Source organism: Moschus berezovskii, chromosome 20, assembly GCF_049115385.1.
Source record: "Moschus berezovskii isolate FMDL1 chromosome 20, NW_MosBer_1.0, whole genome shotgun sequence".
In the NCBI taxonomy this organism is placed as follows: Eukaryota; Metazoa; Chordata; class Mammalia; order Artiodactyla; family Moschidae; genus Moschus; species Moschus berezovskii.
Genome location: NC_142479.1, coordinates 46,164,762 through 46,295,787, shown reverse-complemented (window position 1 = coordinate 46,295,787; position 131,026 = coordinate 46,164,762). Strand labels below are relative to the sequence as shown.

The following is a 131,026-nucleotide window of genomic DNA, read 5'->3' as shown; positions in this document are numbered from 1 at the left end:
TCTTCCCAGGAGACTCCTATTCATCCATCAATGCCCAGCTCAGAAGGTGCCTCTTCTGGTTTAAACTCTGGGCACCTTCAGTGGAATGGTGAGCCTAAGGTCAAAAAGGACTGAAAATAAATGTGGACCTTTGCTTAGGTTTGCTGTGGGTGGTGAGATTGGTGCACAATTCTGGGATGAGGCTGAGTCTCATGGGAAAGAACATAAACCACTGAATACAGCGAAGCCATCGGAACCAAGGACAGAGGACTGAGTTTGCTGTGCAGGGAAAGAGGGTGACCACGGTCCCAAAAAGAGAGTGAGGAAGAGCCCTGGGGTGTTGGATGGGGACTGGCTGAATCAGCATGAAGTCAGACTGGTTTTATTTTTTTTGTTAAAAAAAAAAAAGAATTTTTCTTCCTTTATTTATATTGATAAGGTGACATCTTGCTTTCAGATATTAAAGATTATGATCCATTACTATTATTATTTATGTTGATGCTTACATTGTCTCAGATTTGGTCAGTGGGACTCCCTCCAGATGCCCCTTGTCCTTTTGACAAATCCCCATGGTTCTCTGAGCACCTCCCATCTCTCTGATGACACATCCCAGGCTCCTACAGGACTTCTGCCTCAGACCCAGAACCAGCCCTTCCTGAGGGGCAGAGGGAGGATGGTTTTAATGGAAGGTGATGTTATAACCCAAGGTTGTGCTGGTACTGGGTGTGCTTATTACTGTGGAGGTATCATTGCTTCTAGGGCCTCTCCACAGACAGAGACAGGAAAAAAATAATGAAATCACATATATCCTATATAGTTAAATAAATCACTATATATATTATATATAGGGCTCCCCTAGTAGCTCAGACAGTAAAGAATCTGCCTGCAATGCAGGAGACCTGGGTTTGATCCCTGGGTGGGGGAAGGTCCTCTGGAGAAGGGAATGGCTACCCACTCCGGTATTCTCACCTGGGAAATCCCATGGACAGAAGAGCCTGGTGGGCTATAGTCCATGGGCTCACAAAGAGTTGAACACAACTAGGATGACTAACATGGATATTACATATAATCATTATATGTATTAGAAATGTATTTCCTAGTGGACAGAGTTAGTGTCTGCATATTTCTGCATTTACCTCTATGTGTAATTACAAAGCTGTGGATAATAGATTAAAAACGATGCCCTTAACCACATGTGAACTGGTTAGCTCAGGTAAGAGGGATGTGGGTGTCAAGTCTTTCTCACACCTTTTCAAAGGGCTTGAAATTTTTCCATGTAAAAAGTTGGTAAGATAGATGTGACTCTGCAGTAACCTCAAAATAAAAGGTTTAGTTTTTAAAAAAAGAAAAAAACAACAGTTGAGGGAAAAGAAGAGGGATCTGGCAGAGCTGTTGCCTCCCTGGAGCCCCCAGAGGGCAGAGGGCAGCGACCCAGGCCCCACTCCAGGGCCTCTCCTCACCTTTCCTCTAGCCCCCTGCTCAGGGACAGGATGTTAGCAGGTGCTTCTTTGCGTCTCTGGCTCTGTTTCAGCTGAGGTTTCAAAGCCTCGGAATGGAGCAATGTGGTGGGGAGGGGAAGCAGGGGGGGTCATCCACCCAGACCGAAGTCTGAGGTGCCTGGAGGCAAGAGTGGGGAGGGCTCCCTTTATTAAGCTGAGTAGTGTCCTCTGGGGCCTGGGGGCTGGGGGACTGGTTTATTTTGTTTTTCAAAATGCTTATTCTGTGCCAAGTCTTGTACAAAAATGTGAGTTGTTCTCCCAAGGTCTGCGGTTGATAAGTGGCAGAGCTGAGCCCAGGCCAGAGCTGTGACCCCTGGGCCATGACCCCTGAGCCAAGTGGCCTCAGTCTAGAGCCAGGAGGTGGGGGTAGGGGTGGAAGGGTGAGCAGCAGATCTTGGTGGGAAGGCACATGTGCCCAACTCTCAGAGACCCAGCAGGACCCTGGGAGTGGGACTTGACGGGGAGGACCACTTGGGGGTTCAGGCACCCCAGTGAGGGTGCATGCTGGGGCCTAAAATGAGGGAGCGCAGAGCTGGCAGCTGGGAGACCATTAATGGTCCCACCATGGCTGCAGCCGGGTCCCCATGGGAGGCCCCTCAAAAGCCACCCCCTGGAGGAACAAGCACTAGTGGTCACTGGCCATGCCTGGTCGTAGCAGAACCAGCCACTTAGGACTGTCTGGTCCTTAGGCCCCCAACCCCCTGTTCCAGGCTGATTAACACCCAGACACATCCAGGGCCTGCCCCCTGGGCCTGAGAGTGTTCCCACAGGTGACAAAGGGACTTCACGGATGTGATTAAGTTGAGGATCCTGAGATGGGGAGGTGGTCCAGGGTTATCCAGGCGGGCCTGAGATGTGATCTAGAGTGTCCCGGGAGAGGGAGACAGATGAAGCAATCACTGTGGCTGAGGATGCAGGAAGGACAGGTGGCCGGGAGGAGTGCAGCTCTGGAGGCTGAAAGGGCAGGGAAGGGGCTCTCTCCATGGCTTCAGGAGGAACCAGCCCCACCCACGCCTTCTCCTCAGCCCAGCGAGGCTGAGCTGGGGCTTCTGGCCCCCAGAACGGTAGAGAGTGATCTTGTGATGACAGGCTTGTGGTGACTTGTCACAGCAGCCACAGGAAACACACACCCCCTCCCTCGGGGCCGTCCCGGCGTGAGTCAGAAATGGCAACTTGAGGCCAGGCCATGAGGACAGCAAGCAGGAACTGACCACCCCTCTCCCATTCCAAGCCTGGAGCTGGGCCTGGGGCTCCAGACTCCATGATCTGTGAAGCTGGAGCTCTGTAGTTCAGAGACTGGACAAGACCCTTGGATGCTCCAGAGACTGGGTGCAGCCTTCTGTTATCTGACATGGACAGACACACCCAAGCGACCTCTCTGGGCTTCATCATGGGGCGGGGAGGGCACGTTTACCAGGAGAGTGGAGAGAAAACTGGGTGTGCTCCTCTGCCCATCATTGAACCTCGACCTGTGCTGGCTCCAGGAAGGCTCTGTGCATGTGACGCTGCCAAGGAGACAACTGACAGCCTCTGCCCTCGGAGGTCAGCAGCCTGCAAGACGAGCTCAGAGTTCCACCACAGACTTGCTGCCCACGCAACTGGTGAAAAAGTGGTAAAAATAAAAATATTGAACGTTTCTGGAAATGGCCTGATGGGTGAACAGAAATGAAGAAACATTTGTTCAAGAACATTCATGACCATTTGTTAAGAAAGGTGAGAGTCTGTGGTATTTGAACCAAAACCACTCTCTCCCTTCAGCCTCCTCACAGCTGGTGAGCCTCCAGACAGTTGGGCTCAGGACCCGGGGCCCCTCCTTACAGCTCCCAGTTAGGACATTTTTCCTGGGAGGAGCAGGCTGTCAGTGTCACCGAGGCTGACTGGCTGAGTGTGGTGGAGAGGTGGACGCCACTCCGTGAAACAGAGTCTCCAAGCAGAGTGCAGTGTGCGGGAGTTCTTGGCACCATGACCCCCAGCCCCGACTCCTGAGGTGGTGGTTGCTCATGGCTCTCAGGCTGCCTCTCCCTCTCCAGCTCCTAAAGCAGGGGTGTTGCTCAGAGAGAATGTAGCCATTGTTCCCTGGGTTTTGCCTGGGGAGAGAAACCGGCCATAAAACGGACAGCTCCTACTCTCTTCCCAAAGGAACTGACCTCATTGGCAACAACACAGCGTGAAGAAATTCAAACGTAAAGTTCTGTCAAGAACAGTGGTGATTACGGAGATACAGAGGGGGGAGTCCACACCCAGGCTAGACTGGACGCTAACTAGTGTTCAGTACAGTACCCAGGCCGGAGCCCTTCTGGAGTCAGAGCAAATAACCAAAGAGGGGTTAGTCGCTCAGTTGTGTCTGACTCTTTGCTACCCCATGGACTGTAGCTTACCAGGCTTTTCTGTCTATGGAAATCACACACTATTCCTTCAAAGGAGCCAGAATTTGACTGGATCTGTTGGTAGAAAATGACCCAGGATGTGACTGGAAGACAACAGAGAAACAGCAGGAGCTTAGTGGAGTTTAACGGCTGATGTGGTCCCGGAATGAGAGAGCCCAATCAAGTCCCCTGACATCACACATAAATGGAAAAGAATAAGATCTTGCCATTTTCAACAACCTGAAGGAGCCTCAAGGGCATCAGGCTAAGAGAAATAAGCCAGATAAAGAAAAACAAATACCTTATGGTATGATTTCACTTAAAAGAGGAATTAAAACAAACAAAACCACAACAGCGAAAACCTCAAGCTGGTAGATACCAAGAACAGATTGGTGGCTGCCAGATGTGGGAGGTTGGAGGTGACGGAATGGGTGAAGGTACAAACTTCCAGCTATAAAATAAGGCATAGCCCTTCACTTTTATAAAATAAGACATAGGGATGTACTGTTAGCATGGTGACTATAGCTAATAAGACTGTGCTGCATATTTGAAAGTTGCTAAGAGAATAGATCTTAAAAGTCTCCATCACAAGAATTTAAAAAAAAAAAGTTTTTTAATTAAAGAGAGCACCCTCTTGTCAGTCCAGCAGCTCACCCTGACTAGATTAGAGCCTCCATTATCCAGTGGTCAAAATGCACTTTCCCCAAGAAGGTGTGAACCCCTTCCAAATTTGTCCTTCCTGGGGTACCCTCCCTCAGCACTAAGGAACCATACAGGTTTCCTTAGAGTTACCCTTTGATTACAGTTAGCAATTCATTCTCCAAACTTCTGTTTAAACTGTGGTCTCCTGACTAGACTCTGACTGCTACTCTTAGCAGATATTACATCATTTGGACTTTCTGAAAATAAAAAAAAAACTACTCAGTAATAAAATCTGGTCAGTCTATGAGGAATTGATATAAAGAACTCAGAAATAGGAAATTTATGCAAAAAGGACTGAAGGTAAGTACTGAATGTCTTCCAATGGAAAGTGAAAGTGTTTGTCGCTCAGTCGTGTCCTACTCTTTGCGACCCCATGGACTGTAGCCCACCAGGCTCCTCTGTCTATGGCATTTTCTTGGCAAGAATAATGGAGTGGGTAGCCATTCCCTTCTCCAGGGGATCTTTCCTACCCAGGGATCAAACCCAGGTTTCCCACATTGCAGGCAGATTCCTTACCTTTTGCAGAACTCAAACAAAATAAGGAGACTCAGGGCTGAAGAACAGGACATAAATGTATTATACATGTTAACAAAGTCAAAGAAACAGAAGTGCCAGGGCTCAGTGTAAAAAAACATTTTGGTCACCTTATCTTTTATTATAGAGAGACCCTCATATCTAAGTTTAAAATGTATGGTTTAAAAGAAAGACTCCAATGTGTTAATGACTTTCACAAACTCTGTCTTAACTCTACAGGAATTCTTTGTAAGGAATTCACTTCCCTTTCTCCTTCTTCCTCCTCCTCCTCTTCTTCCTCCTCTTCTTCTTCTCATTTTATTTTCATTTTAAACTCACATTTCTTATGGTTACAAAAAATGCATCTCAAATCTAGAATTTACTCAATTTCACTTTTCTTCGTATTCTAAATTGCAATAAAATTATTTTTAATGTTTTTTATTTTAAGAGAAGCATAGGTTGATATCATTGGAGAAGGAAATGGCAACCCACTCCAGTATTCTTGCCTGGGAAATCCCATGAATAGAGGAGCCTGGCAGGTCACAGCCCATGGGGTCACAAGGAGTTGGACACGACTGAGTGACTAAACAACAAGGCTAACACCACAGGAGAAAATCTAGATGATTGTAGGTTCCAGTTATACAACATTCCAGGAAAGAAATCAGAAGAAGATCTGTGGTGGAGAGGGGTTCAAGGGAGGGAAGGATGAATACATGGAACATGGGAGTTTGGGGGAGGGCCGTGAAACTTTGCCCATGTGATATAATGGTGAATACATGTCATTATACACTGGTCGAAATCCATAGAAAGAACAACACAAAAAGTGAACCCTAAGGCAACCCTCTGAACTTTATTTAATAATTATGCATTGATATTGGCTCATCAATTGTAACAAATGCACCACATCACAATGCAGAATCTTAATAGGAAAATGGGTAGGTGGGGAAGATGTGAGGTGATATATGAGAATTCTCTGTACTTTCTGTTCAATTTTTCTATAAGCTTAAAACTGTCCCTCCCCCCAAATCTCTTAATTAATTTAAAACCATACACAGTCCATGGATCATGATCCTATCTGTCTGTCTATTCATTCACCCTATAGAAACACGACTGAGCGACTGAACTGAACTGAACTGATAGAGATGAGGGCTGGTTAGGGAGAAATCTGTGAGATAATCATGAAATACACACTCCCACTGGTGACAATGTTTTACTGCTTGTCTCTGTACTTTCTTTGGTAAATTGCTTGGATTTCTTTCTGTTGAGTATGTGTTACTTTTCTAAAAACAAGTCATTATTTAAAGTAAAGGAAAATTCTTAATGAACTAATGTGACATTGCTCATGCCCTTGAGTTTGTGGATAAAATATTCATATATTTATGTATGTGTGTATGTGTTTGCAGTTAAAAAAATAAAAGACTGCAAAACTTTATACCAATATCCTTATGTTTACTGATGAGAAATAGAATTATAGGTAGCTTTCATTAGGTGCACTTTCTTCCTTTTTTTTCCTTTCTCCCTCCCCCACCCCACCCCGTATTGTTTAATCACCGAGTTCCTCTGCTCCCACGTTTTCCAAGGCAAACCAGCTAAATAAAAATTCCTTGGATTCTTCCCGCTCATTAACTGGCCCACGGCCCTTGTGGGAGGTCCACAGTTCCCATCTGAGATGAAGCTGTAGGGGGGAATGCATTCATAAACTATATGCTATATTCACATTATTTAACCTTTCCAGGAACCCGTTTTACCGGGGGAGGGGTGGAGGGGCAGCCTGGGGAACGGAGAACCGGGATCGAACCGGAGAGCCTCTGGGTTCGGCCGCATACCCCGCAGCCCCTCGGTCGACGGCCGCGTCTGCCCTCTCGTGGCATCTCTCGGAACTACAGGTCACCTTTCAATCCGAGTCGGGAGTCCGGACCTCCCGTCCAGCGAAGGGCCGAGCCACCCGGGCGGGGGTCCAGGCTGAGGCCTTTCCCTCGCGTCATCCGTGCCCCCTCACCTTCCCGAACGATACTGCTTAACAAGAACTGAAACCTTCCTTGAACAGATGAATGTTTTTGAGGACGCGTTTTAAAATGTCAGCACTCTTGCCTAGAAAATCCCATGGATGGAGGAGCCTGATGGGCTGCAGTCCATGGGGTCGCTAAGGGTCGGACATGACTGAGCGACTTCACTTTCACTTTTCACTTTCACACATTGGAGAAGGAGGTGGCAACCCACTTCGGTGTTCTTGCCTGGAGAATCCCAGGGACGGGGGAGCCTGGTGGGCTGCCGTCTATGGGGTTACACAGAGTCGGACACGACTGAAGTGACTTAGCAGCAGCAGCAGCAACATAGCGCTACTCTTAAGTGGAAGTTTTGTCACTTTGTACATAATAACAGGGAAATTACCGTGAAAACAAGACAATGTTATGAAATGCTGTTGGACACTGTTTCTCACAAAAGCTAGTGCATAGCCTGCTCTTTATTCAAAGGGAAATTATGTATCAGAAAAGCTTTTTTTGAACACATTTTAACATTTTGACCTACACCATACATAAAAACGAAACAAAAATTTCACAAAATAATACAGTTCTTTTTCTGATATTTTCCATTCTATTTTATTCTATCTACTTTATGTTTCCCATTTTCTAAAAAAACTTGAAGTATAGATGATTTACAATGTTGTATTAGTTCTGGGTATCCAATGAAGTTATTTTGTTTGTTTTTTTAATATAATTGTATGTATTTATTTAATTTTTGGCTGTGCTGGGTCTATGTTGCTGTGCTCAGGCTTTCTCTAGGTGTGGTGACCCGGGACTACGCTGTGTTCCGGTGCACAGGCCTCTCATCGCAGGGACCTCTCTTGTTGTGGGGCAGGGGCCCTAGAGGGCTCAGGCTTCACTCATCCCAGCATGCAGGCTCAGTAGTTCTGGTGCGCCAGTTAGCATGTACACATGTACATGTGTAGCATGGCTTGGCATGTGGAATCTTCGCAGACCAGAGATTGAACCAGTGTCCCCTGCATTGACTGGCAGATTCTTCTCCACTGAGTCCCCAGGGGAGTCCGGATTCATTATATTCCTTTTTCAGATTATTTTTCATTACAAATTATTATAAGATATTGAGCATAGCTCCCTGTGCTATACAGTAGGTCCTTGTATAGATACATGTATCTATTTTATTTATGGGATTCCCTGGTAACTCAAACCATAAAGAGTCTGCCTGCAATGAGGGAGACCCGGGTTCAATCCCTGGGTTGGGGAAATCCCTGGAGAAGGAAATGGCCACCTACTCCAGTATTCTTGCCTGGAAAATCCCATGGATGGAGGAGCCTGGTGGGCTGCATATAGTCCATGGGGTCACAAAGAGTCGGGCACAACCAAGGGCCCTCACTTTCACTTTCATTTTATTTATAATAGTGTGTATATGTTAATTCCAAATTCCTAGCTTATCCCATCCCATTTTAATTTTTTTTTTTTAATGTTCAAAGACAGATAGGTGCACACGTGTAAAAAAATGTTGATGGGGACTGAAGCTGAGTGATGGTACAGGGGGTTCAGACTTTCTATTTTCATGGATGTTCAGAAGTTACAAATTAAAATAATATTTTAAAACTCACTGGTTTGGGATTTGCCCGGCAGTCCAGTGGGTAGATTCTGTGCTTCCACTGTAGGGGGCATGGGTTTGATTCTTGGTGGGAAAAATAAAATCCCGCATGCTTTGTAACCAATTAATTAATTAAAACATTTTAAAAGAATTTAAAAAACTCATCAGTTTGGGATTCCATACGTGGATTTTACAACCCACTAAGGAGTCACAACTCATAATTGGGAAATTTTGAATTACTCTAAGCTGTGCAGAAATTTACCCTGGACATGATCAACAGAGATTAACCCAGATATAATCAACAGACGTAAAGAAAGAAGTGCTTTTCCAGTGCAGTTAACCACCTGCTCAATGGCCACCAGCAACATCTCCCTCTTGCACTTGCCTGTCATTCCCACAAGAGGTGAAGCCCATTTCCCCACCCCTTGAATCCAGGCTTGCCCAGACTAGGAGAATGCATCAGAAGTGATGTTCTGGGACTTCCAAGTTTAGGCCTCCAGAGAACCAGAAACTTCTGATTCGTAGTGCTTGGAATGAGCCGCCAGGTCATAAGGAAGAGCAGTGGGAAAACACACGATGAGCACTGAGTGGCCAGTAACAGCCCTGCCAGCACCAAGCCAGCCCCGCATTTCCAAACAAGCGCTTGGCTTCCCACCTCAAGAGGTTGCCAGATAAAACACAGGCCGCCAGATAAATCTGATTTTCAGATAAACAAGTCCTTCTTTAGCCTGTCTCAAATATTGCATGGGACATACTTATGCTAAAAAAACAGTCATTGTTAACCTGTAGTTCAGATTTAAGTAGGAAGTCTATATTCTCATTTGCTGCAGTTGGCAATCCTACACCTGGAGCACCTGAGGGCTTTCTCTGGCAACCGAGGACACTCGGTCCAGGTGAAGGGCACAGGAGCAAACATCATCCGAGGAGGGCAAAGGCCACCTTTCCCAGCCCTTGATGGGAGGGACGATGCTGGGGTGAGCTCTATCCAGCCCCTGTGCCCCAGTAACCCTGAGAGGCAGGACCCATTCCTTTGCTCTTTTTCTGCCCCCTCACGTCTGCCAGGACTCCTGAGGGTCGCCCCCAAAGAAATTCTTGTCTCAGGTCTGCTCTAGAAGAACTGAGGAGGAGAAGGGGATGACAGAGGATGAGATGATTGGATGTCATTACCGACTAGTCGATGGACATGAGTTTGAGCAAGCTCTGGGAGATGGTGAAGGACAGGGGAGCCTGGTGTGCTGCAGTCCATGGGGTCATAAAGAATCGGACATGACTGAGCGACTGAACACACTGAGACAGTCGAGCTGAACCAGGGTTAGCTGTCATAACCGCTCTAAGTACCCACTCACAGTTTCTCTCACAGCGGAGGGAAGCAACCTGAACATCATGGCTAACATTTATTGAGCCCTTACTGGGCACCTGCTCAAGATGCATTTCCTCAGCAACACCCCTCTGAGGTGTCGCAGATGGGGAAACCGAGGCTTGGAGAACCTCAATGCCCCGCGCCTTTTCACTGCTGATCCCTCTGTCTTGAGCACCTCGCCCGTCCTCATCATCACTTCCCAGTCTGGGGACCCAGCACGCTGCCCCCGTCCCAAGCTTGATCAGGCTTCTCGGGCTCTGTGGCCTCCCACATAGCCCCCCATCATCAAGGATTCATTAGGCACCTACAGTATGCTCAGCGCTGTTCCAGTGAAGGAGACAGACCCCCTGCACCACAGGGCTACCTTCTCATGGGGCAGGTGGATCCGAGCACATTGAGTCAGATGTGGGACTTGGCAGGTGATGGCAGGTGATGACACATGTCGTGGAGAGGTGATCAGGAAGGAAGAGCATTACCATAAGTAGAGTGGTGAGAGGAGGCTTTCCTGAGGAGGTGACAGGAGCAGAAACCTGAGGGATGTGAGGGAGCCACCGGAAGACCTGGGGGAAGAGCATTTCAGGCAGAGGGAACAGCAGATGCAAAGGTCCTGAGGTGAGAGTGTGCTGGGGGTACGAGGAACGACACAGCCAGTGTTGGGGGAGCTAGGGGAAGGGTGGGGTGAAGCCAGGAAGTCAGAGAATGAGGGCAAGTTCACTGAGAAGCTAACAAGGCTTAAGCTGCAGTGCCCTCACCTGCCCAGATGTCCAGAGTACTGGGAGGGGCCTTGCAATAAGCTCACATGCAAGTGCCTTTCCTGGAACTCTGTGTGGTTCATGGCAAGCCATTAAAAAGCCAATTTAAACATCTTTTTCAAGAAACACTGGTAGGAGATGTAATGCATTTCCTTTCCTAATACTTAGCTAATGTCCTGTATTTAATTCATTTTATCCTCTCAGGAAACTTTCCCAAGGAAGTGGCATATACCCACGTGCAGCTCAAGGAGTTTCCACAGTTGACTGTCCTTACTCCTCGTCTGTGTCCTGAAGCATCAACTTCGCTCCTCCTGGGCTCTGCCCTACCCCAGGGCCCAGCTCAGTATCAGCACCAGAAGGATCTCTGCACAGGCAGAGAGTGGGTTTTGCAGAAGGCGACTGGGCACGGAGGCAAGGCCATCTGCCTGAGCTTATATGGAGAATCGGCGGCAGGACAGGGGCATGGCAAGGTCTGTGGCCCCAGGCCCCTCTGATGTTCTTTCCAGGTTTCCCACCTCGTCTGATGGTCTGGAACCGGGATTCCCCCCGTCCAGAACCTGGGGTTGGGCTGCTTCCCCGGCGGGCGGAAGGCGCCTCGATCTGACTGTCGCCACCAGATGGCGCTGACGGGCTGACCCTGCGGGAAAGGAGCAGACGAGCAGCCTGGCTCCTGGGCCTCTGGGTCCCTAAATTCCCCAACTGACCTGGGTCCACACTGAGGATAGAGAGACCCTGAGCCTCGCCTGCTCTGAGCACAGGGACAAATGTGGCTCCAGACGTCTCCTCCCAGGCAGAGTGACCTGGAGGGCCCAGGGAGGGGGTCCCCTTCAGCCTGGGGACTGCTCAGCAGATGTGGTCAGTCGGTCTGTGTCCAGGTGTGGTGCCAGGCTGCCTGGGTGCCACCGGAGGGGCCACTGTGGACTAAAGCCCCAACTGTAGCACTCTCTGTTGTGTGACTCCAGTCAAGTCACCTGGCTGCTCTGGCTCCCTTTCTGTAGAATAGAGATGATCAGAGCACTTCTTTTAGAAGACTGCTATGAGGGTTGAAAGTGACGTGAAAGTGTTCACGGCTCAGTCATGTCCCACTCTGCGACCCCATGAACTGTACCCACCAGGCTCCTCTGTCCATGGGATGCTCCAGGCAAGAATACTGGAATGGAAAGCCATTCCCTTCTCCAGGGAATCTTCCCAACCCAGGGATCAAACCCGAGTCTCCTGCTTTGGTAAGTGGATTCTTTACTTTCTGAGCCACCAGGAAAGAGAAAACAATACGCATGAAGCACTTGACAGCTGTTTTTTCCAGGGACTCCCATTGCGTGCCTCTATCCTTCCTGGTTCTGAAAACTCTCATCTCATCTTCAGCAGGGTATGCACTAAGCCTGGTCTCCCAGACTCAGAGACATCATAAACCAACACTTCTGAATTCTCCCAGTGGGCCTCTGGGATTGATATTGCTTATCAGAACCCCCTCTGTGAAGGAAGAAACAGAGGCTCAAAGAAGAGGAGGAGGGAGGGACTTGCTAGAGCAAGTCAGACAGAGAAAAGACTGAAGAGGGGGTCTGTGTGCAGATACAAAGTGATCTTCCTCTGTTTATTTATTTATTTTTTTCTTTTGGCCTCATGGCTTGCAGTTTCCCAGGCCAGAGATCCAACCCATGCCCCTCTGCAGTGGAAGCATGGGGTCATAACCACTGGGCCACCAGAGAAGTCCCAGGAAGTGATCTCTAAGTGATATTGTTAGATATTGTAAATGGGGGGGGGAAACCAAGTATAGGACAATGTATAGTACATGTTCACATTTGAGCTAAAAAGTGTCCATAAGGATAGAAAATATAGGTAGAATTGCCTGTATGTGCATAAAAAAATCAAACAAGGTATTATTTACCCCTAAGGAGAGGAACTGGGTGCCTGGGGTCTGTGGTAGAAAGAAGACTTTTATTCTACACTTATGAAATACCTAAAAGGGTGTTTTTGTGTTATTTCACTGAAATAAGGTCAGGGAGGGGAAAATAAATACGTTAATTTAGGGGTGCAAATTCCAGAACCAACAAGAACCAGGAAAGAAATATGAATACGTTGAGACATTAAGGAGTGCTGTAGGGACTTCCCTGGGGGTCCCGCGGCTAAGACTCCGCGCTTCTGATGTGGAAGACCCAGGTTCGATCCCTGGTCAGAGAACTAGATCCTGCATGCCGCAATGAAAGATACCACATGCCACAAGTAGGAGCCAATGCAGTCAAATAAACTAATTAATTAGAATTTAAATTTAAAAAAAAGAAGGGAAGCGGTGGGGACTGAGGCAAACAGCCTGTGTCCCACCTGACAGATGGCCCTGCTCCACGGCCTGAGGGGTGGCGAGGCTGGAGGGAGGGGTCCATCAGCTGGTTGACCTATCTATCTGCCATCACCAACCCACCCTCCCCTGTGGCCTTCCACTTAAGAGGCTGGAAAAGAGAAATGACTGGCTTTCCTAGTCTCCCTTGCAGTTAGGAGTAGTCATGTGACACAGTTCTGGTCAATTAGATCTAAGGAATCTGTGGGGTAGGGGATGGGAGGTAGGGGTAAGTTCTGGGAAATTATTTCTCTGATGGTAAAAGAGACAGATTATTTCAGTTCATCCTAAGCTTAACCATTTCTCTTCCTTCCTGTCCTAAATGTAAATGCAGATGCAATGCCAGGTGCAATAGCAGCCATACTGAAAACAAGAGGGAAAAGTCAAGCAATTGCAGAGATACAAACCCTGACATCAGTGGACTGGTAGGTAAAGCAATGCCAACCATAGCTGATCTCCAAGCTCATTGGGATGGAGGAAAATGCACTCCTATTTGCCTGAGCCACTCTGATCTGTTTTCTATTTTTTTGTAGTCCAACACATTCTTAACTGTATAGAAAATGTGTATTTGATAGAACTCAGAAGGTATGAGAAAGGAGAGGCTGGGCAGGAGTCTGGAGGGTAAAGGTCCAGGAGAGAGACTTTCCGTTTGGAGGTAGGGGAGGTCTGAGCATGTTTCTTTTATAATAAGCAGCATTTATTGTGCACATGCTGTGTACTCCAACAGCAATTTACACATATCAACTTACTTCTCACCACAGTCCTCTGAGCCAGGCCCGGCTTTATTCCCACCATCTGGAGGTAACTGGGGTCAGAGAAGCAAAGCAGATTGTTTGGAGGCCCTACAGCTACAGGCCAGACAACAGGACCTGAGCTCAGGCAGAAGCTGTCCAGCCCAGGGTGGACTCTGACTCCTCTGTCTGCCCCTCTTGGGGCCTCAGTCTCCATGTGAAATGGGGTGCGGATCCTGGTGGGGGCTGGGATGTGCTCTGCTGGCCCAGCAGGCAGAGGTCAGCCTGGTGACCGTCTCCCCTTCCACCTCCATGTCCATGTCCATGTCCCTCACCTCTGGTGGTATGGGGAGGCTGGTGGGTGATGCAGCCCTGATGGGGAGGTGCCTAGCGAACACAACCTGGCCCTGGAGACATTTCAGCTCCCTTGCCCTCTGGGCCTGTTTCCTTCTCCCTGAAGGGACTGATCAATCAGCATCCCGAGGCTACTGGAAGGAAGGCTTGCAGTGACCTAAGCCCTGCGGGCGTGGAGTGAGGGTGTGGACCTCCAGGGCCGTCCCCTCGTCCCCTCCCGGCGCCCCAGGTCCGCCCCAGGCATTTCCGGGTGATCTCAGGAAATACCAGACCCACCCCCACCCCCCAAGCTGTCTGCAGTCCTGTTGCCGCCACCGCCCTCCCCCTCTCCCTCCCCTGCCCTGTTCCTCCCCCACCTCCTTCCGGTCACAGGTCTTGCACACATCTCCACCCTGGTCAGTGCCGGACTTCAGCCCCCCAGCTTTCTACAAGGTCTCTCCCTCCAGCTTTCACTTAGAGAAGTGGAATTGGGAGCAGGCTAGGGTCCTGGTAACTGGACCCAGGCAAGGTGACCTGTGACTGTGAAATAGGTTAAGGGAATTCTGATAACTTAGGAGAGTAATCAGGGAAGCAATCAGGGAAGGCTGCTTGGAGAAGGTGACATTTAAGTCTGGTCCAGAAGACCAAGGAATTGACCAAGGACAAGTGTTCCCAGACAGGAATTCATTTATTCAACAAGCATTTATCGAGCATCTGCTGGTGACAGTCTCCCCATAGGCCCTGAGCTTTGGCGGGAGGCAAGATAAGTTTGTGCCCTCTTGGGTTTTGCAGTGAGGGAATCAGAGGAGTAAACAGCAGCTCACAAGCTGGGGTCAGAGCTACCAAGGAAGAGTAGGTGGGGGAGGTGAAAGGGGCCCCATGCTAGTCTGAGGAGGGCGGCCAGTGAGGGCTTCCCTCCCCTGGGAGGGCACTGTTGAAGCACAAACAGCCATTACTTAGGCGGCAAAGGAGGGTAGAAAGGAATCCAATGGAGGGAACAGCAAGTGCAAAGTCTGAAAGTCAAGAGGATGCAGGACGGCTTGGCTGCTGGACAGTTTACTGGATCAGGAGGCCAGAGAGGCTCAGGGCAGAGAGGTGACCTGCCGGAGGTCACAAATGCTGGAAGGCAGGGATGTGGGCTCAACCACAGGAGTCTCTGCGGCGTTTTGAAGGGGACCTGCAGCTGCACAGCCTCCCGGGGCAGGTACTGATGGAAGGACAGCTAACTGCTGGGAGGAGACACTGCCCTAAGAGAGGCAGCAGCGGAAGTCGCCGTGGGTCGGTGGAGGCTGTGGTGCCCGTGATGTGGTTTCTTTGGGGCCCCTGTGGTAACAGCCCAGGCACTTTGCCTGCCTCCTGTGGCTTCAGCACCCACAGAGAGCCCTCACTGGGGCAGGCCTGCTTCCTGGAGCTCGGGCCAGGGCCAGAAACCCAGACAGGACCCTTCTTAGTCCCGGGACACCTCCCAGTATTTTATCTTCTGGGAGATATTTAGTGGGGCTTCCTTTACAGAAGAGGACACTTGGGTTCAGAGAGGGCTGGTGGCTGGTCTGGGAGCGCACAGCCAGAGGGCGGGGTCAGGCGCCCGTAGCTCTGGGCTCCCCCTCTCCCTGTCTCTTTCTTCACGCTCCTAAAGGTGACTCCTGCAGTCACGTCCAAACCAACAACTGCCATTGGAATCTTTGTTCAAGGTGGGCGCTTGTGACATTGGGCAGGTCACCTCCCTGCCCTGAGCCTCTGTGACCTCCTGATCCAGTCCACTGTCCAGCAGCCTCTTGACTTTCAACCTTTGCACTTGCTGTTCCCTCCGTTGGATTCCTTTCCAGCCTCCCTCACAAGGAAGCAGGAAATCCTTGTTCAATGCAGACCTTCAGTCGTGATTGCACTCCCTGCCTGAGTGCACAGAACAGGCTTGACAGTCTCTGCCTATGGGGGAGTGAGTAAGGGCACAGACTGGGCTCCTAGCTCCAGGCTGCTGTCTCCTAGCTGTGTCACTTTACTGCCTGTGCCTCGGTTTCCTCGTTGGTGAAATGGGATCATGAGAGTGCCTTCTGGTTGGTGTGAAAGTTTGGTGTGAAGGTCCAGTGGGATGATAGGGGAGAGCTCAGGAGAGGGGCTGCATGGTGGTGTCTGTGTGGCTGTGACCTTGTGGTGGCCCGGCCCTGAGAAGGTGGACTCCGGACCTGCTCCAACCTTGCGCTCACCCCACCAGGTTCTTCACACCTCGTTTCACAGGGTTTGGAGGTTGCCCAGTCTCGCAGCTGGTGGGGTGGTCAGGACTGGAACCAGGGCGATAGCCCAGTCAGACAGGGTGGCTGTAACTCAAGTCTCCAGGAAGCGGGGAGGCGCATAGAGTAAGCGGGTGGTGGCAGGGGTGCACCGTCTGTCTTTGGAGAGAGCCCGCAAGGGGCATCTGGACCTCTGGACATGTGGCGAGGGGCATTCCCAGCAAAGGAAACTTTGAACAGTGAGGTGTTGTGCTGTGGGGGCGGGGACTGGGGGCAGGGGCAGGGGCTTCTGGCCATGGGAGGGGCTGTGGATTTGATTCTAAGTGTGGTGCCAAGTCCTTGGAGAGACTGAGAGGGGTGACATGGCCTCCTGTGTTCTCCCCAGCAATTCTGCCAGTGAGGGGGCCAGGCCCCAAGTGCAGCAAGGAAGCAGAGGCTCTGAGGGTCCCCGTGTGTGCCCGTGGTCTGGTCCCCAGGACAGAGCAGCAGCCGGACTGGGGTCCCTAACTTGCTCTTTGTGTGGGGTGCCGGGTGTGGCTACAAGCACCCCCACCGACCACAGCTGGGGTCCCTGGGCTTCTGGAGAGCTTTCCCCCAGTGATGGCCCATCCCCTATCATACCTCAACAAGCATGCTCAAACACTGTGCCCTGGGGCCAGAACCATGCAGGGGAGGAGATACAGGTAAGGATGGCCAGGCCCAGCCCCACTCAAAAAGTCGCAGGACCACAAGGTGGCAAAACCCACATCACTGTCCAGGGGGAGGTGCCAGGATGCCTATGGCATCAACGGAGGCCCCCAGGGCAAGATGCCCACTGGATCCTAAAAACCTATGAGCACTCGGGCCAGGCTGACTTCTAGAAGGATCCTCCGGGGTGGAAAGGTGCTCAAGGCAGAGGGAACAGAACACGCAGGCACTCAGAGGCAAGCACACGCAGGCCATCTGGGAGACCCCGGGGAACAGGTGGGGCTGCAGGGCAGGAGCTGGGAGCGGTGCCAACAAAGGAGCCTGGTGGGAATGATGTGGGGAGGCCTGAGGGGACCCAGGCCGGCTGGCATGTCCCAGCTGGCTCATTTGTCCCTCCTGTCCTCGTCTGGGTGTGTGGGCGGCTTGCATCCAGCCCACTCAGCTGAAGATGGTGAAGACGCAATTTTATTCTCATCTTTCTGCTCAGTATCTCTTAGATAAGCACAGTTACAAAAATTAATAACAATGTTTGCTTTATGTGGTCAACTTGTATTTTCTTGAAAGAAAGAAAGAAGTGGAAGGAAGACAAAAAGGAGGGGGAGCGAGGAAAGAAGGGGAGAGAAAACAGAGAAAGAAGCAGAAGAAAGATTGGGGGGATTTTTTTTTTTTTTGCCTTTTTCTGGTCTAAACGGCCAAAACTGTTGCACTGTCTCACCCCTTGAGGACACTGGCCTGCCCTCTCTTGAGACCCCTGTGTCTTGGCTTTGTAACTGCTGTGTCTGGGTCAGCCTCCCCCAGCCTGGCGCCCCAGCACAAACCAGCTTCACAAGGAGGGGCTCAGAAAAGGACCAGAGGTGAGTGGGAGGAGAGGGAGGAGGGAGAACCGGTCTGGAGGTGAGGTCCCAGGTCTCCGGAGAGACTGGTAGATCCTGACAGTCTGCTTCATCAGCCCCGGCCGGAGGCCTCTTCCAGAGCCAAGGCCAGTTTTCTTGCTCTTCTTCCCAAAGCACTGGATCCCAAGAGTGCGAGGGCCCGCTGTGCATGTGGCCCTGAACTATAAGCTTCCTGCCCATGGTCTCCTACCGTGAAGCAGGTATTATTGAGCTATCTTGTCTGCTGAGTCTTTCATGTGTTTCATGACCTTGGCAGTTTTGAAAAGTACTGGTGAGGTATTGGTAGAATGTGTGCATGGTTTTGTTTTATTTTTTAAATATTTATTTATTTATTTGGCTATGCTGGGTCTTTTGTACTGCACTCGGGCTTTCTCTAGTTGCGGCTGAGTGGGTTTCTCCTTGTGGTGGCTTCTCTTGTTGCAGAGCACAGGTTCTAGGCGCTCTGGCTTCAGTAACTGAAGCTCATGGGCTCAGTAGGCATGCTCCGAGGCATGTGGAATCTTCTTGGACCAGGGATCGAACCTGTGTCCCCTGCATTAGCAGGTGGATTCTTCACCACTGGACCACTAGGGAAGCCCCTGCATGTTTTTAAGGATTATTGTTATTTTTATTATTTTGGCCAAGTATATGCATATGGGATCAGCATATGCTGATCGAGTGCAGCACACGGGATCTTAGCTCCCCTACCAGGGAAGGAACCATGCCCCATGCAGTGGAAGTGTGGAGTCTTAAGTTCTAGACTGCTGGGGAAGTCCCTTAAGCATTATTGTTAAAAATGTTTACCAAATTAAAAAAAAATAATAATAAAGGCCTTCCCTGGTGGTCCAGTGGTTGAGAATCCACCTGCCAAGGCAGGGGACAAGGGTTTAATCCTCAGTCTGGGATGATCCCACATGCCATGGGGCAACTAAGCCAGTGTGCCACAGCTGTTGAGCCCAGGCACCCTAGAGCCCTCAGTTCAGCTCGGGTCAGTCACTCAGTCGTGTCTGACTCTATGCGACCCCATGGACTGCAGCATGCCAGGCTTCCCTGTCCATCACCGACTCCCAGAGCCTGTTCAAACTCATGTCCATCGAGTCGGTGATGCCCTCCAGCCATCTCATCCTCTGTCGTCCCCTAGAGCCCCTACTCCGCAACAAGAGAAGCCACTGTGATGAGAAGCCCGAGCACCCCAATAAAGAACAAGCACAGACAAAACTAAATACATAAATAAAGAACATTTAAAAAATAATAAAAATAGCCTATCTTGTTTGGAATGTTCACCACTATAGGGGAAAAAGCCTGAGGAGTAATAGCCAATAAAGACTAGAAATGTTAGGTCACAGATTGAAAATTGTATATTAAGCTGTTGCTGTTGTTTATTGTTACATTTCACGGCCTAGGGAGGAAATCTGAGGATGGTCATAAAAATTTGTTTCTGAGGCATGATGAGAGAGGTGTTATCCAAATCTCTACTGAATTACAGGTTATTGATTAATGTAGAAAATACTGCAAATATTGCTCCTTCCTTAAAAATGAGAAGGAAGCTTCCTTCTGAGCCCTCATGCCCTTTCTCTTATGATTTCTTGTGATTTCAGTGTTTTGGTTTCTGTTCTGTGTTCAGGACTCCTCTGCCCTTTCAGACTTCCAGCCCCTGGAGGGATCAGGGTAGCTTTATCTCTGTGCCCTAATAAGAACCATCGCCCATCTAGGGCTTCACAATTTCTAAAGCTTTTCCTCCTCTGCTTTCTCATTCTGAACTGAAATGCAGTCCTTCAAGGTGGGAGGGATTGCTACCCCCACTTCACAGATGGGGAACCTGAGGGCTGGCCAGCATAGGCTCTTCTTGCTGGACAAATGGATTTGGATCTAGAGTTCAGACCTTGGATGAAGCTCCCTGAGACCTCCTGCATCTTTGCCAGGAGAACATGCATGCCATCTTCATGGCACGCCCTCTCTCCCTGCCTGCAGGGCCTCCCCCTTGAAGCCCTTCCTCCCTAACCCCAGAGACATTCCTGTCTGTACAGCCATTTCCTCCTGCTTCTGAAGCTCATCACCCTGACCAGCCCCCATCACTCTACCTCTTCAGGCATGTGAGAATCATCTCCAAACTGTAAGTTGTATCTGACTCTTTGCAACCCTGTGAACTGTAGCTCCTCTGTCCATGAGATTCTCCAGGCAAGATCTTCTCCAGGGGATCTTCCTGACCCAGGGATAGAACCCACGTCTCCTGCATTGCCAGGTGAGTTATTTACCACTGAGCCACAGGGAGACCCCAGGAAGGCAGATGAGCCTGACTGCTCCAACCTGTGTCCTGGGTTGGCTTGGGCTTTGGGCAGAGTATCTGGCTTATCCTGCACCTTCCTCTGTAAGACAGCTTACATGCTGTGGACCCAGGATAACCTGGCTTTGAATCCCAGCATGGCTGTGCGGTGCCTCTGTTTCCTCATTTTTAAAATGGGAACGGTGCTGCTAACCTCAAGGGCTCCTCATGGGGATGAACTGAGAGAGGAAGTGCCAGAGTGCACTGGGGTTCAAAGGGCATGAGGAAGGAGAAGTGAGTTTGAGGAATGCAGGAATGTCTCCTCTGACCTTGCACAGGAGAGGTGGTCTTCCAGTCTTAGGAGGCCCTCCCTACTCTGCAGCCTAGCTTGATCCCCTGAATTGCTCTCCAGCTCACTTCCTGGGCTGTGGTTGGCTTATCATCTCTTTATCTACATCCAGCTCTCTTTCCTAAATCTCTGTGGCAGTGCAGATTTGCAAGCTGGGTGTAGAAGGGACTGGATTCTGCAGGCAAATGTTGGCCTGGGTGAAGCAGCCCGGCATCTCTCCAAACCTCACTTTTTTCCTGTAAAATGCGAACAATATGAAGGCTCACCTTGAGGGGTCGTGGTGAGGTTTGGGGCCAGCGTGATGCCTGGTGGGGCCACGTGGTTGTTTAAATTCATCAACTAAAGTTAAATAAGGACTTGACACTGCAGCTTCTTGGTTGCACTGGCCACGTTTCAAGTGCTTACATGTGGATAGGACAGCTAGACTGCAGTCCATCCTCCCAAGGAGTCCTAGTGGCAGCATTGGTCTATAGAATCTGTGGACAGCACTCCAGCCTGTACCGGGCACCTGCTGCATGTGGGCACAAGTTCATCTGTAGCTGCAGACTCTTTGGGGGTGGAGGGCCATGACTTCAGCGAGAATACTGCCCTCCTGCAGGCCCAGGAAGGCCCAGCAGAGAGCTGGGGCTCACCAGGAGGGTGCTCCAGGATGGGGGTGGACCAGGTTCAAAATGGGGAGCTCAGGTTCCTGCCTCTAGGGGCAGGCACACAGAGCTTCATTCACTTTTTGGTGGAGAAGGCATGTGGAGTCTGAAGGCAGGTTTAACAAGCGGTTTCTGGCCTCTGGGACTACCACTGTCAGACTTTTCAAAGGCATGATGGCCTCATGGCTTTGCAGAGGTGTTAGTGTCTCTCTTGGCTTCTCCCCTCCCCCTCATCACTCCTTCCAGTCTTCTCTCTCCTTCCTTCTCTCCCTCTTATCTTGTGGCCAGAGAAGGGCAGTCTAGATTCCGGCTAGTGAGAACAGAGGGCTGTCATCCCCATCTCCTCTCACACAGGCAAAAGGAATATGGGGCTCGGGGAAGGACAGTGATTTGCCTTCCATGCCTTTGCCAGTGAGGGCACAGTGGGACTTCTGGACACAGCCCCCCCGAAACCAGAACTTGGCATAGTGTTGAGGTCACCCAGGCCTCCTTGGATCACAGGGTACAGGAGGGTGCTCTCTGCCAACCCAGGAAGCCCTGATGCATCCCCAGACCCTGCTGTGAGGGGTCTCTGCTGACCCCACTGTGACTGAAGCAAGCTGGGCTTGGGCTCCTCTTCAGGGTCTGGCCCTCCTCCAGCATGGTTCTTAGCACATAGCAGGTGTCTTGTGGGCCCTGGTTGAACTGAAGGTAGGAGGTGTTTCCTATGTGAGAGTGTGAGGCCCTGTGAAGGGGCAAACCTGCACCAGGGGGGGTCTATAAGCCCCTCAGGGGAGGAGGGTGAACCCACTGCCCCACCTTCTTAGGGTCACAATGCCATTCAGTTCAGTTCAGTTCAGTTCAGTCCAGTCGCTCAGTCGTGTCCGACTCTCCGCGACCCCATGAATCACAGCACGCCAGGCCTCCCTGTCCATCACCAACTCCCGGAGTTCACTCAAACTCATGTCCACAGAGTCGGTGATGCCATTAGCAGTCTAGCAAAGCATCTGCACCAATCTCAGAATAATTTTCAGGTGTGTTTTACTGAAGTAGAATGCATACGTTAAGTGACACATCTGTAGCATACATCAGTGAATTTTCACCAAAGGTAACACTCGTACCCCAGCACCCAGCGCCCCTGCATAATCACCCACCCCTACCATCCGGCTCCACCTCCCGGACTTGATAATGTTTACAAGCGCACACTGCGAGGGGAAGCGTGTTTGAGCTTCGGCTGGGGGCTCTGGGCGTGTGTGTGTGAAGGAGAGGGTGTGTGGACCTGTGGGACGTGCCTGGGATGTGGGGGGATTTGTGGGGTTTGAGTGAAGTTTGCCGTGTGCGTGGGTTCAGGGGTGAATTTGCCACGGTTTGTGCAGTGGTGCGGGGTCGTTGGCACGCGTGCGTAGGTTTTGGGCGTTGTTTAGAGTATTGGGGCGTGGGCTGTGGGGTGTGGTGGGAAGGCTGGGTAGTCTGCGTGGGGTCGTGGGTACCCGAGGGAGGTCGCGGGGTCAGAGGAAGTGAAGCCTGGGCTGGCTGGGACCCTGGCCAGCGGGCGCGGGGAGGGGCCAGATGGCAGGGGGCGGGGCCTTGCGGGACTTGGGCCGGGCGGAAGGGCGGGCCCTCGGGACACGGGGCGGGGCCAGACGGCAGGGGGCGGGGCCTTTCGGGACCTGGGCCGGGCGGAGGGGAGGGGCCGGCGGGCGCGCGCACGCAGCCGGCGCGCCCCCTCCCGGCCGCCATGTTGGCTGGTGTGTGGGTGTCAAACCGAGCTGGAAGCGGCTGCGACTCCTCGGGCTCCAGTCGCTCCCGCCTCCTCAGCTCTACTGGTGGCCGCAGCCGCGCACCCGGGTCGGCCCGGCGGAGCGCAGGTGAGCCGGGGCCTTGGGGCTCGGGGGCCGGAGAGGACCGAGGGCGCAGACCCTGCCCCTCCCCAGAGCGCCCCCAGAGCGCGGCTCCCCCTACCACCTCCCGGAGTATGCACCCCTCAGTCCCAGCCGGGTCTCCACCTCTGGCGGGATCCCCTCTTACCCAGCAGGCCCCGCCCCACGGGCTGGAGCACGGCCCCTCCCGTCTGGGTCCTCATTCCTCTGCAGGGACCCCCCCCTCCCCCCGCCCACCGCCTTCCCCTCAGGGAGCTCTTCCTTTGGTATCCTCGGAGCCCCGGGCTTCCCGCGCCCGCCGCAGCTCCGGGAGCCAGTCCAGGCCTCGCCGTCCACCTTTCCGCTGGACCCACCCTGCCCCTCCTCCCCGGGCCGGGCGCCCCCGCCCTCGTCCAGGTGCCTGCCGCCCCTCTCTGGGCCGCCGCGGGCCCCCTCCCCTCCGCAGGGACCGGGCTCGCCCTCCCCACCCCACGGCACAGCGGGGACGGGGGCGGCGGAGCCAGGCTCCAGCTGCCTTTTGTTCCGCGTGGGATGGAGAGACCCCGCCCCGCGGTCCTGCCGAGCTGGTCGAGGTGGGTGAAGGGGTGCGTGGGGCCGCCTTTTCCAGGGGACCCTTCGTCTCTCTCCCCGTGGGGCGGCTCCCGGGAGCCCAGCGCCTTGGGAGAGGCCGGCTCTTCCGAGAGGAGTCCGTGCCAACAGGTTTTTGTTTGCAACCCGGAGTTGGCCCGGTGGCTTTGCGAGGGGGAAGGGGGAGGACAGCTCGCTCTCCCCAGAAATCCCGGCAGGGGCCTGTGGGAACCCATTCCTCCGCCCATGGGCTCCGTCTGGGGCCCTTTGCCCTTTAGCTGCCCTGGGGACGCGTGGGAACCTGTGCTGGAAGGAGGATGAGTTTAACCACCTTGAGGGTTCAGTTGGGGAAACTGAGGCCCAGAGAGAGGCACTGGGTCATGCGGTGATACAGCGTCGGTGCCGGAACTAGAAGCTTGGGCTCGGGGCTCTCTCTGGGATATTTTAGAATTTCTTTTTAGAGAGATGTTCAGGGTTATCCCTCTCCTCTTTTTAACATTCACTAAGAACTTGAACAGAAAAAGGTGAGAAGTAGGAGTTGTTTCTTTGCACCTCCAGGAGGAGCTTAAAATGATTGAAAAAGGTGAATTTTAATTTTTAATTGTCCTTGCCCTCTTCCAATTATGTAAGATAATGAAGATTTGGCAGAAAACATGTTAGGTGCTAACAGATCGTATGCTGAATCCTGCGCAGCAGGGATTGAATTTGCACTGATAATTAAGTTTTCATCTGTATTTAAATTAACATCCAAAGGGCCTACAGGTTGTTCCTGAGTGGTGCTCATTCCAGAAATTGTGTTTGGTACAGGTGATTGTGTCAGAGTCTGCCAAGATCTTCTCATTTTTTATTTATCTGCATTAAAAAAAAACTGTACTGTATTTTTACATTTTTAAAACTTTTTTGCTTCTTTAGTATTAATATTGGGTCAGTCATCCTTACCAGTCTTACTGAATTTTTCTTTTGTAAGCACTGGATGAGTTGCATGCATGCTCAGTTGCTCACTTGTTTCCAGCCCTTTGTGACCCCAAGGACCCCTTTGCTCCTCTGTCCATGGAGTTTTCCAGGCAAGAATACTGGAGTGGGTTGCCATTTCCTTCTCCAGGGGATTTTCTCTACCTAGGGATTAAACCTGGGTCTCCTGCATTGGCAGGCAGATTCTTTAACACTGAGCCATCAGGGAAGCCCACTGGATGAGTTGTTGTTCAGTTGCTAAGTCGTGTCCTACTTTTTTCAACCCCATGGACTACAGCAGGCCAGGCTGTCCTCCACTGTCCTGGATGAGTTACTGGCTGTTGAAGAGTTTGGTAAAGTGCTGATTAGGGTGAGGCACAATACAGGACTGCATCCCACCAGCCCCCTGGCCAGGAGCATGTCTGGGTTGTGCTGTAGGGTGTACTGATCTGGGTTTACACAGGCTTCTTGCCTCCCTGCGCCTGGCAGATGGGGCGCTCTGGGGAGACCTCTCTCCCAGCAGGGTGTGTGACTCCAAGCATGTGCCTGAGGTGTGAAGAAATGTAAGACTCGCATGATGAAAGCTAGCATGGTGTGTACAGTCTTGAAAAATGCCCCATCCTCTATGGAAATCCTCTCTAGAAATGCAGGTGACTCTCTGTGTAACTGTTTTCCATGACAAGACGTTGGTTTCCTGAGTGTTTGGATTCTGATAAGAGCCCTGCAAAAGTAGTTGAGAATTACTTGTGACACTGATTTATTTTATTTTTTAAAATATTTATTTGGCTACACCAGGTGTTAGTTATGGCATATGGGATCTAGTGCCCTGACCAGGGATCGAGCCCAGGCCCCCTGCATTGGGAGCATGGAGTCTTAGCCACTGGACCACCAGGGAAGTCTCTCTGATTTATTTCAATGGCTTGGCTTTTCCTAAACCTAAGGAGTGGGCGGAGAAGGAAATGGCAACCCACTCCAGTGTTCTTGCCTGGAGAATCCCAGGGACAGGGGATCCTGGTGGGCTGCCTCTATAGGGTCACACAGAGTCAGACACGACTGAAGCGACTTAGCAGCAGCCGCAAGGAGTGGGCATTTATTATAATAATAATTATTATTATTGTTTCGGTTTCATTAGGGAGAGTGGCAGCATTCAGTTCTTTGTTGCCTGAAGTGCTGAAGGATTTTCACGCACAGGGCTGCTGTTGTTACTTTCTAGGGAAGTGCCTTTAAGTTTTCAAAGCTCTCTGGCAGCTGTTCTCCTCCTTCCCCAGAACCTTCCTGGTGAATTGGAGGGTGTGGAGTACTGTGGCTGTTGTTTCATGGCTGAGGATCTATTGACTCTGAGCCTTGGAGAAATCAAAGGGCTTGGATTTGGGAGATGGAGGATGTGAGGAATTATCCAGTTCTGCTTTTGTCTGCTGGGCTCTTAGTTCAGGTGTTCTACCTAAACAGGTCTTCCAGGACTTCCCTGGTGCTCCCGTGGTTGAGAAGCAGCTTTGCAAGGCAGAGGATGTGGGTTTGATCCCTGGTCAGTGAACTGGGTCCAACGTGCTGCAGGGCAACTTAGCCCATGAGCCACAACTGAGGCCCGATGCAGCCAAATAATATTTTTAAAAAAAGAAAAAAGATTTTCATCCAGTGTAGCATGAAATGTGAATAAGGAGTCCTGGGTGGTGGGCAGCAGGGAACAAGCTTATCCATCCCCACTGCAGGATCCACGGTTCTGTCTTGCTCTTTCCAGAACTGCTGCTGTTGGTCCAGCAGTCCTGTGCCAGTCAAGTGGGTGTTATCCCCCTTCTACAGATGAGGAAACTGAGGCCCAAGAGCGCAAGTCTTGTGCTCAAGGTCATGCAGCCAATAGGTGATGGGGCTGAATTTAGACAGGTGATGACTCCCCAGATGTTATGATGCCTTAATCTCTTCTGAGAAACTGAGTCCTGGGGTGAAAAGACTTGTTCTAAGCCCAGCTGTTAGTTGGTGGAGGACTGAATACCACGGGGTGACCTGATTATCAGGATTGATGAGGTGGGAGAGAGTACGTTTGGTTTTGCCAGATGCATTGTGAAATCTCTGTTTGTCTCCATCTGTTGAGTTTTTGAAAATTGACAAGCTTTCTGATAAGTTCCTCAGTGGAATTTTCTTTGGTCTTAATTAGTTTGTTCAAGGTGTTTAAAAATAAACGTTGAGAAAAGCAAACAGTGAAGTAAGTGTCCATGCGGCTGAGAGGGTGTGTTGAGTAGCCTCTGTCCACATGCTTGTTTGACCGCACCTACCTTCCAGATTCTTGATGGCTTGAAATGCAAAGTTGTTCCAGCAGACTCTTGTTGAATATAATTCCCCTCTGTCTTCACATCCACATGCAACACAGGGGTTGCCACCCATTGTGAGTGGAAAAACAGGCCCAGAAAGGTTAAGTAACCTTCGAGGAGCTGACCCAGCCAGGAGTCAAACTCAGGCCTGTGTGGTTCCCAAAGCTAGGTGCTTCCTACTCCACCAACCCCTGCAGAACACCCCACATGATGAGTGCTCATTTCTGTTATAGGACACACTTGTGACCTGAAAACCACCACGTTTATTTAGAGGGCTGGGAACTGTGAACAAGGAGATGTGTGTCTTTTTCCTAACTTTAGTGTCTGTGAAGACACTGAGGTTTGAATGGACCATTTGAACTGATAGAGGCTGAGTTTCAGCTTTGGGTTTAGAGAATGGCCTTTCTCTTTTGAGCAGATCCTCAGCACTGTTACGATCCCCCACGTGCATGGGATTCCTTCTGGTGACTCAGCCCGGCGCACCCAGGTGCTGGGGCTGCTTTGTGCCTTCCTGCGGGCCCTGATCTGGGTGGAGCGCGCCAGGCCTCTGGAGACAGAGCAGGCAGCCGTGTCCCTTACCTGGTCGAAGTGGTGGTTGGAACTGTGCACAGAGCTGCCAGGGAAGGGACCCCATCCGCTTCCTGGCACGTGAATTGTGAATGGAGCCAGGAGAATCAGGCTCAGCTTGAGTGGTGACTGACCATTCAGGCTGATGCATGATATGGGTTTAAAAGCATCTATAATTCATTATTTCTGAGTGCAGGCTTCATCCTTCCTGTCACTCCCCCCTCTTAAGGAAGAGTAAGCTTCACAGAACAGGGTTCCGTAGCTGAGGACACCAAATGGCACAGACAGTTTGGCTGCAGAGACCATGCAACAGCTTTGGAATCAGGTGTGGGTACAAATTGGCCTCCTGGCTGGATGGCTTTGGGCACTTTAATCACTGAGATTTGCTTTCCTTGTCTCTAGAGAGTCCAGTAATAACCGCTGCAGATAGAGGAGTGGTCTTCCGTGGCCCCTGGTGCATATTAGCATCGTTCAGAGGGTGGATATGCCCCCAGAATTTCTGACCCAATGGATCTGGGGTGAGGCCTGAAAATGGGCTTTTTCAGCCAGTTACTAGGTGTTCTCTGATGCTGCTGGTTCTGGGGCCAGATTGGGAATGCATGCCCACAGGACAGACCAGGAAGGCCAGTGAGGAGTCTGCACTGGCTGGCTGTGCTCGAGAGTCACCAGCAGCAGGTCCTTGCTGCCTCCCAAGTGCTCTGAGTGAGATGGTGGCTTGACGTTTGGGAAGGGAATTTAGTTTCTCACAGTGATGTTTTCACTTGTTCTTACGTGATTGTAATTTGACCTGTGGTCACAGCACGATGACTCTGTGGGTTAGTCAGGATGTTGTCCTTAACGAAGGGAACGTAGACGTCAGTGCTGTTTGAAGAGGCAGTTCAAGTCCAGAATCCTGTTTGAAAAGCTGGTTCTTCATTCCCACACATCAAGCAAGATGTTCGCTGTCAAGGCTCTTGAGAAATGCAGCTGAGAGAGGGCAGGGGACGTGGCGTTGGACAGGAGCAAACTCCCACGGGGCTGTTGGTGGTGGCCTCTGGTGTTAATGGAAGTTGCTCCTCCCTCCAGCAGTTCAGAGTGATTTCATAGTCTTTGGTGTTTGCAGTTTGGAAGGAACTTTTTTTTTCCAGTAGTAATGATCATCTTGTCCGTCAAAACCAGACACGTGGGTGTGTGTGAGCTCTGCCAATCTTTGGGTGCCTCCTTTGTGCCTGGCGCTGTGCAACTCCTTCCACAGGGCGCAGGGATCCTCCAAGACCCGTCACTACTTCTTTCGCCCATGCAGAAACTAAGTCTCAGAGGGGTTCAGCAGCTGACCTCAGGCCACACAGCCAGTCATTGCCCCAGCTGATATTTGCCGCCACCTGTGTCAGATTGAAAACCATAGTGTTTCCGTGGCCTCGTCCTGCAGCCGTCCCAGGTGTGCCCACTGCCTCACTGTACCTCACAGCAACCCAGAGGCAGGCGCTTCACAGGGGAGCAGAGCTGGGGCTCAGAGGGGCCGGGCTTGTTCATGGGCACCCACCTGGTGCTGGCAGGACCTGAATCCTCGCCTGTCTGAGTTTAGGGCCTCATGAGCTGTTTCTGTGACACCTCCCCTCCTTGCCCAGAGGTGCAGAAGTCAGTTCTGAGACCCAGAGCTGCCTGGCTGTGTAGAGCAGGAACCTGGGGGGAGCCTGGCTGGACTGGTGGGAGGAAGTCTGTGTGGCTGGTGATGGGTTTTATGTTAGTAAAGCTGTGCTAAAGTAATCGCCCAAATTGCTCTTGGAGAGAAGGGGCTTTTTTTTTTTTTTTTTTAACTCTGTGATCCTGAAACTCTACACATTCGTTCTGTAAACATAGCACATGGGAGTTTAGGACTAAAAAATGCTCTGGTAATGCTGTTGTTAAAATGTGATCAAATTCATACCGAAAAACTTGGTAGTTTAAAAATGTTGAATATAAATAAAAAATATGATGCTTCACCTTCCTCAGTAGGCGGTTCACACATGCATGCCTTCTAGCACACAGGTCATTTTTCTGATCCTACCTCCCATGGGTGAGGAGGCTGGGGTGTGATCACTTTCCCAAGGTTTGAAAACTGCCTGCAGCTCCCAAGCCAAGGGGTGATAAACAGCTATGTGTCAGTACCTGCCCTGTGCTCTTGGGAGGCCCTGGAGGTTTGGACTTGAGTTGGTTGTTTTGTAAACTCTCTAAGACTATGGGGTGAGTACATCCTGAGAACTAAAGGTTGCTAGCTGGAGTCTGTCCCCTTCTCTGTGTCTGCCTCCCCCAAGGTCATGGCAATCAAGGAATGATGATGGGCTGAAAAGTTCACATTTTTACTTGAAAGTATGTCCTCCCTGAGTACCTGTTTGATATTCGGAGCTGTCATGGGTTATATTGGGAAACGGATGATCACAGAAATAGCTTTTAGGCCACTTTCTGAGAGGGAGTTGGTTGATGCAGAAGTATGGGTGTCAAGTCAGGGCGGTTCCATGATCATAGGGCCACTATCTGAGGGCAGCGTCAGCCTGCGGGAGTGCAGCACAAGGTCTCTGAGGTCAGAGCTGGGTGTTTGTGAGAAAAGTCATGGCTCCTACCACCACTAAAGAAAACAGTGTTAGTGAGGCAGAAGCTGGTGGTTTGTTGAGTTGTAACTTTGATTCTCAGTCAGGAAATCAAGAGTGGAGAAAAGTCTGGAAGAGTCAGGGAGAAGACAAGATCACAGCTGGACCTGGTTGGACAGGGAGCCAGAAGGCAGATGGGGGACGGGTGCCTGGCGGGGGTGTGGGGTGTGTGTGGAGGAGGCTGTGGAAGCAGCCCTGCCAGGCAGATGCCTCCTAAGAGCAGGGAGCACTGGGTGGCCAGTGGCTCCAATGGGGCTGTGGCCTTGGGGTTCCAGTGTTGGGGGTGCCCTCTGGCAGGGCCTGCAGTGTGGCTTAGTTCCTGTGGGTGAGGGCCTGGCCAGGCTGCCTTCACCAGGCTGGATGGGTCACAGTTCCAGAGCCAGCCCTGGGGTGTGTGTCAGGGTAAAGAGGCCGGAGTCCCTCTTTGAGGAGGGGGCTCCTTGGGGCCTCCTTGCCGCCTAGGGAGGTGGCTGTCAATGCCCTTGGAGCCTGCAGTTATTGTTGGCTGCACCTGCAGGTCACATGGCCTGAAAGCTTTTCAGAATGCCTGCGATGGGGCTGCACCCCAAACTGTGGTGAGGGAGCCAGTCGTGTTTTCAGAAGTGCTCTAGAGCACTCTGATGGTGTGTGTGGGCTGCGAAGCTGAATTGCAGATCTGCAGAGAGTGGCTCCTGGGAGTGTCAGGGATTGGGGTGGGGGGTGGTCATCAACGCTGGAGCCAGAGGAAGCCGGAAGCCTTTGCAGTCACAAGGTGTGGGGGTGCTGGGACCCTGACCTCCTTTCAGCTACTGTGGATGGGCTGGGAAGGACGGGAGGGGAGGGGTCAGGTTAGGGGAGTCGTGCCAGAGGAGGATGGTTGGGTGACCACCTGGATGCAGAGGTTTACCTTTCAGTCACCCAGGAAAGTGGGCTGGGTTAACAGAGTCAGCAAGGTGAGAGCAGAAGAGACTCTGGCCCAGCTGTTTGGTGACCTCCTTCAGCCTGGCTCTTAGCCACGTCAGTGCAGCTGACACTGCCGGGCCAGCCTGGAAGCCAAGTTCCTTCCTTCACCTCTAACTGTGATGACCACAGCAGGCACTGCTTGTAAAATGTAGAATTACACTTCTGAAAAGTAATTATAATAGATAGCTGTAATTTAGAACTCCTTATGTAGGTAGATGCACTTTATTGATTAAAGGTCAGAAATAAGGTTTTACCTGGTGTATTTAACACATACCACGATATCATCATTTATGGTATTTCCAGAAAAAAGTAGTTTTCTGTCCAGTTTATTCAGCTTTTAATGTTTACTGAACACACAAGTGTTATATACTGTAGGTTAGGAATACATACATGATAAGATGTAAGTTCCTAGGAGGGAAAGATTAGGAGGTTGTGATTAATATATACATACCACTATATATAAAATAGGGCTTCCCAGGTGGGACAGTGGTAAAGAATATGCCATCAATGCAGGAGATGCAAGAGACGTGGGTTTAATTCCTGGGTCTGGAAGATCCCCTGGAGTAGGAAATGACAACCTGCTCCAGTATTCTTGCTTGGAAAATTCCATGGACAGAGGAGCCTGACAGGCTACAGTCCATGGGGTTGCAAAGAGTTAGACACAACTGAGCATGCACACACCCACAAAAATATATATACATAAAATAGATAGCCAACAAGGGCCTACTGTATAGCACAGGGAACAATACTCAGTATTTTGTAGTGAGTCTGGTGGGCTGCAGTCCGTGGGGTTGCTAAGGGTCGGACACGACTGAGCGACTTCACTTTCACTTTTCACTTTCACACATTGGAGAAGAAAATGGCAACCCACTCCAGTGTTCTTACCTGGAGAATCCCAGGGACGGGAGAGCCTGGTGGGCTTCCGTCTATGGGGTCACACACAGTCTGACACGTCTGAAGTGACTTAGCAGCAGCAGCAACAGCATAAGGGAGAATAATCTGCAGAAACATACACACACACTACTGAGTCACTGTGCTGTGTATCTGAAATTAACACTGTGTTGTGAATCCGTGTTATAAATACTCTAGTTTAAAAACAAAGGATGTAAGTTCCTGCCTTTAAGTAGCTGATGATCTGCAGAGAGTGGCTCCTGACATGGGACAGGTAGTGTCAACTCTAAGAGAGAGACATTTAGAAAGTGTGGGCAGACGCTGAGAATGAACTTGGGTGTCAGAGAGGAGATGGTTCATAAGCAGAATCTTGAAGGAAAAGTGGGAGTTCTGGGGGCAGAGGACCCCAAGCAGCAGGAACGGGCCATGACGAGCCCTGGGTGAGATGTCAGGCTCGCTGAGCCGGGAGGGTGTGGTGGAGACAGGCCGGGGCGTGAGCGGAGGCCCCAATCAGCCTTCAGTCCACCCTGGTTCTCACATGGCTTTGGCAGCAAGGGGCACCCGGTGCTCCCCTCCCCGACCTCTGATCTGAGTAACTCTGCTCCCTCCAAGCGTGGGGAGCTGGAAAGAGCTCCTGTGAGAAGAGGTCCTCTGCTGTTTGAGACAGACTGAAGTGATGTCACTGCTGTGGTGAGTGGGTGCACCCCGGGGTGACTGGGAGCAGGTGCTGGAGGCTTCCCTGGGGACCTGGAATGCCTACACTCCTTTCTTTTGTTGCTGAAGGTGGGGCTGGAGGGGGCTCTTGGCTGCCCCTCCTCTCTGGGAAGCTGGTTCCTTGGGTCCGGGCCGGGCGGGGCAGCACTCCTGCCTAGTGAGCAGGTCCCTGGGGAGAGGACTTCTGACAGCCAAGCGGCTGTGTTCTCTAGAACCCCTGGAGCCCTGTGTGATGACATTGTCGGGGCGAGGGGTCGAGTCCTTAGCTCAGGGCATGTGTGAGCAGCTGTTGTGTGCCAGGCTTGGAGCGGGTCTCCCCCCATGTGCACCAGGCAGAAGTGGTCCCTGGGCCCCATCCAGCCCGCTGGTGCCTTTTGTTTGGGTTGTTGGTGCCTCTTTTCCAAGATTGAACTTGGTTGCTGTATTGGTTTCCTATGGCTGCTGTAACAAATTACCACCCACGCAGTGGCTTAAAGCAATAAGGTTCTGCACGTCTAGTCCATGTGGCTCTTTGGGTGTAGGCAGGGTTGGCTCTTCTGGAGGCTCTGGGGAGCTCCGTACCCAGACTTCTCCAGCTCCTTGCCTCGAGGTCCCTCCTCTTCAAAGCCAGCATCTATAGTCCCGTCCCTCTCCCACTGTGCCCTCTGACACGGCTTGCCTGCCTCCACTTGTACTTTAAGGTCCTTTGTGGTTCCATGGAGCCCCCTGGATAATCCAGGGTCCTCTTCCCTATTTTAAGGTCATCTGATTAGAGACCTTAATCGCATCTGCTGCTGTAATTCCCCTTTGCCATCTAACCAGGATTAGGATGAGGGCATCTTTGGGAGGCCATTATTCGGTCTACCCCAGATGCCAACATGAAAATCAGGAGATCTTACATAGCAATCCAGACTTGCGGCTTCATTGACAAATCAGAACACTTGGCAGCCAGGGCCTGCCCCGTTGCCTGGCAACCCTGGGTCAGCGCCAGGGTCGGCGCCATCTCTGGATGGGGTTGCGTGCGCCAGCTCCTCACAGCCCCCACGCCTCCTATGGTGTCCACTCGCCTCCCTTCGTGGCTTGAGCCCTGCTCTGGGGACTTGCGGCCTTCCACGGAGTCCTGTGGAGGCAGGTGCCTGCTCAGGGCAGTGGAGCTTCCTGCCCCGTCTGCTGTGTCCCTGTGAGACGCCCCCCAGACCTCTGTCCTCGCTGTGCCTCCCCGCTGACCCGGGCCCCACGCTGCAGGGCCTCCCTGGTGCTCTTCTCGGTGGTGGTGTGTTTACCATAACCCCCGTCTCCTGTCCCTTCTGTCCATCCTGGTACCTTCCATCTTGCGTTGGCGTCTGTGAGAAGCAAGTCTTTTTAGTGCACCGTTAGAGCAGTGCCCATCGAGTCAGGACCACACAGCAGCGTTTCGTTGAACACCTGCTGCATGCATGTGCTCCCCTCGACTCTGTGAGTGCGGTGGGGGTGGGTGGAGGGAGGTACCTGCCTTGCCTCCCCTGCACACCTATTTCTGGAAGAGGGAGCAGGGATGGGTGAGCCGGCAGTTAGTTGCAGCATCAGCTTCTCCTGCCTGTTGGGAAGGAGGCTCTGGCAGCGTCCTGTTCCTAGTCCATAGCCCAGAGGGTGAGCTCCGTCCGGTGGAAGAGGCACTTTGGTGCATGATCCCCGTATTTGCAGACGTTGCCGGGACCCCAGCTGATGGCTGAATTTGGGACTGGCATTTTGGAGGGCCATTAGTTAGCAGTGTGAGAGACCAGGCCAGACGCCTCTGTGTGCTGCTGCCCGGTGGCCTGGCCTGGGACTCTGGTTATTTTCGGGGAGCCCTTTGTGTGGCTGCTTGTGTCCAGGTCTGCCTCCAGGTGACCGTGTGCTGTGGGGCTCAGGTGGAGGGCACCTGGTTGAGCCCCTGGTATTTGACAGCTTAGAGGCATCTAGTTCTTTTATCTACACAGAATACTGTCCAGCAGGTCAGAGATCTTTGGAAACTTGCTTGAAAACAAAGTAAGACTTATCATTATGGAGGGTTTCCAGCTTATAAAAGTAGAATAGTTCAGCTTGACTGTTTTAATCTAGGCTCTTCTCCCTCCCCCACCGGATTATTTCAAAGCAAATCCGAGACTTGACTTTGTTGATAAGTGCTTCAATGTGTATTGCTCACAGATGTGAACTCTTTGGGAACTTATTTTTAAATAAGGACTAACCACCAGCGGTCCTAATTCTGAAGTTCATACTCTCTGGTTCAAAGCTGGGTTTTTTCAGTTGTAGCATAACAATCATCTTTATACAAAATCTTGATGTGGGTTAAATTATATTAGCACTTCTGTTAAGGCAAAACAATGAGAGTTCAGCTATCTTATTTTATTTTTTTTTTTAATAAAAAAATTTACCGTGGTAAATGGACCTGAGTTTGAGCAAACTCTGGGAGATAGTAAAGGACAGGGAAGCCTGGCATGCTGCAGTCCATGTAGTCACAAAGAGCCGGACACAACTAGCAACATTAGCAACCATTTTAAAGTGTAAGTACTCAGCGGCATTAATCACATTCACGGTGTTGTACAGTCTCACCTCTGCCTGGTTCCAAGCTGGTTTCATCACACCCTGAGGAGACCTGCACCCATCAGCAGCCGCTGCTCCCCTCCCCACCCTGGCATCCATGGATTTGCCTGTGCTGGACAGTTGACACGAATGGAACCATGTGGCACGTGGCCTTCTGTCACTGGCTTCTTCCCGTCGGCACCCTGTCTTCCAGAGTCACCCCCATGGTCGAGTGTCAGTGCTTCATGCCTTTTATGGCTGAATGAGATTCCGTTATGTGGACAGACCACAATTTGTCTGTTCATCTGTTGATGGACACTTGGTTTGTTTCCACTTCGGCAGCTGTGAGTAGTTGGCACTTTAACTTGTCAGTGCTTAGTTTGAAACATGGTGATATGGTGTGTGGATCAAAAAGAAAATGTCACCTTTGAGGGGGCAGGAAGGTGCCTTACCCTTGGCTCCATTGGTTTTCACACACATGTTTAAAGATGCTTGCTGCTGAGGGGGACACACGTATTGCAGAAGCGCACTGTGCAGAGCGTCCCCCTCAGGGCTCCCAGGCCCACATGGCTGCTGTCTGCCTCTGGGGGCCATGAGGCCCGACCAGCAGGCCACTGACCAAGGACAGGCCCTGCCCTTCCCAACCTGAACAGCCACAGCCATGGGTCTGGGGGTGGACGGTGATGAGGGGATGATCTCTCATGTTCTCTTGGAGCCATCGGTACACCGGTGGATGCCTTTCCTTGCTTTTCCCAGTGAGACAGAGTCAGTTCCCTTGTGACTTCATGACTGCATGCTGAGTTCAGGATGGCTGATTAGATACACGGCTGTCAGCTGGACCATGAAATGATTTGGGAGCATGGCGTAGATGTGGGCGTTGATTTCTGGTAGGAGTTTATTTCCAGTGAAGAGTCAGTGGCAGCCCAACTGCTGACTGTGGGTCAAGGGCTGCCATGCGGGTGCAGAGGGGCCCTTGTCCACTTCATAGGGGTCTGGTCCTGGTGTTGGGAGCACATTTCATCTACGTCACGTTGTGTGTCCCCTTATGAGGACATGAGGATGGGGTTCATCTCAGCCCCAGGACAAGGAGAAGCTTCTTCTGTGACTCTGGTCTGTTTTGTCTGTAGACAGTGTGAGTCATCTTTGCTTTGGCCACCAGGAAGCTCAGCTCAGAACCAGCCTCTTGTCCCAACTCTGGTGTGGTCTTGGGTTCTAACCTTGCTTTCTGGCCCTGCTTTTTTTTTCTCCCCCTTCTGTTTCCCTGTTGCCTGGGTTTCTTCATTCACTTGCTATTCGCTGTGTCTCCTGGCTTCCTCTGAGCCAGTGATTCTCAAATGCTAGGCCCCCATCACCTTTGTTTCTAATTATTCTGGGTGAGGCCTGAGCATAAGTAAGTTCCTGAAGCTTGCCAGAGATCCCAACACAGATCCCCCTCAGAGGCGGGGGTTGTGAGCCACTGCTGTTTTCCTTCTTTTTAGCAACAAGGCAGGAAACATAGGCAGAAAGGATGGAGTTGGGGAGGACAGCAGATGCAAAGGATGGTGGCCTGAGCTCGGAGAAGCAGTCAGGTGGATCATGTAGCTCCTGGTGGCCTTCTTGCTGGAGGAACCAACAGGAGCTCTCCTTGGCCAGCCCGCAGAGGCCTCACCTCATGGACAGACCAGGGCTGAGTGGCTGTAGAGTTTGCTCTGAGGGCTTTGGGCCTGCCTGGTGGGAGCGTGACTGTGTGACAGCGTCCTTGGCCCATCCAGGCCCCAGAGCCTGTGTGTGGGGCCCAGTCAGGCTGCCGTCTGCTGTGGAATGCAGTTCTGGAGAAGACCAGTGGATAAGGAGGCATTCACAGCAGGGTCTTTGCAACTAATCTGACCCTGCCTGTGTGTTAAAGGAGCACTCTCCCTGCTCTAATTGAGAGAAGGAATAAATTATGACCGAAAATACATTTCTTCTTGATTTTAAAAAAATATTCTTTATTGGCAGGAGAGTAAAGTAAGTAGCCTAAGAAATCACCATGTAACCTGACTGCAAGGTGTTAGGTAGATGTTAATACTTGATGAAAGAGAAACAAATGCTTTCTTTAAACAACAAAACCAAACCCTTTATTATTTCTTCCCTCTCTCTCTCTCCCTCTTCCCAGGTTTTTTTCATTAGGCTCTCTTGACTTTGAGCAAGAATCTTGGTAACTTTTTTCCCTCTTCACCATCTGATTATCCATAGTTTTTCCAAAGACTAAAGCCAGCTCTGATAAAACATACATGCTGACCAAGTGTTTTCAGGCTGGTTCTTCTCTGTGCTGTGTCTCTCAGGGAATGTTGATGATGCCTGTCTTAATGGTAATGAAAGAAAATGTGGGAAGTTCATAAAAGTAGGAGGGGCCAAGCTAGAACTAGCCTTGTCACTGTAATTGCATTTAACGTTTTGGTGTGTTTTCTCTAAGTTGTTTGTTTAGTGCCCAGGGGTCTTTGTGGCCTGTGTGACCGTCACGGGATGGCACAGAGCTTTCCCTTGGATGGCTGAGCTGGGAAGAGGTCAGCTGCCTTCTGTGGTTTGTCCCCCATTCCCTTCCTATGGGTGTGGGGTCTTGTGGCTGAGAGAGCACTGCTGGGGGCGAGGCTGGGGAATGAGGGGCTTATTCAGCAGTTGGATGTGGGAGGGGGAGGAGGAGACCCTGGCAGGCAGGCTGGTGCTGGGATGGGGCATGTAGGATGGGGCGTGTAGACAGGGTGGCCTGCAGGGAGGATGACTTTGGGGCTGAACAGTGGAGTGAAAGACTGCTGGCTCTGCGAGCCTCAGAGACTACGGAGAGGGCGGCGCCTCCCCGGGCAGAGTCAGCTACGGCTTTCGGCTTTCGGGGCTCAGGTTGCCATTTACCATGTAGTTCAGGGAGTGGCATTCTCCCAGGGCCAGGTGCCTGGGTGCTGGATTTTCGAAACCTTCCCTTCTGGGCTGGAGTGGCGTCCAGCCTGTCATCCTGGGTTTCTGGAGAAACCTCCTCCCTCACTGAGGTCAGGTTGGTTTATGATGAGGTGGTCGTGGGTGGTTTATGCCTCTCCTTTCTGGAGGCTCTGAAAGAAAAAGCAGGCCCGTTCTTCAGGAACGTGTTTGCTTGGGGCTCACCAGCTCCCTCTGTTCCAGTCCAGGCTGTGGGTCCACGGGTCACTTTGGGGTGACCCACGACACGTCAGTGCTGAGTGAGTTCCCTCTGGGGCCCTTGGTGTGGACGTGCTTGTGCCCAGCCTGAGGCCCTGTGAGCAGCTCTGCCATGCTGGGGAGGGGTCCCCACTTCCCTGCCTGCCTGGCTGGTTACAGGCATCTCTGGGAAGGAGGTACTGGCCTTCCCTGAGGCTGTGTGTCCTGTGTGGGCGGTGGGCCTGGTGTGTGTGTGGGGGTCTGCATCAATGATTTGTGGCATTGCTCTGCCAGCCAGTGGATGGTGAAGAAATCTATGTGGTAGGCCACTAAAGGCCATTGGGAGGAAAGAAAAAGAAAATTGGGTTAAAACTAGGAGGAGGGGAACAAATACTGTCTTCTTTAAAAGAAAGAAGCTTCATTGGCGCACTGCTTCTGAATCAAGCTCTCAGAAATAAAAGATGTTTAAAAACCTGTGCCATGAGGCTCACAGGATGTAACCTGGAATCCATCCCCCAAGGCCTCCCGCCTCGCAGGAGGTGATGTGGAAGGGGCCAAGCACAGTGCCCAATGAACTGGTGACTTCTGAGCATCCAGTCACTTGAGAGAGAAAGTCCCAGGCCAGTGCAGCTGGCCTCTGAGGGCCTGTCCGTGTCCCCGCAGCTCCACGTCTCTCTCGGTCTCACTGAGGCCAGGGGAGGGCCCGGTAGGAGGGTCCAGTTTTGTTGCTGACCTGCAGGGCCAACCCTAAGTGGCCCTCTCTGTGCCTCTACTTCCTTCCTTGTTAAGGCTGTATGGGTATACCACGTTTTGTTGTGTATTTACCCATTCATCTGTGAAGGGAAGCTCTTCTCACTGGCTGGCTGTTAGGAGCGATGCTGCTGTGAACTCCAGGGCCACATGCATGCTTGGGCATCTCATCCTTTCTCTTTGGCCGAGACACAGGCCTCCACCACCACCACCCCCCACACATACGCTGCGGGGAACTGGTCTCTGAGGTGCTGGATGCAGAACGTCACACTTCCCTTCTGCCATGTTTTACTGGCTAGGGTCATGGCTGATCCCTGAGGAGCAGGGAACACAGTTCTGTTACAGGCCCAGGAGGCAGTGGACTGGAAGTCCTTGGTGCACAGAAATGATGACCACAGAGGGGGAGTGGGCATCCTGGGCCCAAGGGAGAGGTCACTGCAAGTTGGGGCTGCCAGGTGCAAATTACCTGCCACTGGTAGGCCCGCCTTGGAAGCTGGTTGGTGGAGAGACTATGAGTCCTCCAGGGAGCAGCTTAGAACATGTGGTAGTCTTCAAGGAAGGACTCGGGAGCCTTGCGTAAGTTCTATTTGGGTCCTGAGGCTGAAGAGCTGGCACTGAGCCTCCTCGGTGGTCACTGCCTCGTTCACCCTCTCTACTTTCCTGTGAAGTGCTTCCCTTGCAGGCTGGGGGACATAGTAAGCCATCAATAAATTCAGCAGTCACCTCGGTGAGTTTGGCCAGCAGCAGCCGAGCCTGCGGTCAGTGAGTGAGCAGGCTGGCCTCCCCAGGTTTCGTTGTCTTCCTGTGAAGCACAGGTATGCCGAAGGACCCGTCCTCCCCTTGGTCGTCCCCGGGCTGACCGAGGGAGTAGGAGGCTGGTGGCCAGTGAGGCCAGGAAACACGTCTTTCTCTAAAGTGGAGTGTTTTCTGGGCAGATCTGTGTGTGCACTGTCATCCGTGCTGGAAACTCACTCCTATATGATTATTTTCCTCAACAAAGTAGGACAAAGGCAACGTAAACGTTGTTTGAAGAGAAGTATTTGGCTAATGGAGATAAAACCAAAAGGAAAATAACAACTTTAACTTCTTTTTGGTTTTTGTGTTTTGACATTCAGCAGCATACTTCTAATCTTTTAAGAATTAAAAAAATTACATGGTATGCCAGCTGCGGTTTGTTTCTGCTTGTTAACTTTAGTGTGAAATTGAGTCAGTGCCGCCTTGCCAGACATGGGCCTCTCCAGTCGTGCTTTTCTCCTGGGTGGGGGAGGTGCCCAATGGGACCAAAGAGGGTGCGGCAAAGGCGTGCGAGCAGCCATGGGCCCTGCAGGAGGAGTGAAGGGTCTCACCTCCATCCACTCAGATCCTTCATGGGGGCATCTGTTGGCTTCCAAGGCTGCTGCTGCCATTTTCCTGAGGAGGAACCAGATTAGTGAGGTGACGAAAACGTGTGGGGGCAGCTCTCTCTCCAACTCCAACTTGTGGTAATTTTTAACCCCCAGCAGCATCACAGCCCATGTTTCCACACCCCGTGAGATTCTGGGGGCCCTGGACTTGGGTGTTGGGTGAGAATGTGGGGAGCAGCCGAGGCTGGGGCAGCGTGGGAGCAGGTGGGGTTGAGTCACTCCTTCCTGGGGCAGCTGTGTGCCCGGCTCTGCGCCAGGCCCTGTGAGGCAGCCCCAGTGTGCAGACAGTCGGGGCCTCTGTCCAGAGGCCGTGGGAGGAAGCGGGGAGAGACGGGGGAGGCCGGAAGCGCAGGTGGCCTGCAGAGCAGCCGCAGCAGGTGGGGGGTGCTCTGCAATGCTGGCTGGAGGTGGGGGAGGGTGGTGATGGGCTCCGTGCTGCGCCACAGAGGCTGGCCCTGTGCAGCAGGTCTGGAGGGCCGAGGGCCCCACACTGGGTGTTGGAGCTGTTTGTTGGCATAACCAGGGATAGAAGTCACAGCCCTCCCAGCCTGAGGCTTGCTTCCTGCTGCCTCCTCTGGACTCTGCATCCCTGTTGGTTGGCATCATGCCCTGAATCCCCTCAGCTCCCCTCCCCTGCACCACAGGAGGGTTCTCCTGTGTCTCCCCCCCTCTCCTGGCCCTTTTTGGATGTCGCTGATGGCCACTCACCGCCTTCTGACTTGTGCCCCATGCCCGCTCTCCTGGGCTCCCCCAGCGCCCGCCCCAGCCCCTGGCACAGCTGCCTTGGCTGTCTCTGTTCTCTGTTCTGATCCTGCCAGCACCTCCAGCTTCATTGTCTTCATTGTTGTACGGCCTCCTTCCGTCTCCTGAAGCGGGCACACCCTCCCCACCTTGACATTCTGTGTCCCTGCCACTCCACCGGCAGCCAGGCGCTGTAGTATGGCGTCTGCCTGCTTCCTGCCCTTCCCCGCCCCCCAGTCCGCCTGCTGTGACTCCATCAGGACTGCAGGAGCCCTGCCTCCACTGCGCTGCTTCTCTGCCCCCAGACATGCAAACCCACTCCAGTAGCTTTGGCTGCAGCAGTGTTTCTTAAAATAATGTCAAGTGGAAGCCATTGAATGTTACTTGTCTTAAAGAGTTTTTTATCATCAGAATGCCGTGGTACCTTTGGTGGGTCCTTCGAAAGTGAAGCTGAGAGCTGCCAGGTGACCCAGCAGCCCTCTTCCTTGGCACCTGCCCAGGCGAGCTGAGCACACACATCCACACAAAAACTCATTCGTAGAGTTCACAGCAGCATTGTGCATGAAGGCCAAGACATGGAAACAATCCAGGTGTCTGGCTGATCAGTGGGTAAATAAGTGTGGTCTGTCCATTTATGTGGTCTGTGAGAGAAAATTACCACAAAAAGGAATGAGGTACTGATAAATGCAGTATAAACGAACCTTTAGAATACTCTGAGTGAAAGGAGCCAGACGTAAAAGGCACATATTGTGGGGTTTTGCGTGAAATGTCCAGAGTAGGTGAGTCCACAGAGAAGGCAGCTTGCTGGGGGCTGGTGAGAGGAGGAGTGGGTAGTGATGGCCGATGAACAGGGTCTCCCAGGGGATGAAAATGTCCACTGCAGTGACTGTTACCCAACACTGTGCATGTATGCTAAGTCACTCAGTTGTGTCAGACTCTTTGTGACCGTGTGGACTGTAGTCTGCCAGGCTCCTCTGTCCACGGGATTCTCCAGGCAAGAATACTGGAGGGGGTTGCCATGCCCTCCTCCAGGGCATCTTCCCAGCTCAGGGATCGAGCCCACATCTCTTATGTGTCCTGCATTGGCAGGCAGATTCTTTACCACTAGTGCCACCTGGGAAGCCCATCCAACACTGTGAGGATCCTAAGTTGAGTGTGAATTGCCTACTTTAAAATGGTGAATTTCGTCGTAAAAACAAATAGACCTCCTCTGCCCAAATGCCATAGCATGATACCTGATTTCGTGTATGTGATTACTTAATGCTGGTATTTGAATTTAGGAGTAAATTGACTTAGGGACTTCCCTGGTGGTCCAGTGGTTAGGACTCTGTGCTTCCACTGCCATGGCCCTGGCTCAGTCCCTGGTCAGGAACGAAGATCCCACAAGCTGAATGTGACCAAAAACAAAGTAGATCGATTTGAAGAAAAATATTAAGCACACAATAATGCAGCTTATATTAAGAATTAAAGAGGAGGATTCCTAACACAGCGCCTGGCACATCAGAAGTGCCCTGTGAGTGTTAACCATATGACTCTTACTTGGAGGGTTTGACGGAGATCTGGAAGGGGAGTAACAAATTGGCAGGTCCAGATTCCTCAGTGCGTGAGGCCCCCAGACCCGCCCCCCACCTCACAGGGCACACAGCGACGTCTGCACAGCATTTTAGAAACGTTCTTGCTGTTCTCTTGTAACGTCATTTCCTCGTCACAGTGCAGACAGACGGAGGGTTTAGCCAATGCTTTTCGCACGTTGGACACAAGGAATGATGCCCATGGGGAAGCCCAGGACGCAGCCCCTGCCCCTATCTAGGCCGGGACAGCCGGTGGGACACCTGTGCATCTGGGGCAGGGCTGCGGGAGGATGGGGGCACAGGGGAGCCGAGGGTATGAGGGGAAGGGGTCTGGGTGACAGGGGCGCATCGTCTGTGCCCACATGAGGCTGGTGTGTTCTCTTGTGTGTGCCCAGCAGCTCATATGTCATAAAAGTATAAAAGGACAGAGTGGTGGCTGGAAGACCTTCTCTGGGCTGACGCTGACATTTGAGAGTCCAGTCAGCGGTCCTGAGGAAATAAAATCCTGGGAACATATCCAGCAGAGGAGGAAGGAGGGAAGTCGTATTTTTATTCTGAACCAAAAGAGGAAGTTTACTTTTCGGCACTGAGACCAGTTTTTTCCTGGTGGTACTTCAGACGACGGCTGTTCTTAAAAGAGTAATCAGAGCTCTCGGGTTGTTCTAGCCCATGTGGCTGCTTCAGCAGAAGACGCAGCAGTCACCGAAGAGGTCCCGTTTTGTAAGGTGTGAGTTCTGACGGGCTGATGTTTACGTCATCTTGAAGTCTGATGCGCAGGCCTCCACCCTCCAGCTTTCCTCCTGTTGCCGTCTGTGGGGCCCGACGCTTTCCAGGGCAATGCTTTCTGGGAAGAACCTTAAAGGCCCCTCCTTGGTGGGCCGTGTTGGAAGGCTCTGGGAACACCAGGGACCTATCCCAGGACAGCACCACACCACCTGGGCCTCACGTCCGCACGCGGGCAGGGGCTGGCCCTTTAGCTCCAGTGTCTGGGCTCCTGCCCACTTGGCTTGCAGAGCTGGATACGGGCTGAGCAGGGGTAGGAGGGTGGTTATTTCTGTCTTGTCTCACTGCCTGTTTAGCACCTGACAGGAGGGGGCCTTCAAAGCCTCTGGATTCAGCGAGGAAAGATTCACTATTCTCATGGTAGTGTGGGGTTTGTCTGAAGCCAAACAGTTAGACGAGATGAAGAGGATAGGACCAGAAGCCAGAGATCTGGGAGCAAGTCCTGGTCCTGCCACGTGCTGGCATGTGGCTCAGGCCAGTTTCTTACCCTCTCTGTGCCCAACTTCCTCACCTGCGAATTCTTGCTGAGGTTCAGCAAGCAGACGCTCTGGCATGCAGTCAGGGCTGTTAGGATTCTCCAGCGTCTGTTGAGAGAGCCTGTGCTATTTTTGGTTTCTATTCTGAGCCTGTTCTGTTCGGGTGACTGCTGGCATCAGAGAGTTAGCACATCTGAGGCCTTGTTGGAAATGCCAGCCACACAGGAGAGGACTGGGCCCGGGCCCGGGTGTGACAATCAGGAAGGGGCTTGTGGGCAATCCCACCTGCCTGACCAGGAGGTGCCTTCTGCCCAGCGTGTTCTGCCTGCGCCCTGCTGCTTCTGTAGGCGTGTCCCCTGCCTTGGACTGTGTCCCCAGGTTGTCCTCGGGGTGCTGCTGAGAAACATCCTCAGAGACACACTCTGGGAGGACGTGGGTGTCTGGACCCGTGTCACTCAGCGCTGAGCAGTGCTGTCCCCATCTCATCACCTGGTCTGCTCCTGAGCCCAGGCTGGTGGGGTGGCAGGGCTCTGCTGCCCATGGGACTGCCTGGGTACTATTGGCTGACATGGCTCATCCACCCCTGCCCTCAGGTTCCTTGTTGTGAACTCTTAACCACGTGGAGTGGTTTTACATGTTCGCTGAGCAGAGTGGCTGTTCTGACTCCAGCGACAGAGACCCTGAGGGAGACTGCTGGGGGACTGGCCCAGGTGTGAGCCCCATGTCTGAGGAGTGGAGGGAGGTGGGGTGCTGTCTGCCTTGGTCAGTTTCCCTCTGTGCCTGCTCGCTCAGCCCACGTCAGAGTAGCCTGTACTGAGGACACATGATGAAGATGGGGAAACAGCAACTGGGATGAACATGAACGTGTCCCACATGGAGAGGTTCTGCCCACAGTGGGAGCTGGCGACTTGAGAGAGTGACTGTGGTCCCCAGATCTCAACTGACAGGAAAGAGCCAGTGGGGCAGTGCCGGGGAGGCTGCGGGCAGAGGAACAGGCCGTGCCTGGGACCGGGAGCGTGCCAGGGGGTGAGGGTGCACCCCTGCTGGCCCCGGAGGAGCTCAGCTTCTGGGTGTGCCGTCTTCTGGGCTCTGGTGCCCCCGCACTGCCTGGGGTGGGCTGCGAGCACCTCAGCCACACTCCCCAAAGAACATGGGAGCCCTTTGTGCAAGGCCGGGTCTGCACTTACACTGCCCGGAGGTGCCTGTCCTCACCCACGGGCTTCCTCTGGGCAGTACCTTGAACTCCTAAGAGCGCAGCGACGGGTGGCTGCTGCGCCTGAAACCAAGCCTGTGTGGTCCACAGCCCCCCCACCCCAGCTTCCCCTCTCCTGCTGGCTCCTCAGGACGTGGCCACAGCCCAGCACTCAGCGCCACCACAGTGACCAGCCAGGTCTAAATTAAGCATGAAACCCTGGGAATTCTACATTTTCCCATGTAGCTCTGTTCTTTTCCCAAAATGCCTCAAGCTGGAAACTTCTGCTGATCAAACCCATTGCAGGCCTGCCCTGTGTGCGGGTGGGTGGGTGTGAAGCCATCGGATGCTCCAGTCTCTGGGTGGCATGGCACTGGCCATCGGGGGTCTCTCTCTGGTAGTAGATTCACTCAGCATGTTAGAATGGAGACTCTGGCCCAGGGGTCACAAGCTCCTTTCTTGGAGGGGGGCTGAGTTCCGGGGGTTCACTCCACAGACCCAGGAAGCCCCACAGGCCAAAAGAAGCATCCACCACTAGGCTTGTCGCCAGAACGCTAGCCTCATGGTGGCTGACCTGGGGCTGGTCTGCGGTGGGGGCTCCTGTGACACCCTGGAGCTGGCAGGAGTTGAGCCCTTGTCAGAAAGGGGCCTTGGGATGGGAGGCTAGGCTGGGTGTCTGGTCTGCCCTGCCATCCAGGAGCGGGAGCCTGGGCCTGACCCAGCCCAAGCCCCGCTTTCCAGGCCTCTGGTTCTGTGTGCTATCTGGTTTCTGGCAGGGTTGTTTAAGAATGTTGTCCCTGGTTGGTCATTAGCAAAACAACTTGGAGGAGTGGTGGAGGGGAACATTGAGGAATTCTCTGTCCTCGGAGGAATGCACACACATCCACTGGTCCAAGCACCAGTGTTTGGTCCTTGCGCTTTTCCGGGAGGTGCTGCTCGTCACACCACCATTTCTAAGTGACTGTGTTGTCAGATGGCCAGAACCGTGTCTCCTGAGCCTGGTCCTTGTTTCACACCATCTTTCAGAATAACTGCATTTCAACACCTGTGTAACCTGCAGCCTGGCTGCCCTTCCTTGAGACTGAACGATCCGTCACACTGGTAAAGAAAAGAGGGATTCCTCACGTGTGTTTTCAGTACTTGATTTCTGCTTTTAGAAAAATCACCAACGTGGTCATTGGAGGCAATCGGACGTCGAATTTGAATTTTCCTGTGCTTGTTCCAAGACTGTCATGTCTTGGGAGAAGCCCCCCAGGTGGCTCTTTCTGTTTAAGGGGGCAGGGGTCATCCAGCGTTGAGGGGACAGCCAGTCCCCCTGCAGCCAGTTAACTGGCACCCGGGGCTCTTCGTGTACTGTGGGTGCTGTCACTGTACCTGCTTTATCATCTCGGAGTTAAGAGGTTCAGATGTTTGTTTTTGAAATTCTTCACATATATGAATGCAGAGTTTTTTTGAAGTCCTCTTTTGGGATAGAGATGTAAGATTTGATTTCTCTGCCCACCAAGGGGTCCTGGGACACGGATGCTACATTTGGTGAGTGAGGCGGACGGCCCTCAGCTTCCCTGCGGGTGTTGCCTGCCTGGAAAAAGTCACAGGAGGCTGCCAGACACAGAGCAGAAGCTGCCATCTGTGGATCCAGGATATAACCTGTCCTGTCCCAGGCAACAGCCCATCTACACACACAGAGCCTGAAGGATAGGCCCCAGGCAGGTTTGGGGAGGGGAGAGATGTTTGCTGCTGTTCCCTCATAGCTGGTCTGGGTCCCTGATAATGATGCCCGGTCCCTGAAAAGCCCCCCAGATGGGGGTTTGGTGGAGACCCCAACCATCTGCATCTTCTTAACACCTGGCCAGTTACGTCCCTGTCACAGAAGGGATGGCCAGGACTCACGTGGGCTTTGACCAGGGCCCACCTGGGGTCTGGAGCCATGAAGGCTGCTTCCTCCCGTGTCTGGGACTCTGGATTTGGAAGGAATTTCCCCACCCAACTCTGCAGGCTCTTGAACACATTTTTATGGAATTCTTCTTGCCTCCAGGGGCATCACTCTAGCCTTGGAATTTTTTGTTTGTTTTTTTAGTGTTGTTCTATTTGCTGTTTTATTCAGTCTATTTGTAGTCTCCACTGTCAGGAAAATTCTGGTTGTATTTTCAAATATGCCAGAATTTTTCTGCCTCAGTTCGTCTTTGGCAAATGTGATCCAGCTGTTACTTTATGGTCACCATTATAGGCTGCTCTTGAGAAAGAATCATGGTCCCAGACTCTGGCTGGGTTGCCTGCATGTTGAGGGCCACGGGACGCAGCTCCTCGGTTGTACTGGGCCATGGCTCAGCTTTGTGTCCTTCAGGCTTTGTGTGTGTAGATGGGCTGTTGCCTGGGACAGGGCAGGTTACATGTGGCAGCGATGGCTCCTGCAGCTGTGAAGTGCAGGGTAGGGGAGCCTGCCGAGCCCCACGTGGGTGACAGACAAAGTGCTGGGCGGCTCTGGGGCTTCGGGACCTCGAGTGTGACCAGTGATGCTGGAGCATTTGCTCTGGGAGCTGGAGCTACTTGGGAGGCCCCCTCTGAGGCCCATCCTGTCTGGCGGCCATGGATGACCATCCTGGTCATGTCACGTGTGCAAGTCCCGACAGAGCACCTGGTCCTGCTCCTCCGACACACTGTAGAAGGTTTGTAAGAGCAGGCCGGGCAGTGGAGTTCACTCTGCCCACCTTCAGCTGAAGTCCCATTCTGCTGAAGCCCTGCATCTACAGATAAAGACAGAATTCTTGGCCGGTCTGAGGGTGGAGAGGCCTTGCTCACCAAGCAGATGTCTGATTGTCACCAGGATGACAGTTATGAGCTTCTCCTATTTGGCTGCATGTGAAGAGTGGGCATTTCCTTTGGCTTCCCCACTCCTGACACTTGCTGGTTACTTATTTCTGAGGCCGGGATGAAGCTGGTAGAGGCCGCCCACCCATTGTTCCTCTGGCAGAAGCAGCAGAGTGAGGGCCCCTGTGGGAGGAGGGAGAGAGTCCTCACCAGGGGGCCTAGGTCAGCTGACCTCATGACCCAGAAGGAAGGGTCTCCATCTGCACCAGGGGAGGCGTGATCCTTACCGGGAAGGAAGGCTTTGTGTGAGCATACAGTGAGACAGCCTGGCCCAAGGCCACCCAGCTCTTTCCCAGGCCAGAAGCCCAGTGGCAGCTGGGGGTGGGGAGCTGCAGTCCTGGGCCCTCTCCTTATTCTGTAGGAGAGGAGTCACCTGGCACCACTTCCCTTCCAATCCCTGCCCGCCCTGTCTCCTCCTCTGAAGACCGCCCCCGTCCCCCCCCAGGGCTAGCTCTGCAGGGAGTGCTTTCTTCACCTCCACAGTCACCTCACCACCACAGTCAAGATGCCTTGGACTTGCTTGCTACCTTAGGTCCCCGCACTCACCTCTGTCCCCTGCCAGATAACTTCCCGGGGGAAGGGGCGCTGTATTTAACTTGTGACAGCAGCGTTTATATCAGTGGCAACCAAACCAGGTGGTGTCCCCCACACTCTGGACCAGGCCTGTGGCCAGAGGCGTAGCCTTCACTCCAGCTCCGCAGGTGTTCCTTCCCTGGAGAGATGTGTTTGTGGCAAAGGACTGGGTGGACCTGTTAATGTGGAGTCCTCCGTTCTCTTCTCTCTGAGATGAGGAAACTGGGCCAGAAGCAGTTTATTTGTAAGGTTGAATCAGTGCTACATAGCTTGTGCCAGATGCTGGAGGCTCTGAAAGCCCAGTGGGGCCTCAGCCCTGGTCTCAAAGGGGTTGGGAGTCTCTGTAAGAAGTCAGGAGAAGAGGGTCAGGGAGAGTCTCTGGAACCAGTGTAGATGGCGTGAGATTCTTCTAGCAGGCCTCTGCCAGGTGTGGCAGAGCAGATCCAGCCAAAGTGGTTTGAATATAGACCAGGAGTTACAGTGTTACTGCTTTCCTTCCAGAGGCTTAAACTTGAGTTTAGACTGTATTGGTTATTAATGTGTAGTATTGATCTTATCGTAGTTTTGAAGGGAAGATGGCATCCTTTTTGTCCTCGGGGGCTGGAGGATGTCCTCTCACCACCCTAGCTGGCCAGCCCCTGCCTGCCATTTGCAGAGAGCCTGTTGTCTCAGGGGAACTCACACACAGTAACGTTGGTTACTTCTTTCTCTAGGTCATGGCTTCTGGCTTCTCAGACCTGAGGCTCCAATAGAGGAAATGACTGTCAGGGACCCTGCTCCAGACCTGTTACGGAGACTGAACCTCTGTGGGGCACGAACCTGCCGGAGACGGGGAAGCTTCTCTCTCTGAAGGGATCTGCATTTGTCACAGAACATAAAGATGACAACCTCGTCCATCAGACGGCAGATGAAAAACATTGTCAACAACTACTCGGAAGCTGAGATAAAAGTGCGGGAAGCCACCTCCAATGACCCATGGGGCCCGTCCAGCTCCCTGATGACGGAGATTGCAGACCTGACGTACAATGTGGTGGCCTTCTCAGAGATCATGAGCATGGTGTGGAAGCGACTCAACGACCATGGCAAGAACTGGCGGCACGTGTACAAGGCGCTGACGCTGCTTGACTACCTCATCAAGACGGGCTCAGAGCGCGTGGCCCAGCAGTGCCGCGAGAACATCTTCGCCATTCAGACCCTGAAGGACTTCCAGTACGTCGACCGTGACGGCAAGGACCAGGGGGTCAACGTGCGTGAGAAGGCCAAGCAGCTGGTGGCCCTGCTGAAGGACGAGGAGCGGCTTAAGGCCGAGCGGGCCCAGGCCCTCAAGACCAAGGAGCGCATGGCCCAGGTGGCCACCGGCATGGGCAGCAACCAGATCACCTTTGGCCGGGGCTCCAGCCAGCCCAACCTGTCCACCAGCTACTCGGAGCAGGAGTACGGCAAGGCCGGGGGGTCGCCAGCTTCCTACCATGGCTGTGAGTAGTACCCCCACGCCAGGCACTGAGCTCAGCCAGAGCTTGTGGCCCCTACCTTCCCGCTGCTGGCATCTGGCAGCAGCCCCTCAGTCCACCTGGAGTTACTGTTACAGAGGGGCTTCCGGCCTGGGGTCCCAAGACCCTCTGCTGCTCTGGGGTTTGACTCTGTGCATGTGGGCAGGGCCGGCCCTGGGGGCAAGGCAGGCGAAGAGGATGGATTACCTGCTTCCTCCTCAGGGCAGGGCTGAAGCAAAGGGCCTGGCTGCCCACAGCAGCAGGGGATTGGCTGTCCTGGAGAATCTACTCTCTTTTATATTCAGTGTCTTTCTGAAACTGGGCTTTGGGTCTCCTGACCGGCTCAGCATCTGCTCTGCTTGAGCATCACTGGGTGAGGCAGTGCATGTCCACCTCACTTGCAGAGGGAGAGGCCAGGCTTCCTTCCCACCTCTGGGCGGGAGTCCTTGCTGATTCGGTCGCACGGCTGGGTCCGTGTTTTCTGGGCTGCTCTGTTTTCTTGCTTTGCATGTTAAAGATGCTGGGTCTTTGCCCAGTGTTCAGGAGAGATGTCAGGGAGCAGAAGTGGCATTCAGGGCCTGACGGAGGCTGGCCAGGGAGCCATTGGCATCCTAGCTGTTCATGGACGTGGGCCCTGAAATGGTGCCCCTCTGCCTTCTCAGTGTGGTGGCAGGCATGCAGCCCTGGTAGCCTGTAGGGTGAGGGACACAGAAATTGTGCCTCTGGCTGTGAAAACAAAAATCCAGGTACCCCTACTCTTTGCTTTTGGAATAAGTAACAGTGTTAGCAGAAAAAAAAAAATTCTAAGGCAGTTGTTTGCAGTTTGACAGCCCCCTGTTGACCTTGCTTATTTAGTTTGGCAGGTTTCAGTTTGTCGTCGCCCTGCCACTTGCAGCATTTGTGTTGGGCAGATTTGCACGGTGGGGTTGGACTCCCGCCTCTGGGATTCTCAGCGATTGTCAAACTCAGAGGCCAGCATTCCTTGTCCCACGTGTAGTTCTTGTCGTTTCCCCACCTAGTTTGGATGACTCTGCTCAGGCAAAGACTGGGACCTTGGTGAAGCTGCTTAAAAGAAATGGAGCATGCAATCTGGGGCTCCAGGGGCTCCGCTACGCTAGGTTGATAGAAAAGGAAGATTGCCCTTAAGAAGTGAAGTCGTATGTGTCCCTCAGGGAGCCCCTCTCCGCCAAGAAAGGCCGCTGCAGGTAGGCTGGTCTCTGGGCTGGCCTCCTCTTTGGAAGTGGTCACGTAAGGGCCCTGGGGGCTGCTTTTCTCCTGACTGCCTTTTGAGGTCATTGCCCCTGAGTCGCGAGGACCGAGCGTAGGAGCTGAAGCCATGTCCCATGCATCGAGTGAAGACTGTTCCCAGGGCTGGGAGGAGGTGGTGGGGCCTTGTGTCTGGTCCCGTGGCCTCAGCCTTCGCCTCCCTGCCCAGCGGCCCTGAGTTGGCCCACCTCTGAGAGCCCGAGCTTGAGCTGCATGTTCAGAGTCTGTTTGCAGGGCCTGGCCTTGCCTGTCCCTCTAATGGCCTGTTTCTGTGTGTGTGTGTGTGTGTATGTGTGTGTGTGTCCCTGCCCCACAGCACCCGAGGCCTCACTGTGTCCCCAGCACCGCACTGGGCCCCCGCGGGGTCAGAGCGAGGAGCCGCCGCCGAGCCAGCGCCCACCCTTCCTGCTGCGTCCGGGGCCACCCTCCTGCCCGGCCAGCGACCCGGCCCAGCCCTGCCTCTCTTGGGACCCCGCAGCCCAAGGTGGGAAACACGGGCAGCCTGCTGGGTGTGCTCCTGGTCACCCAGTACAGCTGGCTTTCTCCCTGCCTCCCGGGCCTCAGGTGGCTCCCTCTGCAGTCCAGCGCCGGTCCTCCCCTCTGCCTGGAGCCCTGGCTACCCTGCGCCCCTCCCCACACCCCTCACCCAGAGGCCTCAGGGGAGCCTCTGTTTGCTTTGCATGAGGCCTGGGTGGCTGTCGGGCTCTCCCAGTCCCGCGCCCTGCGGGATTGGAGGTGTGCTGGCGGCAGCCCCGGATGCGGGGAGGACCGGGCCCCTGGGCCAGGCCTGTGGTTTGGTCCTTGTCCCACTGGCACACCCAGCCAGGAGCCATCCTCCATGTTGTGGTGGTGTGGGTGGGTGAGCAGAGGACCAACTGGGGTGGATTTTGCTTCTCAATTCCCTGCCGTCCTTCTTGAAATCCGCGGGACCCGGGACCGTGGCGAGCAGAGAGCTGGCTGCCCAATCAATTGTAGGTTTCTGTGTTTGGAGGTCTCTGACTCGGTGGGGATGGAAGCGAGGCTTGCTCTGGGGCTGATTGCTAGCTCTCCTGGACAACCTTCAGCTGGTACGGGCTACGCTGAAAACAGATTTCGCTGCAGCCTACGAAGAAGTGCGCTCAGTCCACTGCCTTGGCACCTGGGCCCGCCGCAGAGAACGCCTCTTCTCGCTCCCTGCTTGGTTCTGACTGGGGCGGCCAGCAGCCATGGACGTGGCCCCTCACTTGGGCCTTGTGCATCTTGTGGCCACCCTGCCAGTGCTCGCGGGATCACTGTGTTGATCTCTGGGCCCATTTTCCCCTCACCCTCTGTCCTGAGGGAGGACTGGCTTTGGTGCAGGGAGGCAGGCAGAGTGTTTCAGAGTGACACTCCCCCTGGTCCCCAGTGCCTCTGAGCCTGCCTGTCGAGTACCTGGGGCCCCCAGCTCTCCTGGGATGCTTGCATTCAAAGCCCCCGAGTCAAGGCCCTCAGGTCCCCCCCGCCCCAACTCGGTGCCTCCACACACTGCCAACAAGTTGGTCACCCCACAGCCCACACTGCCTCAGCTCTGGGGCTAGAGATAGAAATTAAGGGTAAAATGAGTGAGTGAGTTTGTTTTCCCAGAGTTTCTCAAGCGCTGGATGAGGTTTGGGCAAACCAGTGTTAGGTGGTGTCACCGTTCTAGGTGCCTTCCTCTGTGTCTCGTACCCTCACCGTCACGGATGATCCTTTCTGAGCACCCGCCTGATGACGAGTATGAGGTCAGGGCTTCCCTGGGGATCTGCCTTGAACACCCCGGCTTGGAATGCAGCATGGAGGGACCATCCTGACCAGCCTCATGAGACGCAGCGGAGATCCAGGCCGGGCCGCCAGCTCGGCTGGTGTGGTGCGCTGTCTCCATTGGTGGTTGTCTCAGGCTGGGGCACTATCCCTCTTTTCCTTTTCTTGACACTTAACCTTTGGAACTACATTTTGTGGGCTTTTCCAGAAATGTGGAAATGTGCCGTATCTTGAAGCTGTGAGTCTAGAACATCTAATTCTTAAAGGTTAGATTTTGTTGGTAGTGAAGGCTGTTTCCAACTTTGTAGCTGCCCTTTCTCTGCTCCCTGAGCCACTGGCTGCCCAGAGCCCAGGCACACGTCTGACAGGCTGGAGTCTTGGGGTGGGCGCGGGCATTGTGATCGTGGTGCTGAGGTTTCTCGGAGGCTGCGGCCTGTCCAGTTCAGGTTCTTCCTCCCATCCCTCCAGCTGATGACTGGTAGCCATGCCCTTTCAGAAAGTCAAGAGTCAGTAGGCGGTGCGCCCATGGGCCTCCTCCTGTGGCCTGCTGCCGACTCGGTGACCAGCCCGTCAGGCCAATGCCCCTGTGGCCCGCTTCGCCACGTCTAGGTGGCGAGCTCAGCATGGGTGGCACGAAAGAAACTCTGCTGGTTTTCTCATTGTAAGATAATGCCTGTCTACCCCTGATAATGTAGAAAGTGCAAAAGGAAGACAGACACTCCATAATCTCCTTAGACTGCTGCTGTTCCCATGTGGGTGTGTCCTTCTGAATGTTTTTCTAAGCGCGTGCTTTTCTAGGCCTGCAGGTTTGTTTGGATCTCTGCCCTTTCTATCACGACATCGTCACCCCAGCTGCCAGGCAGTGGTGGGGCCTTGTCATGGCCATCTGTCTGGGGAGAGCCAGAGAGTTCTTACTCTGAGGAGGAAGCGAGGACCAGATCAATACCCATATCCCCCACAGCCAGCTGTATGGACAGACCTGGATCTGGGTCTGAAGTGTGTTTTGTGGGAGCAAAAGGAATCTAATGTTTTATATTGTATACATGGTAAAACAGTGCTACACACGTGTCGTTTGTAACAAAGCACACATCTCAGAAGGTTACAGCATTCATTTGCCCGGGGCTGCCGCTGGGCAGTGAGGGCTCATGGTCCGCAGATGAGGCCTGGTACACATCTTGACAGTGTGCCATATGGAGTTGCCCGGAGGGGGCTGGGCAGGCGAGTCAGAGGCTGTTCTCACCCTGGGCACAGTGGGCAGGATGCAGTGGTTCAGAGGACCCCTCAGCTGACTCAGATAACCTGCTGTGCATTTTCCACGTTGCTCCACAGTTACACTTGACTTCAAAGGTTAGAACTCTGGTGGGTTAGAGGTCCATAGAGCAGGTCGGGATAGTGCTCTCTCCCAGTTCTTTGTGTCCCCTGTGCTGTCACAGGCTCTCACACGGCGCCCCGACTGAGGGACATGCTCTGCGAAGGGACTGCATGGATCACAGTCTCCACCCTGTCTGAATTGTGTCCAGGTTCTCACAGTGTGTTAACAACGTGGTGAATACATTTGGGCAGAAAGCTGCTTTTCCAAGGGGTCTTGATGTAGAATTGTTTTGTCTTCAATGTAGAATTCCAGAAAGTGAGGTTAGTGGACCAGTGTGTTAGCATCATTCTGTGTCTTGAACTTGTTTTCCCAGCAGACCCGGCCCAGGTGCAGCACCCCCAGCTGGGGTACGAGAGAGGTAGTCATGCTTGGTGGATAGCCCCGAGCCCAAAATGGGTACTGAGATTTTCCTGAAAGATAATTTCTAGTTTCAGTTATATTCAGTCGCTCAGTCGTGCCTGACTCTTTGTGACCCCATGGACTACAGCATGCCAGGCCTCCCTTTCCATCACCAACTCCTGGAGCTTTCTCAAACTCATGTCCATTGAGTCAGTGATACCATCCAACCATCTCATCCTCTGTCATCTCCTTCTCCTCCTGCCTTCAATCTTTCCAAACATCAGGGTCTTTGCAGAAGAGTCAGTTCTTTGCATCAGGTGGCCAAAGTATTGGAGTTTCAGCTTCAGCATCAGTCCTCCCAGGAATATTCAGGACTGATTTCCTCTAGGATGGACTGATTGGATCTCTTTGCCATCCAAGGGACTCTCAAGAGTCTTTTCCAACACCACAGTTCAAAAGCATCAATTCTTCGGCACTCAGCTTTCTTTATAGTCCAACTCTCAGTCCATATATGACCACTGGAAAAACCATAGCCTTGACTAGATGGATCTTTGTTGGCAAAGTAATGTCTCTGCTTTTTAATATACTGTCTAGGTTGGTCATAACTTTTCTTCCAAGAAGCAAGCGTCTTTTCATTTCATGGCTGCAGTCAGCATCTGCAGTGATTTTGGGGCCCCCCCAAGATAAGGTCTGTCATTGTTTCCACTGTTGCCTCATCTATTTGCCATGAAGCGATGGGACCGGATGCCATGATCTTAGTTTTCTGAATGTTGAGTTTTAAGCCAACTTTTTCACTCTCCTCTTTCACTTTCATCAAGAAGCTCTTTAGTTCTTCGCTTCCTGCCCTAAGAGTGGTGTCATCTGCCTATCTGAGGTTATTGATATTTCTCCCGGCAATCTTGATTCCAGGTTGTGCTTCATCCAGTCCAGCGTTTCTCATGATATATTCTAAGTTAAATAAGCAGGGTGACAATGTACAGCCTTGATGTACTCCTTTCCTGATTTGGAACCAGTCCATTGTTCCATGTCCAGTTCTAACTGTTGCTTCTTGACCTGCATACAGATTTCTCAGGAGGCAGGTCAGGTAGTCTGGTATTCCCATCTTTTGAAGAATTTTCCACAGTTTGCTGTGATCCACATAGTCAGAGTCTTTGGCATAGTCAATAAAGCAGAAGTAGATGTGTTTCTGGAACTCTCTTGCTTTTTTGGTGATCCAGCGGATGTTGGCAATTTGATCTCTGGTTCCTCTGCCTTTTCTAAATCCAGCTCGAACGTCTGGAAGCACTGTTCGCATACTGTTGAATCCTGTCTTGAAAAATTTTGAGCATTACTTTGCGGGTTTAGTAGATGATAATTTCCATCAGGATATTTATTTTAAAAGTGAGTTTCCTGTTTGTAAGTGTTGCTCTATAAGAAACTGCTGTAGGCATGTAATCTCAGTTTATGACTGAATTAAGAAAGAGGGCGTTCTGTCTCGTTGAAGTTCCGGTGACAGCAGCCCCACCCCCCCACCCCCGTTCCTCCCGAGCATCTGCCTGGGGAGCTGTGGGTGTGGCCCTCACCCCAGTGCCCCTCCACCAGAGTGTGACTTCCTAAAGCACCAGGAACCATGGGACCCCTGGGAGAGAGCAAGGAGGAAAAATGGCTTCCCGTTCTGGACAAGCTCCTAGCTCCCACCTTGCCAGCTGATGACCTTGTAACGGACAGTATTTACTCTGCATCCCAAAGAGAGCAGCACAGACAGGACGGGCTCTGAGTCCTGCCAGCCAGCAACAGGGCAGCCTTTGTCTTCCCAGCTGCCCATCCCCACCATCGTCCGCGCTGCCTCCTTTCTTCCTGGGCTTCAGCTTTCGTGTACCTCAGGGTGTTGGGACCAGTGTGTGAGGTGTGACCTTGGGAGTCACAGCTTCTGCTCACTGGAAACTAAAATAGAAAATGAACACACAGGTGTGTGGAAAGAGGCTGGTTGGGGAGATGGCCCGGCTGCAGGCGGGTCTGGAGCACAGGTGAGGCCCCCGGTCTGCGGGCTCTAGGTGCCCGGGGCAGGGGTGTCTGCACTGAGCCAGGCTGAGAAGAACCCCTGCCCTCGGAGCGTCCCAGTGGAGGGGATGTCCTAGGGGTTCAGGAGCCAACCCTGGAGGGGAGGCCAAGGTTCTCTTGCCCGCCTGAGGGCCGGAAGGAGGGCATGGTCTGAGGGCAGGAAGGAGCTGGAGGATTCCAGGGCCTTTGCAGGGGTGACAGAGCAGGGGCCAAGGGTGGGTGGTAAGCAGTAGAGAGTCGAGGGGCAGCTCCTCCCCGTGGCAGGAGCGTGCAGGGAGGTGGGGCCCAGACATGTGTGCTGAGAGAGCCCAGGACCTGGGGCTGCAGCAGCACTGACACGGGTCTTGTCCCCTGTGGAGGCTGGAAGCCCTGGATCAGGGTGTGCGCAGGCCTGTGCCTCAGACCCTCACGCGCAGGGAGCATGCTGCCTCATGCTCCCCCTGCTTCTGCTGCTGGAGGCCTCCTTGGTGTCCCCGGGCCATGGCTGCTGCCCTCCCCTCATGTCTTTGCCCTCATCTCTTCCCTGCCTGTAAGGACACAGGTCACTTTGGGTGTGGGGCCCACCTGCTCCAGTGTGACCTCAGCTTAACCATTCACTAAGGAATCTGCCATAGCCATTTCCAAATCCACCCGTGTTCTGAGGTGCTGGGGGTCAGGACCTCACACCTTTGGGCCCGGTCTGCCTTGGCCCCTGGGCAGGGCAAGGCTGTCGACCCTGGTGAAGCCCCACCTGCTCTCTGCCTGGCAACCTTGCCGCCTGCCCCCAGGCCATGCTCCAGTGTCCCCGCCCCCTCCCCTGTGTGTGTCCTTACTGGACATAGGCCCTGGGAGAGCAGGGGCTGCCCTCTGGCCTGGAGAAGCACCAGGCATGGTGTGTGCAAACGTTAGGACCGAGGGCGCCGAGCAGATCAGGGCATGAGGACAGCATGGCATTGGCTCTTGAGTTCTGCCGGCTCTGAGTGGCCTTGTGACCTCCCTGGGCCCTGGTTCCCTCCTCTTTGGGAAGCAGTGATGATGAAGGGCAAGGCCTTAGGTGGGCCTTTGTCCCTTGTGGCTGCAGGACCTTGGAGAGCCACCTCATCTCTAGGCCTCAGCCCCGGTTTTGGGTTGGGTTGGCAGGCAGGACCCCGTCTGGGCTGAGGGTTAGGCAAGACGCCAGGTGTAGTACCACTGTCATATGCCAGGCGCCGGACCAGGTGCCCCCTGTGGGAGCTCATCTGGTCTTAACAGCAGCCCAAGCTGCGGGGACCTGTCTCCCATCCTGTGGGTGAGGAGGCCAAGGCGGGGGGTTGAGCAGCGGCAAGCCTGGGTCTGGGCCCAGGCTCCAGGCGCACCCTTCACCAGGGCTGCCTCTCTGAGGCCGAGACCATCAGCTTGGGTGGGGATGTGGTGAGGTGGAGCCCACACGTGGCAGGAATTGAGGGGGCTGGTGGGCAAGAGTCAGGAAAGCACGCCGATGTGCAGGGCGTGCGTGTATGTCTTCTGGGTGGAATCATGAGAAAATGTCAACAACTGTTTCCTCTGGGAAGAGGGGTAGAGGCAGGAAGAGTGGGGCGGCCCTCACTTCCTCTTATGCTGAAGTATTTAACACAAGCTCTGGCATCTCCCCTCCCCCATAGCCTGACAGTGGATGGAGTGGACAGCAGCCATTGGGCCGTCTCGTCCCTGCCCGCGTGCCCATCTGCCCACTGTTCTGACTGTGACGTACAGCCAACTCTCTGTACTAAGACCACCCAGGATCCTGTCTCTTCAGTCTGACTGTGTTCACGACCCTCATGTGCTGGGATGCTGGGCTGGCCGTCCTGCAAAGTGGCCTTTGGTCTGTGTTTGTCTGCCTCAGTCCTTTTCCTGTGTGTCTGTGAACTGGAATCAGATGTAGAGTCTGCGTTGGGATCTAGACAGGGTTTGCCAGGACTGTAGAGTGGTGGTCAAAGGGCAGAGCATGGTCATGGTCCAGCCCCTCTTGTCCTGAAGGTCACCCGGCTGTGGTGGTACTTCAGTCTCTTCACATCTTGCACCTTTTTGGCTTTTCCACAACGTTGTTGTTCAGTTGCTCTGTCATGTCTGACTCCGCGACCCCATGGACTGCAGCACAGCAGTCTTCCCTGTCCTCCACCATTTTCCAGAGTTTGCTCAAACTCAAGTCCATTGAATCAGTGGACATGTTATTTCCACAACATATTTATGTATTTTCTCTCTTTCAATGTTACCTGGGGTAATCTGAGCTTATTTTCTCATAATTCATTTCACTTGACTAAAAACAGTCTTTCCTGCTGTTGCCTGTGATCTGGGAGAGGGCGGGCCTGGAGGGTCTCCCAGGGGACAGGGTCAGAAGCCTCTGCTCTGCGTAGGAGTGTCCTTGGTGGCCGAGGTCATCGCTGACTCAGGAAACAGCCTGTGGAGCACAGGAAGATGTCGCCATGCTGAGGAAGGCCCAGTAAACACTTCACTACAGTTCAGTGATGAGGAAGGAACTTAGCTGAACGGGGACCTGGTCACCGGGGGCAAAAGTGGCCCTAGGCTCAGCGCCAGCTCTGCAGCCCCTCCTTCAGTGGCCGACAGAAAAGGGAGGGGGAGGTCACGGCTGCCAGAACCACAGTCCTCAGCCCACATAGGCCTTGGGCCACCACGGTGTACGTCTGTGGTTTCTGCCCCATGAGACAGGGGGTGTCTTGTGGCTGTGGGTGGAGTGGAGAGCAGTGACCTGGGCAGGGCCAACCCCCAGGGTGGCGGCAGCTTGTCTCGGGCCCTTCCGCCCCTCCCATTGCTCACCTCACAGACTTGGAAGCAGAAGCCTGGAGTGGTGGCATCAGGGTGCAGCTCCCTGCTGCAGTGGGGTGGGGACAGGCCAGGTGCCTGGTGTCCCTGTCAGCTGGCAGGCGTGGGGTGGTGGCAGCGCTCAGACCCAGGTGGGGTCTTCTTGGAGCTGTATGACCAGGCCCTTGCCTTCTTGCCAGCCCGAGTGCCCAGCTTTCCGTGAAGTTCCCATGCAGAGCCGCCTGTGGGAGGGGGCCTGCAGTCTGTGCCCTTCAACCAGCATCCGTGACTGCAGACGCTGCTAAAGAGCTCTCTAGGAAAACTACAGAACATTGCCAATGAGAAGAGGCAGTTTCCTGTTTTTCTATTGCCTTGAGTGCTTTACTTTCTTTTTTCAAAATTCCCCAACCTTGCGCAACTGAAGTGCCTTGTAGGGGGCATTTGGGGCCCGGTGCAGTTGGCCAGCCCCTGGAGGCGAGCAGAGTGAAGGGGTGTGGCCCTGCAGGAGGTACCAGGTTGGGGGAGGGTTTCTGGTTCTCCTCCTGGCCTGAAGTTTGAGAAAATGTGGGCCTGTGTGGGCTCCCTGTCCAGCCTCCCCCTGTGCTTCCTCAGCCAGGGTGGTGGACCAGGCAGGACAAATGGGAGCCCACCATAGGGGTACCAGCTTTGCGCTCCTCAATACGGGTCAGACTCAACCGCAGGGAAAGGGAAGGGACATGCTCGTGCTCCCAGGGTGATGAGCTTGTGCGCACAGGGCCTGCCTTCCCTGGAGAGCATGGTTGGGGCAGAAAGCAGCAGAGACCCAAGGGGACTTGCTTCTCGTACTGCCCTGTGAGTGGTGGACCCTCAGAGTGGGGCCGGGCCAGGCTCTGGTGACCGGAGGGCCCTTTCAGGCTCTGTGCTCACTGTCCTGTTCTCTGGCACAAGAGGCCCTTTGTGGGGCCGAGATGCTGTCACTAAGGCAGGAGCATCTCCACCGGACGCCACCCTCGCAGCTGAGACCCGTGTGCGCTCAGCTGACGCTCCAGGCTGGTGGCTGTGAATTCTGCCATCTGCGCGACCTAGAGCCGTGCATCCGCTTATAAAAACCACAGCATTTAGGGGAATACCCTTTGTCTGATTTCCACATTGATGTGGTGAGCTATTTCCGTGTGTGCCGGCCACACATTATTCCAGCAGCGTCAGCTGGGGGGACACAGACGTGCACATTTGCATTTGAAGCTGGGCCGGCCACGCAGCTGTGCAGCGAGGCACCAAGGACAGGGCGCCTCACTTCTCCGGCTGGCCATGCAGAGCCCTGGCCCATTCATCCTGTCCCAGGCAAGTCAGGCTCTGCAACTGCACGGCCAAGTTCAGCCTTCCCTGCCAAGATGGGGCCCTCTGTTCAGAGCCCTTTGGGGGTATAGGGTGGGGCCTGGGGCCTGGTTTCCCCTTTGGGAGTAAGTGAAGGATGGTGGATATGCAGGGTTTGTTATAAACCGAGGATTTCGTGAGGCAGCCTCAGAGAGTGTTCCATCAGGAGCTGGCGGGGAGCGGGCGGCCCACGGGGCCGTGACCTGGATGAGACAGCCACTCTAGTTGTGGGAGAGCCTCCTCCTGTCTCCCACAACTGTCCCCAACTGTCCCGCTTCCCTTGTTCTCGCCAGTCTGGGTGGTGGCATTGCTTCCAGAGCACAAGGACTCCAGAATCTGCCGTCTGCGATGGGCAGAGGCGAACTTTGGGGACCAGACATGCTTTCGTTTGGGGTTGTTGTTAAGAAATAGGATTGTTAAGATAGATTTGAGGACATTTTGTTACCATCCAGCTTTATTTCTAAAGGAATGCTTTGGAAAATTGGGGTGATGAACTGGGATTGGACTTAATTTTATTTAGAAGAGCATCTTTGTGTTTTTTCCTAATTGCAGTATTTTTTGCTCTTTGACCTCTTCATTAGCTTAGAGTACACATGAGGCAGTTGGCTTTTTTTTTTTTTTAAACCGTTTCTCTTGGTTGACCGTGAATCATAGTGAATACACTGTGTTCCAGGCCTGGTTGCTCCAGATGTAGTCTCCTCACTGTGTTTACGTGTCTTTCCTAAATGTAGGACAAGACATCACCCTTTACAGGCTGCCCCAAACTGTCCCTCAGCCTTGCCCATTGGACTGCTCAGGGACCCCAGCTCAGTCTTGCCTCTCCCACCTTACTCACTGCAGCCAGAGCACAGCCATCTAGAAACTTCAGTATCTGAGCTCTTCCCCACCAGTTAATTTCTCCCAAAGAAGCAGATCCTGAGAGCAGGCTAAAGTGGGAGGTTTAGGCTGAAGCAGCGTTTGGGGTCAGGAGGTCTTGAAGAGGACCCGTGAGTCCACAGAGGCCTTGGGCTTTTCCAGAACTGTGCCCTCAATCTTGTAAAAACTTAGCTCCCCTCCTTGAAGCTGTGCAGCTCTGCCATGGGGGTAGGTCTGATCCTCGAGAGGCCGGAGCTGGCCCTGCCTGTGCCCCAGGATATTTTTCCTGGTGGGTGCTGGGCAGCTGGTGTGCTTGTGATGTTCCTCAGCTGTGACCTTGGAATGGTCGCAGACACCCCCTCTCCCCGCCTAGGTGGACCCATGGGTATGAGGTGGGAGCGGGTTGCTGACCAGGGAGCATGGGTCCTTCACGGTGACTTTGCCTCCCCCACAGCCACCTCCCCACGGGTGTCCTCGGAGCTGGAGCAGGCAAGGCCGCAGACGAGTGGGGAGGAGGAGCTGCAGCTGCAGCTGGCGCTGGCCATGAGCAGAGAAGTGGCCGAGCAGGTGGGTGCTGGCAGGGACACGCCCCCAGTGGGGAGGGCCTGGGCACAGCCACACGGAGGAAAGGCTTTCAGGACATCGGTCCTGGGGACGCACCTGTCAGAGGTGCTTCGTGAGATGCTCCCTCTGCACCCTGTGTGCAGAATATGATCCACAAGGTGGCTGGAGAGCATCTGGACCCGGAAAAGGACAAGACAGGCTGGAGGGAGGGCCCAGGAGAGGAGAGTGCTAACGTCCAGAGAGGGGCGTGTGTTTGTTCTCCCTGTTACGAGCATGCATCAGAAGATGGAAGAGGAGGGGAAGGAGTGGCCAAGAGGACCTTCAGAGGGGTTGGCCCTCTGCTGCCGCCTTCAGCCCTGACTTGCTGTCCTGTGGTTAAAAAGGGCAAAGCAGTGTGGCATGGCTGTGTCACCCTCTCGCTTAGAAGTGCCGTGAGGGACAGGCAGGGGATCACATGGAGGCAACTCTTGGTCCCAGTGTGGCTGGTCTCCTTGTGACTGGAGTATCCTGTAAAGTCCACAGTAGCGGACAGCCCCCAGGGTGGCCCCTCAGTCCACACGACCTCCCTATGGGTCCTGCCCCACCCCTGGCGGCCCAAGGGAGGTACAGAGAGCTCACAGGGAAAACAGGGCGGATGGACATGACCCCCAGTGTGGTTCCTTATCCCATCTTAGAGTAAGACACAATGAGTGAATTCACTTACATTTAATCATTATATTATCCATTTGTAAAAGCTCGAGCAGTCCAGTCTTATATATGGTGACTGTGCTTTGAATAAATATAAAATATAATGGACCATTTCTGTTAGAAATCAAAAATAGAAACACACTTGTTTTCTGGAAGCACAGTGGGGGTCAGGGTGAAACAGCCTGTGATCTGTCCCCCTTCCAGTTCCTTTCTGGATTGTTTGTGTTTTTTTTTTCCTTCCCCTCACTGCCTCCCGATTATTTGTGTTTTATGAAGAGACATATTGCTTCCATAATTGCAAAGAAATTTGAAGTCATTTTCACTTTGAGAAGGAGCATTTTAGAAGTATTCCTCTTCTCTCTGGTGGTGTCTGTGCCCTGGGCTCCCTGGTGGGACTGGAAGTAGGTAGGAGTCGCACAGAGGGGGCGGGAGACCCTCGCTGTCCACCTTGTCCTCAGACCCTTCTCTGAAGTGACTGGCGATACAGCTTTAGTTTCCGGCTGTGGCGGGAGGGCCGAGCTGGGTGGCGATGTTGTGGCCATAACCACCAGCTTCGAGGTCCATTGTGCTCCACAGGAAGAGCGCCTTAGGCGGGGCGATGACCTCAGGCTGCAGATGGCCCTGGAGGAGAGCCGCCGAGACACGGTTAAAGTTCCAAAAAAGAAAGAGGTGAGTGCCTCACGGGGCTGGGGGGGTCACTGTGTGAGACCCTCCCAAGCCCGCCCCCACGGTGTGACAGCAGGAGTGAGGAGAGGGCAGAGTACACACTTCTGCCTGTGTGGTGGGCCCCCATCACCCCTCCTCGGCATCCGCACCCCCCAGCCATATGGCTCCAGCCGCTGCTTCGTAAGCTGCACATGAAGTGCTCTGAAGCCTAGAGGTGACTGCTCTGCCCCCGACAGCCTCACTGTCCTGTTGGAAGGCAGAGTCCCCCCAGGGCCAGGGGCTCTTTTGGGGCCCCCACCCTGATACAGTCCTGCGGGCCCTGACAACAGCCAGGGTGGCCGTGAGAGTGGGAGGTTGAGCCAGCCCCCGGGAGAGAGGGCCTTGGGTGATGCTGGCCACTGCGGGGCCAGGTGTGTCAGCGGACAGCACCTGGAAGGAGGCAAAGCCTGCAGTTTCCCAGGAAACCCTGAGGACCGGTCGACAGAGGGCATGTGGCATGTAGGGTGGGGCCAGGTCTTCACTGGGAAGTGGTGATGTTGGGCAGTGGCAGTCCTGTGGTCTTTGGGGGAACCCCGGGCAGGTGCAGATGATGGGTGAACATGTGCCACCAAGCAGCAGAGCTCACCTGTCCCCTTCCCTGCTCATCTCAGCAGCACAGCTCCCACCCACAGCAGACCACGCTGTTGGACCTGATGGACGCCCTGCCCAGCGCGGGCCCTGCTGCCCAGAAGGTGGAGCTCTGGGGCCCGTCCACCTCCGCCAGCCAGACCAACCCCTGGGGCACGCCAGCAGCCCCGGCCAGCACCACAGACCCCTGGCCGTCGTTCGGTAAAGACCCCCCTGGTACATCTCCCCTGCGCACTGCTGGATGAGGGAGGGGCTCCAGGCACTCTGCTCACCTGGCAGCAGTGGGTTTGAGTCCAGGTGACGGGGTGGGTGTCCAGGCCTCCACGCCCCCTGTAACGCCCTCCTGAGGGTGGTGGTTCGAGCTCCGTGTCGTCCTGTTGTGAGGAACTTCACTTGGGCACATTTCTCCTCTGCTTCCCACATGCACTGGAAATGGCTTGTCCCTCCTCTGGAACGCACAGCAACCCTCAGCCTCAAGACTGCATCCTGGTTAAGAAACTATCATATGGCGTGAAATGTCTGAGTCGAGTTGCTGTGATTAGCTAGAAATCATGACATGCTTAAATGACTGAATTAAAGTAATTTTTCTTACTTGCTATTTAAAGCAATAGCAAATCTGTTTAATAGGCTGAATGAACATTTTAGAGATCTGTTTAATGCCAGTGTAAAGTGAACTTGTGACAGGTGATTCAGACATGAGCGTGGCACCATCTGTTTCACCTGGGTGGTAACCTTGGGCACATGGGCTTCCTGATCACTGGGCAGGGCTTGGCTACAGGCTCTGTGACAGTTTCCCAGCCAGCTTGCCGCTCTGGGAGCCCCCCTGCTTCTGTGGCTGATCTGTGGACATCCTGTCTTACAACTTTGGATGTATCTTTTGTGCCCATGTCTCTTGGGGCCTTTGTCTCTGCATACCAGGACCCCATCTTTTGTATTCAGCTCAGTTCCCTAGCAGTTGGTTGAAATGTACCAAATGCCAGGTTCTGTTTTCCCATGCGGGGACCGGGACGGGCACAGGTCATGGCCATGCCCTGGGATCACACAGCACGTCGCCCTGGTGCTCTCCACTCGGCGTGTTTCCAGAGTTATCCGCATGGTAGCACACATTCCTACCTCACCCCTTTTTATGGCTGAATAATATTCCACTTTATAGATTAAATCATATTTTGTATAACCATTCAGCAGTAAGAGATGATTGAAACCTGGAAATTTTTTTTTAACAAAGAATGGTTATTTTTGGCTGTGTTGGGTCTTTGTTGCTGTGCACAGTCTCTCTCCAGTTGGAGCTCGTGGGCTCTAGAGCACAGGCTCAGTAGTTGTGGCGCTCCGGGCTTAGCTGCTCCGTGGCATGTAGGATCTTCCCAGAACAGGGATCAAACCCAGGTACCTTGCGTTTGCAGGCGGATTCCTAATCACGACCACCAGGAAAGTCCATAACCTTAAATTTTCAAATCAAACCTTTAAATGTTGACAGTGAATTTAAAAAATTAAGAGCATATTTGGAGCTCATCAGAATACAGCTGGGGTGGCCTCGTGTGGTTTGTGGACTGCCACTTTGTTGTCTGCTGCTCCTTGCCCGACCCAGGGCCAGCTCCTTAGTTCTCATGCACTTTACTCTGGGCTCTGTGAGGGGGTGACATGGGGGCTGCAGGGCGGGACTGCACCCCAAGTACATCAAGGAGGCAGTCTGATGGGCAGGACACCAGTCATATACGGCCCCAGTGTAGACAGGTGGCTCTGCTCTTGGGCCAGCTTTATCCAGCAGCAGAGCCAGCGTCCTCGAGAGAGATCCTGCCAAGACTCAGCAGAGAGTGAAGAGTTTACCAACTCTGTGCTGGCAAACCTGAGGACTTGGAAAGTGGGTAAAGTCACACTCAGCCACACTGGTGGAAGGACACCTGTGAACAGGATAGTCCTAGAGTCACTAAAGGATCCGAGTCAGCCACGCACCTCCCCCTCACCCCCTAGTCACCCCACAAGTTTTGCTAGGAGGTCTGACACCCCACGGGAAACACCTCCCCTTCACACAAACTCTTGTGGGCTAGCACAACCTTAATGCCAGAACCAGACAGAAGATACCCAGTGTGAGAACAGACATGTCAGGCCAGGCTCACTTAGGAATACAGATGCAAAAACCCTCAGCAAAGAAGGAATGCAAAATCAAAATGAGAAAAACATAAATATGATATAGTATATTATGAAAAACTTTGTTTGCAAGGACCAAGTCAGGAAATGCACTGTTGTTGTTTAGTTGCTAAGTTGTGTCTGACTCTTTGCGACCCCCATGGACTGTAACCCACCAGGCTCCTCTGTTTATGGAATTTTCCAGGCAAGAATACTGGAATAGGTTGCCATTTCCTTCTCCAGGGGATCTTCCCGACCCAGGGATTGAACTTGCATCTCCTGCAGTGGCAGGCAGATTCCTTACTACTGAGCCATCTGGGAATCCCCAGGAAATGTATTAATGTACCATATTAATAAACCCAAAGAGAAAAATCATGCAGTCATCTCTGTAAAGGCAGAAACAGGTTGACAAAATTCACCAGCTTTTTATTGCAAAAGTCTTAGCAAACTTGAAATAATGCAGAGCTTCTGTAACCTGATCATCAGCTTCTGAAGGAGAAAGCCTGTCATGGTAAATGGTGCCATTTAATGGTAGATGTTTAAGAGCAAGACATGGATGCAGCCTGAGCCCCTGCCATGTGTTGGAATGGGTGGTCCTGGCCAGCACAGCAAGATAGGAAGAAAAGGAACTCGAAGAGCTCCACCGCCATTCTTTATGAGAGATGGGAGAGAGTGTGTAGCTACCAGGGAGGGGTTTATTGGAATTGAGAGTTATTAATAGAATTACTGTGAGAATAAATAGGATGAATTTGAATGATTAGAATTGAGTTTAGTAAGATTGCTGGATATGAAAATTACTACGTGAACTTCAGTTGTTTCTCTGTATAACAAAAAGGTAATTAGAAAATGAAGTTTTAAAAAGATACCAGTCCCTAGGACTAACTTTTACAAAAGTTGTATAAACCCCTTATGGAAATAAAAACTAAAGTAAAAAGTATTACTGAAGCCACCTGTGGGGATGGAGCTCCTGCGTGTCCCAGAAAGCACAAATCAGAGGAAAATCCTGGGGGTCCTGCCCCATCTCAGTTGAGAACTTCTCCATTCTTCAAGTGACCCCTTAAGGAGAGTGAAGGGAAAGTCCGAAAGTGAGAAGGTGTTTGTAACTCATGGAAGAGAATCAGCAGCCAGATGTGGAAAGAACCCCACCGATGAACATGATGGAGAAAAGCAGCCCCTTGGGAGGCGAACAGAGTCAGCACCTCATGGGGGGCAGGGGGAGTTGTGAGGGGCTCCTGGGGAGCGGCGGCCACATAAGCACACCTGCCTTGCCTTCTCTGTCTCAGAGCGGAATGTCACACAGCAGGAAAGCAGCACAGCTGAGCCTCCCAAATAAAACACGTGAACACAGCCTTGTGGTGTGTCTGCTGGGCACCTGATTCAGGGGCCCTGCACTGCTCACCCAGGGGAGGTGCTGACTGTTGGGACGGGGTGCAGGGGCAGGGTGTGGGCCCCTGTAATGCTCCGAGGGAAGAGCTGGCGCGTGGATGCTCTTGGAGTCAGCCCCCCCACCACGGACAGTTACCGGGCGTGGAAGTCTGTCTGTCCTTCAGGGAAGGGCCTGTCCAGACCTGCCAAGTTGCTATGGTGGCAGCCAGGTGTGTGCCCTGTGCTCTCTGAAGCACACGGGTCTGCCGGCAGGCTCTGTGGCCCTCTCCCCCCGGGAGCTCCTACCACCCAGGGCTGGCCCTCCCCCCTCACTCCGGCTGCCCAGCCCTTTCAGTGGGCATCTTCGAGCCAACCCTACCTCTCCACAGGTGCCAAGCCAGCTGCCTCCGTCGACCCGTGGGGGGCACCCACTGGAGCCGGCACACATGCTGCTCCCAAGGGCTCAGACCCCTGGGCTGCCCCGCAGCAGCCAGCCCCCGGTGCTGGGAAAGCCGCTGACCCCTGGGCTGCAGCTTCAGCTACCAAGCCTGTGTCTTCCTCTGGTGAGACTCCCTTCCTGGCTCCTCTGCTTTAGTCTGAGCACCCTGCTCTGAATGGGGAGTCCATCTCCTGGTCCCCGCCCTGCCCACCTGGTAACCCAAGGCTGTGCTTCACCTCCCTTTCCTCAACTGGCTCTCTGGTTCTCCCCACAAGGGGCAGAGATGCCTGCCCACCCCAGCCCAGGTGGGCAGTGGAAGGCAGGGAAGTGGAGGCCCCCTGCAGTCACCACCACTCTCTCCCCCAGGGTCCTTCGATCTCTTCAGCAATCTGAATGGTACAATTAAAGATGACTTCTCTGAATTTGACAACCTCCGAACTTCAAAAAAAGCAGGTACATGAGGTGGTCGTGGTTTCTGCGCAGTCCTGTGCCCTTGACCATCCCCGTCTCTGCAGGGATGACAGTCATGAGCCCAGCAACTCAACGTGCTTTCCTCTTATCTGACTCGGAACTGGGGTGACTCGGGGCAGCAGTGGATGCCCTCTCTCTGGGCCACCTTGGCCTCCTGCCCTGGGGCTGCCTGCAGAGGCTACTGCCCTGGCTTGCAGCCCCGCATGGCCCCTGCCCCACCTCTGTCTGCCTTCATCCTCCCAGCTCCCCAGAGGCACCCCTTTTCTAGGCCACTCAGGTCTCTGTATGGGCAGGCATCTTTGACACAGACACACACACAGAGGCACGCACACACAGATATATGCACACACATACAGAGACATGCTCACACAGATACACATATACACATGCATACACGTGCGTACATGTGCGCACACACAGACACGCACATAGACACACACACATATAAGTGCATGTGCACATGCACACAGATATCCACATACATACAAACATGCACACACACTGACACACATATACACTTGTGTGCGTGCACACACAGATATATGCACATGCAAACACAAGCAGCTCCCACATTGCCCATCAGCCACTGTGCAGGAGGCCTGACTTCTCCCTGTGTGCCCCTAGGCTGGGAGGGGTCAGGGTAGAGGGCAGAGGGAGGGGCTGGATACCCACTTTACACACCCCACAGGGCTGGGGACAGAGCATCCTCAGGGCCACCCCTCTTGCCAGAGCAACTTTTCTCCTTTCTCTCTCCTCTCGGCTCCCCTTCCCCATTTCCCACTGCCTCCTGTGCCTCCCCCAGCAGCCGGACTGGGCTGGTCTAAGGTACAGGCAGCCTGGCATCCCGTGCCACCCCCAGGCCTTGCGGCTGATTGGCCGGAAGCGCCTTAGAACTGCTGCTTCCTGGGCTCTTTGTTTTGCCATGTGAAGAAAGCAGCAAGCTTCCGTGTGTCCTCCAGCCAAAGCACAACCTAACTGTCCATACCTGCTCCCCGCGCCTAGTGAGAAGTCTGAACATGCTTCCTTGGGCCTGCGAAGTGTTTACCTCAACTCCAGCGGAGTTCCACTGTATCAATAGACAGTTTGGAAAAGCTTATGGAACAAAATGAGAATCGTTTCCAATTTTTCTATGTGCTTGTGGCCACCGAGCTTCATCCCAGTACTTTTCCTGAGCTCTTATATATGGCCTTTGTCATTGAACTCACACTGGTGTGAGAGAGTCCAATCCTGCCCCCGTGACTTTTTGGAAAAACAGATTGAAAATATTTTCTCTCAGCTTTAAAAATCCTTTAGAAATAGTTTTGTAGTATCTCAGCAATGTTACTGAATCTTTTGCTTAGGGGAGGACATTTCAGGTTGACTTCTAGGTTGTGTGTCTCTGTGTGGTGTATCTCGAGACTGGGCTCCTGGACGTGGGGCTGCAGGAACAACGAGCAAAGACACCACCATTTCTAGGAACCCGCATCCACATTGCCTTCTCACATCTCGGCAGAGCATCCATGTCCTGCTAGCCTGTCTCAGCACACCCTCTATTGGCTGAAGTTTTAAAAATCATTTGCTTTCTTACTGTTGAGAGATTCACTTTCATTGTAGAAACTTTAGAAAATGAAAACATCCAAAAGATGTGATTTGCTCACACGTAGCCACCAACCCACAAGCCGTCGTCGTGTGTGTGGAGACGCTGCTGCGCTGTTAGTCCCAGCTTCTCTCTGTTGGTCTCTCCCTCCTCACGCCTTCTGTCCCTGGACTTGGGTCTGGTGGTGCGAGCCCTGCCCTCTGGCTGCTGGCAGCTCCAGTTTGGGGCTGTTGGGAAAGCTCTGCCATGAATGTCCTATCCTCTGGGGCAGCCGTGCACATCCCCAGTGAGGCAGCGTCTGAGGAAATCTGGGTTCTGGACACTGCAGGGTGGGGATGCGCCTGTCCTGGGCCCCCGCCCTCCAAGCTCACTGGTCCGTGTGTCCTTGTCTTGCAGCCAAGGCAGCCTCTCCACCGGCCCAGAACAATGGAACCTCCAGCCCTGATCCCTTTGAGTCTCAGCCCCTGACCGTCGCTTCGAGCAAGCCCAGTGGTGCCCGGAAAACCCCAGAGTCCTTCCTGGGCCCCAATGCGGCCCTGGTCAACCTGGACTCGCTGGTGACCAGGCCAGCCCCACCGGCACAGGCCCTCAACCCCTTCCTGGCACCAGGTATGTGGCTTCCTGGGTTTCCCCAGCCATCCACCCTTCTTGAGAGTGGCCCTGGGGCATGCCTGTGGGCACTGACCTTCCCTCCAACCATGGGTAGACTTTTCCCACAGGCCATAGGCAGGTGGGAAGCATGCTCTGGAGTGCCCGCATCCTGGGCCAGCGCTGGTGCCTCTCAGGGGCCTTGTGAGGGGCTGGAAAACAGCCCCTCCTCTCAGTTGAGACCACCGAGCAGAAGCTGCCCCTTGCTTGGTGCCCCCAGCCAGGGAGACCCTCTAGCAAGCACCAGTGGGACAGTGCTGGGGGCCAGGGGAGCCAGGGTTGGCTGCTTCCACTTCGGGTGAGCGTACCTGGGCCCTCTGCCGAGCCGTGCTCCAGGGACCCTCACTTTGCCCCTGCTCTGGGTTCTGCCTCTTCTGGGACCAGAACTCTGCCCTCTGTCCCAAGCCCATCCTGCCTGCTGGTGGGCTCTTCACCCTCAGGGGCTCCACAAGGCTGCAGGATAGGCCCCAGCCCTCGAGTCGGTGGCCAGGGCCCCATGTCCCACCCCAGTCCCGAGCCCCTGTGTGCTCACACCTTCAGCTGCGTGAGCCGCTCACCACTCACTGTCCCTGCCACATGCTCTGTCCCACCAGCCTGGCTGTCTTGCTTCTCCCCGGGCGAGAGGGTCAGGTCTACCCTTCAGCCCCAGTCCAGGCAACCCTCTTCTTTAGGAAGCCCCTGTCCTTCCCCAAGTTTTCCTTGGGCTGTCCAAGGACAGGAACGGGTCATGTTCAGGGCATTTGGCCTGAGGACTTGACAGGGCCGAGCTCTGAAAGCCTCTAGCAGAAGTGCAGAACCCGCAGCCATGAGCTCCTGAGGGGATAGGGGTCTGAGTTTCTCCTTGACCGCGGGATTTCTGAGATTTCATGAGGTCAGGGTCCCCAGGTGCAGCATGTGGGGACCACTCTCAGGCTGCACTGCTCATCCCGCCTCCCCCAGGGCTCCCCTTTCTCCCCACACCTGTGGTTGCTGCTGACGGTGCTCAGGGTGCCAGCCTGGAGTAGGTGTTGGGCCCCATAAACCTGGTCCATCACTTGGCTTCTCACAGCCTGAGTTTCCTACTCGACATCGCGCCCGGAGGCGGGGCTGCCTGGGTGGCTCCCTGGCGTTGCAGTCCAGCCCCGGGGCCCAGGGACGCTGCTGCTCTGACCACAGCCGCTGCCCCTCCCGCTCTCTCCCCAGGTGCTGCCCCGGCCTCGGCCCCTGTCAACCCCTTCCAGGTGAACCAGCCGCAGCCGCTGACGCTGAACCAGCTGCGGGGGAGCCCAGTGCTAGGGGGCAGTGCGTCCTTTGGGCCTAGCCCAGGCGTGGAGCCTGTGGCTGTGACCTCCATGACCTCCACAGCCTCCCACCCAGGCCTGGGGGCCAGCAGCTCCTCCCTGCCGCCACTGGGCCCTGCTGCGATGAACATGGTGGGCAGCCTGGGCGTACCCCCGTCGGCAACTCAGGCCACTGGCACAACCAATCCGTTCCTCCTCTAGTGCCCGGCCGGGACCCATGCAGAGCATCCGTGCCAAGGACGCCGAGCAGGGACTGACGCTTGTGGAAGGGGTCGGGGAGCAGGGGGATGGGTGTCAGGGTGTCCCGTCTGGCTTCCTGAACAGAGGGTGTCTCTGTGGTCCCGGGCCTCAGTCTGAGGGGCGAGCACTGGCGGAAGACAGAGGCATCACACAGCATGCGGGTCCCCAGGCCCGTGTCGTGTGGCAGCCCCCTGACCCAGCCTGGCCACCCCGTTGTCTCCGTGGGGATCTGCCAGCTCTCAGGGGCTTGGCCGAGGCGGTGGCCATGTGCAGTGCCAGTCCAGCCTCAGCCCAGGGTCTCTGGGACACTCTCGCCCAGGACCCGGCCCCTACCCCTAGCCCCAGGGACACCCCGGGCAGCCCCAGGCATGGACCGGATGGAGTGCCGGCACCTCAGACACTGACCTTTTGGGGACGCAGTTGTGTGTGTTTTACTTTTCTTTGACTCGTGCGTGAGTTCAAAGTGAACGCCACCACCGTGGAACAACTCTTGAATTAAATCCACTAGAGAAGCTTTAAACTAACCTGAGCGTAGCCCTGCCACGTGCTCCATGCTTGTATGCGTTTGCACAGATTTTGTTTAGTACAGTTTCATATTTGAGTTTGCAGAATTATCAAATAGTCTTTTTTTGGCTAATATTTTTATAACGTGGTTCTTATTTAACTGTCTAGTTTTGATAGAATTTACCAGGTCTGGCTGAATTAAGATATTGGCAGTGTCATGTTAGCGGTTTAAATTCTCTTATTTATGGTTTTAACTCTGAAAGAAAATTTAAATATGAAGAGACAAAAAAATGCCTTATGGAAAAACTAAAGCAAATTCTTTATAGGAAAAATATGGGAATTTGATTACACATAAAAGATATTTAAAAAAAAACAACCTACAATAGTAACAAAAAATTGTAGCCTCCAGTTGCCTTTTCCTTTAACTCCCTTTTTTGGTAAATTACCAAACTGACTTTCAGCCTTTTTGGCTAGATCCTAAGAGAGAGGCTATTTTTCTTACTGATGTACCAACGTGAAGAAAGTTAAAGACAAAATCTAACATATGTGACTCACCAGGTTTTATCAGCTAACTTCTGTGACTGAAGGCATGCAGTTAACAAGACTTGCGTTTACAGTGGAAACATGGGATGGAACCCTCCCTGTCTCTGTGACCTCCCCCTTAACTCCACCCTCAGGGCAGAGGTGGGGACAGTGCTGGTGGCTTGTGGGGAGGGCAGTGGGGCTCTGCTGTGGCTCCTGGGGCAGCCCTAGGCTGACAGGCTGTGGCCCAGGCCTGGCTCCCATACACTCATCTGCCCTCCAGACACGTGATGTAGAAATAACCATCTCTTTCTTTGGGGAGGAACGAAAATCACTCTTATACAGAAAAGATATTAACAAACATGCACTAATCTTACCTCCCTCTCCCCTGCTTCCTTTGCCCTACCCACCACAATTTAAAAAAGTATTAAGTCACAAAGATCAGAAGAGACTCACTCCTCCCCAGAGCAGGGACATTGCCCCATGTCTGGTCAGCTAGCCTGGTTGGGACGTCAGTCTCCATTTCCACAGTGGATATCTCGCCTCCGGCATCAAGGGCAGTTAACACCCGGTCCCTCTGCTTGTAGTGCTGGGCACGGGAGCCTGACAGAGCAGCCTGGAGAGCTCACCCTGCTCCTCCTTTCGGGGGCCACGTCCAGCCCGGGCTCCAGAGTCATCAGGAAGGCTGGACCGGCTCTCCTCTCCCAGTGGCCCAGGGGAGGGGAGGCTCGGGGCAAGATGCTTCCCCAGGGAGGGATGGGCTGACGCCTGCACAGGTGGCAGGACCACACTACTGGGTGATGGGGCCAGCAGTTCCTCATCAGTTAAGAGCCCTTCCTGATGTGACATGGGTCTCCGAGGCCTAGGCAGCCTCAGCTCCTGCCCCCGATCAGACCTGTCCCCGGGTACCTCTTCCCATTGCCCGTTGCACTGATCATGAAGCCACTGGCACTGCCAAAGCGTGGGATGTGTGCCATCAAGTGCCCTCCTGCCAGGTGCCATGGTGGGGGTGTCGCCCAGCCTTTCTCAGTCCAGGGGCAGGTGGCTGGTTTTGAACTCAATGTATTGACTATTGATACTTATTTACTGTATAAATATAATTTATCATTTGTATCATGATGCGGTTTCTGGCTGTGTCCTTCCCCTGCCTCCACCCTCATCAATCCCGAAACACTGCGAGGGGCCAGCTCAGGAGCCAGTTCCCACCCGGACCCAGCTTGGCCACTGAGGTGGTCCCGGTGCCTGTGTGAGCCTGAGCATTGGGGAAGGAGTGGACTGGGGAGCTCCTGTACAGGTCAAGGTCATTACAAGGGAGGGGCTGAGAGAGAGGCCATGTCAGGGAGGGACCATCCAGGTGGATGGGGATGTGTCAAGGATGGCTGGAGCCTGGTGGCTATAGGCTGGTCTGACGGCCAGGGGTGTTCTGGGAGCTGGGATGGGGCCCTGGGGGATGTGCCTGCAGAGCAGAGGCCAGAGCTGGAGAGGACTCCTCATGCAGAGAAGGCCAGCGTCCTGCTGCTTGTTCCAGGGTGCACAATGAGTTGGGGCAGGGGAAGTGGCCCTGAATAGCATAAACTTCTGGTTTACAGAGGAACTGGGGGAATGTCAGGCCGGAGGTGCCCTTCAAATCCTGCCAAGGAGAGAACACTGGGCGAGCCCTGTGACCTGCCCAGAGGTCTCCCCTGAAGCTGCTGGCAGGCAGTCAGGTGGCCTGACATTGGCCGAGGGCAAGTGGGTTTACCCCCTGCAACACCACCCACCTGGGGAGGCCCTCACCCTGTCCCCTGTCCAAGGATGGCGGGCATCAACTGGAGCCATGAAGCATGGTCAGTTTGACACGTGCCAAGTACTGAGCAGGCAGGTTTTAGGGCCAAGCATGTCGAGGTGTGAGGGGCACACAGCCATGAGCCGTGGGATCGGTGTTGAGTCCAAGCTCGTGTGCTGGTGGCCCTCCTGTGCAGCATCCATGGGCAGTGGCCTCTGAGGTGAGGCCCAGGCCCTGCTCCCAGGGGATGTGCTGCAGAGGTAGGCGCAGCCCCAGCCCGGGCTCTGTGAAAAGGTTACACTTTATTATACGATCGCCTTCACCGGGGGAGGCCCTGGGGTGGGCTGGGCCCCGAGATGCCGTGTGTGTCCAGAGGCCCAGTGTCATAGCCCAGCTTCCTCATGTCCTTGGTCACCACGTTGAAGAGGAGAGTGACGAAGCCCTGGGAGCGGACACGGGTCACTGGGGACAGAAGGACAGAGTCAGCCAAGCTGGGTCAGAGATAGATCCAGGCTGCTTTGGGAATCGGCAGCCTCAGTGTTCCCTCCTGGAAAGTGGGGGTGACACTGCCCAGCCCTCATTCCTCCCTGGGAAAAGAGGCTGCCCTGGGGACGGGGCGATGGAAGTGGCAACCCCTCTGAGCTGGGCCCTGCTCCACACATCTGACTCCTGGGGGCCCAACTGGTCCCTTCCAGGCCCACCTTCCCCAGGGTGAGGGGTGAACCTTTACCTTCCCGGCCTTCCCCCTGAGCCACCACTTTGGGGTCTGTGTACTCGGGCCGCCGTCCCATGAACCAGCTGGGAAGACAGGGGAGCGGATGAGCAAGGGAGCTTGGGGTCCTGCAGACATGGCATGGGCTCTCCCTCTGGCCCTTTCCCAGGGGCAGAGCCTCCCCATGCCACCCTCCTCCTCAGCTGGACGCCGTCCACGGGTATGGGCACTGTGGGCAAAAGCAGAGGGAGGGCTAGGGCTGGGCGGGTGCACGGCCTGAACCCAGGGGGCCCCACCCCACAGTCCGGCAGCCGTCCTTGGGGGTGGGCAGAGGGACAAGACCCGGGCTCCCCGCTGTCCTCCTAGTAGAGCGGGACCCGAGACTAGTCACTTCCCGAATCTGGGCCCTAGTGTTCTCAAGTGTCCCGGGGACGTGATCACGGGCCCTACCTGACAGGGCTCTGGCCAAGATGTCCATGCCTCCCGCCTGGGCAGAGTGTCCTCCCACCTCGCTGCCAACAGCAGGGAGGTGGCACTCGCCTGGCCCCTTTGCACCCACACAGGCACCGAGGTATGTGGGCCACGGTGGGTAGGGAGGAAACTCACTGACAGTTTGCGCCTCAGTTTCCCTGTCGGAGGAGCAAGGCTCCACCTAGACCTGCTTCCCAGGCTGTGCTGAGGACCGAGCTGGGGAAGCAGCCCCCGGGGCTGGCACGTGCCAAGCACAGACGCTGCTGCAGGAGCACCACCAGTTCCTCGGGACAGAGGCGTGCCTGAGTTGCCCATGTGGTGGCATCTTGGGGAAACCCTTGAGCATCAGATTGGAGGGGTTGAGTGATGGCCCCAGAGATACCAGGTCCTGCTGAGAGAACTTAACATCTTTGGTTTTAAGCCACCATGTCTGTGGTAACCGGTCACAGTGGCCACAGAAAGCGGCCGCAGGGGAGTGGGTAGGCAGCAGGCTGAGGAAGGGTGCTTAGGAGCAGAGCAGCCAGAGAAGGGGTGCGTGGAGGGGCTGCTTGGCCAGCTTCTCAGCGGCCTCCCAGGGGCCCTGGCCTACAGAAGTCTGTCGATCCAGCTGCTGCCCTGGGTTCCGTCATCCAAGCTCACACAGTCCAGCTGGGGCAAGAGCGCCCCCCATGCGCGCCCCCCGCCGCCACAAGAAGAACAGAAGACACCCCTGCTACCACCCAGTCAGCAGTGAGGTCTTCCCGAGCCAGAAGCCCCTTCCTCAGGGAGATGGCACACGGGGGCCCACAGTTCTCCCCTGAGCAGTGTGGACATGGCCAGGATGCGTGGACCCACAAGGCCCTTGACACCCCACTGCTGCCGCGTGGATGGTGAGGTCACCTCCAGCCGACACAGGCCCCATCACAGTGGCTTCTGGAGGAGCTCCCAGGGGCAGCAAGCACCCAGCCATGCTCCCCAGGCCTCAGAGCTCAGGAAGCTTCCTCCAGCCAGCCACATTCCCCTCATCCTGCCCGCCCACCCGGCAGCTGAGCTGACTGTTTTCCATCCCTACCCCCGACAGCCAGCCAGGCCCAGCCACCCTCCAGCTCCTGTTCAGATGAGGGAAGGGGCCAGAGGCCTTGGCTGGTCTCGCCCAGACCCGGTGTCCGGACCCCACTGGCTGCGCTGCCAAGTCCACTCCCTACTCCCTGTGCCTGTGACCTTCTCTGGGCTCTGCCACGATGGCCCCACCCTTGGCTCTAGGCCCTGCTCAGATGTCACCTCCTGGCAGAGGCCCCTCATGCAAAGGTGTCCAGCATGACAAGGAGGGGTGGGGGAATGTGACAGCCCCCCTTCCGACCACTGAGGCCAGGACGGGTGCCCCAGGGACAGCGGGGATAGGCATCTACTCACCTGGTAAACTTTTGCAGTTTAGATGTAGATTCTGGGACAAACATGGGGATGGTCTTTTTGTGCCTGAAACAAATGTTTTCACAGCTATGCTGAATCAAGGTGAGTGCTGGAACTTTCTGAGCCTCCAGTGTGGGGCGAGCTGCAGTGCCCAGAGGTCAAAGCCGAGGCCCCCTCCAGGGCCAAGTTCCCGAGAGCCCTGCCTGTTTTCAAGGGCCAGAGGATGTGAGGGTTACAGATACCAACCCTGGCTCAGCTGCGCCCTCACAGAGTCTTGCCTTTCCCCAAATGTCCCCCTGTGCTGCCTGGATACCTTTCCTCCAGGAAGCCCATGGCAGCCCCCAGAGTCCCACCCGCTGTGATCAGCGAGCGGGTCCTGTCCCAACACCTCTCGGCTGCCTCCTCCCTCCACCCCTCTGACCTAGTCCTACTCCTTAGGGCCCGCCTGGCCCCCATGCCCAAAACGTCCTGTCTGCACTGTGTCTACATCTGTCACTGGGCTTGATAAGACAGAGCCTCAACTCCCCACCCCTGCCTGCTAATGGGGGCTGCCGAGGGTAGGGCCCTGAGCTCACATGTGTCTGATACTTCGTCCTCAGGCCAGCAGAACCGCGCACAAAGGCGGCAGCCGTGCAGGCTCTCAGGAAGGAAAGAAGGAATAAGTGTCTCCACTCCAACTCCTGGGGCCTCTCGAAGCCCAGGACACCCTCCACCCCTGCCTCCTCCCAGATGGGGCTGAGCCCCAACCCCTGCAAGGCCCCATCTACTCCCCGCCTCCAGGGGGGTTCCTCTGGATAAGAGCCTGGCAGAGGGTGACCACCTCCCAAAGCTGCCCAGGGAGCATGTTGGAGGGAGGACCTACCGGCCAGGTGAGAGGGGCACGTGCACCGCCCCGTATCCTCGGACCACGTCGTTTCCAAACACGTCTGGCCCGTACACGCTGAGCACGATCTGCGGCCCTTCGAATGACAAGGCAGGGGTCAGCCTGTGGGGAATCCTGGGAAAAGCAGGGCAGAGAGCAGGGCCGTGGTCCTCGAAGGCCCCAGGCGTGGGACTAATGGAGAACAGGGTCAATGTGGGGACCCCCCCACCCCGCACCAGGGGCTTCTGCCATCCAGGATTCAGGAGGTGGGCAGAGCCTGGAAGCTGGCTAGTACCAGCCGATGCCCTGCCCGGCTGTCTGATTCCACTGTCCACAGACCCAGGAAGTTGGCAGGCATCCGGGTGTGATGGGGTGGGGTCCAGTCCTAGGACCTCCTTTTCTGAGGGGGCGTCAGACTCTGGCTGGTGGGGCGGGTTCTGGGAGGGGTGGTATGCGGTCTGGTCCAGGAGGACAGAGCGGAAGCAGAAGTCTGCACGCTCTTCCTCTGGAATCCTAACAGTTGCCAGTGTTCCCGGCGGGCAGTCCTGCCCCCTGGAGGCCCAGAAGAGAACTCCCTCGATTCTGGGCCCCTCTGGTGGAGGCAGGTGGGGCGCGGCCAACTCACAGGAAGTGCTCCTGGGGCGGGGAGGGGCGTTCAGAGATTGTCACTGCTTTTCCTAAGGTTTCACCACCAAAGCAAGTGTTCCCAGCCCAGTCCTTTGGTTCTGCCTGTGTTTTGAACTTTGTACCATGGGAATGGAACAGTGCATAGGTTTCTGCTTTGAGCTTCTTGGACTCAGTGTTCACAAGATGCAACCAAACCATGTCACTGACAGGGTCTGCTCGACTTGGTCCCATCTAGCATGTCTGTGGGGCACACAGTCAAGCAGGGGCTCGGCACATGTCCCCCCAGCTGCTTCCCTGGGCGCAGCACCCACTCTGGCCTTGTTCCCTGAGCCAATGCTTGGAACCCTTTACCACAACCTGGCATCCTCAAGCTTCCTGATTGGGCTCTTCTGGTGCCTGCACTGTGGCCACTCACTTTAGCTCTTTTTTTCTTACATGATTGTATTTATTTTTGACTGTGCTGGGTCTTCATCACTGTGTGGGCTTTTCTCTAGTTGTGGCGAGCAATGGCTATTCTTTGTTGTGATGTGCGGCTCTTTTCACTGCGGTGGCTTCTCTTACTGTAGAGCACAGGCTCTAGGGCTTTCGAAGTTGTGGTTCCTGGGCTCAGTAGTTGCGGTGCAGCATGTGGGATCTTCCTGGACCAGGGATCGAACCCATGTCTCCTGCACTGGCAAGTGGATTCTCTGCTACTGAGCCATGAGGGAAGCCCCTCACTTTAGCTTTAATTTACATTTTCCTTAATTGTAACTGTTCTTCCTAAAATAAACCTGAGGCCTTGTCCTGTTTCTTGGTCACTCAGACCACTCTCAAGTCCCCTTTCTCCTCCTGTGCTGACCCTTGTCATGAACCAGCTGTCTGCACAGGTTCAGTTCTGCCTGGGGCTCCGTATGGATCTGTCCTGGTGCCCTCCTCACTGTGCTGTATAATTACAGCTTGATATCTGGCCAACAAAAGTCTCGATGGGCATCTCCATCACCTCTACCAGAATTGGCAAATGCTCCCAGGGGGAGTCGGGGCGGGGTCTCTCTGGAGCCCTCCTTTGCTCCTGGAGCTTGGCAGCTAAAGTTCCATGCTCTGCTGCCTGTCTGATGTCTTCACGTAGTTGTTTTCTGGTTTTGCTTTTCAGTACTTTATTCACCTGTCCTCGGCAGCAGGAGATTGGTACGTTACCTAGTGCTGTCTTCCAGGAAGTCAATGGAAGTTTCTTACTCATGGACAACAGGATGGCTGTCCTGCCCAGGAGGGTCATCAGGCAGCCTCTGCTCTAGACCTGCGACCCCAGATCCTCCACACCCGCTAAGCCTGGGCTCTGGCCGCACGCAGCATGAAAGCCTGGGCTGTGAAATCAGATCCGTGCTCAGCTATTAGAGGTGAAGCTGAAGGCAAATGATGCCACTGTTTTGAGTCTTGGTTTCTTTCCTAAACAGGAGAAGAGGTGGAGAGAAGCCTGCCTTCTAGATAGTATCTCACAGCTCAGCCAAGCCCACGCATGGAGAGCACGCATAGCTCTGTGGAGCCAGCCAGGCTTTGCACGCAGCTAGCACTCATTACGGAGAAGGCAACGGCAAGCCACTCCAGTACTCTTGCCTAGAAAATCCCATGGATGGAGGAGCCTGATAGGCTGCAGTCCATGGGGTCGCTACGAGTCAGACATGACTGAGCGACTTCACTTTCACTTTTCACTTTCACACATTGGAGAAGAAAATGGCAACCCACTCCAGTGTTCTTGCCTGGAGAATCCCAGGGAGGGCGGAGCCTGGTCAGCTGCCATCTATGGGGTCGCACAGAGTCAGACACGACTGAAGTGACTTAGCAGCAGCAGCAGCACTCATTAAGTGAGAGTGATCACAGACAACCAGGTACAGTGGACAATAAACCCTGCAGACACTGGAAAGGAGAACTTTGGGAGGTCAGAGGTAGGACGAGGGCTGGGTGTCCATGGCAGAGAGAAGGGCCTACCCCTGGCTCAGGGCAGGGTCTTGGAGGAGGAGCAGGGACTCGGGACTGATGGGAGCACAGTGGTGATGGATGGGGGAAAGCCGTTGAGGGGCCAGACTGCTGAGCCCCAGACACCAGGCTCTGCCCTTCACAGGCAGTCGCTGCCCAAGGTTTCAGGCTGGGCCTCACTGACTTCCTCAGAACCTCGGAAAGATCAAGTGCACACAAATAAGTGGGAAGGAGGGGAGAACAGCCAGGTGTCTGAGAGCACCTGACAAGGCTGGCAGAGGGCCCCAGGGATGGGCACGACGAGGCCTGCAGACTCACAGCCATAGGGGTTGGTGCTCTTAAAGGTGACGTCGATGGGGAAGTTCCACACCAGCGCCCGCCTCGCATCTTGGCTCTTGGAGGTGATCTGTGAGATGCCCTCCTCCAGCCCCTGCGAGGACAATGACAGTGACGGCCAGTGTCCCAGCTCCAGGCTGCTATGCCCTCCCACCCCACCGCCGAGGTGGCAGCTGAGAGCTGTTTTCATCACCATCTTCTGCCAAACAAAGGGACCTAAGACGTGACAGAGCGGCTCCCAGGTATTTGAGGGTTTCTATCCATTTGGGCCTTAAACCTTGAGGCCCCTCCCCTCTCCCGGTGCCCAAGCTCCACCTGCACCTCCTGCAGAGGAGGGGACGGTCCAGCAGATTGTTGCCCTCTCCCCTGTCTTTCTGCCTGGCTAGTTTATTCTACAGCCTTCTACTTGGTCCACCCCCCTGCTTCCTTCAGCTTGATGCTCAGTTGCCGTCGTAAGGAGGCCTTTTCTGGCCTCTCATCCCTCCCTTTCCTGCCTTCACTTTCCCTTCACTATTGCTACTGGGCAACAGCCTGGCGTGTTTACTACCCTGAGTCTGTCTCCCTCTCAGGCAGTGGCCCCAGCAAGGTTGGGCTGGTCTGGCTTTGTTCGCTGCTGGGCAGGGCCCGGGAGTGACCACAGCTTTAGGGGTGGATCAGGGATCTCTGCATTCTCTGACCCGGCCTCACTGGGAACAAACTCACGTGTGTGCCACCCCTGAACTCTTAATTGGTTCTGAACTGGGATGGGAAAGGTTGCAATGGAGCCTTCAGAAACCCCTCCAGTCACAAAAGCTGTGAGTCTGGGAGGCCGTAGGGCCCAGCTTACCGCTGTGGGGGCCCAGTCCTGGCCGTACACGAAACAGTACTTGCAGTAGAGGTCGTCGTACTCAGGAAACTGTGGAAATAAGCACACACAGCTTCTGCTCACAGAGACTCATGCTGTGACCACCTGTTAGCCAGGTAGGTACAGCCACCAGCAACTCTGAACATGAGGTACCTGGGGAGGGGGTGCTGATAGAGCAGGGGGCGTGGATATGGACTTCATTGGAGGGTCTGATTCCAAGACCAGGGCCACTGCTGCCCCCAGGCTTTTGCTCAGGCTCTGACATCTGTAGACATGCCCTTCTCATTCCTTCACTGGGAGTACTCCTGCTTACCCTTCAAAACTGACACTTCAGGGAACCTGCCCTGACTTCCAGCTTGTTGGAGCCACATGCCAGCTTCCACAGGCCCTGGTGCTCCATCATAGCACTGACCATGTTTATTTCTCTCAACTCCATTAGACTGTGACCAAGGGACAGGTGTGTGGGCTTTCTGTGTCCCTAGCACCTGGCACAGGGTGGCCACAGGAAGGTCTAAGGAATGGTGCCGAAGTGAAAGGTCTAGAAGACAGGTGCTCCCAGGACACAGGGCGTGGTGGGAGCTGACCGCCTGCAGAGCGGCCCAAGCAGAGAGGAGAAGGAGTGGGGACGAGGGGCTGCTGAGAAGACAGGAACCTGTGACCCAGCCCAGCTGAGGCCCCTGCTGGAATCAAGCAGAAGAGGGGAAGCTGGCCTTAGATACCAGGCCAAGGAGGAGGTGGACAGGGTGGGAGCATGGGGCAGCTACCCTGATAAAACAGGAAGGTGGGAGATGCCCACTAAGAGACCCCCTGGGGCTTTACCTAAACCACCTTGGTTAGTACTCACAATATAATCATAATATTTTAAAAACAGCCTGGAAAGGCAAATCCAGCAAAGCTCTGACATCAGACCAGGTTTGATATTCGTTTTGCCACTTCCTTTGGGCAACTTCCCATCTGTAAAATGGCGGTACAAGTAATACCTACTTCACAGGGTTGTTGTGAGGACTGGCTGAGCGGGGTTGGGCATGAAGACTGGCATATATCATGTCCTACAGTAGTAACAAACGGTTCTTAGGACGAGCAGGGGACTGGAAAGCACTGTCCCCTTCCATGGGACAAACACACCCTCCAGGTCAGGACAACTGCCACCATCGCTGTGTCAGACCAACCCGCGCCGGAGGAGCTGAGGGTCGCGGGGTGGATGGAGGCCCCTGCCCGAGTCTTCACGCGGGCTCGGCCGACTGTGGCCTCGGCCTGACTCAACCCTCCAGGACTGTTTCCCCACCGCACTTCGTGGCGGAGGGTCCACGCGACCTCTCGCCAAGCCTGTCATGCTGCTCCCTCCCCGAGGTTCGACCCTGGAGGACTCACGGCCGCTCACCTGGGCGCTCTCCACCTGCCCGTTGACCATGAGCAGGAACACGCTGGGGCCCGCAGCCGCCATAGCCGGGCCGCGCGGTTACTAGGAGGCGCCGGGTTGCCCTGGAGACGACGGCGTGGCGCACGGGACAAGTTTCAGGGAAGCGGGAGCTTCGGGAAAGCGTGCACAAGGCGGCGGCGCGCAGGCGCAGTCGGAGCGGCGCGGTGCGATGGAAGGCGCGGCTCAGCCCTCCGGTCAGTCTGAGGGGCGGTCGGCGCGAGGAATCCCGCGCGAGTGTAGCTGGTGGTGCGGGACCCATGCCCTCACCCGGGAATGTGTGTCCGTTCTGACCACCGCGCTGCCAGCTGGAGCGTGTGACTGGAGCCCGCGGCTGTCGAGGGGCGGGGTCCGGCCGCGCTTCCGAGAGTCCCCTTGGGGCCAGCAGCTCCCTGCCTCGGGTCGACAGATGCTTCCTCGTGTCTTTGACACCCTCGCCTCCCAAAAGTTTATTAGAGAAACCGAGAAGGGACCTGGAAGGTCCTTAAGCCCAAGACGGCAGGTCTCCGCGTGACGCGGGAAAACGGGCCTTTGCCCGCGTGGAGGGGCAAGCCCGCGGGGCTCGGCCGCCCGCCTGCTCTCAGCGCTCACCACTGTTCGCTTTTGCACATTGATTACTGTGACAGCTCCAGCCAGTGCTCGCCTCTCCCCCCAGCCCGACGCCACTAACACCGGAGCTGGGCCAGCCCCGTTTCCCGGTTGCCTGAGCAGCTTGTGGAGTGGATGGATAATTGAATACGTCTCCGTTGCGCAATATCAAAGCTATAGTTTTTCCAGTAGTCATGTATATCCATACATGTGAGAGTTGGACCATAAAGAAGGCTGAGTGCTAAAGAATTGATGCTTTTGAACTGTGGTGTTGGAGAAGACTCTAGAGAGTCCCTTTGGCAACAAAGAGATCCAACCAGTCCATCCTAAAGGAAATCAGTCCTGAATAATCATTGGAAGGAATGATGCTGAACCTAAAACGTCAATACTTTGGCCATCTGATGGGAAGAACTGACTCATTGGAAAAGACCCTGATGCTGAGAAATATTGAAGGCGGGAGAAGAAGGGGACGACAGAGGATGAGATGGTTGGATGACATCACCGACTCAATGGACATGAGTTTGAGCAAGCTCCAGGAATTGGTGGTGGACAGGGAGGCCTGGCATGCTGCAGTCCATGGGGTCGCAAAGAGCCGGACATGGCTGAGTGACTGAACAACAGGCATTGCGCAAAAAAGGAGGCATATTCAGAAGCAAGGTGACTGGGACTCAGTCAGAGCTGTTGGTACGGAGCTGAGCGAGGACTCCATAAGCTTGGGATCCTTGCTGCTGCTTCCCTTCCTGGGCTTGGGCCAGCACCAAGGGCGTTTCTTGGCCAAGGTATCAAAGGTGGCATTAGAAACCTTATCTGGGATCCAGAGAATGAAGGGATGGACAGGTGTGTAGACATCAAGGAGGCCGTGCCCTCAGTAGTGTGCCTAGGTCATCACACCTTGCAGCAGCCAGCTGCTGGCTTGGTAGCAGACCAGGGGTTGTCCCAGGAGACATCTGTGCGGGGAAAGGGAAGGAGAGGTCACAGCCAGCCCGGGCCCACTGACCGTCCCCCCTCACCCCCCACTAGGTAAGCAAAGATACTTGACAGGGGACAGGGCAGCCAGTGTTCACACCTCTGATAAGAGAGGCTGAGGCTGGAGAGGCTGATGCGTGGGCCAGGGGCTCAGGTGAGAGTCTGCCTCCATGAGGCCTCGGCCATGTCCCCCCCAACACACACCCTTCCTTTCCAGTTAAGATGCTTCTCCACAGATGATACCACTCTCATCCAATACTTTCCAGTGGCTTTTGAGGCTTGGTGTTACACAAATTAGTTTTCAACAAAATGCTTGCTGTTATCAAATAATCATGGGCTCCCTAGAGTTGCAAACCTATCTGTGTCCAAGGCTGCCCTACATTTGCACAGAACCTGCACAGGGAGTCTCTTGGGGGCAGGGAGGAATCTCTGGGGTGTCCAATAGGGGTGCAGATCAGTAGTCCCCTGGGAGGTAGGAGATGACCAGGCCTAGTGGCTTTAGAAGGGACTGCGGGGCTGGTGGGGCCCGACTGGAATCCTCATCGTGAGGTGGAGTGGGCTGGTATGGGGTCTGGAGCATCAGGAGCCCTTGGGAAGGCGGGTCTTCGGGTCAGGACAGTCAGGGAGGAGGACGGGGGTCTTTGCAGCTGCTGGTGTGCAGTAACCTAGGCAGGATGCTGTGCAGTTTTCGGGGTGGGATGTAGGGGTCTGCGCAGGGAGGGGAGCCAACCCTCAGCAGGTTGGCACCAACCTGGCCTCAAAACTTTCCACCCCTCCTGGACTTCCAGTCCTCCCTGTCCTCTCTCTGGACCCCTCGCCCCTCTCAGTGCAGCTTCTTCCTCTGTTGTACTCTCACAGTCCCCTCAGGGCCAGGCCCTCTGAGACTGGGGACACACTGTGGCCCAAGGGAGGGGGCGGGGAGAGTGCCCAGTGTTGCCCTGAGGGCTGGGTGGGGCTGGAAGCTGGCCCCAGTGTAGTGGGCACCAATGCCTGATGCCCCTGTCTGCGTGCCAGCTAGCAACAGTCAGAGCTGGGCTGTTTTCAGGGTCAGAGACTGGGGATTTCCGTTCAGTGGCACTCCAGCTCCACCCTGGCCGACTGCCCAGCACAGCCCAGCATCTCCCCTGATGCTTCTACCCCAGACTTCTGCTCCTGTCCTTCCTGAAGTCAGGCTCAAACCCCTGGGCCCAACACAGCTACCACGTGAACAAAGGTTTGGGCCAGTGGCTGGAGGGACAGGCTGTATAGCACTGAGAAATGGTGGGTTTGCCAGCCAGGCCAGGGCCAGGCCACCAGACCCAAAGGTCCTGGACCCTCCTGGGGACAGGAGCAGTTCCTCCATACTGGACTTGCTCTCACAACTTTCCAATGCCAGTCAGTCTTGGCTCAGGGTCACGCTGAAGTGGGACTGAGGCCAGCTGTGGAGAGTGGAAATAAAGCATCTGGGCCTCCCCTTCAGGCCCCTCATCCCCAAGCCCCTCTCCACCACACTCCCTGGCCCCTGCAACCACCTGCCAAAGCAGTCGGCACCTGTGAGCACCCACTCTCGGGAGATGAGGGCCCCCTCTCTGTGGTACCAGAAAGATGATGGCCTGCCAAGGCCACTTGGCTAGGCTCTTCCTGTTGTGGTCATCTGCCGGCCTGGGCCCTGCCCTAAGGATGAGACATCTCAGCTGAGTTCTGGGTCCCGGGGCCCCAGTGTCTGCTCTCTGTCTCTAGTTGATGTTGATCTCCTCTCTGCATCCCCTGATCCCTTGATCACAGTCTGCCCTGGAAGATTCCCTGCATTTCCTGCCCAGAAGTTCGTGATACTTGTGTGTACAGCTCTGCTTGCATTTCTCTCCAGACAAGGAGCACACTCCTAACACTCTGGGCTCCTGGCCACTTGGGCCTGTTAGCTTGGTTCACCCTCAGGCAGGCACCCTGCCCAGTGCCTGGCACGTCTCTATCCTGCACAGCTTTTCTGTTATTTGAACCCACGTCTGGGCTATGAGGCAGGAGAACCTGGACTCTCGGCCCTTGAGGGGTTGGTTCCTCCCCGCAGCAGCCCCCTTCCTGCCTGTAGCTCCTCACCAAACAGCAGCAGCAGCAGCCTCATCTGTATATCAGACTGTGCCTGCTGGGTCTGGCCTTCCCTCACCCCCACACCCCCTCATCAGCCCAGGACATTTGACCTCTCTGGCACCCCCTCCCCACCACCATCCTAAGGCCCACATCCCGAACAAAGGGGGAACTGGCCTGGGGAAGAGGAAGTGCCAGGCAGGGCCTGCCCCAGGGTGCATGTCCTCAGACAAGCGTCCCACTCACAGACCTTGTCCCCTGCTGGGACGGGGGGCTGGGGACCCCTAGACCTGCCATCTCAGGTGAGAGGCAGAGGCCAGCAGTGACATCAGCACCCACAGACCTCCTCCTTTCCCCTCCCTAAGCCCCACAAAACTGTGCAGCACCCACGACACATGACTCCATGAGAGCACTGCTGCTCCTTTTTAACGTGGAGGGGCCTTCCCAGGATCTCGGGGAGTCTGTAGCAGAGCTGCAATTTGAATCAGGGTCTCTGGGCCCCCAGGTCCCCAAGGCATTCCTGTGACAACCCTCATATGCCTTCCTTCCCAGCCCAGCTCTCAGCTCTGGCAGAGGGTGTGTGCCAGTTCCCTGTGGGATGGGCCACAGGCCAGGCCTGTAGCTGTGTGTCACCAGGGACAAAGCGCAGGTCCTCTGGCCTGTTGGGTCCCTCAGCTCCCCCTGCTGCTGCCCATCTCCCCCTCCTCTCAACCTCTCAGTACTGGGTGCCTGCACACACATATCACCTTCTTTAAAATTACATATACTTGGTTTTTATTGAGGTAGAAATCATATAATCTCAAACCAACCCCTTTTAAAGGCTTAATTTAGTGCATTGCAGGTCTCTGTACGTGCTGTTCCTTCCACCCTTTCCATCTGACCTTCCTTTTGAACATCAAGCTCTAGACGACAGTCCTGTCCTCCAGACAAGCCCTCACTGGGCAGGGGCCTTCTCCACCATGGAGGGGTGTGGCTTGACCGGGCTCCTGGACCACACTCAACTGCCCAAGCACCCACGTGTTGAGTGAACTCATGAGTAAGTGAACAAGCGGGCAGAGGAGAGGGACCTCCAGGAGGGATCTTAGAACGCCGAAGGCCAGGGCTGAACCCTCAGGTTCCATCCAGAGGGCGGTCCGGAGTCAGGGAACTCAGGGACCCCAGCCTCCAGCAGCACAGCTGAATCAGTAGGTCTGCGTCGGGGCATAGCCCAAGGCAGATGTCTCGTGTCCAGCCTGTCCCCAGCTTGCAGTGTGGTCCTGGCAGGTCATTGCCCCTCTCCAGGCCTCAGTGTCTCACTGGAAAGATGAGGGCCTGGCCCGGACTGTCCTTTTCCTGCCAAGTCACATGAAGAGCCAAGGGGGTCCCTGGCCTCTCCAGATCAGCCCCAGGAGGGCATGCTTCCTTCATCCTCAAGTTCAAGGAGGAAATGCCAGGGCCGCTGCTTCCAGGGCTTAACCAGCAGGGGGAGCTGGGTTCCAATCTGAGCTCTGCCCCTCCCTGGCTGTGTGACCTTGGGTTTATGGCTCAACTTCTCTTGAGTCTCAGTTTCCAGAAAACCGGGGGTCATAAGATCCTGACCTCGTGGGGCTCAGCAGAGGGGGTCAGTGGTCTCCCAACCTGCTTAACACGTGGCTTTTGTCCTCATGACAAGACTGCCAGTTCAGCTCCAGGTACAGGGCCATGTTCTAAGCAGGCGCAGGGGGGAGGCTGGGCATCCCCAGCAGGACTTGGCATAGGACAGGGCATCCTGCACAGCCCAGTAGCTTGAACTGGGGTTTGGGGCCTCATCCAGATGCAAGGCAGCCTGGGAGCTTGAGCTTGGGTGAGATAGGAGGGAGGACATGGTTAGAATGAGTATCGAATCACCCGTTCTCCTCGCCACGGAGAACCACGTGCTGCTGCTGTCGGTCTCAACAAGCACATCTCCATGTCTCGCTTTTGTTTTCCTGCTGTGCTGAAAGATGCAGCTTCCAGAAACATAAGAGTTCAGGTGTGGAAATAATCCAGAGGATAATGAGGCATGCTTGGTCCCAGGCGGTTGTTGAGGAACGTGCGACGTTTAAAATGCTGAATAACTCACATGACACAGACCCCAACCAACCTGATCAGAGGTCTAGTTGATCAAAACACACCCAGCCTGTCCGCACGGGTGCCTGCCAATGGCCAGAAGCCATGCCTACCAGCAGAAACCAGCCCTGGTTGTAGACGTTGGAGTCCACAGCTGGGAAATCTCTGTTTCCTTGAACTCTCCTAATTTTGTCACATTGGGTGAATTTTTAGATGATGTTAGGTAGGGCAGAGAAAGCTTATTTTTGGTCTTGTTATCTAATCCCTCATCTGAGTCTTGAGGTGGCAGAGGCATGGCCTGACTGGCTCATGGGAGGGGGTGGCATGTGCCAGCCACTCTGCATGGTCCTGGACAGATGGTTCCTTCCTTTGGGACATCACTCCTTCCGGGTGCCCAGAAGAGAGACAGGAGGTTTAGTGGAGAGGAATAGGGTCCAGGGGACAGTGGGAGAGGCTCCCTAGGAAGAGACAGCTGAGAATTGGGAGAATTTAGAATGACATTTAAAAAAAATATTTATTTGGCTGCATGGGGTCTTAGTTGTGGCACCTGGGGTCTTCGATCTTCGTTGTGGCATGCAGGGTCTTTAGTTGTGGCATGTGGGATCTAGTTCCCTGACCAGGGATGGAGCCCAAGCCCCTGCATTGGGAGCTTGGTGTCTTAGCCACTGGACCACCAGGGAGGTCCTGGCATCATTTTGAAATGTATTGAAGTCCTCAAGGATGGGGAAGGGACAATAGAAAAGTGAGTTTTTTTTAAAAAAGTATGCCAGACAAGACAGAGCCAGGTAAGCGTCTCCACATGGTGGTCAAGAAGACTTGCTCTAAGTGGAGATTGCTTTGTTAAGGTCACTTCCTCAGTTTTCTACTTGATAAAAATAATGAAAAGTCAAGTTTTCTACTAGATTTTTTTTAAAAAGCTGTTACTGAATGATTTATGCTTTTACATCACGTGTAGCTGATTGTGAGGACTTTTGACAGTTCTAGGATGTTTCTCGGAGAAGGCAATGGCACCCCACTCCAGTACTCTTGCCTGGAAAATCCCATGGTTGGAGGAGCCAGGTAGGCTGCAGTCCATGGGGTTGCTAAGAGTCAGACATGACTGAGCGACTTTCACTTTTCGCTTTCATGCATTGGAGAAGGAAATGGCAACCCACTCCAGTGTTCTTGCCTGGAGAGTCCCAGGGACTGCGGAGCCTGGTGGCTGCCGTCTGTGGGGTCGCACGGAGTCGGACACGACTGAAGCGACTCAGCAGCAGCAGCAGGATGTTTCTACGGAGGAGGCAATGGCAACCCACTCCAGTATTCTTGCCTGGAAAATCCCATGGGCGGAGAAGCCTGGTGGGCTGCAGTCCATGGGGTCACTAAGAGTCGGACACAACTGAGCGACTTCACTTTCACTTTTCACTTTCATGCATTGGAGAAGGAAATGGCAACCCGCTCCAGTATTCTTGCCTGGAAAATCCCATGGGCAGAGGAGCCTGGTGGCTGCCGTCTATGGGGTCGCACAGAGTCGGACACAACTGAAACGCCTTAGCAGCAGCAGCAGCAGAATGTTTCTAATAACTACAAAAATGTCTTTCCTTCTGAGAAATAGTGGGGTGGATGGGGGCTCGTAAATTTTAGCGGCTTTAAGTTGCAAAGTGCTTTCCTGTCCATTCAGCCATGTGGTGCCCACAGTAGCTCAGGAGGTGGAAGTTATTAGTTAATCCTCCCTCCCAGGGGACAAATCCAGGAGCCTCAGAGATGGAGAGAGCCTCACCAAGGCTGCACAGCAGAGTGGGAGTGGAGTGGGGCTGAAGTCTTTGTGTCCAGCTGGCTCCTGTAGGGGTGGGGTGTATTGAGTGGCTCCAACCAATGCACAAAATAAACATCAAGGTCATGGGAGCCAAGCTTACTGAGCTGAGAGTTACTGCTTACTCAACACGTGTTTATTGAGCTCCTACTGTGTGCCAGGCACTGGGCTAGATGCTTGGAGTTAAGTGGAAAACAAGACAGGCATGGCCCTTGCCCTCATGGAGTGACTTTCTAGTGGGGAGACAAACATGTAAACCTGTTTGATAATCTAGGACTGTGGGAGCTGCTATGAGGGAAAAAATAAAGCAGAGAAGAGGGCTGGAGAGTGCAGGGAGTCTTATTGTGGATGGTGCACAATGTCCTGAAAGCAGGGAAAGGACAAGTCCTATGCAGGTGTGGGGCAGGCATTCCCACGCCACAGTGAGAACACAGTTGGTGCAAAGGCCCTGGGGTGAAATGTACTCGAGGATCAGAGAGGCTGACAGGCACCGGCTTGCACAGTCTGCGCTGATTCACAGAGAGCTGTGTGCAACTTGGCCTCCAGCCATGTGCTGGTGGCTTGAAATCAGCCGCAGAAACTGCCAAATGCTAAAATTAGGACTTTCCATTCTTTACATTTTATTGACTTTATTTTTTCAGAGAGTACTTCCCCAGCATGCCATGGGGGTTGGAGGTGGGTTGACAGTGCACACGACGTAGGTCACCGATGCCTCCAAGTACTGGGGGGAGCCCGGGAGAGATGTGAACCCACTGGGTTTTCACCAGGTGTCTCTGGTCCTCACATGGGGCCGAGACCTGGGGCCAGGGTAGCTGGGAGGCCGGTGTGGAGGCGCCTGTGGTCCTCCTGTAGGGCTGCCAGATTCAGCAAAGGAAAACACAGGACACAGGTGGGACCTCCATAACTGAAGAACTGCTCGTCGGGTATCTGAAATTCAAGCACAGTAGGGCCTCCTGTGTTTTGTCTGCAGCCCCACCCACAGGGGCCAGAGAGGCAGGGCCACACTGCGGCTGAGCAGTTCACCCAGGCTGGTCCCTTCCTCCTGGGAGCATTCCCAACACCCGCTCCCCGACAACCCACACCCCTGCCGCCCTGGGCTACACATACCCATCAGCGGTTTCCTCAGGGCTTTTCCAGCAGATCTGAGAGAGGAAATCAGGCAGATGCATGAAGGGGATGACCTCACAGGAACCACAGCTGGGGCTGCCACCACACCCTGCACTTGGCCTCCAGGCAGCCAGTCCCATCACGAAGGCCACTTCCTCCATCTGTCCCCCACTCTCCACCAGCAGGGCCTCATGGGCTTGGGGTGTGGACTTGATCCCACAAGATGGGGAAACTCATCTTGTGTTTGTTGAAGCCTCATCTGTGTTTGTTGAAAGGTCCTCTGGCTGCTGGGCAGGGAGGAAGTCACCGCAGCTAGAGGAGGCTAAGAGGACAGTGACTCAGTGATGACAGTAAGGGTCCTGGCGAGAAGTGATGGCAGCTGGGACCAGGCAGCGAGCAGTCGTCCCAATCACTGCCCCCTCACTGATTCTCACACAGGCCAGGCACACCCTGCCTCTGGGCCCTGTGTCTGTTGTTCCATCTGCCCAGAATGCTGTTCCTGCTGCTCCATGCACATGGGGCTCCTTCCCGCTCCCCCGCTTCAAGTCCTTGCTCCAAGGTCACCATCTTGGCTGGCTTTTCTTGATCATTCCATGGAAAATCACCACCTCCTCCCCCATCAGCCCTTCCTGGGTCCATGCCTGGGGCCTGTCACCCAAGACACTGTAGTTCAGTGACTGACTTTGTTGTCCTCTTCCAGGCTAAATCTGAGTTCTTCAAGTGCAGAGATTTGTACACATCGTGTTCACGGTCAACCCCTTCCCCTGTGCCGCCCCGGGAGACTGCCCTGGATGGAACATGTGCTTGGCGATGTGGTGAGTGACTGAGGCTCTGGCTTTGGGGTGGGTGTGGAAGTGGTCGGTCAGCATGTGGGTGAGATGGGGGCCCGGTCAGGGCATTGGTGAACGTGGCAGTGGTCACAGGCCAGGGAGCCTTGTGGGGCATCCCCTGGAGACATCTACAGAGCACTGGGTGCTGGATAGAAGCTCAGGGGAGTGGGGAGAGACGGATTGGAGTAGGGTCAACAGTCAGCTTGTGTGCACAGTGGTGCCCCTGATTCTGTGCATCCTGGGTGGGCATGTGTCCGTGTTCTGGGAACTTAAATGGACTACAGGGGCATGTGAGCGCCGTGCTGTGACTGTACTAGTGTGTGGCTAGTACACAGTGTGGCTGTGTATGGCCTGGAGGGCTTGGCAGTCCTGAAGGAAGTCAAGGGGAAGTCCAAGCTGCTGGCCAGCACCTCCCTCACACCCACCCCTGCCGCACTGCTTGTCACCTGTGGTATGGGCTCTGGGTCAAGGGGACTCTTGGTCCCTGCCACCTTTGGGAAGGAGTGTTGACCCCCCAGGGCTAAGAGAGGAGGCTGGTCTGTCCTGGGGAGGCTGTGGACCTTGAGTGAGGGAACTCAGCCTCCCAGTCTCCAGGGTCTCTGAGAAGGTCCTGTCTTGGTTTTGGGGACTAGGGCATCACCCACCTGTTCTCTAGACCAGAAGATGTGGCTCTGGCCCTTCTACCTGTTCATTGTCTGTTCTCCATTTCTAACAAATCCTGATTTGTTGGGCAGCCATGTGCCTGACTAAGCATTTGATTTCTCAGACCCCGGCAGGGGGGGTGGCCATGTGACAAAGTTCTGTCTAACAAGATAAGTGCATGTCTGCTGGGGGAAGGGAAAGGGGGAGGGGCTTCAGGCTGACAAGTGGGCCCCAGAGCAGCTTCCATAGCCTCTGCAGATCCGGGTGTGGGCTGCGCCGGGCCGGCTACTCACTGGGTGACTCAGGGCTGTTGGCCTTAGTCAGTGGGGAGAGTGGAGCCAGGCACAGGGAGTCCTGGAGGCAGAGGTGGCACCCCCACCCCACCCCACCTACCCACACTGTGTGCTCTTAGGTTATCACACTCCCCTGTTGAGCCCCCTTCTCAGCCGTGAACAGGGACAGTGATGAAAAAGGCGAAGGCAGACATGTTGGAGGGCACAAACAAAGCCTTATGCGTGCCAGGACCCAGGGAAGGGAGTAGTGACCCCCACAAGAGACTGAGCCAGACCTTCCTGTGAGTGTTTGAAGGTCTCCTGCAGAGGCATGGGTCAGCAGTGGCCTGCTGTGGGGACAGGAGCAGCAGCAGTCCTGGGAGGTGTGGCATGTGGTTTCAGCCCTTTTGAAGGTCACCCTAAGGCCTGACCCAGAGACTATAGTCCTTCCATAGAGAATAGACTCCAGCACTGGTCCCTTCTCCTTTTGCCCTCAGTCTTTTCCAGTATCAGTCTTTTCCAATAAGCTGGCTCTTTGCATCAGGTGGCCAAAGCATTGGAGTTCAGCTTCAGCATCGTCCTTCTGATGAATAATCAGGGTTGATTTCCTTAAGGAGTCACTGGACATCCTTGCTGTCCAAGGGACTCTCAAGAGTCTTCTCCAGCACCACAGTTCCAAAGCATCAGTTCTTCAGAGCTCAGCCTTCTTTATGGTCCAACTCTCACATCCATACATGACTACTGGAAAAACCATAGCTTTTCAGACTATACATACGAACCTTTGTTGGCAAAGTGATGACTCTCCTTTTCAATATGCTGTTTAGGTTTGTCATAGCTTTTCTTCCGAGGAGCAAGCATCTTTTAATTTTGTGACTGCAGTCACCGTCCACAGTGATTTTGGAGCCCAGGAAAATAAAATTCATCACTGTTTCCAATTTCCCCCCATCTATTTGCCATGAAGTGATGGGACTGGATGCCATGATCTTAGTTTTTTGAATGTTGAGTTTTAAGCCAGCTTTTTCACTCTCCTCTTTCACCCTCATCAAGAGACTCTTTAGTTCCTCTTTGCTTTCTGCCATTAGAGTGTTATCATCTGCATATCTGAGGTTGTTGATATTTTCCTGGCAATCTTGATTCCAGCTTGTGATTCATTCAACCTGGCATTTTGCATGATGTACTTTTCTTATAAGTTAAATAAGCAGGGTGACAATATACAGCCTTGATGTACTCCTTTCCTAATTTTGAATTCCAGTATTCTTGCCTGGGAAATCCCATGGACAGAGGAGCCTTGTGAGCTACAGTCCATGGAGTTGCAAAGAGTCTGACATGACTTAGCAATTAAACAACAACAACTAAGGACAGAAATTTGACATTACCTATTAAAATCACAAGTGCAGTACTCTTTAACTTGGCACACATCCACTTCTGGGTATTTTAAACTTGCAGTGCACAAAATGATGTGTTCAAGATAATTTAGTGCAATATCATTTGCAAGAGCAAAAATCTTAAAGTAGTAGTATACACCTATAGGATCTTGGTTAAATAGGTTATAATTGAAAAGAGGTACTATGCAGCTATAAAAAAGAGTGAGGTGAGTCTTCCCTGCTGGTACAGTGGTTAGAACTCCAAGCTTTCATTGCTGAGGGCATAGGTTCAATCCCTGGTCAGGGAACTAAGATCCTGCAAACTGCATGGTGGCGCCACAAAAAATAATAATAAAAGTAAAAAATTTAAATAAATTTTAAACAAATATGTAAATAAAAATAAAAGTTTTTATATAAAAGTTTTTTATAAAGTCTATATAAAGTTTTAAATAAAAATAAAAGTGGGTTCAATGCCAATGAGGGCTTCTGTGGTGGCTCAGTGGTAAAGGATCTGCCTGCCAGTGGGAAGATTCCACATACTACGGAGCAACTAAGCCCCTACACCACAACTATTGAGCCTGTGCTCTGGAGCCTAGGAACCGCAACTTCTGAGCCCACACACCCTGGAGCCCATGCTGCATCTACTGAAGCCCACATGCCCTAGAGCCTATGCTCTGAAACAAGAGAAGCCACTGCAATGAGAAACCAGCACACCACAACCAGAGAGTAGCCTCAGCTTGCTGCAACTAGAGAAAAAGCTCTCGAGGCAACAAAGACCCAACACAGCCAAAAGCAAACAAAACAGAAAGGAACTGAATAGACACAACAGACGTTTCCCCAAAGAAGAATGGCTGATAAGCCCGTGAAAAGATGTTCAACATCATTAGTCATTAAGAAAGTAAAAGTGAAATAGCTCAGTTGTGTCCCACTCTTTGTGACCCTGTGGACTGTAGCCCCTAGGTTCCTCCGTCCATGGGATTCTCCAGGCAAGAATACTAGAGTGGGTTGCCATTTCCTTCTCCAGAGGATCTTCCCAGCGTAGGGATCGAACCCAGGTCTCCCGCATTACCAGCAGACGCTTTAACCTCTGAGCCACCAGGGAAGCCCTTGTGAGTCGTGAGAGTATTGCAAATCAAAACCACAACTACTTCATACCCACCAGGATGACTACAATTTATAAAAGAAAAGAAAATAATAAGTGTTGGTGAGGATGTGGAGAAATTGGAACCCTCAAATACACTGAGGAGATAGTGAACTGGTGCAACCACTAAAGGAAACAGTTCAGCAGTTCCTCAAAATGTTTAAAAAGTTTACCATATGACCCAGCAATCACACCCTTAGATCTGCACCCAAGAGCTCAGAAAGCCTTCAGTTCAGTTCAGTTCAGTCGCTCAGTCGTGTCCGACTCTTTGCGACCCCATGAATCACAGCACACCATGCCTCCCTGTCCATCACCAACTCCCAGAGTTCACTCAAACTCATGTCCATCAAGTTGGTGATGCCATCCAGCCATCTCATTCTCTGTCGTCCCCGTCTCCTCCTACCCCCAATCCCTCCTAGCATCAGAAAGCCTAGGTCCACATAAACCTTGTCCGTGAATGTCCAGAGCACAATTATTCACACCAGCCAAAAAATGGAATGAACCCAAATGCCCATCAGTTGATGATGGGATAACAAATGCCGTCTATCTAGGTCTATCTATACAGTGTAACATATTCAGCTTTAAAAACAAAAATGAAGTTCTGATACAAGGATGAACCTGGAAAACATTCAGTTCAGTTCAGTTCAGTCGCTCAGTCGTGTCCGACTCTCCGCGACCCCATGAATCACAGCACGCCAGGCCTCCCTGTCCATCACCAACTCCCGGAGTTCACTCAAACTCATGACCACAGAGTCGGTGATGCCATCCAGCCATCTAATTCTCGGTCGTCCCCTTCTCCTCCCGCCCCCAACCCTTCCCAGCATCAGAGTCTTTTCCAGTGAGTCAACTCATCGCATGAGGTGGCCAAAGTATTGGAGTTTCAGCTTTAGCATCAGTCCTTCCAATGAACACCCAGGATCGATCTCCCTTAGAATGGACTGGTTGGATCTCCTTGTGGTACAAGGGACTCTCAAGAGTCTTCTCCAGCACCACAGTTCAAAAGCATCAATTCTTCGGCGATCAGCTTTCTTCACAGTCCAACTCTCACATCCATACATGACCACGGGAAAAACCATAGCCTTGACTAGACGGACCTCTGCTTTTTAATATATTATCAAGGTTGATCATAACTTTCCTTCCAAGGAGTAAGCATTAGGCTGAGTGAAAAAAGTCAGATACAAAAGGTCTCAAGGTCGCGGAGTGTATGATTGCATTGATCTGAAACATCCAGAATAGGCAGTCAGGAGACAGGAAGTAGATTAGTGGTTGCCATGGGCTCACAGGAAGTAGATTAGTGGTTGCCAGGGGCTGGTGAGGGGAAATCAGGAGTGACTAATGGCTTTCTTCTGAGATTATGAAAATGTTCTAAAATTGGCTGGTGTGATGGTTGCACAACTCTGTGAACCTACTAAATTCATGTCCTGAATTGTACACTATAAATATTCTACAGTATGTGAACTGTATCTCAAAAAAAAAAAAAGCTGTTATAAGAAGAATGAGAGATCCCTCTGGCGTGAGACCAGGATTTTCACTTGAAACTTTTTATTATGATTTGAATTTTAAGCCACGTGAAAAAACTTTTTCTTGAAGTAGTCAGTTGTGTCATATGATGTAAGCTCATAAGACAAGGCTGAAGAATGTTAGATAACAACTTTCTCAGGACAGAGTCAGGGTCCAGTAGGGGGAGAAGTAAAGCAGTTTATGATGGATTCAAAAGTAAATGAAGGGACTTCTCTGGTGGTTCAGTGGTTAAAAATCTGTCCTGTAATGCAATGCCTGGTTGGGGATCCCACATGCCCCAGACCAACTAAGCCTGTGTGCTGCAGCTACTGACTTTGCATGCTTTGGAGCCCACATGCCACAACGAAGACCACTCAGTGCAGCCAAATAAGTAAAATATTAAAAAAAAAAATAAATGAGAAACGGAGGTTTTGCCAAAGAGAGTTGAATTGTCTATAACTTGTACACCAATCAGATTGGTGTACAATTCAGCTAGGGCTGAAGTATTTCTAAAGAAGTATTTAAAGCATTCAAAATGTATGGGTCTTTTCTGCTATCTTATGCTTTATTCCTTTAGCAGACCAGATTGTCACAGAACTGGCCATCGGGTTCCCTGAGAAGACACGTTTCTGGGTCCTGCAGTTTTATGCCCTCTTTTCACTGATAGACACCACAGAACTTAACACACAAATACGTCAGAGTTAAGGAAGGTTGTCTACCGTGTCACTTAAGGAAAGGCCATCATGGAAATGTTTTCAGAACTCAGTGCCGAAAATGTCCACTTCCCATGAATATGGTTTATTAATGGTCAAGGCAAATTATGTAACAGGTAATTTGGCTTTTTGCTATGCTTTCAGGAAAACCAAAACCAAAGGTATAGTTAACTCAAGAGGTCCAAGTGATCTTTCCATCTCTAAATACGAGGTATTTATTTGTCCTAGAGCTGACCTTATGCTCCCAGACATTTTCCCTGATGCTGTATTTTTAAAATGCAGTCTCCACTTTTCCGTCTTAATGTATGGGCCCCAGTGAACCTCCTAGAATTCACGGCAACCCCCGACCCCCAAAGTATGGAAAAGAGTTAACAGAAAGAAGTTGTAACCACTAGAAAAGAGAAAGGGCTTCTAAAGGGCTGGTAATGTTTTGGATTTTTTTTTTGTTTTCCTCCACCTGACTTCGATACACTGTTATGTTCAGTTTGTGAACTTATTCATACACTTACGTTATGTGGAACTTCCTGTAAGTATGTTTTAGTAAAAAAAATAAACCACCACAACAGTGGGGAATGTAAACAAAATTCCTTTCCGGTCTAAGGGATGGACCCTCCCTAGGGCCCTCAGGCCTAACTCCTGGGCTCCCCGCCCCCTTGCTCTTTCTCGTCAGTTACTGGAGGTCACACGACCTCCAGCGAGCAGCTTCTGGACACAGAGGGTCAGCGCTGGGCGCGCACTCGCTACGAGGTCGAACGCGGGCCCTGAAGATTGGCAGGGCACTGGCTCCGGCGGAGCTCTGCCTCCTCCAGGCGCAGCTGACCCTGTGGCCCTGTCCGCTGCCCTGCAGCCACAGCGCGAGAGTCGCTGGACGGAGCCGCCCCACGGAAGGTTCACGGCCGAGGCTGGCGAAGCGCTGGCCGAAGTCCGGAGCGCCGGAAGCTGAGCTGAGAGGACCAGATGCCGGAAGTCAGGGCGGCTTCGGGCCGACGCTCTAGGACCCGGAGGACCGGGATCTCTGTAGTTCGATGTGACGGATCACCGTCTACCTGGGACCACGCATTCCCAAGCGCCAGGCTCCCGGGGCCCATCGGGAAAATGGGGGACGCAATCCCCGGGCTGATAGGGGCTGATAAGGGAAGAGGGGCCTAAAGGAGGGGGATTGAGTGATGGTAACTACCGGTAACCTCAGGCCTCCAAGATCCTGAGGTCACCAGCAACTGACCTGAGAGAACCTGGAAGAACGGAGCGGATGCGCGCGCACGCACGCAGGAGGCGGTGCCTCAGAGTCTCGCGGCGCCCGGGGCTGCTGGCGCGCCTGCGTCCGAGGACTGAGCCAGGCGGCCGCGCCCCGGCTAAGCGCCGAGCGCGGGTTGGGTGGTTCCCTCCTGGAGACTGGACCACGGCGCGGGCGCGGGTGAAGGCGTGGCTTCCTCGGAAGGTAGGCGCGCATTGGAGGAGCAAGTGGAAGGGGTGGGCACCTCAGCAAAGGCCGTTCAAGGATTGGTCAGAGACTGAGGGGCGTGGTCTTAAGGGGCGGGGCGGGAGACCGGCGGAGTTGAGCGTTCCGCTGAGGTGGTGGCTGCTGCCAGACCCATTGAGCGGGTCCCACCCCCCGACCCCGACCCGGGGACTAGACTCCCGAGCGGCGTCGAGGGCCTCTGCGGCGTCGGGGTGAGGCAGCATCCGCCTAGTGAGGACCAAGAAAAGTGGGCGCCCCGCCCCTCGCTTTCTTCCTGGACCGCGCCTCGCGGCGCCTCCCCCATCGCCGACCCCGCGTCCCGCGCGGGGTTGAGCGGGGGGCTCCCGAGCGTGCGGGACGCGGGCTGCGTGTGCCGCTCGGCCTGCGGGTCTGGAGCCTCCGAGGAGCCCCTGAGTCCGGGGCCGGGCCCCTCCTCGCCCTCGTGTCCACGCAGACGCCATGGCCGAGCCCCTGAAGGAGGACGATGGTGAGGACGGCTCCGGGGAGCCCCCCGGGCCGGTGAAGGCGGAACCCGCTGGCACCGCCGCCTCGGTGGCGGCCAAGAACCTGGCCCTGCTGAAGGCGCGGTCCTTCGACGTGACCTTCGACGTTGGGGACGAGTACGAAATCATCGAGACCATTGGCAACGGGGCCTACGGGGTGGTGTCCTCCGCGCGCCGCCGCCTCACCGGTGAGCGACCCTCCCGGCCGCTCTCATGTGTGGGAACCAGGTCCCGAGGGGTGGGACCCCCCGTGTCCCCAGCAACCAGCAGGGAAGCTGGGATGTGATATCTCAGTCAAGTCAGCAAGCAGGGGTTGGGTGCTGTCTGGGGGCCGGCCTCTGTGTTGGGCTCGGGTCTCTAGAAACTCTGGTGGCTCTGCCAGTGCAGCAGTCTGCTTCCTCCTTAGAAAGGTGACAGTCCGGGTGAGATCAGAATGGAGGTTCCCCTAAGTGTGTTCTGGAGCAGACAGCGGGCATCGGGTTGGTGGTGGGATAAAGAGGCCTGAGATGCAGAGAGTGTAGGGAGGTACTGCTAACTCGCTGTGCAGTGTGCCCAACAAATTATTATGCCCAGGTCTCCATGTCTGTGACTTTGAACTGTGAGTACCTGCCTTGGAATGGAGGTGAAGGGGAGATGTGGTCATGCACCTACTGTGCTCAGCACAGGATCGAGCACATAGTAGGTCCTCTGTGGTAGCTGTTGTCACATGCATAGCATATCAAAAGAGGCCATGTGCTACTCTGCAGCTCACCAGCTATCCCAGGTGGCATCTGCTTTTCCCCTGTTCCCCAGGCCAGCAGGTGGCCATTAAGAAGATCCCTAACGCTTTTGATGTGGTGACCAATGCCAAGCGGACCCTCAGAGAGCTGAAGATCCTCAAGCACTTCAAGCACGACAACATCATTGCCATAAAGGACATCCTGAGGCCCACTGTACCCTATGGCGAGTTCAAATCTGTGTAAGGAGCGGGGATAGGGAGGGAGGCAGAGCTGGCACCTTTTCTGAAGGCTGGAGCCATTCTGCTGAAGTTCTGGAAGGCCAGCTGAACCTAATGTAGGGTAGGCTGGGGAAATTCCCACAACTCCAGGACCAGTGCTCCCTAAGGATTTGCCAGGGACACTGATGATTCCTCAAAGAAAATGTAGAAGTGACCGTTTTATAGAATCTTAGTATGTGTGCATGCTAAGTCGCTTCAGTCATGTCTTGACTCTTTGCGACCCTGTGGACTATAGCTTGCCAGGCTCCTCTGTCCATGGGGATTCTCCAGGCAAGGATGCTCAAGTGGGTTCCTATGCCCTCCAGGAGATCTTTCCCGACTCAGAGATCAAACCCGCATCTCCTGCATTGACATGTGGGTTCTTTACTGCTAGTGCCACCTGGGAAGCCCAGAATCTCAGTATATAGTATGGCGAATGTAGAATATTCATCCTATGTCTGTTCTTTCCTATTCCAGTAGCAGACATCACTAGTCAGTCACAGAACACTCCTGCAGATTGCAGAAGCCTTTAAATTTTCATCATAGCCTTTCAAGCAATCACTATCACACAACGAAGAGGGCCCCCAAACTAAACCCTGGGGGCCAGACTGGTCTAGTCCAGCCTCATCTTTTCTCTGATGAGAAAAGTTAGGCCTGGAGAGAAAAGTGATTTCACTTGAGTCCATGGAAAAGTTGTAGAGAATCTTGATACCATGCAGGCAGCCCCTATAGAGTCCAAGGGTAAGACCTTAACCTGTCTGGAGCTGGGAGGGCGTGGTGACAGTGGGGTTGGAGTTTGGGCAAGACAGCCTGTGCCTTTCCCCTGCCTCTCAGCTACGTGGTCCTGGACCTGATGGAGAGCGACCTGCACCAGATCATCCACTCCTCACAGCCGCTGACACTGGAGCATGTGCGCTACTTCCTGTACCAGCTGCTGCGGGGCCTCAAGTACATGCACTCGGCTCAGGTCATCCACCGCGATCTCAAGCCCTCCAACCTGCTGGTGAACGAGAACTGTGAGCTCAAGATTGGGGACTTTGGCATGGCCCGTGGCCTGTGCACCTCGCCCGCTGAGCACCAGTACTTCATGACTGAGTATGTGGCCACACGCTGGTACCGCGCCCCCGAGCTCATGCTCTCGCTGCATGAGTACACACAGGCCATCGACCTGTGGTCCGTGGGCTGCATCTTTGGGGAGATGCTGGCCCGGCGCCAGCTCTTCCCAGGCAAAAACTATGTGCACCAGCTGCAGCTGATCATGACAGTGCTGGGTACCCCGTCGCCGGCCGTGATTCAGGCTGTGGGAGCTGAGAGGGTGCGGGCCTATATCCAGAGCCTGCCACCGCGCCAGCCCGTGCCCTGGGAGACGGTGTACCCAGGCGCCGACCGCCAGGCGCTCTCCCTACTGGGGCGCATGCTACGTTTCGAGCCCAGCGCCCGTGTCTCTGCAGCTGCCGCCCTCCGCCACCCCTTCCTGGCCAAGTACCATGACCCCGACGATGAGCCTGACTGTGCCCCGCCCTTTGACTTTGCCTTTGACCGTGAAGCCCTCACACGGGAGCGCATTAAGGAGGCCATTGTGGCGGAGATCGAGGACTTCCACGCTCGGCGCGAGGGCATTCGCCAGCAGATCCGCTTCCAGCCTTCCCTGCAGCCTGTGGCCAGTGAGCCCGGCTGCCCCGATGTGGAAATGCCCAGCCCCTGGGCTCCGAGTGGGGACTGTGCCATGGAGTCCCCTCCACCAGCCCCACTGCCGTGCCCCGGCCCTGCACCTGACACCATCGATCTGACCCTGCAGCCACCCCCACCAGCCAGTGAACCTGCCCCTCCAAAGAAGGAGGGGGCCATCTCAGACAACACCAAGGCTGCCCTCAAGGCTGCCTTGCTCAAGTCCTTGCGGAGCCGGCTCCGAGGTGCCTGGCTGGGGAGTGGGGGGCAGAGGGGGACCCCCTGCCTGGACAGGCTCTTACATTCACCTGCCCATCCTCCCCACAGATGGCCCCAGTGCCCCCCTGGAAGCTCCTGAGCCTCGGAAGCCGGTGACCGCCCAGGAGCGCCAGCGGGAGCGGGAGGAGAAACGCCGACGGCGGCAGGAGCGGGCCAAGGAGCGGGAAAAGAGGCGGCAGGAGCGCGAGCGCAAGGAGCGGGGCACAGGGGTCTCGGGGGGCCCCTCCGCTGACCCCCTGGCTGGGCTGGTGCTCAGTGACAACGACCGCAGCCTGCTGGAGCGTTGGACTCGCATGGCCCAGCCCCCCGCCCCTGCGCCCACACCTCCAACAGCCCGGCCCACCAGCCCTCCCGTTGGCCCTGCCACCCAGCCCACTGGGCCCCTGCCACAGCCAGCCTGCCCACCCCCTGCACCTGCAGCTGGCCCTGCTGCACCCCAGACCACCGCCGCCTCTGGCCTTCTGGCCCCCCAGCCGCTGGTGCCACCCCCTGGGTTGCCCGGCCCCAGTGCCCTGAGTGTTCTCCCTTACTTCCCCTCTGGCCCACCCCCTCCAGACCCTGGGGGAGCCCCACAGCCCTCCACATCGGAATCACCTGACGTCACCCTGGTGACCCAGCAGCTGTCCAAGTCGCAGGTGAGGGAGAGGCCTGGTCGTGGGGATGCCTGGGTCCGACGCGGGGGAGGTGGGATCTGAGGTGGTTGAGGCCAGGAGAGGTCGTGTATGTCCTGGTGCCAGGAGACCGGAGCTCCCCTCACCTGCCTCTCACTCGCAGAAAGAGCCTAATGCTGATGAGCAGATTGCTGGAGACCCCAGCGCATGCTCAGGGCTTGGCGAGGCTGGCGCTGTGTCCGCTGCCGTCCAGGCCCAGTGACAGGTGGGGCGGTGTCGTGGCAGGGCTCCCTGCCAACCTCAGTCAGCCCTTGGTGGTGCCTGCATTGTGAGCTGCCGCCATCCCCTGCAGGTGGAGGACCCTTTGCCCCCCGTGTTCTCGGGCACCCCCAAGGGCAGTGGAGCTGGCTATGGTGTTGGCTTTGACCTGGAGGAATTCCTAAACCAGTCTTTTGACATGGGTGTGGCTGACGGGCCACAGGACGGGTAAGAGCTGGGTCTGACCTTTTGAGTTGGGCTGTGGGTCTGGTGGGGCTCTGGGTCCGGTGGGTCTCTGGGTCTGGTAGGGCTGTTGGCTGGGGCTCCCCCTGCAGGAGGAGCCTCTCACCCCCTCTCCCCGCCGCACCCACAGCCAGGCCGACTCGGCCTCACTCTCAGCCTCCCTGCTGGCTGACTGGCTCGAGGGCCACGGCATGAACCCTGCCGACATCGAGTCCCTGCAGCGTGAGATCCAGATGGACTCCCCCATGCTGCTGGCCGACCTGCCCGACCTCCAGGAGCCCTGAGGCCCGCAGCCTGTGCCTTGCTGCCAGGGGCAGACCCAGCTCCGAGATCTGCAGGACCGTCCCCAAGGGCCAGAGCCCTGCTCCCAGTCGGGGAATCAGCTCGGATCATTCTGCAGCTTCATCTCAGACCCACCCTGTGGCCTTAAGCAGCCACCTGAGCCAGCACAAGCCACGCCAAGAGGGGGAGCCCCTCCCCCGAGCGATTCTTTTCAGTATCGTAATTTTATTATTATTATTACATTATTATGATAACACAGTCTTTTTGCCCTCGGAAGGTTGCCTGTGGAATACAAGGTTTCCTCTAGTGCTTGTCTCCGGGGTGTGTTTTCGGAGTCGAGGACAGTGTGCCGTCATGGGGGCAGACAAAGGTATCCACGTGCACAACAGTAAGGCCGGTTCGTTCAGGTCCTGAGGTTTATTGAGACCTCCACTCCCACCTGCTCACAGCCCCACAGAGGTGGTCATCTGACCCTTGCACGGGCACACTCACCCCTGGGGCAGGTGGGGGGACCTCACATGTGTGCCTGTCTTGGCTGTGGCATTTTAGGGTGGCCTGTGGGAGCTGTGGTGAAATAGTTTGGGTGTTGCGCTTCAGGTGCCTGGGTCAGGCTGGCAGGGGGCCGCTGAGCATGAGTGCAGTGGGGCCGGGCCGTGGTGCTCACCCCTGGGGAACATGGGGGTGGGAGGAAAGTGAAGGGCCGACCGGTGGGACTGCTGGGGTGTGGCAGGAGTGGCCACACGCAGGTGGCCTGGCAGATGCCAGGAGAGGTCTACAGGCTCGGCCGGCAGAGGCCGCGGTCAGGAAGCTGGCTAAAGTGGGACACAGCCCCGTGTCCTTCAGGACAGGGTCCAAGTCCGGGCTGGACCGCGGTGCCTTTTGGAGGTCTAGGACGCTGCGGCAGCATAGCCTCGGGTGGCAGGGAGCAGGGGCCTGGCCGAGAGGAGGATGCCAGGAATGTGATGGGGACATCCGGCTGGAGCCACAGGGGCCTGGCCGAGGCGGTGCTGAGAGCAGCAGAGCTGCCGGTGGGGCCGGGTGGGATGGGGGCAGGGGCGGTGGGCCGCGAGGGGGCCAGCCCCTCAGGCCCGGCGGATCTTCATCTCGGTGCGCTTGAGTGAGTAGTAGAAGCCCTTCCACTGGGCCCAGTTGATGCCGTTGGCATAGGAGAGGTGGGAGCCACCCAAGTAGAAGCCGTTGAGGTTGGCGAAGTGGCAGCTGCGGAACCAGAAGGCGCCCGAGGAGAGCGCTGCGCAGTTCTGCACAAAGAGGTCCTGGTCTCGGTCAAAGGTGGAGAACTTCTGGCCGCTATGGTAGGACAGTGAGTCTCCTGGCAGAGGGGAGGGACACAGGGCAGCTGAGGCAGGAGGGCGGCCTGGGAGGGCCCCCCAAACCAGACGTGGGGTGGCCGTGCTTGGGCTCAGCGCCCTTCCCCATCCCCAGCCCCACACAGCTGGCAGAGTGTACCTGCCCCGCCGTCCTCAAAGCCTGACACATAGAGGGTGTAGCCATCCTCCTCCGCGCTGACAGCGTTGGGTGAGATGGAGAAGTCGGCGTACTTGGCGAAGGCCGTGTTATTCTCAAAGTCCTCCAGGTCCACCCGCAGCTCGTACTTCTGCTTCAGGGTCAGCAGGTGCATGTTCTGCAGCCCTGAGAAGGGGGATGCAGTTGGCTGGTCAGCAGGGACCTGGCTCCAGGGGCCCCCAGCCCACCTGGCCCCGCCTTACCCAGCCAGTACTCCCCGTCAGCCCGGCCAAAGCCCAGCTTGTAGTCGTTCCAGCCCCGGAAGAAGCTCACTGAGCCGTTGAATCTCTTCTGGAAAACCTGGAGCAGAGTGGGTGGGCCTGGATGCCTGAGGGGCCGGGGTCAGTGCCCTCACCCGGGCACAGACCCTGTGAGGCTAAGGTGGTGTGTGAAAGGACCGAGTGGGGGCCAAGAGGAGGTGTGCACTGGCCCTGGGGGCAAAAGCAGGTAGAGGGAGCCGGCGGGCTGGAGTTCAGGCACCTGGGGTGGAGTCTGGCACTGGCTGTGTAACTTGGGCAAGTTACTGCACCTCTCTGGGCTCCAGACCATCATTTGTAAGGGGCACCTTGCTCCCAGGGTTATGGTGCAATGCAATGCAATGCAGCCCCTAACCTACCTTAGGTGCCTAGGGCTTGGGGGTGGCGGCGCTCCACACATGCTGTGAGCATCGTCCCAGGCTCACAGCCACGTGATGTGTCCCCCGTCCCCCCTCCACTCACCGTCCACTTCCCGCCCTCCGTGGTCATGTCGCAGAAGACGGGCACGGGCACGCTGGGGCCTGAGGGGTAGATGAGGTACACGCCGTCCGCCTGGTAGCCCTGGGCGTAGATGTCGTCACAGTCCAGGGGCAGCTGGAGGCACGACTTCTCCAGAGCTGGGGCAGGTGAGAAGAAGGGGCCTGAGGCGACGGACACCGTGCCCCCTGCTTTCCTCCCTCCCTATGCCAGGGGTGCTGACCCACCTGCCCACCCGCCCCATCTTAACAGGTTCAGCCAGCCCCACTCCCAGCTGTGAGGGCCCGAGACAGCCCCTCGCCCAGCCTGTCACCCAGTCTGTGGGTCAGGAGTGAGGCAGCTTACCATCTCCCCGGATCCCCAGGAGCTGGGGAGTGCAGGGGCCGGCGGAGAGCAATAGCAGCAGCGGCAGGACCAGGAGGGCCTGGCGACAAGAGAGTTGGGTCAGTGCCCAGCCCCGGAGCCCCTGTCTCCCTGCACTTGCCCCTCCCAGGAGCCAGCCCGGCCAGCAACCCCTGGTCCGCCCCACCACCCCACCTCCTCTGGGACAGGCTCGCAACACCCCATCTGTCTGTGAGGGCCCTCTGTGCACGGTGGGCTCAGCCCACACGGCCCCCTTCTCAGCCCTATACCTCCATGCTGCGAGCTGGGCTCCGAGCGGCTGGGTGTCTGCTGTTCCAGACTGTGTCCGCCCAGAGTTATGTGCTGGGCCCCTGGCCAGCCGCCTGGCCCCACCCCGTGGCTGCAGCGCCCCTTTCCCTCCCCTGTTACACTCATGCTGTCGGGGGCCCGGGGGCCAGGCCTGGGCCAAGAGACCACCTGGATCTCATTAGGCCTGTCTGGGCAAAGCGCAGAGAACGTCCACACCCCGCAGACACCCCCAGACCCCTCCGCCGGCACCCCTAGCCCCTGCCCTGCTTCCTGACGGCCCCCCTGCTCACGTCTGTTTATTTTCTCCCTCTCCTTCCCTGGCCTGGGTTTCATTAGCCGTTGTCTTTGTCCAGGGGAAGGCTGGAGTGAGGGTGTGGGGGTATGTCTAGGTTCTGGGGAGGGGAGGCCCATTCTGGGGAGCAGAGGTGGGGTGGGGGGTAGCTCCAGAGCTCCCGATGTGGGGGCCGTGCCGGGGCCGGGGCTGGGGCCGGGCGTCTCCTGGCAGGGCTGGGACATTGCTGAGCTGTGAGCACAGGCCGCAGGCGTCCAAGTGCTGTCTGCCAGCCCAAGCCAGGGCCCCTCTCCAGCCCCCTGCAGCAGGCCCCCTCCCTCCCCCTCTCACACAGGCCTCTGTTTTTCTTTCTCTTGCCTCAACTCCATCTTCCAAATGCCTTCACTGGGCCCATCCCACCTCAGGCTCTCCCGACCCCTCTCAGTCGGTTTCCTCAGCCCTGAAGCCCACCTCCTCCCATCCTGCCCCCTGAGCCTCTGGCTCCGTGTCTGCCTCTGGGGCTCCCTCCCTCAGGGCTCTGGCCTCTGCTCAGGATTCCAGGACAGTCTTCCCTGGGGGCCACCCTGCCACCTTCCCCCCACTCCCTCACATCTGCTCCAGGCCTCCCCGTGGCCTCAGGCCTGTGGCTGGGCTTCTCATCTTGGACTTGAGAGTTAAGTGTGACTCTGGCCCACCTGGAGGGCGTCAACCATGGCTGCTTGTGACCCCCAAAGTGCAGCCCAGTCACACCAGGCTTGTCCCGAGGAGGCCCCAGCTGAGCCCGCTCTGTTCCCCGAGGGGCCACCTGCCTGCTCCTTATTTGGCCTTGAATGTTGGTGGGCTGGTGCCGCGGCCCCGCCGTGAGGCAGACACCTTCTGAGCACCTGCCATATGTTGGCTGCCCACAGAGTGGCAAATGCAGGCACCAGACAGTTCATCGCACACGTCATGCGTGTTGAGGAAGAACGTTGGCTGAGCCGATAAGATGTGCAAAGGCTCAAAGTGAGAGCAGCGCTGGCCCCGGCCCCTTCTCCCTCCTGAGTCCTGGCCCCTCGAGTTTGTGATAGCTGATGACGGTTTTCTCTTCATAGCTGTGTGTGTCCGGGGGGCACCTGGAGCCAGTCTGCCTGCACTCAAGTCCCAGTTGTGCCACCTGTTAGCTGGGTAACTTTGGACAGGTTCCCTAGCCTCTCTGTGCCTTGGTTAGCTCCTCTGTAGAACGAGGGTGGTAATAGTCTGTCCCTCAGAGGTCTATGGTTGGGTAACAGACACCAGGTGCCTGGCACAGGGCCCACAGTTGGTAAGTATGTAGTGAATACTCACCTTCATCATCATAAATGTAATAATTGTGTAATAATTGTTCTGCTGTGAACAGATGGCCTGAAATGGGATTTTTATCCTCATCTGTGGAAGAGACGGTGGTCTTCCTCTCAAGAGCCGTTCTTCCCTTAGTTGAGTAGTGAGGTCCTGGTCCAGTGGTCCAGCCTCCCTTACTGAGGCCACATGTCTGAAATCTGGCCAAGAAGATGCATATGGATGTGGTGCAAAGGCAGCTGCTCTTCCCTCTTCTCTGAGCCCTCTGACCTGTCCCCAGGCACAGTGGTTGGACAGGGAGGAGGAGGCCCCTCCCATGGGTGGCAGGGGGTGATCGTGGAAGAGCTGGGTCCCGTGGCGTGGTCGAGAGCCAGCCCTGACTGCCCTTCCCCAGGCCTCTTTCAGGACACAGAGAAAGGAACTTCTATCTAGTTTAAGCCTCTTTGGACTCTTTCCTGTTACACACAGCTGAATCTAATCCTAAGACATCTATCCTTTCAGCTAATTTTAGCACAGGCTACAGCAAGGCAAATAATGGGCAATCAGTCATCAAAACTAATAAAATGTAAAATTAGAAAGAAATACTAATAAACATGTCCTAATTCTAGCATCAAAGACTTCTGCTGAGTATAGCTAATAAGCCTAGGCCCCACCCCCTGCCCCCGAAGAAACCCAGAACACACAAACCAAAAACAGAGGAGGAAAGACAGAGGTAATTAAGGAGTAAGATGGTCCCTATTGTGTTTTGCCTGTTAATTTTTTCTTAAAACCTTCACGTGGGTCAGCAAGGCAGGCACTCTGCTTGTTGGGTGTGGTGGGGTTTAGATGCACTCTTCAGGGACGGAAATCTGGCCCCATGCACTCCCTCTGAAGGTGGTGTCTGATGGAAACCCTTGGATGTCCTGAAGAGACACTGGGCGTGTTTATTGGCCACCCAGCATGGACATGTCTTCCTGGGTTTGGGGGGACCTGGAATGGTTGGTAGGTTTTGCAGATCTAATCTGCTGCCCTGGGACCCACTGTGGGAGGGGTTGATTTAAGCCAGGGTGGAGGACTCCATTTTTGGAGTGCCAGTCACCCCCAGCATGTCTGCTCCTGGGTCACTGGCTGGGCAGCGGTAACTGCAGGTGAGGTGCTGAGTCACTCCAGCTCTGCCTGGGCTGCCAGCCCTGAGCTTGGGTCTCAGTCCCCTGCTGCTTGGTTTATTCTGGTTATGAGTCTGAGGAAGTCCCCTTTTTGTGAGTGAGGGGCTTCTCTGACCAGCATTGCCAGGAGGCGGGAGAGCTCGGGGTGATGGGATGGGGGCAGTGGGCCCACTGGACAGGCCTGTCTGCTGCGGCCCCCACCCCACAGGCCTTGCACGGATCACCTACTCCACCTGTCTATCCTGCTCTGGCCCCGTGGGCCCAGCTGCTGGCTGAATTTGGCCCTTAGCAGGCACCAGCAGGGTGTGGGGGCAGAGGTGCTCTCAGGCCCACCCTGCCAGGACCTCAGTTTGGCAATGGCTGTGTGCCCTCTCTACCCCGAGACGGCTCCTGTGTAACCCCCCAACTGACCCTGATGACCTGACTCCTCCCTTTATCCCTGCAGCCCAGGGTGGTCCCAGGTGCCTTCCTGAAAGCCCACAGCCCAGTGACAGTCCCTTCATGAAATTCTCTACAAAGCAGAGCAGTTAAGTCTGCCTTTGTTCCCTGCCAGATCCTGGATAATACAGGTCTGATGCTGATTTTGTCCTGAAAGCCTGGCGGCCTGCAGAGCATCAGGGACCACAGCTGAAGACAAGGCCCCTTGTCTCCCGCAGGGGGCCACCGCTCCTTCCGCTTGAGCTGGAGAAGGCTGGGTGTGTGTCCCCCAGCCCTGGCTGAGTGAGGGGCTGCCTGCTGTAAGGAAGGAGGGTCTGGCTGAGCCGCTGACCCCAGGCCCCTCCCCAGAGGCTGCACCTGCACTGGGAGGGAGGCTGATGGGGAAGGGGTGGAGCCCTGGGGCCCCATAGGCGCTGTGGAGCATCACATCAGACTACATCAGGCCCATCGTGGGGTCAGGGCTTCAGCAGGTGACGTTTGAGGACACAGGCCAGCCCATCACCCCTGTGCCGGTGGCAGTGGACAGACACAGCTTCAGCAGTCCTGGAGCTAGAGGGGAGAGCGTGATGACAGGTGGGATGGTGGGGGATGGGGGAACCCTGGGGGAGGGTTTTTAAACACAGGGTGGGTGGAGGGGATCACCGGGTGGGTGATGAGCTTGTGCACTGCTCTCTGACTGGTAGTGAGGGGACAGCCTGGTGATTGCAGAATGTCAGTCATCCACCTCTGGGTCCCACCAGGCTGGGATCCACGTGCTGGTGGGCTGTGTGCAGTGCACTTCTCCCACCTGGTAGGGGTCCAGTATCTGCAACACTCAGAGTCCATGGTTCAGACTGCATGATCCAGTCCAGTTCCCTGAGGAGGAACCGAAGATCCTGGGCTTTGTTCTATGGCTAAACTATTATTATTTTGTCTTACTTGTCTTCTTCCCATTGTTTCTGCATTTACTCACTTCTCTGATGAAACTTTGGAATTCAGGGAAGACCTAGGAGGCTAAAGTTTTCTTATAAACAAGAGGCAGGTGGAGGCCATGGTGGGGGCCGTCTTTTCCAGGAAGACCCCATCGGGTCCTGCTCAGTTGCAGGGGTATAATTTACACATCATAAAATCCATCAACTGTAGGTGTACAGTTCAATAATTGTTCCTTTAAAAAAACAGACTTTATTTTTTAGAGCCCTTTTAGGTTCACTGAGAAGAAAGTACAGAGATTTCCCACACACACTTGCCTCGACACAAGCACAGCTCCCCAACAACAGCCCCACCAGACCCACGCCCTCAGGTCAGCATCACTCGGAGCCCACAGCTGACATGAAGGGTCATGCCTGGCACTGTGCGGCCTGTATCACGTCCTGACACACACGCACATTCAAAGCATTGTATAGAAGAGTCTTCCTGCCCTGAAGGTCCTCTCTGCTCCCCTTAGTCAGCCTGTGGCACCCTCCCCACCCCGCCCTCCCCCACAGCCAGGGAGCCACCTTGAGGTGCTGATGCTGGGTGAGCAGCTCTCTGCCCAGGCGCTGGCCCCTGCTGCAGAGAAGAAGACTGGGTATGGGGGCCCAGCACCCTGAGGAGGTTGCAGGTGTCAGGGGGGTGGGTGCAGCACGGGGAGCCTGGGAGGCTGGAACAAGGGTGGTGTGGCTTTGTGGGCTGCAAAGCACCCCGTACTTCATGTCCTTCCTGGAGATGACTTATTAAGAGCCCCAGAGTGAGGAGTGTAGCCAAGGGTCATTCCACCTGACCAGGAAGGCCAAGCAGCACAGAATTCTGCTTCCGGCAAGTGTTCTCACCACTGTCAGCTCTGAACAAGCACAAACATGCACATGTCACTCACATCCCCTCATCCTTACATCCCTCAGTGTTTACGGGGCACTCACGATGTGAGCAGTTTAGGGGATGCAGATGGACACCCACGTTCTCAGCATCCATCTCTGGAGTCTGGCACACTGCCATGCCGAGGTGACCAGGATACACCCAAGAGCAGAGCCAGTGGATGGCCTGCCCACATCAGTGATTGAAGGCAGGGAGTCTCATCAAGTTCGAGTTTGGGGCAGGAAGACTCAGTGAGCAGTGAGAAGGTTCTGAGGGCCTGAGACTGGGTGAGCAGCTTTTTCTATAAATGGCCAGATGTGAAATAGCTCAGGCTTCAGGAGCCCTATGGTCTCAGACTTGAATCTTCAGCTCTGCCACCTTGGTCGTCCCTGGACATGCACAAGATGGCTGGGTTCCAGTGAGCCTTATTGATAGATGATGGGGACTGGGCCGATTGGCGTCCAGACCCCTGGAATAAAGACTGCAGGGGCAGGGAGGGAGCAGTGCAAACATTCCAGTAAAGAGAGGTCTGAGCAGTGGAGTGACATGTGCAAAGGCCCTGGGGTAGGAGGCGCCTTTGCATTTGAGGGCTGGGGCACCAGCTGACTGGGCAGGCAGAAAGGACAAGCGAGGACACAGGAGAGGCTCAGAGGAGGCAGGACAGGGTCCTTCAGGGCCTCGCAGACACAGGACGGACTTTGGCTTGTGCAATTGTAAACAGTGGGAAGGGAGGGCCTTGGAGAATGCCAAGGCCCGTGCCTAATTGTCTCCCTGTGGTTACTCCAAGTCTCCTTCCTGCCTGAGGCAGAACTAAGAGCCCATTCTTTTTCCTGCAAAGAGAGCTGGTCCTGAGTCAAAAGACAGACTCACTTGGGGAAGAAAAAGTCCCTGGCCAAACATGTCCAGATCTGGTGGAAGCAAGCAAGGCTGGGGGTGGGGAAGAGCTGTGTCCCCAGGTCCCGCTGGTCCCCCAGGGGCTGGGTCTCCCTGATACAGCAGTGGCCTTGCCGGTGGGTGTCCCGTGAACTCTGGGGTCTGCCCTGGCTGCACCAGGGTGATCTCGGCTCTTATGGAGAGCAGGCATGCCTACGGAGGCTGGGGCCCCCATAGGTGGCCTCCGATTCTTGTGAACTGATTGGGGGCACGTTCTGGCAGTTCTAACGAAACTAGAGCCAAGTCCAAAGTGGAAGAGTGCGATGTTAATGGTTTTCCTTTTTTCAAGGTCAGCGATGGTGTGGGCCAGGGTGCAGCTCGTACAGGGTGAATCACTGTGTCACTACCTGCAGGTCAAGAGACAGAAGGTTTCCAGCCCAGAAGGTCACGTCTGTGTCTCCCACTCTCCAGTCCAAGGGAGACACCATTGTCATTGCTCTCGACTTGCAGTGGTTTTGCCTGTTCCTGAACCTCCTATAAATGGAATAATTCAATGCATATTCTTAAGCATCCGGTGTTCTGCTCAATACAGAAGTTTTTAAAAATAGTTGCATGTAGTGCTTCTCAGAATGTCATCTGGGGTCCCCTGTGGGTGTCTGGGACCCTTCCAGGGATCTGAGCGATGGGAGGCGTTTGCAGAGTAGTGTGTTCTTTGCACTCCGCGCCCTGATTTTCCGGGGAGTGGGATGCAGTTTGCAGAGCCTGTGACTGCGGCTTCTCAAGACTGAACACAGAGGCTGGACAGCGGCAGGAGTGCAGTGGGGCCCAGGGGCCTCTCTGGGCCATGCTTGCTTCGGGTGAGATGCAGGCAAGCAGGCCCTGAGTTTGGGGGAGTGAGTCAGGGGCTGGAGGAGGAGAGGGCTGGGGAACTGGGGGGGACTTGAGATGGGCAGGCCTCATGGGGAGGGAGTGTCAGGCTATCCTACAGGCAACTGAAAGCCGGTGTCCCATTTTAATGAGGCAGGGACACCCTTCTTCTAGATTGTTATTTTATTTTTAACCAGACTTTTGGTCTTGAGGTCATGGTAGGTTTCCATGCAGTTGTATAAACTGATACAGACAGAGCCCAGGCATCTTTTTCTCCCCCTCCCCCCACCTTGTTTTTTGGCTGTGCCTGGTATTAGTTGCAGCATGCAGAGTCTTGCCTCATCCTTGCAGTGTCCGGATCTTTCCTCACGGTGACCTGTGAACTCTTGGTTGCGGAATGAGGGGCCTTGTTTTTAGTTGAGGCACATGGAATCTTCAGTTGCACCATGTGGGATCTGGTTCCCTGACCAGGGATAGAACCCGGCCCCCTGCACTGGGAGTGCAGAGTTTCAGCCACTGGACCACAGGGGAGATTCTGAGCCCTGGTACCTTGTCCTGTTTCCCCAGTGGGTACACGTTGTACGTTTGTCCCTCAGCATCACAACCTGGATGATACCATGGATGCGGTCAGCATGCAGGGCGTTTCCAGGACTGGAGGGTCCGCCCTCTGGCCCGTTGATGGCCACTTGGTGCTAAATCCTGACGGTGGGACACCTCATCACATGATGCCCTGAGACACTGGATCCTGTCGGCCCCTGTCTCGTGGCTTTCTCTGACACCTTTCCGGCAAGGGACGGGGTGCAGAGTCAGGATGCTGAGGCAGGTGGGCGTCCAGGCTCCTTACTCTGCCATCCCCACCAGTGCCCCAGGAGGGGCTGTGACCACCAGACAGCCTCAGGGTTCTGACTCCCCAGGTGGCCTCCACAGTGCTTTGGGGTCAGGAGAGCGCGTTTCCCCAGCTGGGAGAAAAGTCCAGGCTCCGTCCGTGGCCTCCTCAGACACGGCCAGGTGAGGGGACATCTAGTCCCCCCTGGTGTCTGCTGGGGTGGCTAGGCTGGGGCTGTATCTCTTCATGGTATTTGGCTGGAGTGTTTACTGTCTAAAAGTGTCCCGTCTTGCAAAGCTGTCCCTCTCCTGATTCCTCAGCTAGAGCGGGGGTGCAGGGAATTTATTGGGACTATTTTTGCCTGCCTGTTGGCCTTTCTGGGCTGCCCCTTGTCCAGCATCAGGTCCAGGACAGTGAGGCAGAAGGAGAATCCAGGGCACCCGCCTCCGTGTGGCTCCTCAGGTCCCGAGGCCCCAGCCCCTCAGCCCTCCCCTTCTCTCTCCTCTAGAGTCTTGTCTTGTTTCCTGCCTGGTGTCCTGGCGTTTCGTCATACTTCACACAGGAATGGGACAAGGCACACCCACTCCATCTCCCTGTGAGTGGGAGTTGCTCAGCAAGACTGTGATGCTGTGTGACTTACATGGAGGGCCGTGGGCCCATCTCCATGGACATGAGCCCCTGGCCACCTGATAAAGCAGCCCAGTGGCCCAGCAGGATCCCTTGTTCCTGAAGGACTCATTTTGATTTACATTCGGGCTGGCAGGGCATAGGGCTTCCCAGGTGGGCTAGTGGTAAAGAACCCACCTGCCAATGAAAGAGACATAAGAGATGTGGGCTTGATCCCTGGGTCAGGAATATCCCTGGAGAGGGAAATGGCAACCCACTCCCAGTGTTCTTGCCTGGAGAATCCCATGGACAGAGGAGTCTGGTGGACTACAGTTCATGGGGTTGCAAAAAGTCAGACACACACTAAAGTGACTTAGCACGTATGCATAATACTGGTGGAGTAGGTGGGGCAGGGGCTGTCAGCCCGAAGTCTGTTCCTGGTGGCCACTGTGGATGGGCAGGGCTGGCCTCGGCCCTGGGGATGGCTCCCCAGCCTTCTCAGGCCTCTCAACTGACCGCCTCCCCGCCTCTGGCCCTGGAATGTCCTCCAGGACCAGCTGCTCCGATTGGGGTGGGGCTCCTGCTCTTCCTGCCACCAGATTCATCATCAGAAAGCAGAAGCAGATTCCAGTGTTCGGACACCATCCTCCCTGACCTCCGGGGTCAGCTGGTCACTTCCTGTTACCTAACCTCACTCCACACTCGATTTCATCAACAAACAGGCTGTGTGGTGGATTGCTGAGCACCTGGCTGTTATGGCCGCTCTGCTTTCCCCAGGTCTAGGCTACAGGGTGGGGAGGGGTTGAGAGAGGAAGGAGAAGTGTGTGTGTGGTGTGTGTACATGTGTGTGTCTATGTATGGGTGTATGTGTGTGTGAGGGAGTGGGGTTAGCAGGAGGCAGGCGTGGCTGTGAACATCTGCAGAGCCTCAGTTTCCTCATCTGTAAAGTGGAGCAATGATTCCACCTTTGGAGGAAATTGGGGAGAACTGAGTTTCTGTCGTTGAAAGGACTCAGACTACCTTCAGTTCAGTTCAGTCACTCAGTTGTGTCTGACTCTTAGCGACCCCATGGACTGCAGCCTACCAGGCTCCTCTGTCCATGGGATTTTCCAGGCAAGAGTACTGGAGTGGTGTGCCATTGCCTTCTCCGCCAGTCTTCCGTGTCCATCACCAATTCCTGGAACTTACTCAAACTCATGTCCATTGAATTGGTGATGCCATCCATGGGATGGCAGCCTACCTTAGGAGCGAGTAAATGCCCGTGACCATCTCATCAGAGTAACAAACTAGCTGAAACAGGACTCTGTCTGCAGGGCACGGTCCTCACGCCCTCAGGTCCTGCCTCTGTAGGAACCTCTCGGATTCTTATTTGACTAGAGGAGGGATCAGGCCCCCTGGATGGGAAGGGGGCTGAGAGACCAGGCAGGGGGCAAACAGTGGGGAGACGCTGACACAGTGAGGTGAGGTGAGCCCAACTGGCATTTATTGAGTGCCAGCTGCATGCCAGGCTCTCGCAATAACCTGGCAGGGGGGGAGATCATTATCTTTAGCTTTACTGTCGGGAAGCTGAGCTGCAGGGAGGGGAGTGACCAGGCTGGCAAGCTGGGCAGGGTTGGCATTTGAACCAAGGCCTGGGTGCTGCCAGGGTCTTCCAGCAGGTCCGGTCCATCTGGGGGCAGCCTTGGCCACCAGATGGCCGGTGGAGGTCTGGATGCAGAGGCTGAGCCTGCAGGGGGCCTGGCCCCAGTCTGGCTGTCCAGCTGCGAGCTGCTGCCTCTCACCTCGGAGGGGTCTGGGAGGCCGGGCCTGGCTGGGTGGAGATTGTGGCGGGGAGTCTGCTCCTCTGGGCCAGTTGGCCGCATCTGGCAGCATTCTGGCTGACTGCCTGGATGCTCCAGACCTGGTGGGCAGCTAGGAGTCCAAATGGGGGATTTCAGCGAGGGGAGCTGGGCATGGGCTTGGATTCGGGGAAGTTGGTGCATGATGGTACAGGTTCCTTGGTTGCTGGTTGCTCCCCAGTGTGAACCTCAGGGGGCCTTTGAGTGTCACCACCTCCTGTCCCCACAGTAGTCAGTCAGTGCCCAGGCCTGGGCGTCCTGCCCCTGAAGCCCCCCTTCCTGTCCATCGTGCTGGGACTGTGGCTTCTCTACCACTTCCTGACCCCCAGTTGGGCCGCCCCAAGCCTCTGTGAGGAGGTCATGTGACTCTGAATCTCTGCTTCCTTGTCTGCAGAGTGGGGCTGTGAGGGTTAAGAGGTGGCTCCAGTGTCCGTGGCCCCCTGCCCTCTCCCACCCCCCCAGATTGGCTGCTGAGCCCCACTTCTGACTGACCACACCACTGCCCAACAGTTTCCAGGTGCTCCACAAAATCTCCACTCTTGGCCTCATGCCCTTTGTTTCGGGGGACAGAGCCTAGTGTGCTCAGCCTGACTGCCAGGGCCTTTCCGGTGGGCTGCCCGGCTGCTGGAACACAGCAGGGAACACCTGTGTCTGTTGTACGAAAGAAGCAAGAACAGATGGGATTCTAATTGGAAATGGACTCAGCCCAAAACAGACCCCTGGGTGCCTAGCATCAACAACAGCTCTGCCCACGCCACCCTGCGGCTGAAGCATCTAGTTTTAAATCATCAACTATTTATTTATCTATGACTGAACACTTAGGATGCTTTAATCTCCCCCTTTAATTAGAAAAAAAAGTTTGTTTTTGGTGACATGGCAGACCATTAACCTCAAAACTCTAGAGCAAGTTAGATGTGCCTGGCACCACCCTTCATTGTTTGTGGCTGAAGTTGGTAAAGATCACCGTGTGACTTAACCTTTATGCAGGTGAAGATCCCCACCAGATGGGCGGTGGTGTCAGGGCAGGAGCCCCCAGCACAGCACTGCCTGCTGTAGCAAAACTTGGTGGCACTCTGGACGCAGTCCCTAGGGGACAGGTCTCAGGCCTGGTTTAGCCGCCAGGTCTCCTGTAGTCTCTGCGTGGGTTCAGGGACGCAGATCTTGTCACATGCCTCCTGCTTCAACTCCTTTAGGTTCCCATCGTCATGTCAGGAATGTTTAAAAGCTGCCCCATGTCCTCCCCAGGTCTGTGCTCTGCAGATCATACTCCCCAGCACTGCCCCAGCCTGGCCTTGACACAGGCTGCTCCCCATGCCTGCAACACCCACCCCCACCCAGCGCCTTTCACAGAGAGGGGTTAATGTCTACCCATCCCACAAGACTGAGCCTCAGCAGCTGCAGGTCTGGCTGTGTGGCTTCCCCAGTCCCACAGTCTCCTGGGTTTCAGTGTCCTTGCTCAGGGTGGAGGCCTGTCCTGGATTTGAACACAGCCTTTGAGCTCCCCTGGGTGGGGACCTCATCTGTGTCTTGTAGCCCTGGCAGCAGACTCCATGATTGGTACAGAAGAGGCACTTCCTAAAGATTTGAGAACAAAGAGGGGAAAGGACAGGCGGGGAAGCTCTCTGAGGATGTCTGAGCCAGCCTGGGCCTGGGCTGGGGGTGGTTGCTGGGGACTCTCTGTCTGTGCAAACCCCCCAGCATGGGTTGGGGGGAGGCGGTGATGTGCCGGCACAGTCCTGGGCTTGGGGGGCCGAGGCTGCCCTCTGGGCCTGCACTGCATGGTCATCCTGCTTGCCCAGCCTTGAGTTCCCTGTTTAGACACCAGGCCCTCTGTGCTGTGGGGACCAGGGGAGGCAGCTCTTGGTGATACGGTGTGACCCTAAATTTAAGCAGGTGTGGGATGATTGTTCTGCTATGTCGTCTTGGGCAGGGCAGGAGTTGCCTTGATGAGAGGGGACTGGTGGCCCTGGGGGGTGGGGGTGGGTACTCAGCACATCCTGCTGTCCCTCAGGGCTTGGGAAGGTCCCAGCCACGAAGGCAGCTGAGTCTGGGCTCACCCACTGGACAGTACCCAGAGGCTGCTGGCTAGACTATGACCTCCTGGGCCAGAGAGGGCCCTGGGGACAGGGACTGAGGGATAGGCTGCAGGGGGTCCTGTGCGCCCCGCTCCTGGCCTCTCCTCCACCTCTCAGTCTCCCTGTGAGAAACATTGTCCTCCCACCCCCACCCCTTTGCTGGCCCAGCCTCCCCAGTAATGCAGATCCGAGTACCCTGCCTTTGCTTGGTGCCCCCAGAGACCTGGATTCAATCCCTGGGTTGAGAAGATCCCTTAGAGGAGGGCATAACAACCCACTCCAGTATTCTTGCCTGGAGAATCCCATGGACAGAGGAGCCTGGTGGGCTACAGTCCACGGGGTCACAAAGAGTCAGACATGACTGAGTAACACACATAGACAGAGGGGCCTGGTGGCCCGCTACAGTCACGGGGAACCCTGGGTGGAGGTTGGAGGTGGAGGAGGGAGGACTGCTCACAGAGGTTCCTGCCCTCGGGTGCAGACTAGGAACTTTGGATTCCAATCTAATGGTCGTACGGAGCCGGAGCTGTGGCAGGTGTTTGAGCAGCCAGGGGTCAGCTGTGCTCAGGGGTCTGGGCTAGTGGTGCACTGCAGGGTGAGTGGGAGGGGCCCGGTCAGTAGGCAGCTAGAGGGTCCAGGGATAACTCAGTGGGAGAGGAAGACACCACGGGACAAAGAGCCAATGTCAGAGCAGCCCAGGGGGCTGAGGAAGGCAGAGCTGGGCCGACTCTAGGGGAGGGATGACCCCGGACGAGGGACTACCGCCGGGGAGGGTCTTGTAGGCCACACGTTGTGGGTAGCATCATGGGCCCCAGCCGATGCCCGCCACGACCGTCCACAGGAGGAAGGAGACCGTCTGGGGCTCTGTGTCAGCACCCACCACGTGCTTTCCCGGTTCCCACACTTCTATCTTCTGTACCCCCTGCCCGCAGCCCGGGAAGAGACCCGTTGGGCCAGCAGGGGCAGTGCCAGCCTAGTTCCATGTCTGCCACACACCCATATGGTTTCGCTCTCCCTTCACCCTCCCCCGCCCTGTCCTTATCTTTCCCTCGTCTCCATGGCGACTCACCACCTCGCTTGCCTGCATCCCAGCCTCTGCCAGGGATTCTGGGCTCAGCTCGTCTCATCCCTCCCTCCTCCGGAGCCCTGGTTCCCGCAGTCCTGTCTCCTCCCCCTGGGGTGAGTCCAGAGGCAGCCTCCTCTTTCCCGACTGTCACATCCATTTCCCAGCCCTGCCCAGTCGTCTCCTCCGGGGAGACCACCCTCCCCCACCACCAGCCTCCACCTGCCACAGCCCCACCAGCGCTTCCAGGAGAAGAGCCATCCTCAGCGCCGGCAAGGTCTCTTGGGCCTGTTCTCTGCTCAGGGATCCTTGCCGCCGCCAGCCTCCCATGCCGAGGTCCGCCTTGTCAGTCATTTCCTTTTGTCACCGGCTTGGCAAACAGGCAAGGTCTTGGTCCTGAGATCTGGGGAGGAAGTGGGGGGGTGCTGGGAAGGGGCCCCCTTGGGGGGGATGGGTCTCCAGAGGGGGGATGGGGGCATCTAAAACCCAGGATGAAGATAGAACTCTGGATTCTCTTCTAAATAACATTTTTGGGGTTTTCTCTCCCAAATTTTCTCCAAGGAGAGAAAACGGAGCTTCATGGGGAACAGCAGCAACAGTTGGTAAGTGGAGGGCCTGGCGGCAGGTGGGGGCCATGTGGGTGGGCTGGCTGGGAGCACGGAGGCCTGTCCCAGGGGAGGCAACATGAGTCTGGCTCTGCCGGGCTGTGGAGAGAAGGACGGGAAATCAGGTGGGTGCCTCACGAAGCCGGTGCCAGCTCAGCGCTGGAATCTTCCCAGAGCCATCTGCCCCGCTGCTGGAGCCCCCTTATGTCCGTAGGGCCAGCGTGTTGAGGTCACTGCAGCGAGGGGGTAGGGGTAGGTGACCCCTGGAGGGACCCCTCCCCTCGAAGCAGGAGGCCGTGGGGGTGGATTTCCGTGGCATCTATGCCAGAAGCCGGCACCATCTTGTCTGCCCGCCCCTGCCTCCCTTCCTGGAGGGTTAGAAACAGGCCAGACCCGGGCGGGAACTTACCCGCGACGGCTCCATCCAGGGTTCCTCGTTTCGGGGGCCCCTCTCACCACTATCTGGGGTCCCCACCCCACCCCCCGCCATCCCCAGGTCCCACACGCCGTTCCCCAAGCTGGAGCTGGGGCTGGGGTCCCGGCCCACAGCGCCCCGCGAGCCGCCCGCCTGCTCCATCTGCCTGGAGAGGCCTCGTGAGCCCATCTCGCTGGACTGTGGCCACGACTTCTGCCCGCGGTGCTTCAGCACCCACCGCGTGCCTGGCTGCGGGCCGCCCTGCTGCCCCGAGTGCCGCAAGACCTGCAAGCGGAGGAAGGGCCTGCGGGGCCTGGGGGAGAGGATGAGGCTCCTGCCGCAGAGGCCGCTGCCCGCCGCCGCGCTGCAGGTGCCGGCCTGGACCTGGAAGGAGGGGGCGGGGCGGAGGAGGGGGCGGGGCGGAGGAGGGGGCGGGGCGGAGGAGGGGGCGGGGCGGAGGAGGGGGCGGGGCGGAGGAGGCGAGCATGCCGGCCTGGGCCGGGACGACGGAGGGGAGTAGATATGGGGCGTGGCGACGGGGCGGGGCTATGGGGCGTGGCGACGGAGGGAGCGGAGTTCGGGGCGAGCTCGCTCCAGCTTGGTGCTCAGGGAGACTTGTCTCTGGGCCCAGGAGACCTGCGCTGTGCGGGCGGAGCCGCTGCTGCTGGTGCGGATCAACGCCTCGGGGGGCCTCATCCTGCGAATGGGCGCCATCAACCGCTGCCTGAAGCACCCGCTGGCCAGGGACACCCCCGTCTGCCTTCTCGCTGTCCTGGGGGGGCCACACTCAGGGAAGACCTTCCTCCTCAACCACCTGCTCCAGGGCCTGCCCGGCCTGGTGAGCGCGGCGCCGGGTGGGGGCTGGGGGTCAGGGCCACAGTACCAGCAGGGCTTGGCGAAGGGAGCAGGGCCGGATGGTCCAAAGCTGCTCTGCTTCTCTGCCCCTCAGGCGTCCGGCGAGGGCGGCTGGCCGAGGGGCGGGGGCTCCGGGCAGGGGTTCCGGTGGGGAGCCAACGGCCTCTCCAGGGGCATCTGGATGTGGAGCCACCCCTTCCTGCTGGGGAAGGAGGGGAGGAAGGTGAGGGGTGAAGGGACAGAGGGGTCCGGGCCGACTCGGGCAGTGCGGGGGGCGGGAGCAGAGAGGGTGGTGGGCAGGAAAGCTTTGGGAGCCAGGATGAGAAGGCGGGGTGGGAAGGGGCAGGGTCGGGGAGGTGCCTGGCAGGCTGACCCATGGCTCACACTCCACGCAGGTGGCCGTGTTCCTGGTGGACACGGGGGACGTCATGAGCCCGGAGCTGAGCAGGGAAACAAGGACCCGGCTATGCGCCCTCACCTCCATGCTGAGCTCCTACCAGGTGAGCCTCTGCCAGCTCCTCAAGGTTCTCTCCACCTTCCCAGGGCCATCTCAGCCCAGCCTGGTCCCACCAAAGAAGGTCACCTTGGCCCCAGAGCAGATTCTGGAGGTGCCTCTGCGAGGGGGTGACCTCAGTGAAGTTGGGAATGTGTTTGTCCTAAAGTTCGGTTGAAGGTCCCTGGGGCAGCTGAAGGTCTGTGGACCATTCCCCGGCCTATTCTCCACCCCACCAAGGTCAGGCCAGTCCCGCCCCACTGAAGGGTGCAAGGGGGAAAGTTCCCCCCCGGCTGATCCCTCCGACATCCTGAGCCCCACGGTCCACCTGAAGGTCCTTCCTTGCCCGGGTCCTCCCAGCATCTCCTTGTCGTCACAGCCCCTCCCGCACCTTGTTCTCCTTGGTTGCAGATCCTCACGGCCTCTCAGGAGCTGAAGGACACAGATCTGGAGCACCTGGAGGTGAGGGCACAGCTAGCCTGGGGCTGCTCCCTGACCCTGTGTTGACTGTGAGGCAGGGGACTGGGCAGCTGGAATCGAGTGCTGCCCGGCTCTGTCCCAGGGTTTCGCGACCTGGAGCAGGGCTGTGGGCTGGGGGCTGAAGAGAGGCCGGAGGGTCCTGGGCTGGGAGTTGAGAGGGTGTGGGAGTTTACTCCGGGGGCTGGGAGGCACATCCTTGGAGTGGTCCAGTTGTGACCCCTGTGCCCCGTCCCCAGACGTTTGTCCACGTGGCTGAGGTGATGGGCAGACACTATGGCATGGTGCCAATCCAGGTGAGAGCCTGTGTCTGGACTTGGAGCCCAGACCCCGACGCCCCAGCTGCTGCTCTCAGCACCCCTTCTCTTCCAGCACCTGGACCTCTTAGTTCGTGACTCCTCCCACCCCAGCAAGGCTTGGCAGGGTCACGTGGGCGACGTCATCCAGGTGAGGGAGGGGACGGAGGGCCGGGCAAATGGGGCAGGTATAGGGAGCTAGCTCAGAGTACTCCCACTCCTTTAGAAATCATCCGGCAAGTACCCCAAGGTCCAGGGGCTGCTCCAAGGGAGGAGAGTCCGCTGCTACCTCCTGCCGGCTCCTGGGCGGCGGTGGGCGAGCCGAGGTCATGGAAGCTCAGGCGGTGAGTGTCCCTGGAGCAGGGACTCCCTGGCCTGCCCTCCTCTGGGCGCCCGGCCTGATACCCTCTCTCCTCCTAAAGCCGGTCCTGCTCCGGGCTCCTCTGCATGAGGGATCTCTTCCTCAGACACAGATGACGATGCCGGCCGCCTGCGCGCCTACGTGGCTGACGTGCTGAGTGCGGCCCCCCAGCACGCCAAGAGCCGCTGCCCAGGCTACTGGAGCGAGGGGCGCCCTGCGGCCCGGGGGGACCGACGCCTGCTCACGGGGCAGCAGCTGGCTCAGGAGGTCAAGGTGTGAAAGCCCCCTGGAGCCCTGGACACCTGCTGCCCCTGCACCCCCTGACCCCCTACCGCTGTCTCTACAGAACCTCTCAGGCTGGATGGGCAGGACGGGGCCCAGCTGCGCATCCCCAGATGAGGTACGGGGCTGAGGGGAGGACGTGGGGGTGGGGGCGGTGGGCCAGACTCCTCTGGATGGAGCAGGGGACGGGGCGAAGGAGGGAGGCAGCCGGGTTTTCCCCCTGGACAGATGGCCGCCCAGCTGCACGACCTGAGGACGGTGGAAGCTGCCAAGAAGGAGTTTGAGGAGTACGTGCGGCAGCAGGTGAGCCTGGCCTGCTGGGAGCCTGGGCGTCCTGCAGGAAAGGAGCCGGGCATTGTGTAGGAGGAGCCCAGGCTGGGGTCTGGTGGGAGGCACTTGGCTCTGGGTCAGGCCCCTTCTTCCTCCTCCATCACAGGACGCAGCCACCAAGCGCATATTCTCTGCACTCCGGGTACTGCCGGACACCATGCGGAACCTCCTGTCAGCCCAGAAGGACACGCTGCTGGCCCGGCACGGGGCAACCTTGCTGTGCACTGGGAGGGAGCAGACCTTAGAGGCCCTGGAGGCCGAGCTGCAGGCCGAGGCCAAGGCCTTCATGGACTCCTACACCGTGCGCTTCTGTGGCCACCTGGCCGCCGTTGGCGGCGCAGTGGGCGCGGGGCTCATGGGCCTGGCGGGGGGCGTGGTGGGCGCGGGCATGGCCGCAGCAGCGCTGGCCGCAGAGGCTGGGATGGTGGCTGCGGGAGCTGCAGTGGGGGCCACGGGGGCGGCCGTGGTCGGGGGAGGTGTAGGTGCTGGACTGGCGGCCACGGTGGGCTGCATGGAGAAGGAGGAAGATGAGAGGGTGCAGGAGGGGGACCGGGAGCCCCTGCTGCAGGAGGAGTGACCCCCGTCTGGATGCTCCAGGGCTAGATGCTGGGGGGAGGAGCGGATGTGGGAGAGGGCTGGGGGTGCTGATCCAAGGGCCCCTGTGTACCACACTATCCTGGATGAATGGCCCATCTGGGTGGTGACAGAATTGCAGTCACCAAGAAATCGAGAGGGCCCAGGGCCCGGAGGGGCCTGAACAAAGCCTTGGGCTGTTTCTGTCCCAGACAGTCCCAGACCTGCCTCTCTTCCTAGATGAACGGGCCCAGGGTTTCCCACCAAGAGCGTGACCCACCCTCTCCACCCTGGCTTCTTTCCTGGGACTGCAGTGGGGCTGGGAGGGCACCATTCTGAAGCCTCACCTTCAGAGACGGAAGCAGCCCCAGGATGGGGGGTCCTGGTGATCAGGAGCCCCAAAGAAGGGCTGAGAATGGGACGGGTGTCCCCAACCAGGCGGCACACAGTGGCCTAACCCCAGATTGGAGACTCCTCCCAAAGTTACCCCAGCAGGACGGGGGCCGCCCCTCCTCTGGCAGCCCCGGGGAGCCTGCATGTGGCCTGAGAGCAGGGCCCCTTATGTGTCCCTTGTGGTCATGCCTTTTGTCCAGTCCGGTCAGTGCCCACGTTCTCTGTGGAATGCCGTCCCAGCAATGGGTCAGAGCCAAAGAAAAACACCAGTAGTTGCTGAATTACACCGACAGCCCTCATTGCAGATTCTAGGAAAGTCCTGGGGGGACAGGTCCACGGACCACAGTGCCCCCTGACCCTGGGGAGACCCCTCGGGCCTGTTGGCAGGAGACCTGAATGCAGCCCCACGACAAGCCTGAGGAGGACGGGAGAGCCCCAGGAGGAGACTTCTAGGCTATTAAACTGCGAAGGATTAATGGGTGCATCCTACAAAAAATAAAACGTGTGTGCTTGAGTGTCAGTGTCCCAGTAAATCATTGAAGCAGCTCCAGAGCTCAGCCTCCATGGGGCTTTGGGGACTGGGCAGTGAGCCCAGGCGCTCCATGATGGGGACCTGTGGACAGGAAGAGGCCAAAATCCAGAGACCTAGAGGCCAAGGGCTTGTCCACCCACTAGAACTGGGTCCCACTCCCGTCGTCTCTCCCACCTAGCTGGTCCTGGGGAAGGTTGTCACTTGGTTTCCATCCAAGGGTGGAGGTGGATGGGGAATGACTGCTGGAGCCGGAGGCAGGAGGAGCCAGGACCTCTCTGCAGGCCAGCACCTGGCGAGCCTCTGCTGCCCTGGCTCTGCCCAGCCTGCACTCAGCAGGACAGCAACTGAGTCTGCATCGGAACCCTGTCCTTTGCAGATGCAAACCCAGAGAGGGGACATCTCAGCTGACACTGCCCTGGTGGCTGATGGTAGGAGAGCCTCCAAACTCCTAATCTCCAGCTGGTGTCCCCCTGCCGAACTGGGAGATTCCTTTAGGGTCAGCTGTGCTGAAATTGAGGTGTCAGGACCAGCTCTGGGAAGCAGTGTCCGGAGACAGACAGAAGGGTGTGGTCTAGGACCCAGCTCCACAGCAGAAGTCAGAGAAATCCCAATGCCCGGCCTGGGATGGGTGGAGATGGAGGGCTCGGGTAACTCTGGAACTTCTGGGGTTGGGGCCAGAGGTGAAGGCAGGGCCCAGACTGTGTGTGTTTGTCGAGGACAGTTTCCGGAAGCATCTCCCTGGATTGTTCCCTTATCATCCAGTGGACACACAGGCTACAGAGCCTCGCAGACTTTGGGGCTGGCAGGCTTAGGATATGTGGGGGAATCTCTGAGGAGTCAGGAAGGGAGAGGGTGGTCTAGCTGGAAGTCCCCTCCCCTGGGGCTGCAAGGAACTGCAGTGCACCACCCCCCTGCTCTCTGGACAGAAGGGAGACTGCCCGGTGGGCTGGGCGAGCACTCTGCAGAGGCCGGATGGATCACATTGAGCCACATTTGCTTGTGTCTTACAGCTCTTAAAGCGTCTCCCCAGAGCCTGGAACCCACCCGGAGCATCGAGGACATCGAGGGCCCGCTTTTGTCAGAAGTTCAGAGAAATGACACGTCTCCATTGAGAAAACTAGTCAGAGATGAGCCGGGCCTGGAACACACGATCCCTGATGCCAAATTCATTGCTTAGGTAAGCCCACATCACTCCCTCCCCTGACCCAGATCCTGTGATCAGGCCTCTGGGCTCCAAGCATGGTGCTTCCAACACTGGTTCTGTGGTTCACAAGAGCCCAGGGACTGTGTCGAGACCTCGCAGCCTGGTTGGTTCTAACCTTTCTCTCTGGTGAAGGTAACCAATTCCACGTTCCTTGGGTGACAAGTGTCAGGTTAGAGATCTGGCTGGGGACTTAGCCTGTGGTGCCTGCTTCTGGAGCCTCCTGGTGCTGAAGCTGGACACAGAGGAAGGGATGCTGCGTCCTTGGGCCCCCTCCTCCCACCCCCGAGCCTCCAGGTCATACTCTGAAACCCTAATGCCCAGTGTGTAGTATCAGCCAGTGAGGCTTTTGGGAGGGATTAGGTCTTGAGGGTGCAGCCCTCGTGTATGGGGTTAGTGTCCTTGTCAGAGATGAACAGACCTGGCAGAGCCCCCAGCCCCTTCCACGTGTGAGTGCCCAGTGGCTATGCTCCAGGAAATGGGCCCTCCCCAGCTGCAACAGCGTGTCTGCTGGCCCCAGGATCTTGGACTTTCAACCCCTCAAGTATGAGGAATAAATGCTGCCCCTTCTGTGGATTTTATTACAGCAGTCCCTTTGTATTGACATTGAAAAGAGGTGGCCTTTCTGGGAAGAAAAATCTCTGAGTTTTAATTCTGGTAAAAAGCTTATTTAGGGCTTCCCAGGTGGCTGAGTGGTAAAGAATCCACCTGCCAATGCAGGAGACACAAGAGGTGCAGATTCAAGCCCTGGGTGGGGAAGATCCCCTGGAGGAGGAAATGGCTACCCACTCCAGTATTCTTGCCTGGAGAATCCCATGGACAGAAGAGCCTGGTGGGCTACAGTCCGTGGGGTCACAAAGAGTCAGACACAACTGAAGCAACTGAGCATGCAGCAAAAAGCTTATTGAGCCTTAAAAACATTTGCATACCTATCAAAATGACAGAGGAATAATTTACAAATATGAATTTTCTCTAGGAAAAGTCTTAAGGGAGGGAGTGAAAAGAGCTCTTCCCTTTGATAACCAGAGAAAATTCAGTCTTACGTTTATTCACCCTCCAGATTTTCCCCTTTTGTTGTTATTTTATAGTAATGAGACAGGCTGGGACCCCGGACTATTTACCAGAGTGCTTGCACCTGGACAATTGCGAGGGCACACACATGGGGGCAATCATGAGCAATGAGCTGCAGAAGGCCACAAACCAACCACCATGGCTGAGGTGCGGGAGCTAAAGCTGGGCACTGCGCGAGATCTCTGCGCACCGCCCCACTCAGGGGGCGGGCAGACCACCCAAGCCGCCCCCGCAGCCCCCCTACCCCACTCCTGGCACCCTAGTCAAGGGCCTAGCCTTCGACCTAAGAGCTGCAAGGCCACCTGTTGCTTGTTCCCACTGCGCATGCGGCAGGAGCTCCAATAGGCCTCACCTGAGTTTCTCATCTGGCCTCATCTATTCTGTTGATCAGAGTCCAAGGACTCAGGTCAGCGCTATACTTGGTGACCACCCTGGTGGGCTTTCCGTGGGGCCTTTGCCCCTTCCCTGCGAGAGGATGCAGGCACCTCCAGGACTACCGAACAAGCTTCCCTGAGCAGCCAGGACCCCTTGCTTCAGCGTCTCCCCGTTGGGTAAGTCTGCTCCCTCACCCCAGGGCCTCGGCACCGTGCTCAGGCACAGCTTCTCTCCCCTTTGTCCTGGCCCTCTCCTGACCTCTCCCGTCTCCTCCTCCTGTCCTCGCCTCCCAAGGGGGTGGACGACGGGCAGCTACAGCTTCTCTCCTCTCAGCCATGGCCGCTGCTCCCTCTGGCCAGCAGCGGTCACCTGACGAGGAAAAGACAGGCAGAGAGACATGTAACTGGCTGGCATCCAGGCCCCATCACCCCAGGGGGCAGCAGACAGGGTGCTCTGCCCTTTCTGGAAGCGAAGGGACTGGTGCTTGAGTAGACACCCAGGGCCTGGGTTGAAATGGCAACCCCTCTCTCTCTGTCTTTTCTGTCCCCCCTCTCCTCCCTCGGTTCTCACACCCACACTGCCGTCCCTCTCACTATGGACACTCCATGTGGGGTCATGTTTTCATGATCCCCCCATGCTTTTCTGTCCCCAGCTCCCGCTGGCCGGAGGGGCATCCAAGAGAGGAGCAGGGCTGCACAGAGCCCTCCAGGGACAACGCGCAGTCGCCTCATCTCTCTGTTTCTTATCTGTAATAGACAGTGTCTGTTGCTGCTACGTGTTAAGGCTTGATCAGTGAGTTTAAAGGGGTCTGTGTTTCATGCGGTTTTGTCTGTCCAGCCTCTCCTGTGCGTCTCTGCTGGGCTCAAATCCAGCACGTGAGGCTTGAAATGCAAGCACAGCCCACGTGGCCTGAGACTCCCGCCTTGGGTGACTTAGTAGGACTTCAGAGAATTAACCTGTTGATTAAAATAGAGTCCAAGGGGCTTCCCTGGTGGTCCAGTGATTAAGAATTCGCCTGCCAATGCAGGGGATGCTGGTTCAATCCCTGGTCTGGGAAGACCCACATGCCACGGGGCAACTAAGCCTGTGCACCAATGACTGAGCCCGTGTGCGGCGACTGCAGAGGCCGAGCGCCTAGAGCCTGTGCCGCATGAGACAAGCCACCGCAATGAGAAGCCTGTGCACCCCAGTGAAGAGCAGCCCCTGCTCACAAAACCAGAGACAGCTCACCAGCAACAAAGGCCCAGCATGGCCCAAAATAAATAAGTGAATAAATGTATTTTTAAAAGGAGCAGAATCTATTTCAAAAAAGAAATTAAAAATAAATAAAAAGTTCAAACATCTGGGTCCGTTACAGCAACACTACAATCTCTAATCATCTCCGTTGTTATTTCTACCTTTCTCATATTTTGCAGCCATTGAAATTTTCAGCCATTCTGTAAATACAAAGCCAATTATCAGAATCCCAATAGGATGAATTAGAGAAGTCAG

General features: G+C 55.3%; 5 protein-coding genes, 1 long non-coding RNA gene and 1 pseudogene across 18 annotated transcripts; 3 read left to right on the top strand and 4 right to left on the bottom strand.

The window, feature by feature from the left end:
- The first annotated feature begins 22,884 nt into the window (after positions 1-22,884).
- On the top strand, positions 22,885-74,666 carry EPN2 (epsin 2). Of its 8 annotated transcripts, none has more exons than XM_055407418.2 (10): positions 22,885-23,045; positions 49,318-50,079; positions 51,677-51,844; positions 62,289-62,401; positions 63,662-63,754; positions 64,405-64,594; positions 68,257-68,430; positions 68,673-68,759; positions 70,750-70,962; positions 72,184-74,666. In XM_055407418.2, exons 2-10 carry the CDS (start codon positions 49,485-49,487, stop codon positions 72,480-72,482), a joined length of 1,932 nt encoding a protein of 643 aa, XP_055263393.1. In that variant the 5' UTR covers positions 22,885-23,045; positions 49,318-49,484; the 3' UTR covers positions 72,483-74,666. The 8 variants fall into 8 exon arrangements, with proteins under 8 accessions (XP_055263393.1, XP_055263390.1, XP_055263395.1 ...); XM_055407415.2 differs by having other exon boundaries at positions 64,402-64,594; XM_055407420.2 differs by having other exon boundaries at positions 22,886-23,045; positions 64,405-64,579.
- Positions 74,667-74,776: 110 nt separating this feature from the next.
- B9D1 (B9 domain containing 1) lies at positions 74,777-84,149 on the bottom strand. Of its 3 annotated transcripts, none has more exons than XM_055407425.2 (7): positions 83,885-84,033; positions 82,486-82,554; positions 81,642-81,753; positions 78,747-78,843; positions 77,888-77,950; positions 76,043-76,110; positions 74,777-75,774 (listed from the first exon to the last, which is right to left on the bottom strand). In XM_055407425.2, exons 1-7 carry the CDS (start codon positions 83,945-83,947, stop codon positions 75,632-75,634), a joined length of 615 nt encoding a protein of 204 aa, XP_055263400.2. In that variant the 5' UTR covers positions 83,948-84,033; the 3' UTR covers positions 74,777-75,631. The 3 variants fall into 3 exon arrangements, with proteins under 3 accessions (XP_055263400.2, XP_055263401.2, XP_055263402.2); XM_055407427.2 differs by having other exon boundaries at positions 75,635-75,774; positions 81,586-81,753; positions 83,885-84,035; XM_055407426.2 differs by lacking the exon at positions 76,043-76,110 and having other exon boundaries at positions 81,586-81,753; positions 83,885-84,149.
- A 1,005-nt stretch (positions 84,150-85,154) lies between these two features.
- LOC148774711 (tryptase gamma-like) lies at positions 85,155-89,217 on the bottom strand (annotated as a pseudogene).
- Positions 89,218-91,997: 2,780 nt separating this feature from the next.
- LOC129538371 (uncharacterized) lies at positions 91,998-92,705 on the bottom strand. The gene is made up of 2 exons (XR_016035514.1): positions 92,502-92,705; positions 91,998-92,321 (listed from the first exon to the last, which is right to left on the bottom strand). It is a non-coding gene; the product is annotated as an uncharacterized LOC129538371 (long non-coding RNA).
- A 7,556-nt stretch (positions 92,706-100,261) lies between these two features.
- Positions 100,262-105,548, top strand: MAPK7 (mitogen-activated protein kinase 7). Of its 4 annotated transcripts, XM_055407413.2 has the most exons (7): positions 100,262-100,401; positions 100,877-101,113; positions 101,718-101,883; positions 102,736-103,814; positions 103,897-104,483; positions 104,812-104,945; positions 105,091-105,548. In XM_055407413.2, exons 2-7 carry the CDS (start codon positions 100,882-100,884, stop codon positions 105,242-105,244), a joined length of 2,352 nt encoding a protein of 783 aa, XP_055263388.1. In that variant the 5' UTR covers positions 100,262-100,401; positions 100,877-100,881; the 3' UTR covers positions 105,245-105,548. The 4 variants fall into 4 exon arrangements, with proteins under 4 accessions (XP_055263388.1, XP_055263387.1, XP_055263389.1 ...); XM_055407412.2 differs by lacking the exon at positions 100,262-100,401 and having other exon boundaries at positions 100,483-101,113; XM_055407414.2 differs by lacking the exon at positions 100,262-100,401 and having other exon boundaries at positions 100,995-101,113; positions 101,672-101,867.
- MFAP4 (microfibril associated protein 4) lies at positions 105,448-108,235 on the bottom strand. Its single transcript, XM_055407423.2, has 6 exons — positions 108,133-108,235; positions 107,846-107,924; positions 107,486-107,640; positions 106,970-107,066; positions 106,710-106,892; positions 105,448-106,572 (listed from the first exon to the last, which is right to left on the bottom strand). The coding sequence occupies exons 1-6, from the start codon at positions 108,136-108,138 to the stop codon at positions 106,325-106,327; spliced, it is 768 nt and encodes a 255-aa protein (XP_055263398.2). The 5' UTR covers positions 108,139-108,235; the 3' UTR covers positions 105,448-106,324.
- A 13,239-nt stretch (positions 108,236-121,474) lies between these two features.
- RNF112 (ring finger protein 112) lies at positions 121,475-126,870 on the top strand. Its single transcript, XM_055407406.2, has 14 exons — positions 121,475-121,658; positions 121,838-121,878; positions 122,378-122,666; positions 122,928-123,134; positions 123,246-123,374; positions 123,547-123,651; positions 124,056-124,106; positions 124,361-124,417; positions 124,494-124,568; positions 124,644-124,761; positions 124,885-125,051; positions 125,125-125,178; positions 125,289-125,363; positions 125,497-126,870. The coding sequence occupies exons 1-14, from the start codon at positions 121,605-121,607 to the stop codon at positions 125,965-125,967; spliced, it is 1,893 nt and encodes a 630-aa protein (XP_055263381.1). The 5' UTR covers positions 121,475-121,604; the 3' UTR covers positions 125,968-126,870.
- The last annotated feature ends 4,156 nt before the right edge of the window (positions 126,871-131,026 follow it).

What these genes read in the sequence shown, in the direction of transcription:
- B9D1 (XM_055407425.2), bottom strand. Translation starts at nt 83,947, where the DNA reads ATGGCGGCTGCGGGCCCCAGCGTGTTCCTGCTCATGGTCAACGGGCAG. An exon ending in GTGCCCCTCTCACCTGGCCG is followed by an intron (nt 77,951 to 78,746) that starts GTAGGTCCTCCC and finishes CATTTGTTTCAG; the next exon opens with GCACAAAAAGACCATCCCCA. An exon ending in AAACTGCAAAAGTTTACCAG is followed by an intron (nt 76,111 to 77,887) that starts GTGAGTAGATGC and finishes CTGTCTTCCCAG; the next exon opens with CTGGTTCATGGGACGGCGGC.
- EPN2 (XM_055407415.2), top strand. Translation starts at nt 49,485, where the DNA reads ATGACAACCTCGTCCATCAGACGGCAGATGAAAAACATTGTCAACAAC. An exon ending in GCCAGCTTCCTACCATGGCT is followed by an intron (nt 50,080 to 51,676) that starts GTGAGTAGTACC and finishes CCTGCCCCACAG; the next exon opens with CACCCGAGGCCTCACTGTGT. An exon ending in GTTCGGTAAAGACCCCCCTG is followed by an intron (nt 64,595 to 68,256) that starts GTACATCTCCCC and finishes ACCTCTCCACAG; the next exon opens with GTGCCAAGCCAGCTGCCTCC.
- RNF112 (XM_055407406.2), top strand. Translation starts at nt 121,605, where the DNA reads ATGCCGAGGTCCGCCTTGTCAGTCATTTCCTTTTGTCACCGGCTTGGC. An exon ending in GTCACCGGCTTGGCAAACAG is followed by an intron (nt 121,659 to 121,837) that starts GCAAGGTCTTGG and finishes ATTTTCTCCAAG; the next exon opens with GAGAGAAAACGGAGCTTCAT. An exon ending in ACGTGGGCGACGTCATCCAG is followed by an intron (nt 124,569 to 124,643) that starts GTGAGGGAGGGG and finishes CCACTCCTTTAG; the next exon opens with AAATCATCCGGCAAGTACCC.
- MFAP4 (XM_055407423.2), bottom strand. An exon ending in CCTGGGGATCCGGGGAGATG is followed by an intron (nt 107,641 to 107,845) that starts GTAAGCTGCCTC and finishes CACCTGCCCCAG; the next exon opens with CTCTGGAGAAGTCGTGCCTC. An exon ending in CTTTGAGGACGGCGGGGCAG is followed by an intron (nt 106,573 to 106,709) that starts GTACACTCTGCC and finishes CCCCTCTGCCAG; the next exon opens with GAGACTCACTGTCCTACCAT.
- MAPK7 (XM_055407413.2), top strand. Translation starts at nt 100,882, where the DNA reads ATGGCCGAGCCCCTGAAGGAGGACGATGGTGAGGACGGCTCCGGGGAG. An exon ending in CGCGCGCCGCCGCCTCACCG is followed by an intron (nt 101,114 to 101,717) that starts GTGAGCGACCCT and finishes CCTGTTCCCCAG; the next exon opens with GCCAGCAGGTGGCCATTAAG. An exon ending in CTTGCGGAGCCGGCTCCGAG is followed by an intron (nt 103,815 to 103,896) that starts GTGCCTGGCTGG and finishes TCCTCCCCACAG; the next exon opens with ATGGCCCCAGTGCCCCCCTG.